Raw genomic sequence first — 114,769 nt, forward strand, 5'->3', positions numbered from 1 at the left:
GTCCAACGCGGCCCTGTGATTGGTCGCCAGGGCTGCAGGCTGAGCCCACTGGCTTTGAGTGCGAAAAGGAAAAGGCCACGGCAGCCTATGGGAGCGCGCGTTTGTCTCCTCCCACGATGTGTGCACCAAAGTTGCCCACTTCAACTACTTCCACGCAGCCAGCAGACATTACACTCACGCCAAATGCACCAAAGGGACAAGAGGGCCTGCTTTTGCCAAACTCCCAATTGCCTTCTTGACTCATTATCAATATTTTCTAAATATACCATTGCTGTTCTACTTTTAATTCCTGCCCCCCTCCCTTCATTTATGTGAACCTTGTCCAGTCAGTCCACCTGGGATTGGAATTTCACAGCATATTTTTTTATTTCAGTCTTTTTTTTCCTTTTCTTTTTCCCCAATTTTTTAAACCCTCCACCAATACATTCCTTGCATTTTGGACTTTGTGTGAGCAGCTTCGAGTCCTCTCGTTTTTTTTTGTTTTTTATTTTGTGTGGCGCTACTGCTGAGCGAGTAGCTGCAGGATGGCTACTTTACCTGGAACAGTGCCTCGAATGGTGCGCCCCACACCGGGTCAGAACTACCCACGGACTGGCTTCCCCCTGGAAGGTGAGCGGACATGGAGACTTTTTGGGTCTGGTTGGAGACGCTCGCATTAAGGTTACAAGTGTGTCGTAAATTAAAAAGATTAAATTGAAAAAGATGAAAAAAGAAAATCGAATACATGTTTTTTGTTTCTTTATGTTTACATTTTTTTTGCGCGTGGGCCTACATGAAGGTCACGTATCTAATTAAAGGAAACGAGATCCAAGTTCTATTTTAAAACCTTTCAAGATCATGTCTATTGTATAGGCTACTGTTACTGATATCGTTAAAAAAATCACATTTTAATTTATCCCAAAGGTATTTTCTGTACCCAAAGTTATATATATATATATATATATCGCGAGGTTGAAGGTTTTTGCATTAATGATGAACTGAGTTCATATTTAAAAACATTTTTTTAAACATTATTTGAATGAAAAATAACAGTAGCGGTCCATCATAGCACAAATCAGTTTGAAATAATATTTCCTATGTTCAGATCAACTTTGTGTGAAGGATCACAAATGTAAATTTTTCTTACACATCGAAGTTGCATGTGCATGAAGGTTACGTGTTTTTACCATTCCTATTAGTTATATCACGTAAATGACATGCTGCAAATTATCTTTTTAATGTTATTTTAAACAACGTCGTGCGTATTTTTCTATAATGCTCTTTAGTGAGCATTTTTAAACGACCACAAATGTGCTTTTTTTTTATCGTATGCCTCAAAAACAACAATAACAACCAATAACACAAGTGTCTATTTTAATAGCATTAAAATAGACGCATTACTGCTCGGGGCCGCCAAAAGAGGCAATCTAATTGTTAATTTGGCGACAACTCCCCACGCACACTCAAGCTGTCTGCAGCATACGGCAGTGGGACGATGAGGCGGATACGTCTGAAGACCACTTTTTGTATTTGCATGCATTTATGGCAACCATTTTCCCATTAGGGCTGCGTTCGTGCTCAAGTGGCAAAGGAAAACACGCGCGCGCACATACACACAGACACATGCGCGTGTCGCTTTTGCAAGTTGGCTGTGGATTTGCTCGAGAGGGCCGTCGCAGCAAATGGCAAATAAGCCACGGGAGAAACGTTGGAGGATCACATCAATATTTGGACAGCATGACTAGGAATAATCAAGGTGGCAAAGTGTCAGCCTCTTCACTGGCTCTTAAAACGTGGAATTGGAGCGCGTGGAGTAGGCTCGGGTGCATGCACGTTGGATGACACACTGAATCTGTGCATCATATCTATTAAAAAAAAAAACGAAATTATGCACGCGTGGGGTTTTGTTTTGTTCTGTTTTTGTTGTACATGTTCTGACAATCATGTCGCCCACGCAGTGTCCACCCCACTGGGCCAGGGCCGGGTCAACCAGTTGGGCGGCGTGTTCATCAACGGGAGGCCCCTGCCAAACCACATCCGGCACAAGATCGTGGAGATGGCCCACCACGGCATACGGCCGTGCGTCATCTCGCGACAACTGCGCGTCTCGCACGGCTGCGTGTCCAAGATTCTGTGCCGCTACCAGGAGACCGGCTCCATCCGCCCGGGGGCTATCGGAGGCAGCAAGCCCAGGGTAAGTGGGGTTGAGGTATTGGCGGGGGGGGGGGGGGGGGGTTCCATACAGAAAAGCGTGCACTCTGCGGAACCAGCATTATAGGGACACCTGCGCGCTTCAATGGCATTCATTGCAATTAGTTGTATCAACGTCATGACCATAATTACCTCTCATAATTGATTCATCCATGCAACTGGTGCCATGTAAACAGGTAAATAATGCGGCAAAACATTCTCTCTTCGTTTTATAATATTTTTCATATATTTGTCTTTTTTTTCTTTTGTAATTCATTTGTTGAGCTTGAGGCCGGCCATATACGTAATTAGGTGCACGAGCACAGTAGACTATATCAGCAATCACAACAATCAATAAAATTGAACGTGTACGTGTGTGCGCGTGCGTGCGCGTGTGTGTCACTACACTTCGCAATAGCATACTTGAATCACTAACTTTACGACTATTATTGCATCCTTTGTTCACTATTCACTACGTCAAAAATAATAATATTCATTTATATAGTTACTTGATATAACATTGGGTACATTTGCACAATGTGATGAGATCCAATAATGCTATACTGCACAATTGCTTTCATTTCTGATACAATCTATTCATCTTGAAAAGTGATGTTTATTCAAGAAGTTAAATTATCGTCTTTTATTAGTTGTGTATTCCTCATTTTATTTTTTTTTATTTTTTTTAAATGCAATTTTGAAATATTGCTGTCTTAACAAAAGCCACAATTAACATATAGCCACCAGTCATATCATTAGGAACACCAGCCAATTTCAGTAATAGCATCAGCCCATAAAAGTGTTTTTTTATATGCATGTGTGTATATTTCCTTGTATTGTCACTCTGTGCAATTCTTCATCTGCATGAGGAAAAGTGAGCAATATGTTATGTTGCAGTGATAAATATTATAGTGATACACTCAAGAATGATGTTTAAGAATTTCAAGGCATCAAAATTCAATAGAATTTTAAGGTGGACAATTCAATAAATCTATTTAAATTTAATCAAATGAAAAGTGCCTTTCTCTCATTTTCAATAAAGAAATAGGAGTTTACAGAACTAATTGCCCTTTCTATTATCTAATAACTTACTAAAACAACTCAGCCAATTGTTTTGAAGCAAAAACTTGCTTTGTTGTGCTAAATAACTGTCATAAATGTCAATATTTTCAAGTTATTCCAAGGTAAATTACTTTTTTAGCTCCCCATAATACGTTTTTTTTTCCCATCTGTGTATGACTGCATTCAATGTCCCACCATGAAATGGCACCAATTAAATTGCCCCCCCCCCCCCCCCCTGTCAACTTGCAACTTGCAGCAGGTGGCCACTCCCGACGTGGAGAAGAGGATCGAGGAGTACAAGCGAGAGAACCCGGGCATGTTCAGCTGGGAGATCCGGGATAAGCTGCTGAAGGACGGGGTGTGCGACAGAAGCACAGTTCCTTCAGGTGAGGCTTCATCTGGTAAGCTGCAATTCTTCTTTTAATAACCTTATCATAGGAGCCGACAAGTGCAGAATCGCTTGTCGTCTAACTGCTTGATTTTTTTTTTTTTTTCAAGGAGAAAAAATATGCCTGCAAAATATGCTTGACTTTTGTGCAGTGTCCTTCAAATAAGATGATTTGGTTGTATTGTGGGTTTGAAGGGCTAATCACCCATTTACCTTCTTGTCATTAGTGAGCTCCATCAGCCGCGTTTTGAGGGCCCGATTTGGCAAAAAAGATGACGAGGATGACTGTGATAAGAAGGATGAAGACGGAGAAAAGAAAACAAAGCATAGCATCGATGGCATCCTCGGTGATAAATGTAAGTTAGCAACCTTATGGGCCCTTAATGGCTTCTCTCTCTATATATAAATATATATATATTCCACTTGCATGTCTTGTCAGCTCGGATGGGAAGATTTGCCCAAATTTGTCCAAATGCACTTTCCTCCGAGACGTCCTCGTGGGACTTGATTCCTTTGCTCATTCAATCCATTATTTATGAGAGACTTGGCATGAAGGTATTTAGCGGCAGGAAATTAATTTGTGTTGGCCAGTTGCGCCTCATTCATTCACACGTTCAGCCATTCATTCGCGGTGTGCTGCTTTGACCCTCCCCATTCTCCAACCCATAAAAAAAGCCCCCCTTAAACGGCTGCTGACCCACGGTCACTTGTTACTTTTAAGTTGAAATCAATGAGGTTAGTTGCTTCCATAAATGCTTCCATTTTGGAAAACTATGGATTTTTCCATTATATTAGCAGGAAGATGCATACCCATGTGTAGGGAAATCATATTTGGAAGGTGTGGAGAAAAATTCTGTCGACAATACATAGTTTAAGAATATTATTCCTTAATTTTTAAAGTAATTGTGAGCATTTTGTACATGAATTGGAATTTAATAAATATTTTGCACCGCCAGCAGTAAAGTATATGTATACTGAATTTATAATAATTTGGAGTAAACAATATATTTGAAAAAATAATTTGGAGTAAACAATATATTTAAAAACGTAGCATTTCTTATATATATATATATATATATATATATATATATATATATATATATATATATATATATATATATATTACTGTAAATACTGTAATGCTAAATATACATAATATAATAGACGCACTGGGGATCCTATTTTATGTGCATCGTGAGAAGCGGTTGATGGATGGATGAATGGATGGATGAATATATTTGAATTTTCAATCACTTTTTTTTGGTCACCCTCGGATAATTACACGAACGCCCAACATTGTGAAAATTATCCTGAATGACCGCGTGTTTTATCACTTGTGCGTAATTACGCACACCTCACAAATTTGGAGCTGGAACATCGGGATTAAATTAAATATGTATAGGCTTGTAGTATAGCATATCAAAAATGCCAATCATTAATTGAAAGTAGTGAAGATTATGAAAAAGGCAATATATCGTTTTGAAAGTTTATATTTGACTAACGATGAATAAAAATGTATAAAACGTTCTATACAATTTTAAAACTTTGCTATGCAGGGCAATAATTTCTATCATCCTTAATGTTTTGATTTCGAGTTCGCATTTCTCGGTCAATTGCGTGTAATTGCGTAAACGCGCACCTGGAACGCGGGATTTGGATTTCAAGCTTTAATAATAATAATAATAATAATAATAATAATAATAATGGCCATACATAGCTACACTCCCCTTTTCAACTTGAATACGAACTTCAACAAACCTGCCTTCCATTGATACTTTTTTTTTCTTGCACGGAGCCACAAAAGCAAAATCCTGGAAAGCAGAGCAGCGAGAAGCGCCGCACTGGCACGTCCATTCTCCCTCAAACAAACGCCAGGAAACTTTGGACAAAAGGGCAAGGGGGACCCATAAAAAGGAAATGAATTATTCAGCACGCCCCGCTGCTAGATAGTTTTGTAATTTCATATAATGGCCCGATGGAGTGGAATCAGTTGATAGCGTGAAAACGCTCTCTCTATTTGTCTTCTCTTTTTTTTTTCCCCCTGCACCCTTTGCCACGCTTCAAGAAAAAATTCTCCAAGTGTCCACATGCACGTTTGACCACGTGTACTCCCCTAAAACCATCCCATAATTCCCCTAGCTGCTATTTGTCGCCGTTTTGCCTGTGTTTTTACATCAAGGAGAGAATTAGATGGCTATAAAAAAAAACAGACAAGACTAGATGGCTTTTAATAATAATAATAATGTTAATACTTATTAGCGGGGAGCAGCGGAGACGAGGCTCGCCTGAATAGGTGACTACGTGTTCACACCGGGTGTAATAGCTGGCAGGCACGCTCACAAATGTATTTATCCCCAATCAGCCGCTCACTCTGGCGGCGCGCGGCGCGGCCCCCCTTATATGAGCAGAGAGGGGCTTTCAAGCAGATTAAACGCAGCCTTTTATTTCTTTTCACTTTCATCTCAGAGCCGAGCTCACATCGTGGCTCGCCCTGGGCGCAAACATTCATGAGGTTTTCTCTTTTATTTTCATTCCACTCGCTCGTTCTTGCTCTTGCTCTTTTTTTTTTTTGCGTCTCCAGATTTAAGTCCTTCTTATTTATTTATCGAGTTGTTTATTGTGCGTGTTTTGGAGGTTACATCACGGATTTATCCCAGCTTTAATCGAGAGTTCATTAAAATAGCTGATCAAACTACAGTCGCGTCTTTTTCCGTTAATGGCAGATTAGAGGAGGATGTTCAAAATGTGGTTTCGGGGCCATTTGCACGCCACCAAATTATTATTTGGTTTCTAATTGGCGCTATGTTTCTTGCTAATCATAATTCAAATAATAGGAATATTCAGGAAACAAAAATGTTTGACGATGCAGGGGAAAAATGTTGATATTTCAAATTTTACAACACGAAGCGATAGACTTGTTTAACTCTGTAAAAAACGATTCAATGTTATATTTTTCTTTGAAAAAATTTACTCAAATGTAGCACAACAGTATATTTATAACGAAAGTTGAAAAGAAATGCAGACTTTAAATTAGTTATAAATAAAATAAAATTATACGGTTTGTAATTGATTATGTTTCAATAAAACTAATATGATTATTATGATTATTATTTTTAGTGGTGATAATAATAATAATAATAATAATAATAATAATAATAATAATAATAGTAGTAGTAGTATATTTTTCTTCATATATATAGAATTGATTCAAATATAACAATGAAATCGTATCTCGTAATTTCTAATTACTTTGCCATGAACATCACCCAAATATGTGTGTATTGGTGCTATAATAGTAATCACAATTTCTACAGTATAACAAAAAGATTACTTCTTTGTTCTTTTTTTTTTACATTCGTTACGAAAATGTGTCCTCGTGAAAAAAAATCGACACTGAAAAATAAAAAAAAATAAATGTAATCAGCTCCCCCCCTTTTTTTTTTTTTTTTGCATGATGCACATCTGCCACACATGCAAGTGACGCACGCTGCGACAGGCGATGGACACTCGAGCAAATCGCGGGATTAGCAGGTCCTCAGTCTAATTAAACAGATGCCAGGTGGGATTATTCCCCAGTTTGAAGGAGGGGAAGTGACAGAGAGGTGCGAGGGGTAGGGTGGAGAGCACGCGAGCATGTCTGAAATTTAATTTGGGGTGGCGGCACAAAGTATTATTCCATTGCAGGTCGTCCTTTTACGCAGCAAAGCGTGCACGATCTCCCATTTTATAAATGTATACATTGACAATATTTTGTCTATAAACCTCGCTGAATGAATGAAGGCGATGTTGGGGTGGGGGGGGGGCATGCAGAGGTTTTAGCGTGTGTGTGTGGAAAGGGGGGCGGGGGGGGGGGATACTGGAGCGCACTTCAAACAAATCCATCTGGAACAGTGTGTGAGAGAGATTCAGTGAAAGTATGGGCGAGTTATTTAGCTATTAATAACGTTTTCTTTCCTCGGGCGCGGAGGAAGGAGAGTGAGCGAGCACAACTCCATCTGTACGAGCTATTTGGCTTGGTTAGGAACTGAGAGGGGAGAGCACCCAAATGGTGGGCAGAGATAACATACCCATCATAGCGCAGACCCCGCGCTGCGCTTCACTGCATTAAACTCGGATTAACCTCCCATGGCCCCGCACACACTCGAGACACTTCGCACTGGAATTTACATTGCACCATGCGGCTACACCAGACAACGATTAATAATAATAATAATAATAATAATAATCATAATCATAATCATAATTCAGGTTATTATTATTATTATTATTATTATTATTATTATTATAAGGATGTGCATTTCTCTCCACAAAATGATTCAATACAATGATGACCAATATTTTCATTCAGTACAATTTAGCGACATGAAATTAAATTTCATGTGGGCTGCATGTTTATTTACATGCAACAACCAAGTCATCCAGAATTAATTAAAGTCAAGAAACAGCAAATCTTCAGCAACGTCAAACAGATTTATACCCGGTGTACATCTTCCACATACTTCGATACGATTCTCAATATATAGGATGGAAAATGATTCAAGGATGCACCGATTTCAAAATGGAACAATTCAATTTTGGTTTAGTTACATCCCTTATGGAGGCATGTAGAGTAGACAACACAGAGCTTGGGGGTTCCTCGGCCATTGTGACCTAGTGTCCTTGAACAAAACACTGATGGCGTGTCATCAGATGGAGAATGAGTAAGCAGGTAGAAAAGCGACAACCCATTTACCATGACGATACCACTGTATGATCCTTAGATCAAATAAAACCTTTGAGATCACAAAAACTCCACAAATACTCGTACTTCATATTAATAATTGATATTTGTTGGATCACTGCATAATGACAGTTATTTATTAAAACATTGTTTGGGGGGGGAAAAAGTGTCAGCGTGTTAGGTCCAATAACAAATAAAAATGAAAGCAAGAGTGGTGAGACTGGGGTGGGGGTACGGGCCAACCAAACCCAGAGTGACATTTCAGTGTCAGCGGCTTAAGCGTCGACAGAAATATAGATCTGAAAAAATAAATAAAAGAGGGGGAGAAGGCTTAGATTCCTTCAGCGCTGCCATTTGACTTTGATCACATCACAAATATTCATGGGGGCACAAACACTCTGCCGCCATTATCCCAGATGACAGTGATACCTCTCAAGGCTGTCTATTAATTAAAGTGGCGCGCTTACCATGTGGGAACGACAACTAGAGCAAGAAGAAGAAGAAGAAAAAAAAAAAAAGGTTCCCCCTCATCTCTTGTGGTTTCTCCTCTTGAAAAGGGCCAATCTTCCCTCCCTGGCTTCTTGTGGGAAATTTAAAAAGTCTACACAGAGGAAGACATGGGGATTTCTAGCTCATTTCTATAAAGAGCCTTTTATAATCCTTTCCTGCTTAATAACTTAAAGGGATTCAATTTCTCCCCTCGTCGACGGGGAGGGGAGGTGGCTTGTGATCGCGTATTGTCGGGAAGCACTTGAAGGTTAACACTTCCTGCTCCCGAAGAGCACCACGCAACGTCTTAGTGTGATGTCACCAGCCTGTGATGTTTAATAACATCATTTTATTTACCGACCAAAATTCAATTCGCACACTTTGGATAGAGTAGTGCGCTTGGGGTCTTCACGCCACGTGAGACAAATTAAACAGGAAGTGATACCCCCTCCAGGTATCCTGTCACAAAACAACATAGGCCGCCTTTCATTAGGGTCTGTGTTTGATTTCCTTTCTAATTTTCACTAAATGCAAGATGAACCTCCCAAGCGTAGTCTAGCTATCCATCTTCTATAGCATTTGTCCTCATTCGGGTCTCGGTTGAGCTGGAGCCTAGCCCGGCTGACTTTGGCGAGACCCAAGGACTACTTTGGACCAACAACCCTTCTCATTCCCACCTGTGGACAATTTAGAGTCTTCAACAAACCTAACGTATGTTTTTAGAACGTAAGAGGAAGCTGGCCAGTACCTAGAGAAACATGCGAACTCCACACAGGAAGGCCCGAGGCAAGATTCAAACCCAGAACCTCAGAAGTATGAAGGGAAATGTGCAAACGGCTCGGTCAATATGTTTCCTCTGCAATCCAACAGGTGGAGGAATTTAGAAAGGAAAACAATTTTGCAGGTGGCACATTGGTACACCAAAGAAGGTCAGTGCGATCCAATGACCCTGTCAGTAATTAATGCAGTTAGGAGAATCACACACGATCTTAATAAAAAAATATATTTTTCGTATCTACTGCTTAGTATAGATAAAGTATTGTGTGTGTAAAATTGACAGACCTCTTTGTGCCACTATATTATAATAATAATTTAAAACGTGCCAATTTGAGCTGCAATATAATGAGAAGGGTGGAAAAAGTCATTTTCACGCATAAAATTAAAAAAGATGTACCATAAATGTTAAATACTGTGTAACAATTAGCCTAGGCAACTTCATGTTCTTCTTCGGGTCACATTCTCATTGAGCATGAATCCACAGCGCCTCTGCTGGCCACAGCCTAGTCGTGCATGCCATTTTTATGACTCAATCAAATCTACATGGTTAATTAATTGATGAATCAAATATTATTCCTAGACTTCAAATATACGCACTGCTTTTCTAAAGATAATGTGCATTTTTGATTGACAATGAGCTATTAACTTTACATGTTTGTTATTGTGGTCCTGTTTTGAGAAGATTGCATCTCAGTGAGATCTATTTCTAATATTTGGGGTTGTTATTCAGGCCCCATGAGAGGGCCATAATATTAGAAACGGCTCCGAGTATGATTCAGTCATCTTCCCCGCCGCCAAGCCTTCCATCTCCCCTCCTCGGAGGCGTTTAATCGTCGCCCGCTTTGTTAGCGTTGATGTTTAATTGGCTGTGAGAAGATGAACGAGGCTGACAGGAATCAGCTGTCCACACGATCCCTTGTGGCTCCGACTCGGAAATCATAACCTGAGCGGCTTTTCCTCCCGCGAAACTGGCTCGTTGAACTTGTCACATCTAATTAGGGTGTTAAAGCGCGCTGGGAGCATCGGTGGGAAACAGTAGGCGGCATGGTCCGGGGGCAGCCAATAAGGCATTTTGGGGTCAGATGGTGGAGGGGGTTTGGAGGGGGTTGAATTGGACCACAGTGGGCTTTTATTTCAAAGCTTTCCTCGCCCGCTTTACCGGCTATTACATCAATTACGGCTGTCCGGCCGCCAGCAGGCGAACAGGGCAGAATGCATGCAGTGAAGCCTTGTTTTAATTGACTATGAAATTAATTAAAGCAGATGTCTAAGGACTTTTAACATTGGCCACATAGTTTAAAGGTGTAACAGAGGCTTAATGGCTTACAGCCAAAATGACCCTAATTTTATTGCATGCTGTCATCGGAGTTGACAACAAGTGGCATTTTATTTTATACTCTGGCAACACAATGCAATATTGCTTCGTTTTTTTCCCCCTTAGTTATAATTTAATGGTCTGAAAAACACTATGTAGTGATTTTTTCAAACCTTTTAAAAAATTCAGCTTAAAGAAAAAAATAAAATTTTTGCTAAAACATCGAAGCAGCACTTCTGATTTTTTTTTTTTTTTTCATAGCTACTCAGTCCTCTGTCTGGTGCATCTCCAAAATTCAACATTTACTTTCCTGAGCAGTTTGTGTGAAAAAAAACACGATTGTCTTCCTGCTCCATTTCAAGAGGTTTCATTCTCTTGCCTTTTGTGGGTGAATACTTTTTTTCTTGTATTGCGGCATGGAAAGAGAAAGTGCAAAAAAAAAAAAAAGGTTGTGTGATGTCTGACAGCCTCCTCTCGCTATTGTTCCGTGCCGGGAGGAGAGAAAGAGGAGGGGAGGAGAGAAAAGGCCTTTCTGTTATTTTCTGTCTTGAAACTTGCTATTCAGGCCAGTTGATGAACTCCTCCGAAAAGTTTATTAAGGGGACCAAAACAATAGGAACCAAAGCCTTTGGTTGCCCAGGCAGACAGTTTATAAACTAGCAGCCATTGTGCCTCAAAGGCAGATGCATGAATACTTTTGAATGGGGGCCTTCAAACTGACACGATAAGGCTGGACAGCAGCACTCTTAAAAAAAAAAAGGACACAGGCCGCTTCTGCTTTAGCTCTCGCTCCCTTTTTTTTCTTCAAATTTTGCATTAATGTACATCTGCAAAGGAAGAGCAGGCGGGAGGAGGGTGCTGTCTCTCCTGGCTATTTTTTATATTTTTTGCTCTGTTGCCTTAAATAGCGCGAAAAAGAAAATACTGTGACATAAAAGGAATCCAATATTGCATCATATGTTTTAGAAATTGTTGTCAAAATTTTGGATGTTTTTAACTAAAAATGCTGTTTGCCGGCTTTACACAAGATATTTTTAAACCATAAACTTTGCTTGTGTGCTTACGCTAAAACATTTTTTTCCCCACACCTCTCTGCTTCGCTAAAATCCATTGCTTACTGCCAGTATTGCCTAATTTTGAGATCTTTGTTTGCATTTTCACATGAAAGAAAATTTGCGATTGCCGCCTTTCACAATATTGCTTAAAAAATGAAATTTTTGCTGGATAGTTGCAGCCTCATCATTATTAACACTTTTCTGGAATAATTCAAAAACTAGAGCCAATTCTAGAAAACACAATGCCATCATTGAAATTTTCTTTGCACCAAAATATCCATTATTCATCAGTCCATGCAGGTCCGTTGTAAAAATTTTTTTTAATATAAGTAAAGACAAACACAGAAAGTAAAAAGTATGTCTTTACGAAATGGCCATTGTACTCAAGCGGGCTCCCGTGTTGATATACTTTTGAAGGGGGCCAGCAGCCAAGACGATACATTCTTGGCGTCCTTTTGAGTGGACAATAGCCTGTCATTCTTGATCCCTCATCCCTCCCCACGTCCCTCCCCTCTGCAGCCTTCCCTTTGAGTCCACTCGCTCTCTGGCTCGGTGCCTCCCAACTTCAGAGGGAGTCCTCTGATTTGTGACCCCGGCAACCCTGCACTTAATCTGGCTAAAGAGGGATGGCGGAGTGCTGTTGGGGGGGGCAGCCTCCCGTCAGAGGCCCCCGAATAGAGCGAGCCGGCTCTGGCAGGTGTCAACGTTAGCAAACAATTGGCGGGCGCTGCCATTGCCGCGTAGCCCAGCGCCGCACAGGACCGGCGCTCTGAAAAGAGCCACATAATGTGGGGGGAGGACAAGGCAGAGAGATTACACTCTCAGACAGCTATTAGCGAGGATGAGGCTTTTCTAAACAAACGAGGAGGAGAAGGCGATCAATACTGTGTTAGTTTACCAAGTGGAGTCATTACAGTGGCTTATTTTCTGCCCCATTGTCTTTCTCTCCACTTTCTCCCAACATCTGTGAGCCGTATTGGCAATCCAATTTGCAGCAAGGGAGCTGGTTTATTTCTTCAGTCTTGTGTCACTTGCAGTGGACATAACGCTCAGGCATTTGTCCTTGTAATGAATCTCGATTGGGGTGTATTACCTCTGCTAGGATCGCGGAGGCTGGCCTCCATTAGACTGGAGTGAGCGGAGGAATTGGCTCGGAGGAACGAGTTGACAACGAGCGGCTCTCGAGTGGATATGTGTCTTGACAAGAAGGTCGGCGTCTCCCCAAAGGCCATTTATTTACCTCTCACGGCTGATTCACCGGGAGAGACGTGTGAAGGGAAGATGGTGTTTTAATGGGAGAAAACTGGAGAGGGAAGACTCTGAGGGAGTGTTTATCCGGTACTGGTTTCAACGTTAACGTGACACCGTTCTTAAATGAAGTCGACATTTGTCCGACTGCTTATGGGTTGTTAGCACAATTAGAAAATTCTAACTTTATACATTTGGGCCTAGCTGTTTATCTCCAAGACCTCACATGATGCTGGTAGAGCTAAAGGAGATGACTAGCATTGAGCTAGCATTTGTTTTATACTCTATTATTGTGTTATGTTAATAATAGTTGGCATTGTGTGCATTTAAGACATGATGCTTAAGCAAAAAATGATCCATTACTGTTGCTTTAATTAGAGGTTAGAACAAAATGGCAGGTGACATACACGGCATTAAACCGCGGTAAAAAAAACAACAACCCGTAACTGATTGACCTCATGACCGTTAAAGACAATAGTCACTATTGTTTAAAAACACAGAGAGCTTTCACAACAAAAAAGAAGATAAACAAACGTAGAATATTATCTTGCGTTCCCGCTAGGAGGCACAAAGCACTCCATCTTTTGTTTGTGCTTCCATCGCAGCAATTTCTGTTGTAAACATGATTTAATTCACCGTGTAATTCCGTAAATCACAGTCATCCCGACCAACGAGTTATTTATCAGACATGTTTGGCGGCTGACAGTTGACGTCAAACGACAACAAAAGCCATTATGTGTGTGTGTTTTTTGTTTTTTTGTTTTAGGTGAGGAAATGATCTTCCCTACTGGGAAGATGACTGTAAACTTTTGGACTCCAAAAAATAGGAAGCAGGAAGGATCACGTTTGACTTTTAATGATGTGCGGTGCTTGACAGACAGAGTGGTCTATTTAATTTGTACGACATTTGTTACTGTTTCGGTATAACGCGAGGCACATCAAAAGACCCTGGCATTGGATTTCCTCGCCTGTCTGAGGGAATCTTCTGTAGTCGTAATAATAAAAAATAATAAGCAGGACCTCTGGCACAAATGCGTGTTTGTCGTGCTGATTAAGCTGTCGTTATTCCGGCAAAATGGTAGCTTTGGCAAAATTAGTCGACGCCACGCCGGCTTTTATGATGTCCATGTAAAATCAGATGAGGCGGTCAGGAGGCACGTAATTTATTGAAAAGACGGCGAAGCACTTTGCAAGCGATTCACCTCGCCGTCGAGGCTTGTCAAAGTCTTGACTGCTCACCGCCGAGCTGCATTGCAAACCAGACAAAAGGCGTTTTGGGGCTAATTTTATTACAATACGGAAAGAGGGCCGCATAATGTGCAACAATAATTAGGTTTAGCACACACACCACCGCCACCATGCTCTGCTAGTCTTCAAAAATGCCCATTAGCTTATGCTACTTAGCGCCAGAACATTTCCCATTTTATGCTCATGATGGGCCACCATATTCATTTGTTTTAATTAGCAGTGCCCTACAAAAAGACTACAAACACATTCAGCAATCCCCCCCCCCCTGTGAGTGTTGCCAATCACAAATGTGTTCAAATTGTCCAACAACTTTGCACCGATTTTCCCAAACTAATGGGCTTATTTCTGCATCGTCACTCATTGCCTCCCTGGGGAATTCGCGGCGCTCGCTTACTGTGTCTATTACATCCATTCTTTTCACATTTATATATGAATATATGGAATACATGTTTATAAAATACAAAACATTGCTTTCTTTATAGAATACACTAGAATAAGCCATTCCGAAATGAAGGGGGGGGATTCAGATTTTACAACAATGCTTGATTCACAATATAAGAAAATCTGAGTCAAACATGAATAAATGCTTACTGTACTGTTGTGAGTGGAACACAATGGAAAATGAAGTCGCACTGCAGCATGAGCATACTGTTGATGAAACAAAAGCAAAAGACTTGGTTGCCTCGCTGTGTACAAACAACATTTTCCTCCACAGTGGTGCTGAAATACTTTGAGTTTGGTTGTAAATGAAAGAAAGAGCGAATCCCACCACCCTTCGAAGCTGTCACGTTTTCACACTTGGGCAGCACCCAGGCATGGGGAGTCAATATGTCAGCATTTATGGATGCCCCGCGGTGCTGCACAGGCCTGTCAGGCACCTATTCATGCTCTAATGGCCCCCCGAGGAGCTTGTCTCTGCGGGCTGAAAAGGCAGGGAGGCCCAGTGGACTGGGGGCGAGGGCCAACGGCTAGCGTGCGCTCTCACGGATGCACCGCGCCTTCTTCCCACTGACAAGAGCTATAAAAGAGCATCCCAACGGCTGCTCCTCACGCTTCAAACCAACCCCCCCCCCTAAAAAAAAAACTAAACTCCAAAATAGGTTGCTGGCTAATCATTTGTTGTGAGAAGATTAGAAAAACTCCCATCGTTCTTCCTCCTCTTCTTCCCGACAGACAAAAGAATGTCCCACAGATGAAAAGTTTGGACATTTTTTCTGCAAAAACAGTCCAAATTTTGATTTTTTTTTATTGCGAGTGTCGGCGTTTCCACCCCTTTTGTGTTTTATCGATCAGCAATGATGCGCACCAAGGAAATATCTAATTCCCCTTCATTCATCTGTTAATGAGCAAATAATGTAGATTCTTTCTATGCCAGCGACGTATAGTGAGTGAAATGAGTGAAGCTTAACGGTGTCATATGTTCCATCTTTGCGCGAGGGCGGAGCATGGAGATAAAGATTGATGACTTGCCATAAAACAACACAAAACTGTCCGGGTCAGATGTTGAACAAATGTGTGATATTAAGGTCCTGCCGTGAAGAGCTTCACTGACTATCCTCCTGAGGCACTTCAGCCGTTTACTGGACGGACTCAAAACGATAAAACACAAATACAATACTCTCAGAGGAGCTGCTTTTGACCACAGCTCACACGCAGACACTCACAACATCACGCGGCAGGCCACCAGGCTCCGCCTCTTAAAGGCATGTCATACGTAGATACTACACTGCAAACAGTATTTTCTATGAGTTTTATTAAGTTTAAAGGAGTAAAACTATTTTCAAGTATTTCTCCCCCATAGCATGGCTTTTGACCAATTGTATTTGAGTTCATAGTGTGAGGAAAAAGTTGCCTCAACTTAACTCCAAATACTTTTAATACAATACACCGGAGAGAGACTTTTTCCTTGTTGTTGTTTTCCCACCCGCTAAAAGATAACCGCGGGAGGTTCTTCATGGCGAAAATTGTCTTTCAAAGTGTCGCGTTTATCGCCGATCTCGTCGCCGTCGCGCAAAGTCGCTATCTACTGCGAATCGGGACCGTCCCCTTCACTCGGCACCCCCTTTGGGATGACGTGCCTTCGCCGGTGATGCCGTTGTCCCAAAAATGCAAATTGAGCAAGTTATTAGTTATTTGATGTTGCTGCACCGCCAACCGCCATCCGCCGCCTCCCCAACTCCACATCCCCGAAACATCCCACAGTGTTGTGCGCTTGAATCACATGCAGTCCCGAGGACAGGCAGGCCTGTTTATATGCAGGCCTGGAGCAGCAGAGACAGCACAGAGACAGATGCATGTCACAGATAGCAGATCCCATCGCTTATCTGGGGCCGTGTGCATAATTAGGCCTTTTGATACTCAACTCCCCCCATGACTGACAAAAAGTATAATTGCGCTATCATGCACGACAAAAGGTAGGCACAAAAATAAACAAGTCAACATAAAAAGGGGGAGAAAAGACGCCGTGTTATTTTTGTCCTGTGGGATACAAGGGAGGGGAAGTAAACAGCATTTTCAGCTAAATCTGCTGTCAGTCACAGTCAACTGGTGTGATTCCGAGCTCACAGACTGGTCCTGTGAATGCCTGCAACACACACACACACGCACACACATGCACACGCACACACAGAGCGCAAGGCCTCGTCGTAATTATGCTGGAACTAATATGCTTTTCAAAATGAGCCATTATGAGCTAATGCCGCGCTGCCAAAGCCCTGTCTGTTTTTGTCCCCACGTCTCGGATAGCACGCTAAAGGTGCGGCTGGTATATCAAGAACATGGCGGCTTGGCTAGTCTAGTTGTTTTTTTTATTCACGACTGTATAAAGCACCTGGCAGAAGCTTGTTTTTGTCATCCATGTATTTAGCAGGGTTCTCCTGTTTTTGTTCTCTCAACTTGGCATAACCAAATTTGAACCCAAAAACTCTTCACCTGCACAAAGAGTGGCTTTACAAAAATAATAATGTTGAGTTTTGATTGACACTGTTAGGGAAGCGCACTACATCATACTGAGAACTGTTTCTAATATTGTGGTGGAGGAGTCGAAGGGTGTGTTGGGATTGTGGGTGATGAGGATCCCATCTGGAGTGTTAAGAGACTCGCGGGGGAATCCACGGGGGCTCCTTTAAAACGCCAGCTCACCTTCAAACTATATGAACTAAGTAAGCTCAGTCTTTCAAAAAAGACTCCGTGTCACATTAAAAGTAAACATAGCAGTCAACATTTCATCTGTTCACCCAAATGTTTGCCGGAATCCCAATTAAGCTAAAAAAAAAATAATCTTCTATGTCGACAACCTCATTTTATTTTGCCTGAAATTCTGTAAATTTTCCTTTTAAACATGCTTTGCTGGTCGTTTCTTACAAAATTCCTGAAGTAAACAAAGTTTTAATTACTTTATGTGGATCGTGGGATAAAGTCCAGAGATCCCGATCGGAATCGCAGTTCACGGTTGTTCATGGAAGTTCGAAGCCATACAACACTAGTGTGAAGAACGTCTCGGAATCAACTCTGCCGTTCACAAGTTTTCATGAGAAATAACTCATTCTCCATCTTAATCAAGCACTTAGCCATACAAAAAGCTCTGACCAGGATTTAAAATCAATGTTTGGCGGAGGTTGGGGGTTGGGTAAACCTTCAGGGGGCCCCCCTGGAGAAGAACGCTCCGCAGTAATCTTGCCCACTGGATGGCGCATAATTAGATTCTAATTGGACTTTATGTAAGTAACGACAGACGCGAGAGAGGTTTATCAATATCCCATGAACCCTTCGAGCGGTGGTATTATGCGGAGGTCTAATCAGTATGTACCTTTTTGTTTCCGAGCGGACTATTAACGGATCGGTCTCGAGCCCCCTGTGGGAGTGTTGTTTGCCCGTTTAGGTGATTATTACCACTGGCGAATGGGTTCAACAAAACAAAAGACATGATTTTTAAATGTGGTCATTAGCTGCTAAACACACTAAAATTGTGCCTGCAGTCTTCCTGAAGTCACAGCAACTTCCCAAAAAAACAAAAACACAAAGCTGGGTAGTCACAAAACTCCAAGAAATGTTGTTTTCCAGATAAAAACACCAAACTGAACAAAACTGCCCAAGTAATTTTCAAAGAAAGATAATTGGGTCAATGGACTTTCTTTCACATCCAGTCCCAGCTGGGTGCTCCATGCCTGGTATGTGTGTAGCATGTTCCCGTTCGCCCGTCCTCATTACAGGCAGGCCTGTTGACCTTGTGCTTGTGCTTCATGTTTAAGAGCAGATGTGTTGGCTCTGAAGGGCTTAATGGAGAGCCGGCGTACATGCTATCAGCTGTCCAGGGTTATCAGTCATTAGCCCGGTGGCGGGCTGAATGTGACACCGGGGGCCGCGGTAGGTTCCTCGCAAAGTCTCGTAAAGGACAAAGGAAAAGACGATCGTGGAAGGAGACTTGGGCGTCCCCTCGAGTCCGCATCGACAGGGGTGACTTTGGAAAGCTATCCGGGCCCGGTCTCAAGTGTCGTCACGGCAACTTAGCCGGCCGACGGATGTACGCATCCTCATGAAAACCAACAAAAGGATACGTGGTGTATGTACATATCCAACTTTTGTATGTTCAAGGGCGGCGCGCGTTCCAAGAATTAATCTTTTATTAAAACGGATAAGACTGAAGAATTGATTTAATGAATGCGTCCTCATGTCCGGCGGCCACGTTGTAATCCGCAGAGAATCGTCGAGCGCGAGCTCAGGGGGGACCAAAAAATGTTGGTGGAGTGGCCTGTGATGATAGTCTCTATATAATCCCATAATTCCTTGTTTAATTAAACTCTGGAGTCGGCCTTGAGACTCTGCCAGCTCTGTTGCTCTTTTGTTCTCACAGTTGTTATTCGGAGAGTATTCTTTTGTCCACTTCTGCTAAAAGATGCAGCCTGAGAGCACCGTAAACGAAAACAACGGCTAAGGTGACCATTTCGTCTTTGATTGGAGCTGAATGGTGTCATGAGCGAGAATCTGGCGGCTCTTGCACATGTTCCCCCTTTTATTTTCCCTCTCCCACACTTTTCTGGACTGCGAGTGATGCAATCCAACAAGGCCTGCAGCAACACTGGCACGTCAGCGCCGCCTTGTCACTGTCTCAATGAGGAAATTATGAAAATAAGAATTTTGTGACATGAAATGAAAGGGGCCATGTAGTCTGAATAGACGTGCAGAGGAGGTGAAAATGATGCAATTTTCAAAATTCTGTTTTAATGGTAATGCACGATGGTAATGCGCGTTTTGCTGTCAGAAAACGTCCCTGTCGGGTGCGGATTGTGCGGCTTTCTGCCGTATCTCCGTTCCTCGAGCAAATCGTCGGCTTAGCTGAATGCCTGAAAAGTTGTGTAAAATGTGTTCTAATTCACTTAATGACAGTAGACGCAAACACAAGCGTTGAGCTGAATGGCTTTGCCGCCATATTGTGCTGTTTGTTAACACACACACAAATGCGATGCGGCTGTGTATAAGCAGTGTGCCCTGGGCCAAGGAGCAGCAAGGTGGCCCGGGCAGATTAACTCAACTACGGAGCTCCGCCCCCTTTCCTGCTTCGGCACTCCGATTTAACTTCCTCTACCCATGATGATCCCCGCTTCTGAATCAGGGTTGTGTCTCAAGGCCTCTGCTATGACAAATTAATAGTCTCAGATTAAGATAATATTCTCACATCTGTACATAGTGAAATCACGTTTATCACAAGGAATAAATTCCAGACACGCCCACAATCGGTGAAAATCCCTGAAATGGGCAGGGGGGGGTCTTTTACCTCAGAGGGTCGAATAGAACAATGGCTATGTTTACATGGAGGCTTTTATTTGGATTAAAAATTTGATCAGAAATCAGATCACCCAAGAAATTAACAGGAAATTACAATTTGCCTTTATAACACTAACTACAATGAACAATAAATACAAAGAAAATAACCGTGGCTCTCCTTTCCCACAAATACCTAAAACACCTTCCTAAAACGCCTTCATGTTCTTCCCCCGACTACCCCGACAACATCGCTGAACCCTCCGCGTCCTTTTTCTCCAGGTAGCCGCACAGACGATGGCTCCGACGTGGATTCCGAGCCCGACTTGCCGCTGAAGCGCAAGCAGAGGCGCAGTCGCACCACCTTCACCGCCGAGCAGTTGGAGGAACTGGAGAAAGCCTTCGAGAGGACGCATTACCCTGATATCTACACGCGGGAGGAACTGGCTCAGAGGACCAAACTGACAGAGGCCAGGGTGCAGGTAGAGTCTCTAACCCATACACCACTTTTACCACTTTTTTGTTGTTCTTTTAATGATGTTTCACAGTAAATAGTAGGACACGCACTGTTAGCAGAATTAGCACAAAAAAATAGAAATAAATAAATAAATATATTTGTAATTAATTTATTTTGGGAATTTATAAATATATAAATGTTTAATATATATTTATTTTGTATGTATTCTTTTCACGTTGCTATTTTTTATGTATATTATTTATTTATATACACATGGCAGCGATTTTTTAGAGGATTGTACTAGCTGTAATTTTATTCTAAAATGAGCTTTGAATAGAGGCTAATGCCCGCTGTTCCACATCGGAATCGTAATTCTCACTTGATGGGTGTTGATGTAGTTTTAAGGCTCGTTGATCCCAACAAATGCATCGTTGTTGCACTACTATGGATTGCATTGCACAGTGCTTTTAAAGGCGTTCCCATGCTTATCACCAGCCTCCAGTGTCGTAGTCTCCGAGTTGCCTGCCTGCTTGCCTGCCTGCTCGGGTGCCACGCAGCTGTGTGTCAGCGAGGGAAAATATTTACAGTAGAGTTATAGCGGCAGCTGTTCTCCCAAAGTTAGGGGGGGGGTAAGAGGAGAGAAAGTCGACGCATTCCTGATGGATTTCTCATTCCGGCCGTTTGGCCGGGATCTCATCCCATCACTTTCAAGCTCGCCGCTGCTTGTAAAACCTTCCACATATCACACGGGGTTCCTCATCCTCTCTAGGGACCCCTTTGCCCTGACATTAATCAATCAGCCACCGGGTGGGGTGGAGGCAGGGCGGTGGGGGGGGGGTCCGAGGCAGCCCTCTCCTCTTACCGCAGTCATTCACACTCAGTCTGAACCCCTTCAAGTGTGTTAGCGCATGCTAAGTGTTCATCCGTTGGAATAACTCTTTGCACACATGTCTGTGTCCATCTTGCGCTGTTGCACGAGATGGCTGGGTTTTTGTGTTTTATCTGTGGGAGTGACATCATGTCCATGTGCAGGACACAGCTGCTCCACTAGAAATCACTCATTGGTTTTTAAAAAAAAGTGATGAAATGGAGGACACAATGCCAGTTTATCTGCATCTGTACATCATACATTTCATGATGTCTTCCAACCGTGGATCTTCATTGCACACATGAGGTTTGGCCTGGCCTTGTGGAGTTGACTTATTAGACTTAAGTACTTTATGAGCAGTCATCAAAGGTCGCCACCATGCGACACCCACGTGCTGTAACAAAAAAGCTAATCTTTTCCAATTTAGTACACGTAATTCAAATTTGGTAGCATTCAGACCATTTGAGTCCCGTTTTTAGCCTAAAATGGCGACTTCAAACCACATTGGCGGACCTCTTGTGTCTTTTCTGGCATATTTTGTTAAGATTCATTTTCACGTTGCTATTTGATACTAGCTTTGAGGGCTGCATTTTCAAAAATGAAGACACAAAACGAGTACATCTTGAATTCAAAACCAAACTTTGACAGAATACAAGAAAATTCACATCTGAATGTCTTTGGGGAACTGAAGTCTCCGAGCCCGGCTTTGAATTTTGCCCATGGCTACGCTTCTGGTTGTTTACATGTGAATTTTGATGGAAAGCACATGTGTGTTTCATAGTTGAAGCAAGGCACCAGCTGGGCCTCTGCAAAGGTGCCCAAATGATGGGAGAAGATAGGAGACCCTTTGGCTTCTCCTGCACAGCTGCAATGACGCATCCTCCAGATGTCGTTGAACGCCAAAGTTGTCCGGTTCGATACGGATTACAAAAACTGTGTAGCCGTATTTGTCTTCCAAAGTGGCGGGAATCAAGTCATTCTCTCCGCCTGGAAAAGATACAACCAAGAGATGATCACGGAGGTCCTCCAGCACAGCAAGTAGTAGCCAGTCAGGAGGCCCGAACTGTCAATATATTCTGGGATTCCGACGTTGGGCTTTGACTCGCAACACAAACTCAGCACCTCATAAAAGGCAGCATACTCCCTTGTGTCTGTGCCTAGACTGTCATTTTAAGACCCTCTCTCCTGCTCTCACATCCATCTTTATCAACTCCCGCTGTCACTTTCAGCAGCAGCTACCAGCGTTCCTTCGCCAGCGCATTTTATGACCCCGGCTGACAAATTGCGGGATATGATCCGTGCGAGCCGTTGAAGGCCCGTCACAGTGGGAGGGAATTCTTCCTCCTGCAGTATCTTTAGCTTCAGATATCAACTATCATGTCAACATGAGCGTGAATATCAAAAAGCCGTGGTGGTGGTATGGAAGGGTTTATAGAGTGGAAATGACTGGACTCGCCAAGGATAGTTTAAAACTGAGATACATATATTTTCCATTTACAAGAAGATTCAATTTTAGATGACAATCATGGAAAATTCCATTCTCAAAGACACCTATTTACAAAAATAACAAAATGAATGAAAAATTTGATTTTTCAATTTCAGCCCACATTCAAATTGACAATTCAAAAGCTAAAAATAAGAATTAATTGGTGGAACATTTTTTGAACAGTGCTACAGTATTCTTCAATTGCCGATACAATGATGAAGACCAATCAGCTACATTCAACTCTCACATTTCTTCTCATTAGACTGAACCAGTTCGTCCTCTTATGACTCAGTAAACCCAGCATGCCGCCGATTGTGTCACGAGATCATCTTTCATTACCAAAAAACATTCTGCGTGTCGCTATAATACTTAGTGGAATCTAATAAGTTATAAGGATCGGCTTTTACGAAGCATGAAAATCAATTGTTGAGGAGGGGAAGGGGGTAAAGTTACTCACTTTGTCTAGGGCTCGTTCTTTCCATTTGAGTTGGTGTGTCCGAATGAGGGTATTTTTTATTACACTCATGTCTACAGACAAATATTTGAGGACACCTCAGCATCGTACATGTAAGATGTAAAAATTGACGAAAGTGAGCCATTCTTTCCTTTCTCAGCTTTTTAAAGACGTCTAGTCCAACGCTTGATTGATTCTTATTAAATGACTCAAGTATGTTCCTTTTTGTTCCTAAAATGCGGCTTTGCAGCTCAGACTCATGCCGCAAATTCATACGCAACAGAAACCAAGAGGGATATAAGACAAAGTAATGATTGTTTCACTATCAATTGCCCACCAGCGGCAAAAGAGAGACGATCACAATGGAGCCCGGTGGCGGCAGCCGAACCCAACAGGCAAACTGTATTCCCGCCAGTGTGGGGTTTATGTTTCATAAAGGCACAAATAGGATTTATGTAGATTGTGCTTGGAAGAAATTGTTGCCGTGCGTCAGAGTGAATGTTCTAACACTTTCTTATTATTAGAATTTAAATGACTTTGGTACAGTGCTTCTGTACTCCTGATACTTATCAAGTTAATCCCACTCTCCTCTCAAATTTACACTCCTAGCTACTTTAATTAGCATAGTGCCAGCAGTCTGGAAGGCAGGGGGAGGAGGAGAGGGAAGAAGGGGAGGGGGCGATGAGGAAAAGAGGGTGAGGAAGAGTGATATTGCGTGGTAGGAGACTGGCGGAGTGTTTGTGTGTTGAAGCTGGTTGCATCACCCCCCCTCATGTGTCGGGGCTGGATATTTTGTTTTGTCATTATCTCGCCTCTCGCTATTCATCTGCAGCAACATGTCGCAAATTGGCTTTCGAGAGGCGTCACACTTCCGGTGTGCACTTGCCTGCTTTTGACAGCATCCTTCATGGAGGATCTGAACGGGGGAATTGGACGCATGATCCGTCTATTGAAGACGAACTGCTCTGAGACGATCTCAGATCAGGGACGATCTCAAAGGAGACACGGAGGTAGCTTGCCAGCAATCGATCCTTTTGGCGAAGGGTGAATGGACGATTGTGAGGCAAATGTCTTGATTTGAATTGGAGGCTAAGGCCATGCCCACACGAGTTATAAAACCTTTAGTAACTGAACAGACAATGTTTTAAAAAGCATGTACAGTGAATTGAGGGATTAGTTTCAAAATGCATTGTTGGAAAATAAATGCTCGAACTGTGCGATACGTTCGTACAACATAGCCCGGTCCAAATTGTTTACTCCAAATCGGCAGTTCCATGCTTCCGTAGCTCATATGTATATATAAATGATATATTTGTATTTATACGTACAAATCTGCAATCGAATATTGGGAGCCCATATAAAGATTTTTTTTATATAATTAGACACCTCCCATATGCTTTAAACACAATGAAGCGTGTTAAACTTTCTCACACAATTTTTAAGCACGTTGAAAATGTATTTGGACACACAACCACACACGCACATGCAAAATCATTGTTAACATACTATTGGTAGAACACAGTATGATGAGAATGCATGCTCAACCAAGTATGTCCAATGAGTCCTGCACTTTTGCACTGCACGAGGGATACCAGCACTGATCCGAAGCGAGCGAGGTTTGCACACAACGTATGCAACCTTCACCTTTGGTCCTACTCCATCTCGGCGCTTCCTGCAGCAGAGCTAAGCTCGCAAGCCGTACTCCGTCTTTGCCTTGTCCAAAGCGCAAATATGCCAGGAACCTTCTTAACGCCTTGAGAAGGAGGCCCGTCGTGCAGGTAGATACGCAAGTGGCGAGGGAGCTCTCCCTGTCTGTGCCGCTGCAGAGAATTAAACCGGATTGGGGATAGCCGAGAGGAATTGTGGTCCAAGGTGACTTTGTGATCGGGTTCCAGGGAGCAGCCTAAAATCTGCGGCTTGGGGCTGTGTGGATGTGTGGCTTTGGAGTGTCAAAGAGCCTCAGGCTAGGACACATGCACATCGTTTGACCCCTTTAGTTTGTAGGGTGACTTTTTAAGTGTTGAAAACAAAGTCTATCGGATCTCTACAGAAATTTAGTCTTGATTGGACCTCATTAAATTGCCACTGCTAAAAACGATTTGAAAAATGGGGAAACAAAGAAGAATATAGGTGTAATAAAGCTACAAGAATAATAATGTAAATTTCATTATATTTAGTTTTAGTTTTCGTAGTACCATTTAAACTTTTATTCGGCTAATTTCGCTCCGTTCTGGGGGAATTCAAGAAACATTTTACCGGCCATTTAATTTAACCATTGTATAACACAACGATATTCAACTATAATAATTATTATTCTAAAAGAAAATCGTTGTAATAATTCGTTTTGTATAATATATTATTTCTGAATGTAATCAACTCCATTTCTTTCTGTTTTAACAAGTTAACAAGATGGAATACTAAATGCTAGTATAAGTATAGACTGTATGCTATACTGAATACCTTAATAATATATAAATCTGAGGCTCATCATCAACGTCAAAACGCTTAAGCCTTTTTGTGGTTCTAGCGATGAAACGCCGCCTCGCTCTCGTTGGATGACAACGGGGGTGGGGGGGCGAGGAAGTGAAAACGAACATAAAGCAGGGCTGGGGTGAGAGGATGAGGTCGGAGGTGAAGTGGCACTGCAGGATGAAGAAGGGTGGGGGGCGAGGAGGAGTGCGTGTGGAAGTGAGGGGTAGGCGAGGCAGCTGTTTGTCTGGCCCAGTCGGAGTTTGGATAGTTCAGAGTTGCGAGCACGCTTCACTACATCCCAATAGGAGCCACTTGACTGCAGCCACACATCACATTTGTTTTGCGGGCGCTGATTGAGGCCACAGCAGATGAAGATTTCACCCTATTCCAAAAGTCCCTTTTTTTCACACATTCAAATGCAGCTAAGATCCCGTGTAGGCCCTTTCTGATGAGTTTATGTGGATGTTTGTGTGTACTAAAAAAAGGAGGCACCTCCTCTTCTTGGAAAAAAAACAAAACCAAAAAAAAAAAGCCGCAAGTGTAAGTCCCCTTGAAAGTGTCCCTGTTGAAGGACTGTTTAAAAAGGGACGCCCCCCTCTTTGTGCCCACTGTTCTGCTTGGCGTATGGAGGGGCTTTTGTCCCCCTCTTTCATGTGCGCTCACAATGGGCCGGGCCGTTTGAAACACAACAGTAGATGAACTGCGCTGACAGTGTATTAAACTCTGATGAATTGCCTGTGCGAGGCATAGATCAATGTCCTTCAACCCCCCCGAGCACGCAGCCAAGGCTGGGCCTTGTCTAGGCTAAATGGAACAGGTTGCCGGCTCCTTTCACAAGGCCTGATTATATTCATGTTTTGTTGAAGAAGAAGCCTTTTTAAAATGTGTAAATCTTTCTAAAGAACTCCTACTTTTTGGGTCTTTTCATTCAAGGGGGGTTGAGATTGTGTGCTGCTTGTTTCGGGAACGCTGTCCGTCTAGACGAGAGTTCTTTTTGGGTTTTTTTAAATAGTAGTCACATTTGAAATAGGGCAACTATTAGTAGGGCTGATTAATCATTTTGCCGTGTTTCCATTAAGGAATCAAGTTGCCACAAAAAGCGCAGTCAGTTGATTGAATATACAGAGTACTGGCAAGTTTGGTAAATGAACCAAAAGTTTTGAAGGGCGGATTGAACATTGCGCTACTTTGTTTCAATAATGAAAAATATGCACAAATTTGGAAGATTAATACATTTTTGAATTACTTTTTGGACCTAATAGGCAAAAAGTGACACTTTCAAATCTTGCTGTTACTCCCTGACATCTACTTCAGGTGTGGTTCAGCAACAGACGGGCACGATGGCGTAAGCAGGCCGGGGCCAATCAACTCGCCGCCTTTAACCACCTTCTTCCCGGCGGTTTCCCGCCCACCGGCATGCCCACTTTACCCACGTACCAACTCCAGGAAGCGAGTTACCCCGGCAGCACACTATCGCAGGGTGAGTGCATTTATCTGCCATGTTTGTTTTTATAATTATTTTTGTCTTAGCTTGGAATCCTTGCTTGTGTATGTTTTCCCCGCCGTCAGAGGGTAGTACCTTGCACAGACCTCAGCCCTTGCCCCCATCCTCCATGCACCAGGGGGGCCTGAGTGACGGCGGCTCAGCGTACGGCCTGTCATCCAACCGCCACAGCTTCTCCAGCTACTCCGACTCCTTTATGAGCCCTTCGGCATCCAGCAACCACATGAACGCAGTCGGTAACGGGCTGTCCCCGCAGGTTAGTCAAACTCCATCATGTTCCTCTCGCTCTTCTCATTTGTAAGAATTATGTCATCGTATTTGAGTCCAATTAAAATGTTCGGCGGTATAACTACCAATGTGGGCTTTTATGTGCGCCTTCCAAAGCGCCTGGATTTATTTCAGAGACTCCAAATTGCTACATTGGTAAAACAATTGGATTAACATCAACAAATTAAAATTCATCTTGATAGTTGACGGCGAGCACTCGAGCCGTTCCAAACAGCCACTTTCCTGGGACGTCTAAATCCTGCGCGTCGCAGCCAGAACACGCGGAGATGAAATAATTAGCTCAAGCTTAAAAATGTAGACCCGTAATCTTCTTGGCGTAATTGTCTGCAGCCACAAGACTCCAGTTTCTTTTTTTTTTTCTACCCTCTTATTTCCTTTCTGTTTTATTTTCAAGCACTTGCAGAGAAGTTGGGCACTGTTTTTACTGTTTAAATCCATTTCGGGGCCTCTTATTTCCTGCATTAAAAAAGAAAGAATGTCAGGAGTTAACCTCTTCGGGCGCCGCGATCTAGTTTGAGCTTTAAGCGGCGCAGAGTGGCAAAGAAATGATTTGAAATGATGCAAATCGTGTGTACGGAGTGAATTATACACAATTACCCATCAAGACTGGCCAGCCTTGCCCACCCTCACCGACAAGATGCGGTTAACAAGCAGAAAATAAGATTGAAATGGTGCGTAAAGAGTTGAAAATGAATTTCAATGCCGCATTTGTCCACAATTACCCCCATCGTTCACGTGTTTTATTTGGGTCCCCCACCCCCACCCCACCCCCTTTTAAAATATTTCTCAAAGCAGATTCTCTGTATTACTGTTTTTTTAGTAGAAAGAATTAAGGATTTTGTGACAAAAAAGAGATTTTCTCTCCTGCCGGAGTGACGGAGGAGGATAACACGGCAGCTCACAGCTTGTTTGATTGTTAATCGTGGCGCAGGCGGCTTTAGCTGCTAATGCTTCGGCTGAGGAAACTGCACACAAAAAAATAAAAATGCCAGGAACACTAAAGTCATTTGAAATATATATACTGTAATACAGTTTAGGTTAATTGTTTATAGAAGTTGAGCCATTACTTTCTTTTAAGAACCAAAATAAAGACTAATTAGTTATTTAATTAGTTAGTTTTAGCTAGCTAGCTAGCTGATTAGTGACAGCTTTGTTTTATCAAATCAAATACTGACAACTTTGAAGATGATTGTGAAGTATCACACTGATAGTTTTTGAAAATGAACTTTTTCTAGTTCAGTGGCAATTGGCAACGTCATTACTGTGTTTTAATTAAGCAAGCGCTAACCTTTTGAAAATGATCATTTATTTGTGTTCAAACGTAGATTTTTGGGCATGTTTTTTGGTCGATATTTTGATGCGTCATGCCACGCTAGTGTGCAAGGTCGCTCGGCATTCCCATCAGTCTCTCAGCATGCGAACCAAACGTTCCCACTGGCAGCGGAATCAAAGTTCACGCCGGCGGTTGCGGAGTCCTGCCGAGTGAGCAAACAAACGTCCTAACACGCTAGCGGTTAGTGGAGCTGGCTTGCAATTAAACAGATTCACCTACATTGCAAATTGAGTTCATTGGTCATGATTTGCAGTTCTTGATGAGGAGAACATATGAAGAGCAATTCATTCAAATGGAAATGAGTATTTAGGATTGGATCTGTTTACAGGAGATTGCCTTTGCTTGTGCATTGCGAAGCGTTTACTGCGAGAAAAAAAATCTCAGCTTCCCAGCAAATGGGCTGGAGTGGCGCGCCGCCAAGTCCGTAATGGAATCCTGCAGCGTTAGCAAGGCCCGACAGGAGCCCCGCGTCCATCCCAATCCCGTAACCTAACCCGACAGCACACTCCCCCCCCCCTCATTACAGCTGGTGGAAAAGCCAGCCCAAAAAAAGTAAAAGCGCTGGCCGTTTTCATTGTGTGGATGTGTTTGGCTGCTTGAGGGGCGGCACTGGGTAAGCTGCGCATGGCTGGGCAGCAGCAATGACTCCAGCAGTATTTTCCTTGTTTTTCTTTGGAGAACAGCGAGACACAATAATTAGAAAACACTCAACTCAAGTCCATTCTTGCCTTTCTGCAATCATTCGGAATGAACATAGTTTCAAAAAACTAGTTGGGTTAAGAGGCTACTTCTCGGTTTCTGAAGTAGCCTTCTCAGAAGTAAAATTTCAAATTTTTGACTGGCAGGGACATCTGCTGGGAGATGGATGCAAACAACTGCTGGACATTTGAAATTCAACAGAATAAAAAGAAGATCTTTGCAGTATTGAGTTGCAGCTGTAGTTACGGACTTCTGAAAAGTCGTGTTTTTATGAATATAGGCGAAGGGAAGGAATGTTTTTGGGGAGTTTAGTGCCTTAAGACATCTGGGCATGAAACTGGCTGTTTCCAAACACCATTCTAAATTTGATACCTGAACTCAATATTATTATATTAACTACCATAGGTGTCGCTAGACTCACCTTTTTCCACGTTTTCAAACGTGACACAAAAATAATTATGCTAACGCAAAGGGAATCGGACTAAGAAATAACATTGATGTCACAGTATTCGTGAAGCAACGGTGGATTGAACACAAACAATATTGAATTATGTTATTATTATAAAGCACACTTTTCTAGGGTGGGAGTTTTCCTATTTCCTTTCCTATTCCTTTCAATAAGAAATATGAATTGAGACGTGGTTTCACCGAGCGGAACCACAACCAAAATATCGCCCGCGTTAGAAACTACCCGGACATCCCTGCACTCCATCACGAGTGACAACCAGTTTAGTATCCCCGGCCGCCACGCGAGATGTCATTGCAGTCTTGATGAAGCAAGTTGAAAAAGTTTGATGAAAAATATCTTTTTTTTTTACCCCCCCGCAGTTTTATAAGTGTTTTGGAATGACAGGGATGTATGTGTGTGTACGTAGAGGGCCTTTGGGCTGTGTGAGTGGGCAGGGCCTTCACACACACACACACACACACACACACACACACACACACACACACACACACACACACACACACACACACACACACACACACACACACACACACACACACACACACACACACACACACTGGATCAGAGGCAGTGTGCGACTCTCACCCTTGCCTCCCTTTGATCCGTGTCCCGGGGCCTGCCCGCCTGCCCGCCTGCACCGCACCAACGCACGCTGACACCGTGCTCACCAGCGACTCCCCACAACTGTCTGAGTGAGATAAGCCAGGGGAGACTCCAAACTGAGCTGCTTCTCCTCCATTAGCCTACGAAGACGCTTCTTTAAAAAAAAAAAAAGACGGGATGAATTATTTTTAAGAGCTCTTGTCGCTGCCAAAAAATGGAGAGAGAAGAGAAGAAGAGGGGGGGTTGAAGTATATGGAACAATCTGGCTTCATTCTGCCTGACTTCTAACAAGACACCCTGCACCTGAATACCAATGAGAGATAGTTTTTTTTAGGGGGGGGTAGTCCCCCCCACACTATTAAAACTTGGGCATTAAGCCTCTCACCGGGCACTGTGTCAGCTGGCAGCCGACGCTGACAACAAATCAAAGGGGATGAGCACATTGGCCGCCTGCATTCACAGCACCAGCGCTCGCTCAGTAAAGGGGGGGGGGGGGGCGTGAACCGGGGAGGGAAGGGTACATAGTGGTTAATTAGACGTCCCATTAAAACAAATGCTGTTTCAATTTGGCAACGATTAAAAAAAAAAGACGTAAGAGGCTTTCTGTAAAAAAAAAAAAAAAAAAAAGAAACTCGCTGTTGGCAGCTGCCAAGCAAATCCAGAGACTGTAAATCATATCCAGTGGCTATAGTGTTTGTGCACAGATTATTACTGCTGCCTGTTGTGTTTGCAATACTTCTGAACTCTGAGGAAACCTGCGTTGAGTGTGACATCACTAATGTGCACAACACAAACAGAATGAGTGTGTGCGTACATTGCTAAATGTTCCCATTTGGAGAGATGTAACTTCATAAACAAGACATCAATAGCGGCACATGTTTGACTAGTACAAGGCAGACGCCCCCAAGAAGTTAACATTGCTAATTTGAATTAAACATTAAATTGTAAATATGTCAGTCTGATGCATATACATTTTGCCATTAGCATTCTGAAATAAATAGAAATGAAGGAAAATAATGACAAAAGTATGTTAAGACATCAATCCTTGATGTACACCACAATCCAGATCCACTGTCTAATTTTAGTGTAATCATGCGAGAAAAAAAACCCACTAAAAACTATTTAAAAAAAAAAAAAAAAAAAAAAAAAGCTAGAATCGTACAAAGCACAGCTAATAAATCCGCCAAGGACAAACACTGCTCACTGAAAAAACATCCATTCGATTTTGATTACATTTTGTTTTGTAAATTGAAAACAACAAGAAGTTACAAATACACACCTACAAACAAATATTCCCGATTTGGCGTCTCCGCTCTTATTTTTCACGTAGCAACCTTGCCTTCCTCTCCATTTGGCTGCATGTCATGGCTGCGCTCACTACCCCTCCACCCTCCTACCTCCACCTCCACTGCCACCTTCCTCCCAAGCTCCAAAACGTCTCTCCCCTGGAGAGGCAGCGCCCAGATGAAAGGCTAAGGCGGACAATAAAAATGCTATTTAAATGCAAGGGTGTTTGTGTGCGAGTGCGAGATATTTCCCGGTGAAAGTGAGCTGCCGCATCCTGATAAATAATAAATATAAGGGGAATGTGATTTACATTTATCTCACCGAGGCAGCCAATATGAATTTGGGTAAATCCTAGAAGATGGGGATTTAAGGAGCAAAATGACTGCGACGGATTCACATGCTGTGTGTCCCACGCATCCACGATGCCTATAAGGTGCACTGCCACCTTTATTACACAAGGAGGCACAAACTTGGATGCTATCGAAAATAAACAACGGTGATCCTGCACAAGGTGACTTTAGCTGGCATCAACAAGACCCTTATTGCAACTTAGGCAGGCTACTCCCTACATTATAAACACCTTCTTGCGGTGTTCGATTAAATCTCAAACACCAAGCTGGTTCCGGTGACTTCGACCCTAGAGAAAGGACCACCTGCCTTACAGCCGCTCAATCCGTCACCCTTAAAAAAGTTCTCAATGGAATCGAGGAGGTCTTGGAAGTATTTTCCTGCCCCTGAATGGTAAACCAGAATTTCCTCAAAGCCATCTCAAAGTTGTGTTCCGTGGCCTCCTCCTACCCATGACTTTTTGACTCAGTGATCACCACAACTTGTATTCCACTTGGTCCACTTGGGCTCAGTGGTTTTCCATCTCCCCTGGGACATGATCTCATTCCTACCAGAGGTGAGAGTTGAAGACCCTTTTGACAGGAGACTAGGCCAGACATTCCCAGCAGACCCCTCCTAATATGTTAAGATTTGTAAGGTCAGACTGGCACTTTCCCCCACCACCCACCATCACTGCCAACAGTGAAGATTGTTCCACCATTTTCTTCACCTGTCCAAGACATGTGACTGCAAGTCCAATGACACAGCCACAAAGTCCATCATCAAAGTGAAGCCTGAGGTGACCAACACCTACTTGGCAACTCCAGAGAGGAAGAGTCCATCCCCTCTCAAGACAACTGGCACCAGAGCCAAAGCTCTGCGTCAAGGTAATTCTGTGATTAACGATCAGACCAACAAGTGGAGCCAGCTCCTTCCCACAGATGGATCGTAGTCGATCCCCACCTCAGGGAAAATGGCATCCAAAAGTGTTTCTTCATTGGGCGTCTTTGTTTGGTCCATCACCCAGAACCTGTTTGCTCTGGATGACCCTAACCAGGGGTATAAAACCCTTAACTCCTACAACATCAAGGGGACAGTCAGGGAGGAGGAGCCAATTGTACAAAAATTCCGTTATTCACATACACACATATTCATTAGGAATTCTAACCAGGTATGCCACAGCGGGGATCATAAGGTAATCATTAATGTCATCATGAATTTGAGCTGAGCTCATTATGGGAAGCCAACGGTTATTTAGATACCTTGTTATCCTCTACAACCTTTCCAGCACTTGAAGAGCCAATAACAACCACTTGTCGTTGGCGGGCAGGTGAAGCGTTGGCGGTGACCCCTTTCCCTTCCTCTGGGGGTGCAAAGGTCACGTGAGCGAGAGGTTATTATGGGATGTCAGCGGGGTCGCTTTTACTGTGAACCTGCCATCCAGTTCGTGGATGTTGTGTATGTGCGCATGCCACATGTGCTTCCTGTTAGTTCCAGATGCCACTCTGACAGGTGCATTGATGTGATTGATACCCCACTCTGACTTTTTACCCCGTCCTCTCTCACCTACACTTTCATGGCGGCGACCCCCTTTTGCGCCAAAGTTCATTCGTAAAGCTAGCATCGAGCCGACCAATAAAACCAACCCACACGGCCGGACCTCAGCTGGGTTTTACGGCTCCTCGGTAGCTCCCCACTCAGTCTCCAGCTGAGAGCTATTTCACTATTTATTTACATGTAATTATGGCTATGAGGGGCAGATATTAACACTGTCAAGAACAATTTGACCTGACATTTTTCACCAAGCCTGGCCCCTGCTGGTTTTAGCAAACAAACCATCCCCACCCCTCCTCCTTCTTCTCCCCATCATCCTCGCCTTCCTCCAACCTTTTCTCCAGCCGCTTCACTTTCTGCCTCCTGCTGCACACACACACACACACACACACACACACACACACACACACACACACACACACACACACACACACACACACACACACACACACATAACCAAAACTACTCTCGTAGAATCGGAAAATCTGCCGTTTAATTTAGAAGTCTGTGTGTGTGTGTGTGTGTGTGTGTGTGTGTGTGTGTGTGTGTGTGTGTGTGTGTGTGTGTGTGTGTGTGTGCGTACTTCTGGAAGGGGGGGGGGCTCTCTTGTTCCCAGTGGCTGAATCCATCCCATAGTTACTCAAGCATATCACTAGCAAAGAATAGACGACTGCTCCCCACACATTCTCCAATTGCAGTCCAATAGACGACATATTAACCTCTGGTTAGTGCGGGGCGGGGACTTGATAGCTCGTGGTGTGGTGTGTTTAAGAGGTTAGTGGACAGCTGTGCTCACTCAGATGTTATGGCATTACGAGAAAGGTTGTGCGGAATAAAAGGTGGTTGTGTGTTATTTTAATGTTTTGGGGTCAGGTATGTGCTCAGTGCATTTGTGTGCGATAATAAGTCAAATCAGATTTTTTTTCCAATAAATAATGCTATTTTCTGGGAAATTAAAAAAAAAAAAATCTTATTGTGTTTTTGTGTCAAAAGCACATAAAAGTATTCCTGGTTCGACAGATATTTGTCAGATATGGAAATAAGATGAATATGATTTATTTGTACTATTTGCCTGTTTTTTTTGGGGAGGGGGGGGGACAGGAAAAGAGTGACAGCTTGTTCCAGCAGCTACTAATCATCCTCATCTGCGCCTCTCCTGTCAATGCCCACTTTCTGTCAGTGCCAATCAGCTACTTAATTGAACACAATTAGCACCCCACCCCAACACCGCATTCTTCAAAGACCCCCCCCCCCCCACCCCCCCCGCTACCTCTCTCACTCCTGGTGGAAGACACTTTTCACTTGTTATTAATGTGCCGCGGCCAATTAAGACAGTGGCATGCGGGCCAAAGCCCATCATCTGCTGCCTGCCACCATCGCGCAACCCCCCCAGCTACCCCCCCACCCTTTTGCACTGCGCCACCTCCACCGTGACCAAAACGCTTTAATTCAATTTATGCAATCGCTGTTATTTTTAAATAGTCATTTTGTCTGCTCATATGAGGGGCCTGACTGCCCGCTGGGCTGCCCCCCCCTCCCTCATTTTATTGAAGGGGAGGAGGAAGGGGGACATTTAGGGGAGCAGGAGTTGACTCCTAGATAGTTGGATTTATTAGATAAGGTCGATTGGGCCTTCTATTTAGTGAATATAAGGACACCCACCCCTTGCCTATACCTCAATTTGATCATTTATACAAATGGTAACTTTAGACAAAACGGACACCCATGTATAAATTTGATTAAATCAAATTATTTAAACAATAATAATAAAAAACAGAAAATGCTGCATGTAAGCTTCCCAATTAGAAAAAACGATCCCGAAGTGGAACATGTTGAGTGTGACAGGCCATTGTACTTGCTAATGTTCCATTTCCCGATTGGGTATTCTGGAATAGTTGACCGTCCCTTGTCAAAGTCAGACACTTCCCGGATGATCAGCGGGCGTAATCGCGCCCCGAGGACGAACCAGCGCTTTCCAATATCGATCTGCAGTTCATGCGTCACCTGCGCGCATCTCCACTAATCGCTCTCCATCTGTTAAGGTGGTTAGATGCGACATTCTGCAGCCTTCAGATAAGTGGCACGCGTGTTGCCAGTGCTCATTTTTATTCCCCCACCTCCCGTCTGGCCGCCTTTGACCTCTGCCTAACTTAAAGGTACATCTCGAGGGCATTTCATTTGGGCCCAGCGCCGCAGCTATCGGTGACAGAGGAACTAATCCAGTCTTGCGCAGATTAAGAGTATTTGTGGAGCTGCGGCTGTGCTGGATGGAACAGAGAGGCTCTCGCTATCAGCTCTCCAGGCAGGCGAGCCCTCAGGCCAGCGCAGTCCTAAAGGAGTCTTTGTACTCCCCCCCCCCCCAAAAAAAAAATCCTCCACTTCACTTTCACTCTATCACTTTCTAGTTGCGTCTCCAGCACCCCCTGCCCTTCTTCATATGGCTGTCACATTTCCACTCGTCCATTTTTTTTTTACACACACAAAACGCTGCAGATTTCACTGCTGAATTGTATTTTTTAACCGTTTTAATGCACCATTTCTCCAATTTTATTTTGTAGTCCGACATGCACTCTTCTAAAAAAAGATTTTTTACAAAAATTTGTGCAGTTATTTGAATGGGAAAATATGTTGCAGATTTTAATCCAGATTTTTTTTTTGTTAAAAGTATGATCCTAAATTTCACTTTCTGTTTGTGCGCCTCCTCCTATAGGCCTTTGCATTTCCTCTCTGCTGTAGGTGCCGGAAAACACTGCAAATTTCACTCCATAAATCGTTTTTACATTACACTAATGCATGTCTTTCTTTTCTGTATCTCATTCTATTTGCATCATGGTCACTACTTTCCTTCTACTTTTGCAATTCTGCTCTCCTTTTTTTTCCACCCACACTGCTGCAGGTGTTTGATTGGGAGGAAAAGCTACAGATTTCACTCCAGAATTATATTTCAAATCGTGTTATTGCATGTCTTTCTTTTCAATATCACTTTCTATTCGCGTCTCAAGCCCCGCTACCCTTCTTCCATGGGCCTTCATACATTCTCCTTTTTTTACACACACTGCTGCAGGTGTTGGAACGGGTGGCTATACAGCAGATGTCACTCCAGAATTCAAGATTTTTTTATTTCGATTTCTCTTCATGTCTCGAATACCCATGCTCTCCTTTCTATTTGGACTCTACCGTATTTTTAAATAGTGTTCAAAGAGGAGGAAAAGCTGTAGAGTCCATTCCAGAATGATATTTTAAATGGTATTGATGGAGGTCTTCACACCTACAGACAACACAGGCACAGGGATCAAATCTCTCCCTCCAGAATTGTATTTGAAAGGGTATTAGCGCATAGCTTTATTTTGCCTTAATTTCCACGCGGCACAACAACAATATTGCACAAAGGGAAAGTCGTCAAACATACGCACACACAAAAAAAGAAAAATGCAACGTGACTGTTGCAGACATGAGAAGGGAGCAATGAAAGGAGCTCTTTATGTGCCTGGAGTATGCTATTTATTTATCTGAAAGGATGCACATTGTATCAATTTACAATTCTCCGCAGGCTGCGGGCTTCGCAACTTGAGAGAATTAATTACTTTTTTGTTATTATTTTTAAAGTAATCTATCTGTGGAGGGAGGGGGGGGTTAGAGGGAACAGCCCGGAGCATTGTCCTTTAAACTAAAGTCCTGGCTCGCATTATCTCCCCAAGCAGCACTCGCGCCGACAACAAATGAGGAAGAGGTAGGTGATGGGGGGGGGGGGGGCTAGAGTATGATGACAAAATAACAACAACAAAATAACAAATTGGTTGTCATTCTTTTGTGGAACATTTATGCTAGAAATGCAGCACATAGAAGTACATTTTGTAAAGGTCAACTACATATTACATAGTTCTTAAATTTTTGGAGAAAATGTGCTCCAAAGATCAACAATGTAGAAACCACTACGGCAAATATTTTAATAAATTTAATCAAATTAGCTAAGTAAAAAAAAAAAAAAATCTGATTACTTTTTGATGGAAATTCTACTAAATATTTTTGGGGAGGTATCCTAACATAGATCTATAGCCCTTTATTAGTATTTTTAACCGAAAGTTGCAGAGGGTGCTTATCTATGCTGTTTCAGCAAAAATCAAACGATTGAAGTCAAAATTTTTCTTTTGGAGAAGTACTGAAGGCGCTGTCTGACCCATCCTGATCTACTAAAATAGCAACAGAAAAAAAACGGTGACGCCGGCCATTTCTGGAGATAAGGCCTCCATTTTCTTTTGAAGAACTTTTATGAGCGTGAATATTACCGTAATTGCAGCGATTGTTGGCCATTGCGTTTCATCGGGGAGGGCGATGCAATCGAGCTTCAATTAAAAGCTAAAATGGACTCTCCCTGCAGGACACGTTGTCAAATGTCGCATGAATTTTTGTGAATCTCACACGGGCGGAATGAACAAAAGTATAGAAACGGACACAACAATTTGTGAGAGCGCTTCGGACTTGCGAAAGATGTGATGAATATCGTCAAGGCTCGATTCCTCCTGTTCTGGCTCACTCGCATATGTCTAAGCGGCGACGGCCTCCGCGAGAGCCTAATTGGTTTAGCAGGCGAGGGGGTCACAGGTCAGCGTAGCGTAGCCAAACTCAACGTGAACCTGATGTTGAGAGGAAGGACTGCTCGCTATAGGAGGGAAGCATGTGTGGGATACAGGTCTTTTTTTTTTCTTTCCTCTTCCTATACTAACAGTGTCTGCTGCGCATTGTTTTTATGGCTTTTCTTGTATTTCATTATATTTTTTGCAGAGGGTGATGTCATGTTTTTTTAAATTTCTTTTCTGAAAATTTGGCTACATTTTACGAATTCAGTTCTGTGAGCCGGTCTGTAATTTGAAACATCCATTATTCGAGGTAATTTTTCACAGTTAAATTAATGGGAACACAATTAATCCGGTCCAGCCCTAATTTATAATTCACTTTTTTAACGGATGTAAGGTTGAAAATAAATATAGTGCAATATATCACACTGTTTTGAAGAAATTTAAATATTTTTCATACAAATATATTGTATTTCTGATATATTTATATAGTAAAATTCTATAAATATTGCCGTTTTTTTTTTTTTTTTTAATTAAATCTGGCCTCTTTTCCTTGTATCTCTTTAACAAGGTGCTTGAGATCGTAGCACAACTGGAGGTAATCTCTTCCATTTGAACACATTCCGAGCGCTTCCTCCGGCGAATGTCACATGCTATTACAATAATCTATAATATTGAATTGGAAGCTTTATGCAGTGGGAATAATGCACGCTCCGTCATATTGCGGGGCCAAGCCCTAACCTGCAGTATCAGCGGGCCTCTCCGACTCGGCGCGGGGATCTGAGGGGATCATTTACCAGTTCCAAGTCCATTACTATTCATGAGACGGCGGGCTTGGGGGCGAAGGATTAGGGACTCCCTTGGCGCTTGTTGTGCCGCCGGCTCCGGCTCGGGCCGCGGGACGGGGGCCGTCTGGCGCGGGTGGCGGGTCTATTATCGCCCCGAGACCTCGGTGTTCCTCATCGGAACACTCAGTGACAGCGCCAGCTAATGGAAACAGTCGCTCTTGTTCCCTTCAAACCCCTTCGCCCCTTAACTCGTCCTGAAGAAAAAGACGGGCCACTCGATCCTTTTTTTGCTCGATTCTGAGCAGAAACGGGGCTTTTCCATCGAGCATCCAAAAGGAAGTGCCCAATGATTGGCTGGCGACCAGTCCAAGGCGTACTCTGCCTCCCAATTTTGTTGCATGTACAATGACAATAAAGGTATTTTATTCTATTCATAGTCAGATGGGATAGAGTTAAAGGTCACGCGCTACAAAAAATGGATGGAAGTCTTTCCCAAAGATATTCGAAAGAATTCTCCTGAAATTGTTGTGTTGGTGCACTGGGTCGCAAGCATAGCAAATGCACCAGCTTCAAAAGTCAATTTTCTGAAAAGCTCATTTTAAGTTGAATTTCAGTTTTGAATAATGTCCTGCTTTTGAATAAAACGTATACAAATCAATTTGATGATTAATCAAAGAAATGATCGACAGGTTGATCGGCCATTCAAATTCTGCTTACTTGCAGCCCAAACTTTTCCCAGTAACTTGTGGAAATTTGCCTTTAGTCATGAAAAGTGTTGTTTTTTTGACGTGCCCCCAGGTGATGAGCATCCTGAGCAATGGCAGCGCGGTGCCCTCGCAGCCTCAGCACGACTTCTCCATCTCGCCCCTGCACGGCAGCCTGGACGCCTCCAACACCATCTCGGCCAGCTGCAGCCAGCGTTCGGACACCATCAAGGGCGTTGACAGCCTGGCCTCCTCGCAGTCCTACTGTCCCCCAACCTACAGCGCCACCAGCTACAGTGTGGACCCCGTCGCTGCCGCTGCCGGCTACCAGTACAGCCAGTACGGCCAAAGTAAGCGCTCTACAAATATCCAAAACATGAAATACCAAAAATAATAGTTAAATGCCCAAAAATGCAATTAATGTTAATTGTAAGAGTGTAAAAAAAAGTAATAGAGTAACCCATCGTGAACGTAGCCTCAAATGTTCACATTTTTATAATATTTACAGCTTTTAACTTCTTTTTAAGGACTTTAAGCACATCTTTAAAACAATACAAACAGATTTGAATAAAAATAAAATAGACTAATTGAAAAAAATCTACCATAGAGCGGAACCGTGATATAATGGGGGTTAACTGCGTACTAAAATGTGCAATATTCTTGGAACATGCTTTTGAGAAATAGGAACTAATGATAAAACACAAAAGAGCAGAGAACCTCTTGACCTTTGCACCTGGAGGCCGAGACACGTGCTCTTGATAAAGATGCCCTCGCCCCCACAACGTGGCTGAGTCACATCCCTCTCCACTTGGACGGGAAAGAGAACGAGGGCCACTTCAAAGAGCGGCACGCCCTCGGGGCCGCCATGTCCTCTTGCCCACCTCTTCCTCTCGCCTCCATCACACACACACACATTAGTACAGCCCAGGGGCAGGAAAGAGTTAGCTTTATTCGATTAGCATAATTGACTGATGCTGTCGCAGCCATTCACCGAGGTAAAACCAAGCACACAGTCCTGTGCGCCATTTGTTTGTATTTCCATCTCACAGCTCCGTGTACGCAAGTTGCGTCAGCGATGCGTCAAGCGGATGCAAACTGATGGCGGGTTAATTAAGACGCTGATTGAGCGCAGTGGACGGCTAATGAATCGAGGGGGAGCCGCCGTCGGATGATGAAAATGATCAGCCGCGTGGAGTGTGGAGGGCATGAAATTGCAGATGCCAAGTGTAATGAAGACTGGCACGCATATTCACATACTCAAGGCTGGGAGGACAGGGGGGTCTTGCTGAGTGACGGCATAGAGGGAAGCTCTACCAGGCTGCACATGCGCCATGCCAGTGGCGTGCCAACATTTTTCACATCTTTGACATTCATCACAATGGGAATTTGTGAATATCACGTGACTCAAATGATGAGCATACATGTGGAAATGGTCGCTTGTCAGAGATGTGACACAGGCAGGTTGGTGTTGGGACAAAGTGAAATGAGGAAAGAGTTGTCATAGAAGGACAATAAAGTTCTGATAAAGTTCTCATTAAACCCCCCCAAAAATGTTAGTCATCTTAAAAGAAAAACTTCTAAAATTGTAAAAGACAATGCCATATGCAAAAGAGATTTTTATAAATATAAAAAAAATAAGTAATATTACTAAACTGTAAAAAAAATCAATTTACAAAAAATTAAATGCATTTTTTTTATTTGGCGACAATTTTTCAAGTCAGCTCTACTAGTGGCCCCAAAGCTAAAATGTCAGTTTCTGCTCTTTTGTGGCCCTGCGAGTACTGAAAGGAGGTGCTTGTTGTTTTTTCCTAGCTGCTGTGGACTACCTGGCAAAGAACGTGAGTTTGTCCACCCAGAGGAGGATGAAGCTGGGCGACCACTCAGCCGTGCTGGGACTGCTGCAAGTGGAGACGGGTCAGGCCTACTGAAGCCCTGAGGACGGCCGCCCGCTGGACCAACACTTTAGAGCCAACACTTTTGACTTTGATGTTGATAGTAGTTCACATTCATCATTTCAACTACTTTCTCTGCTTTTTTTATATTGTTAATATTATTGTTGATGTATGATTGTTGTTCAAATGTTGGTCTTTGCTTCCATGAGGAAGAAGAGGAGGAGTCGTTTTTTTTTCCCCCCCTAAGCAGCTCTTTTCCCTGACCTCCATTTTTTTATTTTATTTTTTTTGAGGGGGGGTTGACCTTCCCGCTTTCATATCCATCTTGACATTCCAAAAGCACTTGGCCACTCTGTGGGAAGTCTGGCTGGAGGGGATCTGCAGGGAATTTTAAGCAGTGTTTTGGCGGCCAATAGAACCACCCGGCCCACCCCTTTTAAGCGACGTCCCCCACTAACCTCCAGCCCATCCTTAGCCGCGGTCCATGGGGAAGGGCGGCTTTGTTTGCGGAAAACGGATTTGGGACATTACTATATTTTGTTTAAAAATATAGAAGCTGAGCTACATTACGCTAAATCCTGTCTGCCAGTGTGCAAAACTGATTATATCACATAAATATAAAATCATGCAACTTCTCACAAGCATTCCTTCCGAAGCATAAAAAAAATCCTAAAAATCATTCCAACACCGTTTTTTAAAAAACAAACAAAAAAAAAAAAACAAGAACATGAGAAAAACATGTCATTTTACAGCAATGAAGTTGACGATTTACTAAAAATGAAGTAAAATTAGGATGGACTGTTACAAAAAAATTATTTTAACATGAGTTAAGAAAGTTTGACTATTACAAGATAAAGATTAAAAAAGTTTATAAAAAAGTCAATCACAATTTTATTTTAATAAAACTGTGATTTAATTTTCATTAAAAAAAAATCGTGAAGTTTTATGAAAATAAAATTGCAACATTATGGAGCAAAATGTAATATTACGAGAAAACTGACCACAAAAGGTACAGACAGAAATAATAATTCTATGAGCTCTTAGCATGATCTATCTAAAATATTTTTTTTAATCGTTTCCCAGTGTAATTTGTCACTTTTAGGGTTGAATATTCATCTCGAACAACCAGATGTACAAATAATAGAAGAGAAAAGCCTTCATCTGACATAATCCAGGACCACCTGTTTCCACTCATGTGTCATTTATTTCTTTTGTTTGGGGGGGGTGTCAAACTTTTCAAATGTGTACAGGCTTCTTGTTTCTAAAGACTATGTTTTATACTAAAACAAACCTTTACCTTTCACTTTGACCGTCTGTTGTCTTTCAGTTGATTTTGTTGGACTTTGTATTTAAATTGCGTTTGAATCCCGCTTTGGGAAGTAGAATGTGTAAACACTTTGGAATGAATTCCCCTGGATGTGGTCCAAATGAAAGGACAAAAACTGCTCCGAATGGACCCCCACGGGAGCCCTCTGCAGAACTTTTGACCTGCTTGCAAATAAGGACTGGACCAATTTCATGTTTACGCGCTCTCCGCTCAATGGGGGGGAAAAAAAAAACCTGAGTGGCGCTGAATTTGTACGCACTGAATCACCTGCTTCTCCTGTGAACTTGTGAATACTTAAAAAAAAAAGAAGACAAGAAAAAAAAAAAAAAAAAAAGGAATTAGAGTCGTCTTTAGTGTATCAAACTCATTTCTAACTCTCAATAAACATTTGGATATTTAAAGCATCTTATTCCTCCCTGATCCCCTGATGAGCTGAATTAACCTGTTTAGTTGCTTTCTGAGTTCCTGCTCTTTTTGTTCGGCATGTATGTGTGTGTATATTATCATGATATAATTTATTCTGCTCTATGAATATTAGACTAGTGGGAAAACTTGTATTGGTATTTACTACCTTCAGCCTGTGGGTGTGTTTACTGTAACACTGGCGTAACTGTTATCAAATAAAGATCCCAATTCAAATCAAACTGTGAATTGTTGCAGTGGTTTTTTTTTTCTGTTTGCCTTAAAAGTGGCTGAGTAAAACTTGACAGTTGTACTATTTAGAAAAAGAAATTTTTTAAGATACTTTTATGAAATTGACACTTGAGAATTGTTTTTAAGTTAAATTGTAATCTTAAACACACAAATATTTCATGTTTAAAAATAAAAAAACAATTGTTAAAAGTGGACAAAAAAAATTTAATTTGCCAAGATTTAGTGATATATGCTAATTTGTGAGAATGAATTTGTAACCTTCCAAAAACTGGTTATACGGTGGGCGGGGAAGATAATTTCACTTATACATTCAATCGTGTTAACAGGCATTGTGTATGAATTAATGACAATGGAAGTGACTCATTGAAATGACAAGGAAATAAATGCGTTGCAGAGCTTATTGCTTTTTGGTATGCGTTCAAGATCATGCATCGTCCGCGGTGGCTTGCAGCTGTAGGAAGTCAGTCAGCGTGTAACCGCAAGAATGTTGTCTACAAATCTGTCTGCTATGCTGTTTATGCAACACGTCTTATGTTGCACGTCTAACATCTCAGCTCACTTACTGTTTATTTTATCGCCGCCGCAGCTTGTCACTTGCATCACATATCATCCCTTAAGAGCTCTTAGCCGTACTTTATCTAATTATCATGATTAGAATCGTGTGTTGATGAATCGAAACAGCAAATCAGGTCCTGAGTGCCGTGTGAGAGATGCCTTACATAGCGAGAAATTATTCAATGCATATTGTTGTTCATTTGCACTTTAATGGAAGAGAGCGCAAAGGCAATCACGAGAATGAACACTTTAATATGAGATGAGGAATCTAATAAAGGAAATACTTGTCTAAATAAACCTCTGTAACTCATTAATTGAAACAAATATTACTCTATTCAGTTCTATTTCCTTGGAGTGGGGGTTAGCAACCTCTCTAAAATGAGAGCTACTTCTTAGATACTGATTTCTGCAAAAGGCTCCCATTTTAACACACAACACATTTGCTCAAAAATATAAATTCTTAGGAACAATAAATGGTGTTATTTTCAACAATTATTTTACAATGCAGGAAACTGAAGTTTAGTATATGTGTACATTTGAAACATAAACATAAATATTAAAAATGTTTCATAAGTGTGGAGTTAGTCAGGGAGCTGCCCAGAGAGTGGGCCTGACCACCCTTGGCCACCCCTTAGCTGCACCCCTGTTGGTAATTAAAAAAAAAAAAAAAAAGCATAGAAAGTATTTTGTTGGCTACTGTAACGCATCTAAACATACCCAATTCCTATATGGTGTATTAATGTATTTTGCAGGAATGGATTGATTTGATCTGTCCATATTTGTGAATGGCTATTTGAGGACGAGCGGCCAGTCCAGGGTGTAACTGCAAAGTAGGATAGGCTCAACCTCACCCGCGACCCGAATGAGGACAAGCATTATGGAAATGAGATGGATGCAAGTCCAAAGCAGATGTGGAATGTTGACCTTGAGTATGTCGCCGTGCATTGTTTGTCGCCTGTGTCAGGCTTCATCTCTTCTTCTTCAAGTTAGTGTCGTGCCTGAGCAGATTAGCCATGGCGTCCCTGCAGTTTTGTCCCTCCTCCGCCGTGCGCCTGTCACTCACTGTGGACGAGGTGGCGGCTCAGGCGTCACCACGCCGGAGAGCTTTGGCCCGCCGCCCGCTTTGATCCAATAATTGATTGACTACAGGAGTCGAGGATCAACAAGAGCCCTTTTCCCCTCGCCTCTCTTCTAGGGAGGTTTTAGATAAAAGTGCCCAGGCATCCTGACTCCTCCTCTACCGCCTTGACGCGGACATGCGGCCATTGAAGAAGGGAGGGGGGATGTGGTAGGGGTGCGTGGGGGCTTCAGTTCCACGGTAGCTTTACTGTGGGCTGCATCTCCAGGTCCAGGGACCTCGTACGCTGCCCCTGACGGTAATGGGTTTGTTTACATCACAGGGATGGAAATGGAGAGGAGGGGAGGTGGGGCCTGAGCCTCGGCAGAGAGGCCAGGAGGGCTCTATCGCTCTGAGACTCAGCGCGGTCATACTCACTCTGAAATGATCCGTGCAAGGGGGAGATGTGATTCTCATCTCATTTGGGGCCCCTGAACCTGGCCCTGCTCGATAAGTAACCTGCCGCCTGCTTGACAGCCGTGCCGTGGAGGACACTAACCACCCAGGGAGGAAGCAAGGCTACGTCTTGATGGAGAAACATGAAAAAAAAAATAGCACTGTGCAAAAGTATTAGCTCACCACTACTGCTGTTGTTTGCAATAGTTACTTCAACGTAAAAAACGGTGATACCTTGATATATGAGTTTAGCTTGTCATATGTATAAACTCACAACTCAGAACATGATGGAGATATGGCCAACGTTGTGCGTCCATAGTCTGATACCACCTGCTCCACAACTAGTATTGCAAGGTCTGCCAAATTCCCAAACACCATAAACTAAACTTGCTGAGACGCAAAAATAAAGATATGCCCGTCGTGACGCCCAGCGCATGTGACAAATTTCAAGACCAAAGGATATGTGAACACAAATAATGGTGCAACACATGTAGACGTATAATGTAAAAATACTCATGCGCACATACTCAGTCATTTGTGAAAAATGACTTACTAGTCGCTGTCTTATATCTACGTCCATGTTTTACTGCCTAGTTGACCAAGATGCACACCAGATTGGTCCCTTAATTGAAGCAAAAAGTGACCAAAAAGTATTTTTATTTATTCTTACTTTTAATTATGTCATCACTCTATTGTTTTATAAAGTACAGAGTGGCAAACACACATTAGTCCTTTTAAAATTCTAGAAAAATGCTGCGTTAAAATAATGCTTAAATTTATAACGACATGAACCAAGAAGTAGACAAATGGAAAACTTTGTCTCAGTCTCATGTAGATACGTTTTGATTTGAAAGAAAAGTGTTTCTGTTTTGCCCTAGATGGACCTATCATATTTGCTGATTCTATTCTCGTTTCCCGAGTGTGAGAGTCTCCAGCCGTGTGCAGGTATGCTAAGAAATGATTAAGAGATGCTCCGGGGGTCTTGGTTTTATTCTCTGAGATTATGTGTCGCGGGGAGCAAAAAAAAAAGCTCCCAGCTGTCGCCATGAAAGCACTTACAGTATAATAATCCTCCACAAATCCTGTAATTATGCCAGCATATGCCATGTACCTGAGCCTCGGCTTTATGCTCGTCACCTCCGAGGATCCCGTGCAGACGCGCATATATATATATCTGCTTGCTACTCGTTTGCATACGGCCAAGCAAATCTTATTTCGGGAAACATTCGGGCTGTTTTGAATTTCAAGGTTAACCCTCTCGAGTATTACACATAGATAATCTGTCGTGTAAAGAGTGAAAAGTAAAAAAAAAAAAAAGCGGGAGCTTAGAGTGAGGCATTGTCCCAGATTAATGCCAGTTCATTTTGCACATAGGCTTTATTGTCATATGATGCCTTACTTATAGAGAATTTTGGACATTTTATAATGACAAAAACACTCAATGGCATCAATAGACAATTTAGGTTTTAAATATTCCAATAATGGAAGAAATCGCTGATATAATGCAAAGTGACAGTGAGATAAAATATTGATATCACAATACAATATCGATAAACCATTATCATGACTGACATTATTAGGATTTATTTTGTAAATCTCTCATATTTTTTGATTGCGGAATTTATTTTTATCGGTGCTAATTAAAAGGTGAAATTTTGAGCCTCAAAAATATTAATATCAAGATGAAGTATGGAAAAAGAAACATCATATCTTCATATCACGATCCAACTTCAAAGTAAGTAAAGATTACATTTCTTAATGGTAAATGTGTCTCCCATCTTTTGCGTATATGTCGCAAAAGCCATGTTTTGTTTGTGCTAAAAAATGAAAACTTAAAAGCTGGTAAAAAAATAATAATAAATTCCAACAAATAGTGTTGATACAACCACATGAGATATTGATACGTTTGGAGCAAAAATCGGTCTTTGCAGTTGTAGGTGAGCATCACAAACTGCTTACAAAAAAAAAAAAAAAGTCTGCGCGCATCAATATTCAACTGACTGTGACGCTAATCAACTTCAGTCACTTTCAAATGGAACTCTCATTTCCAATATTTGCATATGCGTGGCATACAATGTAAACACATTTATACTTATATATGATGTTTTTCCTTCCGGGGGCGCAAGACTAAATGCAACATCTGCATACAGGACTATGTGCAGGTGTACCTAATTTTATGACTAGTGGTTATATTGCATATCAGCACACCCTAAAGCAGAAAAGAATAAGAGGGGGGTGGATGAAAAGTTGTAAATCTAGGAAATCAGAGAGCAAAGATACAAATCTCTCAGTGAAGCTCCATTTCCATTCAAAATGGCAGCCTCTGTCTTCTCCAACTAATTAATATTAATAACCCAAATGGAAATGAGCGCGCCGGAGAGTGAGTTGAGCGCATTCAGCTAGGAGATTCGTATGTATAAGCCCTTTCTGGGCAGAAGTGAGCACCAAACAGGCGTGACGGCGGGGCACGGAGCGCCATACACACAGACAATTTTTCTAGATAATAGCCTATCACGCAGGATACAATTTAAATTAAAAAATGCAATTTTCACCTTGAAATGAACAAATGATTACAATTTCTATACAAATTAAGGCATCCAGGCTGCGCCTCAGTGCTGTGCCAAGGCCATGAAACCTGACATAATTGCCATGAAATACATTTTCAAATATTTGTATTTTGTCCAGCGCACTTTTTTTTTAAAAGGCACCGCTCTCTCGCCTTGTGTTGCCTTGTGATCTCACCTCCTTCTGGGGGGGAAATACATACGAGGTGAGAGAGAAAAAAAAAAAAAAAAAAAGGCAGAGATGAAAAGCTCTTCAACAGGAGAGATAAAATGTGAAAAAAAAAAAAAAAACAAGCTCCCGTATACACAGTAAATCAGCGTCGGCCCCCGCAGCGTTCGCTAAAAGCCGAATTACTGCTTCTTATCTAAGGAATCGCATCTACTAGTTATCTGCTCCTGAGATAGGCTCCTTGTGCTCCTCGCCAGAAATGCTATTTATTTATGATTACTCTTTGAGTCAAAGCGTGTGTGTGTGTGGGGGGTGCAAAGTTTCGCACATTCTGAACTCTTCAGAGACGCAAAGGCAGAACTGAAGGCACAAACACCTTATTTGGGCTTAGGGTGGTCCGCAACAGAAAGAGGGATGAAAGTGTAGCCCATGGGAGAGATGAGACAAGAGTCCCGTCGTATCGCTCATGCCTTCGCGCTTGAGCAGAGGTGTCGAATTGACTTTAAAACGCAGAACCTGGCGTTGGAGACATAGGCGGGTGGAAGGCGGCCAAAAAGTTTGTCTTTTGACGCAGACATGCAAATGTCCTGGCTGTGGGGAGAAGAGAGACGCCAAGGTTTCCAAAGAGCAAACTTTGCTCTGGTGCTGGCTTACAAACAAAATGCATGTGTCTAAATGCGTGCTAAATAATATCAAACGGGAACATTCTTATACTGGCCTTCGTGGACTTTGTATTCTTTTTCGCAGAGGGTGGAATGAAACTAATTGTGGCACAAACCAGCAACCATTAATAGGAAGAATATTTTTTTCTCCAAAAAGTTGTGAGTAAAACACAACTTGTAACAAGTTAGGGATGACTCTCCGTGGCCATCTCCCGCTCCCTCCCTTCCCTCTGTTTGCCCTCCGCGTGTCGGAGACTCTCAGCCAGAGAGGCGCACATCAGATTTCAATAGTTGACCTCTTTAATGCTCAGGTCAGCTCTGCACCGGCAGCGATTTCACACTCAAGATGAAAGGGAAATGAACACTGCGGATGCGAGGGGGTGACACGGGGGGCCCTGACCAGCCATTGCCACTCTAACCGCCTCGCTGCACCGGGCTCAGATGAGTCTACGAGGAGGAGGAGGAGGTGGTGGTGGTGCTGCTGAGACGGCCTTTTGCCACCTGTGTAACAATGGCCAAAGTCAGCCAGCCAAGACAGATATGTTCACTGTGATTGGCTCGGAGAAAAGGGCTGACTTGAACTAAGGACACAGTGGAAGGTCTCCTCATAGTCTGTGAGCGGCATGGATGCAGAAAGCAGAAAGCTACAGTAAATAATAATCACAGTAAACAGTCATCTCTTGCATCTTGATGATGGACAGATATTTTTGTTATTTGTGTGTGACTGGACAAAGAGAACTCCAATTTTAAGGCATCATTGTATGACACCTATTATTTGAATTAAACCCTCTCTGTTGAAATTCTTTTTTTTAATTTTTTAACTAGTTTCTGCAAAAAAAAAGTCTATTGTGCCATGACCGGCTGCGCCTTGTTGCTTCATCTCAGTGCCGTCGTTACAGAGGACGAGGCAGACCGCCAATGGCCGGTAGCTGCCTGCGAGTAATGTAGCGCTTAAGTGGCTGTCAGCTTTATAAAGGGAGGGAGTCGACTGTGTAAATGTGTGTGTAAATAGAGTGTCAGATCAGGACCCCAGGGAGCGGAGGTGGGGAGGGTGTGCACGTGTGTGTGTGTGTGTGTGTGTGTGTGTGTGTGTGTGTGTGTGTGTGTGTGTGTGTCCCAGTAATGGCAGTTTAACCCTCCCCTGCGTTCCCCGGGGCTCCTCGTCGCCTCTGCCCGCTCCTCCCGGCTGGGCACAGTCGGGGAGCGGCTCCTTATTCATTCATGAGGGGAGCGGCGGATAAATAAAAAGGTTCATTACGGCGCTAAAGTGTTACTAATGACATGTACCTGCCACTGAGCACCTCCCAAAATCTAATGTGACACACCGGAATGGAAAATCTATTCTGGCCCGGCGAAAGGGCCTCCAGTGGCGCCGGCGTGTATAGATCTACTCTATGGAAATTTCTTTCCGCTTGCCCCCCAATTGTGTCTCTGCCTAAAAGCAATATTTACACTAGCACAGCCATTATGTCGTACTACGCCCTCTGCGCCTGCCGCTGCGACCTCCACATTAGCTGCAAATTGGACTTTACAAACTTGTCGGGGCAGGCACACTCTTGGGTTCTGCAGCCTTCAATAAAATAGCACTGTGACATTAACGCTCAATTCCATCACATGCGTCTTGGATTGTCCGCCAATGTGCCAATAGTTAGTTCAATTATGACCAATATGCCAAGTTCAGGCAAAAGTTTAAGTTAGGAGAACCCGCACAAATTCTGATGCCACTATTGAAAGTAAATAATTTGCTAGAAAAACCTCAAGGATTTTTGTTTTTTTTAGGTAACGTGTATGTTTTTGACATAATTGCACTATAACTAAAAAAAAATGGATGCTAGTGGAAACACAATCTGTACATGATCACATCAGTTGATACAATCAAATCCTAAAAAGTATCTTTGGTTATCATGACAAATGACAAAGAAATAAAAATATATTAAATTCAATTATATATTTGAACAGGTTACATATACAGCCATCCATCCATTTTCTGAACCTCTGAATATTTATATTAAATATACAGAGGATGAAAGAATATGAATTTGTTGTACAAATCAAAATTTGATCCTCAATATTATACGATTTGGAACACACACGTTGCAATGTATGGAATTTAACGTTCTTTATCCACCCCAAAATACTGTAGTATAATACACATACAAAATATATTTAAAATAAAATCAATTAAAATATTTTATTCATTTACTGCATTTTTTGTGATTGGATAGGAAATATCACAGGGTCCTGTGCATATACAGATTTAATTGTAAATAATACTGCCAGAGAATATAATAAGATTACAGTAAACTGTACCACCACTTCCTCTAAAGAAGAAAGGCAAGCTATGTAAAATATACCGGGCAGCCAACTGATTTCAATTGAAAAAGTCTTGAAAATGAAATATCAATCATGAAAAGTGAGAATATGTGCCGTTAGACTCTTTCTATTCCTTTGGTGAGACGAGCACAATAACAAACATATTGTTGAATGAACACCTCTGTGATGATGTCAATCCCTAAAAAAAAGATATCCCAATTTCTAACACGGTTCTCATTTTGCATGTCAATAGACACCTATGGTTGCACAAAAAAAAGGTGGTGGAGGAGCGTTCGGTGCGGCTGATTGACTTTCCCTCTTAAGACGCCCGCAGCAGAGGGGCTTAAAAGCGTTACTGTCAGCTTCTCACCTGCATCACAGGAGCTGCGGCCTCCCGCTCGGAGCATGCAAAGCAATATCCCTCTATTCACGGCCGGGGCCGAGCCGGGATTCACAGCTGTGGCTCTTCGCACAAAAGCAGAGGGTCAGTGTTATCTTATTGAGTTACCTGTGGCTAAGCCCTGAGCCGGCGCGTACAATGACGACCGCTTAATGACGGCGCGGGGGCCTTAACCCCTCGTCCCCGAGCCTCATTTCCGCGCGGCGGCTGCCATTTCACAGCTGTTAGCCACACACTCTCTTTGTCGTGATTAGGGACAAATTAATAGATGCCTCCTGGTAATCAGCTTTCATTAGGGGGCCTGTCAAAGCGTCGGGCGGCGTCCGAGGGGCGGCGGGGCCCCGGACACGCCGCCGCTCGATGTGTGGCTAAAGGCGCGGGGAAAGCGGCGCATTGACGCTAGTCGTGGGCGCATTAAGATGGAGGTCATCGCGGGACTGACATAAAGAGTAGTCTTTCTGCTGGCTGTAATTGGCCCCAGCATGCTGAAAATGGACTGTAAAATGTAAAAGGGGGAGGGTGGAGGGGAGTTGGGGAGGAAAGCGGGCAAGTAATTGATTTTTTCCCCGCATGCGGAATCCAGGCCAGGGCTGTTTAGCGAGTCGTTTACAAGAGCCAGCGGAAGGCATGGACGCACTCATCTGCCGGGAGTTCCCAGGGGCACGTCGGGGAGATAACACACCTGACACCCCCGCAGCAGATGGACGGCAAGTCACCGAGGGTTACCGGGGCTGGGGATGCGCGTCAAAATTCCCGCGTGCGGGCGCTGTCTATTTCCACTCCCCTCCATCCGCTCTCGGAATGGATGAAATGAACTCATCAGACTTCCAGCAAGTTTGGCATTGTGCTCCAAAGCCCAAGTCATTTCAGTATGTAGATTTGAGACTTAAGCCCATAACCGCGTTGCATGGTGCATGACCACCCCCACCTGCTGGAGAAGAAGCAAGGCCTGGGTGTGCATGATGGGATATCTGCGAGACGGGATATAGCGAGCGGCTGGCCTCCCTGCGTATTCCGTCATTGAGCTCCAGCGCAACCCCTTGAGGGAATTAAGACAATAGCCTGGTGTCAGATAGCATAATCTACTCACAAACAACAACAACAACAAAAACACCATCTTATTCACCATGAGCCGTGTGTAAAAAACGCCTTGGAAAAAGATGAATGAAGACGAGGTGACGACGACGCACGCATGTCAAGATCTATATGATCTCGTCGGCGTATGGAAATGGCGCCGATTAGCCGCAGAGTCACTGCTGTCAAAAATGGAGATGAGCCACCCAGAAGCCGGTGGCATCGTACGCTATTTGTACGTCACGCACAACACGCGCCATTTTCCTCAGCGTCGGGCTAAATTGCACCAAACAATGTTCAAGATCAATTCCTGCATCAAAAAACAATGAGCGCAAATCCTATTTCTTCAGCCCCATATTGTGCTGGGAGAGGGCCCCCGTGTTTGCATGAAGGTAATTACAGCGGGATTTGATGTTGTGGTGTGCCCTGAATTCTCCCAGCTTTAGATCAGGCTCAGGGTGCTGCACCCCATTAAAACTCCATATGGGGAGCCCAGCTGTGATCAGAATTGCAAGAGCAGGAGGGGGAAATCGATTTCATTTGCAGGATTATTGATGTAACCAAGATGCCGTTTGTATGAAACATAAAGTCTCATTTCAGAGGTCATGGATAGAACTGGAATGGAGGCCCCCCCCCTGGCTGTTTGTTGTATTCATTGAAACATTACAAAAAAAAAAGAAAGACTCAATATATACACTGATATACGTGGCCTTCACCGCATTGCACCACAGTAGCACTTTGCTGCATTGCATCTCGACTTTTATTACACTTCCGCTTCCACGAGTAAGTTATGAATGCGGTGACACAATTAAAATCGGAATTCAAACGTTTATGGCGGGAGGAGGGGTGCAGTTAACAGTTAGTAACGATTTATTGCGGCACAGTGCTTTAGTACATTCGATGGGGTTTTAAAAAAAAAAAAAGGAGGGGTTGGGGGTGAGGGTTCAAAGCGGACACATAATGTTGGCAGTAAGAAGTCCCCTGGCATTGAGACGTTTGCAGACTTTGCCAAGAAGCCCGCCTCATCCACCACTACCCCCAGCTTCCACCTGTTCCGACATGTTAGGAGGATTTTATAAGTCAGCCTGACGTTCAACACGAGGTGATTGGTTGTACATTTAAAAAAAAAAAAAAAAAGTAGCGTCAGATTTTTCCCAGGGTTCGGATGGCCTAACAGCTGGATCTTTCAACCAAATCCATCCTTCCATCTCGGTGTTCCTGCCGCCAGATGATGCTCGTTCCCACACATGAGTAATAACCAGTCGGATGCAAAGAGTTTTTTTTTTTCTTTCGAGTCCACAGTTAGTGTTCCAACAGCAAATACATTTTGATGCTTTTCTTCTGGACTAAGTTTGATTTGCGCCTGGTGAATTACCACCTCCAAATATACAGCAGGAAACTGCTAAATTGACGTATCATTTGCCATGAGACTGCGGAGTATAATATTGCTGCTAAGCTAATGTTAGCGTGATTTTGTTTTATGGCTTCTCTGATGATGATGACAAATCTCCTCAACAAAATAATTTGGTCATTTCCAGATGTGGATTCTCAACTACAATGAAGATAAATCTGCTGGAGCAATAATAATAATAATGAGGGTAGCAAGATATGGGCCGATGCAGCAAAGTGGAGACTATGGAGCATAATGTATGTTTTCCCCACTTAAGGTACCTTCAAAAGTTAGAACGAGACAACGACCCACATCGATACTGCGTAGTGGAAAAGGGGTACTTGACGCCTCTCTCTCTCTCTCCTCCTTGAACCCCAAAAGCTTCCTCCGGCATTCTTGACAAACAGCGGCCAACATTAACCACCCACCCCAACACCCAAGCTCATTTCCATGTGTATGCTATCGCCGGGCTGTCAGCGGCCGCATTGGCCTGTCGTTGGCGGGATGAAAGGCAGAGGGAGATCCTGTTGAGTGAATAATCTTGCGAGTTTACAGAAGGGAGAGGATGTCAACTTGACAGAGTGTGAGTCGCACAAAGATTGGGGGATTCACTACGGGCAATCCCATAGTCCCTTTAAGTCCAGACGTGTGAATGTGAAATCAATGGTACATCCGTACAACTGTTTGTTTGCCGGACCCTGGGACGCTTTGTGGTGTGTGGATTTTTTACCTCGTGGATTGAGGACACAGAAGAAGGGGAGGGGGGGGGGGGGGACTGTAAATACTGGAAAATCCAGATCTGGCTTCTTTTTATTCCTCAATAAAGGAGAAGCAAGTCAAATATATTCTTTCATCAAAACGTGAAAAGTCACAAATGACAGTGCCAACGCTGAATGGCGGCAATTAGCATATTCACCTGTGATGTTTCCAATCGCTAGCGACTCTCACGCGTCGCCACCGCCTCTATTCTTCTCACTCTTTGAGGGCACCTTTCAGTGCACATATAGCTGTCCTGGTTGGCAGCGCCATCCAGCCTCGCCGTTTATTTGATATGCAAAGGAGCGCCGCCGTGGAGCAGCTCCACGCTCTCCGCTAAAGTACTTTACTCCTCACATAACCTAAAGTGGCAGCGGCGGAGGCATCAGGATGAGCTCCAAGAAGGAGAAGAAGCGAGGTAACTCTTCCTCTCTCTCTTTCTTTCTGGCTGATTTATAATGCACTTAACTCCCCCCTATGCCTGATGATTGTCTGCATTACCGGGAATCAAACACGAAGCAAAACAAATAAGAATGCCACTTTATATTCCTGTGGAAAAAGCAAAAAGTCTTTCATTATATTGCCGCTCTGGCTTTTGTGGAAGCAGAGACGAGGATTACACACAGGCAGAAGGCTGCTTGAGAAGGCTGGGTGACAAAGACACCAACTAAATCAACTATATGTGTTGCTTGAAGTTTGTTGGAATACTTCAAAAAAGATATCCAGAGAAGCCTTCCTGAAAAACAGCGCTGCGACCACCGCTGGCGGAGGACAGTGTTCTTCTTCTGTTATTATTCTTATTAAATGTGCTATGTGGAGGGCCTGCAGGTAGCTCGCGGGATCAGACGCGGGCAGAGGGGGGCTGTTTGGCTTAAGTGTTTTTTATTAGGAGAGATGGAGACTTAAGCTCCATAGCAGAGCCGCAGCCCTCTCTCCCAGACGGGGGCCCACTTTCCCTGCTCACTCCGCATAGGTCCGTATCAAAACATGCCGCTCCAAATGGCATGCTCCCTTTTTTTTTTTTACCCCCTCTCCCGCTCTCCCTTTCACTGGGCTCAGCTTTCTGCCCCTCAATAAAGAAGGAAATGATGGAATTCTGCCATGTCTTTTGACTAGCACCACATCAATATGGCCACAAGACTCAATATGGACCATTGACAAGGAACCCAAGATGAGAATAAAGGCAACACAGCTCAATAAATATGTGTCAATGCAAGTGGTAGTTGTTATTGAGATGTCACTGATATGAAAAAAAAGTGTGAGACTTTTTTTTCAATTGGCTGCTCGTTTTTCTAAACTTTAACAAAACAGCACTGCATGGAGATAGGAGATTTGTTGTTATTATATTTTATATACATATATAAATAATATCTACAAATAATACATACATACAAAACAACTACGTATGAAAAGAATTGAGCTCCCTCCATCGCCCTCTAGAGGTTGAGGTGGGAAACAAGAGGTTGTTGATTCCGATCAAACTTGCTGAAGCAGCATGTGGCGCTTACCTATCTTTCCATTCTAAATAAAGTAATTGTCAAAAATTAATTCGGGTCGGGATGGGGGTATGAAGGCTAAAGGATACCTTTTTGGGGGAATCGTGTCTCATTGGTTTAGGTGTACGACGCAGTGCTGATCCAAATTAGGTTCGTTTGGTCCTGATTTAGGGAAGGCCTCGAGGTACACGAGTGTGGAGCCTGGATGTGTGCTGCAGCATGATAACAATCATAAAACAACTCAAGTGGTCTCAAAGTCTGATAGGAGCAATATGTGCTGTGAAATCTATTTCCTCCTGCTCCTTCTTCCCCCCCAAACACACACAGAGAAAAAAAAAAAACACTCCCTTATGTGGCCAGGCCTGTGTTACAAAGAAGCTTCTTTAATTGTGTGCTGGAATGATTTCAGTAAATATCTCCATGTTTGCGAATGTTATCAACTCCTCTAAAAGGGTCAAATGAAAGGGTCTGTCTTTTTCTTGAGAATCAAGGCAGAGGAGAGCGATTCATGTCGCGTACACTGTTATGCATGGATAATTGATTACGGGAGCAGCATGGCCACCGTTGGATCTTGATGGCGGCGGCCGGGAATGTCACCTCACTGAAGTCACAGCCGCACTGATATATATATATATTTTTTTAAAAAGACTTCTCTCAAAAAAAGGGCTGCACTGTGAGCAAATTGCACCCGCAACTCTTATCTGCACGGGACAGTAGTGGCACTTCTAGGAGCGCTGTGAACACTTAAAATCGTAGGGACGCATCACGCTCGCCTTTTTAAGTGGAAATCAAACGTGCCGATAGTTTGGAAGAGGAAGAATAATGACCATTATGAAAAAATAAAATAAAAAATGAAGGCTTGGCTACACTGCCAATGTAGCCAATGACAACAATAAAAGGGAATAAATCCATTTTCATTCCAATATTTCAAGCCAAATTGTTTGAAAATATAGTCTATATATGTTTTTAAAGAGGACGGGATTAAGCGAATGCCTCGCACTTTATTTGGGAGTTGAGCTATAGCAAAAGCAGAGCCTGCTAAATGGTACTAATCTATAAAGGCTTACTCAGGTAAAAATAGACGACACCTGCATGCCTTTTACCTCCTCTGTGCTGCAGGGGGAGGGGAAAGCATGAAGAATTCATCTCCCTTATTTGATGCACCCCAAATGTTGCTGACCTGCCAGAAAGTAAAAATAAATAGCAATATGGTACACGTACAATTTTGCGTTGAGAGTCGTTTTTTGGGGTGAAACAAGAAGTAGAATACTGGCTAACAAATTCAGTGAAATACACGTTTGAAAAAAAAGAACTTGTTGAATCACAGACCTGTCACCTGCCCACTTTAAAAAATGGTATTGCCTGAAATTCAAAATCAGGAAGCTAGACAGCAACTTTTTCCATTTTTGTTGGTCACACTTTCCCCTTTCACATACGAGTCCCAATGAAAGCGTCCCCCCCTCACAAAAAATGGCCGTATTTCACATTAGAATCAGTTGATGTTGATTTACAGCCTACTGATTTATTCATGTCATAGTACAGAAGAAATCATAAAACAGTCACATCTCACCATCATGTTTTGTGTTAACAATTAAATCTTGCTGGAGGTTAAGTGTGCCACTGAGCTGTTCTACATCATCGCACTGATGTCGTGTTGAAGGCCTCTTTCCATGAAGAACCACTTGACATACTGAAACAATTGAGTATGTCACAACCTCCCTTCGTAATCAAGTGTGAATGAACACGTAAACTTAGCCAAGTATTAGCGGAGCGAGGCCTATGTTCTCCGAGTAAAGGCTTCCGCCACCGCTTGCAACTTGAGGAGTGACGACGACCCACAACAGACAAATCGGGATGGGGCCTTAAAGCGAGCATTAACAGCCTCCATATGTGCTCATGTGCTGTGTAAATGTCATTATGTACTGTACAAAACGGAGCATTTAGACGGAGGTTAGCCTGAGAGTGCGATCTGTCATGCTGAGCTTTTCAAGGCAAAATGTGGGTAGCAGCTGTTCACTTTGCCTGGCATTATTTTTCTTTTCACCCAGAAAAGATTTTCAGTCAATAAAGAGCAGTGATTCAGTCCAAGTTGGAGTTTGATTTCAAATTAAACACACAACAAAAAGAATCACATTCCTTGTATACAAAAAAAACATTGTTATTACTAATGCTAGCAATGACTGGGAAATCCCATTGACAGGCTAATAGAAAATTAGCATCACGTTCCGAGTAGTATATTCGTATGAATAATAAATATTCACTCACAAATTTTGTAGGAACCCATAGAGACTGGAAATCTAACCAGAGTTTGGTAATCTAGTCAATTTGTTCAAGGTTGCAAATTTTCGCAAAATGTTCGCCAGACGTTCGTAAACTATTTTGGAGGTGTTTCCTTGCTGCGAGGAAATGTTGAACAGATTAAAATCCAAAAATAACATTTTCCTTGCGACAAGAAAAGTACATGCAAAGCCACTCTTTCATCCTAACTACAATCCCATCCAACCTTTGCCAGTGTATGATTAGTTTGCTGTTTTTTTTACTTTTTTGTAAAAAAAAAGTGCTGAATGAATCAAGTAAGAGCTTAAGTTGTCGATTACTAGTAGTGTACTCGTGGGCACACTCGTAGCGGGATCACAAAAATCCTCAAACCACACACTCAATTACAAATGAGGTGCTTTTCCGGGGTTACGAGTCACCGGTTGCAGTTACTGCGATCTTCCAAAGTCTGCCGCCCATTTATCGGTCTTGAACAAAACCTGACGAACCCACTGAAGATGGCAACGAATTATATGTGCTTAACATCGATCAGGAATACTGTAGCTGCATCGTCAAGATGTAAACTTTGGCTACTTTCAAGCAGTGTGCTCAAATTAACATTGGAAATTTGCTCAGCCTGGACTATCAAGTATGAGTGAGCCATAAATGGCAGGCTAAAATCACATCTTAATATTTGCGGATGTTATTTTTCCAACTCCGTGTCGAGAACGTGATCTTCCTTTCTCGACTTGCGAGAAAAGTGCTTGGCAGCGGCGAAGCGCCGCGTGGTTCTGTGATTGAATTAAGTTTGAACTATTTTAACACATGTTCCCTTGTTTAGGGGGGAAAGTTGCTTCGGCGCTGGCTGCTTAAGCCGTGGATTATCTGTCTGCGTCCTCGCTGCCTCTTTTAGCGACGACACGAGTTCACCCACTCGAGAGTCTATCGCACATCCGCAGAGCACCCCGGGAGAGAGCGGACCTCGGGGAAACCCAAGTAGCGGCGTTCGGGGAGGGGGTGTCAAAGAGTGCAGGGGCTGAGCGGCGGAGGAGCCCATGGGCATGGCCCTCTCGCTCTCTGGCATCCACTTTGTTAGGAACACAACACTAATCCTCCTTGTGTCTTTATTGCCCTCTATGCAGCAGAGTGGGCCGGGCCTTGGCCCGATCGCACCGCTTGAGGGCCATACCATCAGCATTACTGTTTGAAGATAGGCCACATCATCAAGCATTAAGGCTCCTAATAGAGACAAGCACTCATTGGAGTGAAATAGTATGGCGGGGGTAGATTATTGCATCCAGAAATGACTGTGAGGCAATTGGGCTTCGTGTTGCTACACATCTACGCAATCATTTATACAAAACATTCATGTCGCTGCCTTCTTTTGTTAATACACCCCGCTGCAGCTGACAGTCATTTGTCATGCGGCGAAATGGAATGAAGATTATGAATGTTAATGTGTCTTTTGTTGGTTTATTTTATAGACGACCAATCAAATGCAAACTACCTCAACAAAAATTCCCATTTGAGATTCATTGCATTTGTTCAAATGGTTGCCATTGTAAAAACGGATATTTTTGAAGTATAACAGCCATCCATTCTTTATTGCGAGTCAGAATTGCAGTGAATATTTAAATGAAAAACATTTGAAGATAAAATTCATAAATATATATTTATAAAAGATCATGCACATGCATATAGGGCAGATTGACATTGAGTAAACTTAAACTTGGTCGCACCCCCACCAACAACGTTACTCTTGCAGTCAAAACATAAGTTCTTGACACAGAATTCTACTTTCCGATCCTCAAGGAATTTCCCACCATCTTAGCGTACATATCTGAGGTTCCTTAGAAAAATGCAAATGGCTAAAAACAAACCACAAATTGTTGAGGCTACGTGGTATTATTCATGCAACAAAACACTAAACAAACAAAAACTTACCAAAGCAAAGAAATGTCCTAACCGGATGATCAGAATACTTGATCATCAGCGGACTATCATTGCACTAAAACAAAACAGTACAAAAGTTTTGATGATGGCAGTTCCAACTTTGGGGTATATTTTCAAACACATTCAATTGATGCTGTGGTGTGTCTGGCCAGCCATGAACCCAGGTGCACCAGTGTCAATGTCACCTTTTCACTCCCCCCTTCAGCTAGCAGTCAACCCAGCTGTCACCTGGGCACTTGGCAACAGAAGGTATTAGTATCAAGATGCAGCCTTGATGACATGCTTGTCACTCATTTCTTATGTGAAGAAAATTAAGCCCGTGCATAGATGACCCAAATCTAGCAACAAATGGAGCGAGTCCAAGTTAGTCAGAAATGGTACCCAAAAAGGTAACCGCAGTTCGAACTCCAAAGCTCGGCACTGTGAGGGAAACAGGCTAATTTTTTAGTTTCAAATGTGATTGGAATTTAAACGCAATCAGGGTTGTCACTTTTTAATAAAAGTACAATGTCGTTTTGGTTGCAGTAGTTTTGTATAATTCCTAAAAGGCTTTCCCATTATTTTATTGTAATACATTTTTCAATTTTAGGGTTTAAAGTGAGTCATAAAAAAGTTTATTTCTATATTTTAACATGAATACTATTTTTGTTAGTTATTCTTTTGTATAAAATGTTCAAAATATTGTTCTTTTTGTATAAAATGTTTTAAATTCTTGCAGACGAGGCTCACAGAAATAGTACATTGAAGAAAAAGAAAGAATAAAAATCTTAAATTGTAATCTCTTCCTGTACTGCAGAAGTCTATTATATATCTGGAGTGAGCCGAGTGTGTGCTTGTACGCTACAGCCACATGAGCAGTTTATTTCCATGTTTACACCGTCTCAAATTCTTCGCAATAGTAACAGGATTACTTTGCGACAAAACGGCAATTTGTGGAATTCCCTCATTTCGACGAGAGGATTTTCTTCCTTCCTCTACCCATGTCTAGCTAAAGACTGTTTTTGCATTCTCAGACCCTCCAAACTAGGCTTGATTCCGGAAAGCCTTCAGGTTTTTTGCAGCAGAACTAGATAAAGCAAGAGTGGAATGAGAAAAAAACTAGTAACAAAGCAATGATGAGAATTATTGCAGCAACTGGTTGTGTTGAGAGTTTGTATAATGTATCACAAAAGTCATCCACCAAATTAAAAATGACAACCACCCCAATTTATTAATCAGATAATCTAACTAGCTTCTTCTATTACTCCACTACCACCAGTGGCACTAGGCTGTCAATCACAGGCAAGTCTCGGTACTACAACAAACATCTGATTAAAGTAAAGATGATCCCGATTGTAGTTGGAGATATCATTTTGTTTGTATCAGTTTGTGTGAATGTTGCTCATCTCAGGTGCACCACACACTACATACTCAGCCATAAATATATACAAAACCATTTAAGGTGTTCACAATCAGTATGCTAGCAAGCTTTTCAACATGATGCTTCCAATGACTGCATGAATGAAAATAAATTGTCAAATCTTACTGTTTGGAGGGATGGTCCTGGCTCAGTGTTCATCTGCACGTCACATCATTTAACAAGAACTACCATTTAAGGTGTTCACAATCAGTATGCTAGCAAGCTTTTCAACATGATGCTTCCAATGACTGCATGAATGAAAATAAATGGTCAAATCTTACTGTTTGTAGGGATGGTCCTGGCTCAGTGTTCATCTGCACGTCACATCATTTAACAAGAACTATCATTTAAAGGAGCAAAAATAAGTTGCAAACTGTGTCAATTGAATCCAAAGGTGTGCAGCTAGGAAAGCATGTGATCTCTGTACTGCACTGTGATTGGCCAGTTTTTTGGGGTGTGTCTTAGCACTGTTGCATACCTGAAATGATAGGATCAAATTGTGTGTTAAAACATCCGACATATTAATGATAGTGTTTATTTCAATGCCATGGGTCACTTTGAAACATTTCCTCGGTGTGATCCGGGACTTTATCGCGATATGCTTGACGGAATTAGTAAATGTACACGAGTTAATTAATGTATGGAAATGAGCTGGAGCAGCACAGTTGGTACTATGTTGCATTGATCCCCATGTGCATATGTTCCTAATCACCACTGCTTCTTGGATTCACTCACAGGCACGCAATAAATAACCTGCTGCCAGCACCCTGCCTTTTGTCTAATTAGCTCTTTCACTGGGCTCTCATTTTTGTGGCACAAATGGGAATTCAGGATTAGACTCTAATATATTATGTGAATTTCACAAGTTTGTGCGGTAGAAGTTTCAGGCCTCCTTTTTAATACACAGCCAATTTTTTTTTTAGGCATGCCTAGCCCACCTGACTTTAGGGTGAGATAGCACATATCAAGAATTCACAAATTCATTCCTGACTACTCAGTCTTCACTCTTCAACTAACAGACATGGTTTGGGAATGTGTAAGAATGTACCAGGATAATTTTATTTCATGACAAAATAAAAGATCAAAATCAACAGGTTAGGAACAAAATGGAAATCATTAAGGAGAATAAATCCTTGTTCAAATCACCAAAGTTTCTCAAAGCCGAGAACAGACGAGCTACTCACTAGTACACCCTGCTGGCTTTACTATGACACTGCAGGTCAACAGCAAATTTGAATCAGGGATGCTTTTTGAGTCCCAAACCGTATTTTTGACGCTGATTTGACAATCTCTTTTACAATTAAAATAAATTGTATATTGCTAAAAAAAGAATATCTTTGACACTTATGCCTATAAGATTTCTAAATTATTAAATTCGCGAGCGCAGTTGCTTAGCAGTGCAACACTGCCCACTATCGGCGGAAATATTTCAAAGTCTTGTCTGAAAAACGACGCAACTTCCGGTAAAAACATGGCTGCGCCCTGACAAATGTCACATTAGTTTTGGGCAACGCGACCAAAACAGGTACTCCATATTCCATAAAACCTCAGTTCTCCGGTATTAATCGGGCACATTGTACTGCTTTCCTTATTCAAAACTTCAGAGGTAATCTGTTCAATTTACCACTCTTTTATTTGCTGTTTAGCTCGGCTGCGCTGATGTAAACATTAGAACGGCATCTTAACGTCATTTTTATTTATTTTTGTGATTACTGCAGTTTTGAAAGTATTCAGTGAGGATCATGGTGCATCTAAGTAAGTATTGCATCTATAGTAATAAAAATTAAATGGTTTACATGATGTTGTCCTGTTTACGAGTGTTAAGCTCCGTTGCTTGCTCCCTCCAACTATTTGGTTTTTGGAGAAATGCATTATACAGAATGAAACATTGCATATTCAAATCTATTGGTTGACTAATATAAGGGTAATAATCTATTGATTAAAATAGATAACTTAGTAATAAAGTTTTGATATTTGTCCATTTGACAATCATCAAAACCATATTTTTAGATTTACATCAGTTTTGTCCAAAACAAACACGAGACATAGTTAAATTAATACAATCTAAAATTGTCAACTGGGCATAGCTACCCAGAACGTAAACCTGGACCTGCACAACACAGAGGAGCAACCCAAAAAAGATACAGAAAAAAAAATGTTCTGTAGATTTTCATCGACTTCACTACACATCTTTTACCTAACTTGATATCCAATCTACTTTTGCAGCGTCGCAGCTTTTAAAGCGGTACCACGGGGGCTATGTGGTCATCCGCATGGCTCTGGCAGGTCACAAGCAGGCCAACAGACCCTTCTACCGCATCGTGGCAGCGTTCAACAAGCGGGCGAGGGACGGCAAGTACATTGAGCAGCTGGGTACGTACGACCCATTGCCCAACGTCTACAATGAGAAGCTGGTCAGCTTCAACTCGGACCGCATCAAGTACTGGATCGGCTGCGGCGCCCACGCCACCAAGCCAGTGGCCAAACTTCTAGGTGTGTCTGCGTTGTTTGTTTACGTACATTGTACTTTTGTAAGGGGAAAACGTATACATTTGAATGAGAGACCACAACAATTGATGAAGTAGACGAGCGCAAATGTTTTCCAATCTTTCGCCTATGAATTGTACTCAACTGTTAAGACATGCTCCAAAAATCACCATTTCTATTCTGTCAGGTTTAGCGGGGTTCTTCCCTCTCCATCCAATGACGGTGACGGAGGCGGAGCGTCGGCGAGCCGAAGCGAAGCGGACGGCAGCGGAAAGGGAAAAAAATCCAGAGGCGGAAGTGTGACAAGTTGCAATGTGATTGCAGAGACTGTTTTTGTACATTGTATATTATGTTAGACCTGTGTGTGATGCACTGAGTGAACTAATAAATAAATAAAATAAAAAATAAAAGTAGCCAAAAGAAACAAAGTCAGAGTACTTTATTTATTATACTTTATTTATTATTATGTATTACTTTATCGTTTTTATTAATCACTTAATCACAAGAAGTCTCAAGGGACACTTCACTTACCTTCTTTAATATATCGTTAAACATAACTCTTGGTTACTTCCTTATTCTCCTTCAGTAATTTACTTCATTCTCCTGAACTTTGTAAACTTTAAATCTTGATCTTTTGTTTTCCTTTTTGTGTGTGTTCGACTATGACTCAGTGCTGTTGAATGATTTATGTCAAACAATCAAAGCTTCAAGTGGACGTCATTCTTCATTTGGTTATTTTTACAGGCCCGTCAGCGCTCCCTTTTTGTTTTTTATTTCTCAATAGGACGCATATAAGAAAATTGCGATTGGTAGACGCTTGATTTCAACTGTTAACTTGAAACATTACCTGTAAAGTCAACTGTTTTTATAATGGGCTCCAAAATGAATGATTTGCTTTTTATTCTGAAAGTCAACTAAGTTTGAGTTTTGTATGTATTTTTTAACTGATAAGAGCGATAAGCCTTCCTGTGAGATGTGAATGTTTACTTCAATGACAGTGTTAAATACTTTTATACCCGACCTAGCCTCCCCAAGCATTGTCCAAAGATCTGAATCAGCGTGTGCTACATGTGTACTTTCTGGGGACCTGCTAGGACTTGGGACTTTTCAATGTGTTGCGCCATTATATTCCAATACATGAAACGTTTGCTGAGGGAGGGCACATAACAAATCAGGAAATGTTCAGGTGACCCGTTGATCATTTATAACACACGTGTTGTATGAACAATTTGATTGAGCAGGTTGAAACTCAACTAGGGTGAATCATATATCGCGGAAGTAGGAACTTGTTAATATTTTCCCCATCTTTGTGAATATGATGAAACGATTCATATTTTGGATACTTACTTGACAAGAAGGGAGCCTGAAGATGTGGAGGAGGATTTCCACTGTTTTTATGACAGGCATCATGATGATGTTTGCATTCAGTGTGATAAACACAGAAGAACAAGGTAAGTCGTTTCCTCTATCGATGAAATAATGTCAATTTGTGTCTGTTATCCACTTAAGAAACACTGACATATAATATTGTTAACAATTGTCTAGATCATAAGTTTAGAGTGAAAAATTATTTTCATTGTCCAAATCAAGTTTGTTATAAAAAAAATAGTACATAATGGAAAGTGACAAAATTAAATGAAGTCACAAAATTGTAAAAATGAAAGATAAATGTTTAATGCTTTGTTGATAATTTGAAAAAAGTTTTTAAAAAACGAGTTTTGGTATTTTTCAAATATTTAAAATAAAATATAAATAAAAAATTGATTGTGAAAAATGTTGATGTATTATGTTGCAACAGGCATATTTTATATCCAGATAAATTATTTACTGTTCTTCTACAAGTACTAGAATTCCCTCACCTTTGCCTTTCACATTTGCTCCAGTGACCACCCAGTTGAGTCTTATCTCTTCTGAATCTAAAACAGACACAACTCAACCCTTTCTCGGTTCCACCGAACCAGCAACGACTATTTATCGATCTTCAAAACCACAGCACACATCTGAAACAACATTTGAAGGATCCACACCTGCTGAGAGCAGCACCGAATCAACTAGTCGGGGATCAACAAGTACAAGGTCCTTGTCCTCTTCAGAGCCACAAACGGTGTCAGCCATCGTTCCCACAGAATGGCACACGTCAATCGAGATATCCACCACACAGCTAACTTCATCTGAATATAGGACAACTTCAATGAATCTGAAAACAACTCAGTCCTCTCCAACCAGCAATGAACCATCAACAAGTTCGTACTTGTCTTCAGAACCAAAGTATACATCGGAAACAACAAATTTGTACACAAAGTCAACTCAAACTAAACAAACCAGTCAGGAAAGTTCAACGAGTGGATTTTCTTCCACTTTATTCCCATGGACTGCATCGTTTACAACATTCATGCCCACTGAATCAACAGAGTCAAGCAGGTCACATGAAACATCCACCACCACAGGAACAATGCAAACTACTGGCAACAATTTGTCTACATTCAGTACGTCAACAAATACTGACATTTCCTCACTTTTGCCTTCCACAATCCCACCAGTGACCACCCACATGAGTCATACCTCTTCAGAGAGTCAAGAGTCAAGCACAACTCCTGAAACAGCCACCACCACGAGAACAATGCAAACTACTGGCAACAGTCCATCTACAGTAACCTCCAGTACTTCGACAAATACTGACGTTTCCTCACCTTTGCCTTCCACAATCCCACCAGTGACCACGCAATCGAGTCATACCTCTTCAGAGAGTCAAGAGTCAAGCACAACTCCTGAAACAGCCACCACCACCACGAGAACAATGCAAACTACTGGCAACAGTCCATCTACAGAAACATCCAGTACTTCGACAAATACTGACGTTTCCTCACCTTTGCCTTCCACAATCCCACCAGTGACCACCCACACGAGTCAGACCTCTTCAGAGAGTCAAGAGTCAAGCACAACTCCTGAAAGAGCCACCACCACGGGAACAATGCAAACTACTGGCAACAGTCCATCTACAGTAACCTCCAGTACTTCGACAAATACTGACGTTTCCTCACCTTTGCCTTCCACAATCCCACCACTGACCACGCAATCGAGTCATACCTCTTCAGAGAGTCAAGAGTCAAGCACAACTCCTGAAACAACCACCACCACCACGAGAACAATGCAAACTACTGGCAACAGTCCATCTACAGAAACATCCAGTACTTCGACAAATACTGACGTTTCCTCACCTTTGCCTTCCACAATCCCACCAGTGACCACCCACACGAGTCAGACCTCTTCAGAGAGTCAAGAGTCAAGCACAACTCCTGAAAGAGCCACCACCACGGGAACAATGCAAACTACTGGCAACAGTCCATCTACAGTAACCTCCAGTACTTCGACAAATACTGACGTTTCCTCACCTTTGCCTTCCACAATCCCACCACTGACCACGCAATCGAGTCATACCTCTTCAGAGAGTCGAGAATCAAGCACAACAATGGAAACAGCCACCACCACGCGAACAATGCAAACTACTGGCAACAATCTGTCTACAGCAACATTCAGTACTTCGACAAATCCTGACAGTTCCTCACCTTTGCCTTCCACAATCCCACCAGTGACCACCCACACGAGTCATACCTCTTCAGAGAGTCAAGAGTCAAGCACAACTCCTGAAACAGCCACCACCACGAGAACAATGCAAACTACTGGCAACAGTCCATCTTCCACTAGTCGAGCAACCACTCCCAATCGTACATCCACACCAGCCACACTTACGCCAGGAATCATCAGTTTATCAACACAGTCAACACTACCATTTAAAACTAGCACAGTGGTCTCTACTTCCAGTATCCAGACTCCAACCTCTCACCCAGATACATCCACAAAGCAGACACCCCATCCAGCCTCTCCCAGTGTCACCCCTTTGACACGATCCACCATTTCACATACCGGGACCAGTGCAGTGAATTCCATCATGACATCTCTAACCATCACTAGGTCCACTCCCACATCGAGTAGTTCCACGGCTCCACAGTGTAGAGACGAGGACTGTCAGTGCTTGATGGGCAAGTGCACATTCAGTACAGAACTCGGTCGATGTCACTGCGTTTGCCAAGAGGGAATATTTGGAGATATCTGCAACCTTGGACCAAACATCACATCTCCTTCTATCGGTAAGGAAGACTTCAGCTTTCTGAATGGTTCGCTGTGATACTTTGAGTTGTGCAATTGCTAATCAAACCTGGAAAAGGATTTTTTCAAAATGTTAGTCTATATTGTACAAATTCTTTTATCCATATGTACTGTAGAGTTTTTTTTATCCTTACCTCACAGATACAGCAGCAATACCTGATCGAAAAGTAAATATTACTTTGGATATCAAGATCCCGTTCTCAGAGGATTTGCGCTCACCAGAGTCAATAAATTTCACCGATTCGTTACTGGAGAAGGTACAGTTATGTTTTGTTTTTTATCAACTAAGTGCAGAATGGTTGAATAGTGGTTAGCCTCACATTTCTGAGATCTTCTTTTTCAGCTTGAACCACTGTGCAAAAAAGCCGATCCCCAAGCTTTTAAAAAAGTACAAGTTGTCGAACTACTGTAAGTTTACTGATCAAGTTGTTCAAATGACTTGCTCAGTTCAAGCTTTTTCTCATTTTTACTTTATAGACCGGGAAATGATATTGAAGCAAGGAGGATGGAGCGCTCTCTGAATAGCGAACCAAAAATCCAGTTTTCTGACTTACTTAAAAAGGTAGACATTTATTTATTTGTGTCAATTCAAATAAATGTGTGATTTTCTTCGTACAATAATGATTAGAACAATTCATTAGGGAAATATTGAATAAACTGGAAGGAATAAACTTGAATTAGCATAGCAACTTAAATAGAGGCCTCATGTTTGTGCTTTGAAGGCTCTGCTGTAAACGTCTGTCATCAATGAGTAATTTGTATTTTCTACTGTAGTCGAGATCTCTGCTGAAGAAAGCCGACCCTCGAGTAGATCAGAGTCATAATAGGTGAAAACCCTGGCCGTCATGTTTTTGTCTCAAGCGTCTTCATTTGGCGCCAATGCATTTCCCTGTCGTAGGTCGACAAGTGTTTTGGCTACAAGCCAAGCTCAGTACGCCTATCAGAATAACGCTACACAGATAAATTGGCTCAACACTCAGCTCGATGACACTTTGACACAAATTCTGAGGGACAGCGACAACATCCAGCAAATCTCTCAAGCCTTTGGTAACGCCAGCGTGCTCTTCAAGGACGTCGTCTCCCCAACACCCCAGATTAACGGTAAATCCAACCTCATTTGTTGCTCTTGCAGCTCAAATAATTATTTAATTTTTTTGTCGACAATCAGATATCACAGATATTCAGTCCTTTGTCAACTGCTCCGGGTTTGCTAATTACACTGCTGAGGTGATTGAGGGTCAATGGCGGTGCGTTGCACCCTGCACTAAGATGCCGGACTACTGCAGTGGACACGGCAAATGTCACAATGATCTTCACAAAGGGGCCGTGTGCAGGTAAAAGCCTTTCATAGGTACACCTGCACTAACCAGAGAGGCGTGGCAAAGTATGACCCACTATAGTTTTATCCAGGCCATCAACCACTTCTATATTTGTTTGCCTATCATTCATTATTTACTGTATTTTTGTGGATATATTGTATTTTTAAAAAATGTGTATTTATTAAATAGAGTATGAAAATATTTGCATTTTGTTATGCATCGTATTGCACGATTGGTCATTTAAATTAATGCCAATGATAATATTTTGAAGAAATGGATTATTATTATTATTATTAAACAAGAATAATAAATCATATTTTTCACATGATTTACAAATGCCCTGGCCTATTTATCCGTTTTAAAAACCAAATGTAACACCTGAGCACAAAAGTTTGCCCACGCCTGCTATAATTGATACCATCTATCCCTTGGCTTGCCTAGTGCTTGTCAAGTTAAACAAAGCGGCCTACATGCCACTCCGTGCCTCACTTAATTACCTCTTGTTTTGTCCACCTAAATAAATGAACAACTCACCTCACTCAAATTCTAACTGACGCCATGCCTCGATTATCTCTCTTCAACAAATAATCGCCCTACCCAAGATGGTGGCCTCTGTCATGTGACACCATGCCCAATTAATCATCCACTTAAAAAAATGCCATTAGATGCCATTTGATGCATCAATTCAGATAGTAACTTCAATTCTAATTGAAGCAGTCGTTCAGTTATTTGTCTACTATTTTATGGACTTTATTCAACCACATTTTTTAAGAAAAGAAGGAACAAAAGCCTCACCCTTATCCAGCAGGTGCCACACGTTCATATGGATTAGAATGCACACGTTTGCTTGTTTTTCCTTTAGATGCGACGGATCAAGCATAAGACAGTATTACGGCCAACGATGTGACCGCTCACGCTGGGGTCCGGGCTTCTATGGAGCTCTATTCGGATCACTGGCAGCGGCCCTGCTGATCATCATGATTGTCATTTTGGCTGTCTTCCTGGTCAAAAAGGGGAGATCTGGGAAGTGGTGAGTCAGGATCACAAAATAATATTTCAGTTTAGTCCATAAAGATCCAGTAAGGGATGAGGGGAGAGTTATTGGCCAAAAATGATGTCATTGTGTTTTCAGGGAAAGGACTGATGGAGGATTTATAGATTTTGAAGAAGACTACTTTGACTTCACAAACACTGGTAAATTGAACTTTTCTCATCTCATCTACTTTATACATTTTTTAAGCTTTATTTTTTCGACTTTAGTCCCATAAAATGACACTTTTTTGGTAAAAGAAAAATACAACTTTATTATCATCAAAATGCAAACGGTGTAAAACATTTTGATGTTATTCACATAACATGCCAAGTTTATTCTTGTAACCTTTCAGTTTGTTTCTTCTTGTCATGAAAAGTTATCTAAAAATGTTCTTGTAAAATTGCTACAATTTTCTTAAAATCAAAATGCGGAAAAAGAACATGAATAGATGATGTTCATGAATAGATATTCAAGTAATTCCTTGCCTCAAATGGCTTTGATAGCCTCACTGTGGTAATTACAGCCACCAGGGGGCGTGGTTTGAATTTGTGACATAAATTGCCATCAATATTAAATGATATGACTGATTTTAAATGCAAATGTTATTTGGTTTGTGTGCAGGACGTCACAATTTGGGACTGCCGGGTCTGTACACGGCATTTAGAGAGTATTGATAGACAAATGCAAGTAAAGCTTTCTTGGTTCTGTTAGATTAAATAACTTAAGGCTCGCAAAAATGTCACATTCAATAATCCTGAATTCAACGTGCTTTTTTTTTTTGTGTCTGTAGGTAACAACAAGAAGTCCTGAGGTAGTAAACGCCAGCCCCAGATGACGACAAAGTGATACTGATACAGTCAATGGATATGTTATATGTATTTCATTTATGATTTAAGATTATATTCATTTGTATTGACTTTTTTCAATGCATGTTTTTTCTTACTCATATACAGTTGCTTATAAATTGATAAAAAAAATCTCAAGATTATCAAAATAAAATTACATTTTCTTCACAAAATTAAAATCCTTTTTTTTTCCTGACTGTATTTCAAAACCCGTCCTAGGTCAACATGATTGTCAGTGTTCTGTACACCCAACAATGAGAGGCATTTTTTTTTTGCTCATGAATCTGCACATGATTTTTTTTTCTCTCCTGACCTGAAAGGAAAAATGATTAACCAAGCAGCTGCAGTTTGCAGTGTTACGTCGTTAAATATTAACTGTGTCCAACCCACATCGACATAATTGAGGGACAAATTACCTGCCCTCATGCACGTTCAAATTGAGAATTACATGTATGATAATTTTTAATTGTGTAGCTGTACATATATATATCCTGGGGCCACTAAATGAAAGCCAATAAAGGTCCTAAACTAATTTAGTCCTAAAACCGATGACATAATTTCTCTATTTCACATTGAAGGCATTTTTTTAAATTATTTTTGCACGTGTGGGCGTGTGAGTGCATCCGGTGGGGCATGAACCAGGGAGTGGATGACAACGCTGTCATACACCTGTCAGTCAACCTTTGTAAGTCACTCGCTGGATGGAGGCCAGTCAAAATAAGGCACAGAAGGGTGTGTGTGTGTGTGTGTGTGTGTGTGTGTGTGTGTGTGTGTGTGTGTGTGTGTGTGTGTGTGTGTGTGTGTGTGTCTGTGTGTGTGTGTCTCTGTGTGTGTGACTGTGTGTGTAACAGTGCAGGCCAAGCAAACTGAAAACATTTCATATAAATAAGTTTATTTTGCTTTGCTTTGAAAAAAACAACTATGTATTATAGACAAATGGAATCGTTAAATACTGTACACAGCATACTGAACTCTCCCAGTGCATGTCCTCACCACAGCAGAGAAGTTATTTAGTCTTCAGTTGTTGGGGTTTTCTTTTCTTTTTTTTTTCTTTTTATCCTAATAAGACATTTGAATACCTTTCAAGATTAAATAGTACCAGTGTATGATGTAAACATTTCTTTTCTCAGAGGGCTGGGGGTGACTTTTGAAGTCCAAGCAACATTGTTTGTGAGCAGAAATAAAATAAACAAAAAATATACATGTATACGTACTTCAATAACCGGTTGACCTTAGTTAGCTATTTTCCCCCAAAGTGAACTCTGTATTCTTTGATACGTGTGCTACATTTACAATATCATCCTCAAGTGTCCATTGGGTAATGGAAGAACAATGAAAAAAATAAGTTCATGAAGTCTATATTGTATATATTTCTCTCTTTTTTTTTTTTTCCTCTCCGTCGGCTGCCAGCAGCCAAAGACTCTCAGGCCACACCCACTGCAATCATGTCAGGCAGGAATGCATGAGCAGAACAGGAAAGACTGTGTCCACATGCTGGAGGTAAACCCTGAACACTCGTCCTCTTGCATTTAAGACATCTCCATTTTCACAGAGGTCCTCCTCACTTCGCTCGCATGCAAACAATTAACCCCATACATCTGTCGTTTTGGTTTACCAAGGAGTATTAGGGTGACAATAGAATGGAGGAAAAAAATCGTCATGACAATAAAATATGATTTGAAGAAAAAAAAAAGTCCTACTTTAGGGACAAAAACTTAAAACTCTGGGGGGGTAAAAGATAATCGTATTACAGAATTTTGAGAATACGGTCGGGATTTGTGAGGGGGGGGGTCGAGAAAGAAAGTCACAAACATATTTGTGAAAAGGTAGTCCTTTTTGGGGGGAGCAAAAAAATATGAGTTCCATTTCTTCCAATGTGTTTTTTATGGATAAAATGTTATCATACAAAAATGAAATTAAAATCATAATATAAGAATGAGAATTTGGCTTTTTTTTTATTAATATTTTGATGTTTGTTCCCAACAAATCTGGAAAAACTTTCTGAAAAAATACACTTTATTCTCACTGTATTAAACTTCATTTGAACTAAATAGGAATTTATTTGGAACATTAATACTTTACTACTTTTCATGTCCTATTTTCTTTTCCGCGTGGCCCTAATACTCCTTTGAAAAAAGCTCAAAACCCCCCAAAATAACAGACAATGTGAAATGGAGGATTCGTATCGAGGGAGGTAGCAAATGTGTTCCAAACAATGACTCACAGCTTGACCATTAAATATATATATATAGAAAAAAAAATAATTTCATTAAGAATACATTCACTAAAGCTGGGCATACACTGTATAAAGCAATAGTTTAAAATTGCAACTTTGACTCTTAATTGCCAATGAGAGAACATCAAAACAAACGATTGAAGGGTTCATTTAACGCCTGTGGGTGTCAGTAGAGTGCTTTTAAACAGTTGCCGACTGTCAAAACCATCGAGAAAAGGCATTTTGCGCCATAATTGGGCTAGGAATGCTAATGCTAAAGATGCTAATGCTAAGAACACAGCAATGAGCTTCTTTAATCTTTGTTGCATGTGCCTTTATTTTACAGTGTATGTCCAGCTTTAGGCCGACGCTCTCTGTGCAACCTCCAAATGCCAAAAATAAAAACAATTAAATGCAGTAACAAGTACGGTCAGAGAAAAAACACCCACGCAAACGACACTCAAGGGACGATAGACACCGGCCGGGATTTTTCTGTCCATGGAATGGGTGGATGGAGTCACCTGGGACAATTTTCTTTTGCCTTTTGGAGGTAGTATCAGAACCATAAAGGAGCCAATGTGTAGTTGATATCAAAAATCTAAACACCCCCATTCATATTTCAACTTTAAAGAAACAAAGATAAATCATTTCTTAGAACTGGTCCTTCGTCAAGGTGAAGGGAGTTATAATAGCAGTCAATGTTAGCATGGAAACGTTCAAACCTTTACTAGAAAGCAACAAAATGTCAGGTAAGGCCTAAAAAAAAACATTTATACGGGGTTAAACAGAGCCATTTAAAATGGTAGCTGACTCCCATTTTGAAATGATTCATCCCTCTCTTTTTTTTTTTACATTACATAAACCTAGCATTTGGACAGGGGTGTGTAGACTTTTTATAGCTACTGTAAATGATGTACGCCAGCAGCATGGCGGAACAGGGTGGTGTGAAGTTTTAACGCCTGATGCTCACGAGAACCATTTTCGACATGAAATGGCACATACGATTATGTCAAAATACATTTGCTTGGTTGAGGGGGGAAAAAAAACAGTGTCAGACGAACCATGCTGAGTTCTGTTACAGATCTAATACGTCTGTTTGAGGCTACAGAAGCTGCACTTGACTTTCATTAAGCTACGAACAAGTTGGGGAAAACAACAAAGACATGAACAAAAACAATAATAATCATACCCTCACATACAGTAGATACTCGAGTGCTAAAATCCTTCATTTGACCCTAAAATAACTGATATTAGGGATGGGCTGATTTTTCTTGGGCGACAGTGGGCGAATATGTAGTTTTCCCCACAAATGGCAAACGTTCTGAACTCCCTTTCCACGCTAAGTCTTATCTCATCTCTTCAGTGATTTTCCAGGCTCTTCCTAGTGGCATTCAAATGAATCACTGATTTAAATGTTCAAACAGTGCATAAAGTTACAGTGGCTTAAACTTTTAGTCCAGAACATTTGTTAAGTACAGTTCAGTTGTATAGTATTTAACTTTTAGGAGCAATTCATTTTTTTCACTGTTGAGAACATTTAGGTACAATGTGTCAAATATTTTAAAATTGTTTTCTTTTCCTTAATATTTAAACACGAATTTAATGTTAAAACTGTGCATTATGTTATGGTGGCTTACAGTCAAAGATTTTCTTTAGACATGACGAACACCTTCTACACTACTGCATTCAATGTTCGTCATTCCGATGATACTTGCGGTGCTTACAAAGGTTTTGAGAACACTCTGAGTAGTTTGTGCTCAACTTCAGCAAAACCAAGTGAGACCGAATCAACAGAGTCTCTGCTGTTTGCTGCAAATTAGTGCACTCCTTTTTTTGCCTCACTTGCTTCAAGACCTAATTGATTTAACCTATTCACTAGTATGCCCATCCCTAGCAAGTGTCATGACTGACCTTTTGTCCCAGTTGAGATAAAAAGCAGCATTTACATTTTATTAAAGCCCCAACACATCACAGTCAACCATCCAGACACAAAACACTGAAAGTGAGGTGGTTCAAGGCCCGCTTGCACCTTCCGGACTGTAAAATCTTTCAACGTTGTTGAATGCAACCCATGATGAGTCGCGTTAGCAGTAACTGGATACAGTGCGCGAATACCCTGTGTCCTTCAATACCTGGCGGGTTCTAAACTAAAAGCAGCAGTTTGGAGCACGACGAGGAACCTCAAACTAGATTCACGGGTGCTTTCCGCCGGGTGTGGCAGTCGCAGTCCGAGTCCGGGCTGTCTAAGGACTGCAGGAATTCTTCCACGGACCTGGAGTCCACAAGGGTCGGCCGGTGAGGCAGAAGGTAGTAATGAGTGGCGCTGGCCTTTTTCCCCTCCTTGTCCACAATAGGTAGGATGCAAGGTGAGCCCTCGCTGTTTTGTCTGCGTAAATTCCGACTGACGTAATTGGGGTCCGGTGCAAAGCTTCGGGTGGTGGGCATCACGTTGTTGGTGTATGTTGGGAGGCTCCGGGGGCTCGGGGTGCGGGGGCTGCCCAAGGACAGGGGGTCCCTTGGGGGCAGCTTTGGTGGTTTGTCCTTGTCACTGTACGAGACCTCTGCTGACCAGCGGCGGGTGTCTGACAGAAAGAACACAAAGGTCTTGATTGAATAAGTAAGTTTCAGATGCAACAATCTGTTCGGCAGTAACTTCCACGAACAACCCAGACTAAACCTCACTCCTCCCCAACACAAATAAGAAAAGATCCTGGTAAAGAAATGGATGGATGGATGGACGGACGGAAAATCATCCCCTTACCCCAAGACCAAATAAATTACATTAAAAGTTTGAGTCTAGCAACGTCACTCATCAACATTTGAACAGGATTAACTGCGGTTGTCGTTCGCATTCCTTGAGGTGTTTCGACCCAATCAAATCATTTGTAAAGTAACCAATAAATTAAAAGCAAACCTGCAACCACAATCATCGTCATGTTTTTGATATAAAATTAAAGTATTAAATTCATACCTCTTTGACAATGTGTGGGATCTGCCGTTTTGCTTGTCCGTGGTGGGATCGGCGGCGGAACGTCTGTTCTGTGATCCGTGTTGAAGGTGGCGGGATTGAGGCGCAGTAAGCAAGACTTGTTTAAGGATCCACCAGGTGAATGATTGAGTGAGAGAGAACGATGTAGTCTCCTTTGAGTTTTGTCCCGCTGCCGTTGGCAGCTCGCCGGTAATTCCTGGCGCCGAAGTTCCTGCACATCCTTTTGTTGCGGGGGATGCACGGGAAGCTGTTGAGTTTGAGGTTGCCTTGGGCTTTGCGGTCCTAAAGGCCCGTCATAGTATGCGTGGTTAATCTGTCCGTAGTCCCTGAGGCTTCTCCGACTGGGAAGTCCAGTCCGAAAGGAAGAGGGTTTGGAACACTGATGAGACACCAAGCAGCAACTCTCGTCCGTGCTGGTGAAGAACTCCACCTCGTTGTCCATGGCCTGCTCCGATGAGCTGTCGCTATGCAGCGGGATGGGCGGGAGAGGCTTAGAGCACCTGTCCGGAGTCTGCGGCAGACTGCTGCACTCGTTCACGGAGAGCCGCTGGAATGAGGGGTCCACCTGGTCCTCATTGGCTGGACTTGGCGAGGATGGTTCGGCACTGCAGGACAGGGAGAGATGGGAAGGCCGCGACTTCTTGGGAGGTAATTTCAGGGTGCTGGAATTGTAATTATGTCCTTGCAGAACAACAACAATGACACATTAGGATGGTAGTCATGGAAACGGACAGACAAGACAATCACATTTATATAACCCAAAAGCAAAAAACATGAGTATGTGACAACTCGAACCGTGGCCCGCTATCTCACCGACTAATCCAAATTTCAGTGAATGTATGGGAAAGACATTCAAATGGAAACATGAGCTTGTGTTTAGATCTTGTTGGAAACATACCAAACGGGGTATGAAAATAACTTCTCTGACCCACGTTCTTCACTGCACACAAAACAAATCTCTTTAATCATTGTGGTTGTGGTTGGTTGCATTCCTCAAAGTGTTTCGAACCAATCATGTCACTAAATAAGCTCATCAAAATATCAAAAGCAAACTTACAACCACAATCATAATGATCCCATTGTTGAACGGCTGCCTTTCTGATAACTGTGGGCAATCTTACCCTTGTTTCTAACATAGCTCTTGTATTAGATCTCATTATATTCTGCAGTTGTGTCTATTATTGTACCCAGTCAATTTCAATGTTGGCAATACTCCCAAAAACAAGTATGATGAGCCAATGACAGTATAAAAAGCAAAGAAACATTTGTGTTACAGAGGGCAGAATGGAAGCCAATGACAAAGGACGACTCTTACTTTCATAGCTTAGCAATGGCGGACTCTTGTGCTGGCCATGAGAGCTGTGATCTGGGTGTGCAGATTTCATAGTGAAGTAGAAGCTGTCAAGGATAAAAGCGATTACTACCACACTCTTCAACTACGCAACATTCCGTCCGTCTGTCCGTCATCTGTAAGAATGTCACGGAGCACTCACTTGTCTATGTCGTGGGTAAAGCTCCACGATGCTTTTGATCCAGCCATGCTGTGATAGTAGCTTCCCCGCAGGAAGGGGTGTTGTACGGGAAAAGATGTCTCCTGGGCAGTCAGGCCCACTGTGGACATGCTCCAGGCACACTCGGGTCGCATCAAAGCCAGGAAACACTCGGATCGTCGGTCCGGCTGGCTGCCACTCTTGTACCTGCGACAGGACCCCGAAATACACAAAACATAGAGGAAAGAATTAAACCTAAATGTAAAAAAAACAGGTGCACTCGAGAGCAGGAAAGACATGTTCGGAAATATTGAGTCACGTCGACCAGGGTAGTTGGTATACGAGTTGACTCGAGAAAAACAACCTTCAGTCAGAATTTGTTGAAACGTTCCACGACTGCCGTAGCTGTTGAGTAATAGACTCGAGTTTTCTGGAACTATCCCTGCCTCTAATAACTGGAGAGAGCATTTTAAAAGCAGCTTCCGTTGCTGCAATCCGGCCGGGCCTGAAGTGCAGAGAGGAAGGGGCCGCTCCTGTTACCAGAACGCCACCTGATGTTGCAACAACTCCTCATGTCAAATGACCTGAATGTTTGTGTCATGTCAAGTATGTGTCAAGCCTGAGTAAACTATGTCTACAATATTCAGCAGGAAAAGGAGACCCAAGCGGCGTATCGATTTTGTCCCCTTGCCGTTTACTGGGGTCAGAAATACACCGGAGGCCAAAATCCAGATGCGATTTGACCGGATTAACCTGTTTAGGATTTCACAATCGGGAGAAAAAATAGCACAGAAAGCAGCAGATGGCTTTTTGTGGATGTGGCATCACGTGAAGTGTCACAGATGAGCAATCCTCCACATAATGTCGGTGTGATGAGTGAGAATACTAACGCCGCCCCTCCACCCCTGTGTAAAAACTCATTCCTTGTCTCCTGTGAGACATATTTATGCACAGCAATGACAGCTGCTAGGAAACAAAGCCCTAAAACAACAGGAAGCACGGGGGCATCGGTCAGAGCCAAACAGCACCAACCAGGCATACCGTTGCCATCCACCCCTGGCTGCCCCCGGGTTTGTTGACTACGTTCAGCGGGCCGAGGGGGACGGGAAGCAATATGATCCTTGATAATGAACCCCAGGGGCTTGTGCTTCCTCTTGCAACAGGTGCAAAGACAGTTCATCCTGGCACTCAACCACCGGAGCACTTACAGGCAGTGGGATTAAAACAAACCGCACGTGGCCATGCAGTGTGCAGAACTACTTCAGATCATCAAGCCAACAAAAAGGGCTATATGGAATCTATTGGGGTTTCTGAATTTATTCCTTTCCATATTGTTCCACGTAAGATTTGATTCATAGGTTTCCTTTCTTGTGGCTGACGGCATTTCAGACTCTTAGAAATGAGTCCATGTGTGTCACTATGGGTAGAATCTGCCCGACTATACCTTGTTGTGGAAACTCTTCGATTTTTCCAGATATCTTTTTCTGAAGCTAAATTGATAACGGTCAGGAACAACCTGCTCTTGAAATGGACTAAATGTTCAGGCTAATGTTGTCCAAAATAGCTTTTCCAATGCCAAACAAGACCACAGTCAAGGAATGGCACCCAAATGGTGCCTTTCTTGGTACAGCCCACCCTAATACATGATGGTCGGGTAATGGACTCTAATGTATTCCCCCGTAAGGCGAAAGATGTACATGGGCAAGAAGGAGTCTTTACAATTATCCATTTGTGTGTTTATGTCAAAAGTATAATGTACTACCCCGTTGAACGGTAGCCAACTGTACGCTACTGCAATGCAAACATTCCACTTCATAAGGTCAAGGAACCTTTTTCACAGGCCAAAGGCATACAAGGTAAAGAAACTATTCCAGGTAGATGGTTCAGCAAACTCTGAGACTAATCATGAGCTCGAGGTTGAATTCAAACAGAGATGAGGAAACTATGTATCCAGTTCCAGAACAGCTGATATGAAGTGGGTCAATCAACTCCGAGTTAAGCGCATGCACGGCCAGTACAAAAAGCCATCATCGATTGAGCACTGATACCTTGATTCGTCATGGTAACCATGGAGAAGAAAACCCGATCTGCATATTTGACACTCATTGAATTGGAGGGTGGGTAGCACGTCCGCCTCACAGTTAGGAGGGTGCGGGTTCGATTCCACCTCCGGCCCTCCCTGTGTGGAGTTTGCATGTTCGCCCCGTGTCCGCGTGGGTTTTCTCCGGGCACTCCGGTTTCCTCCCACATCCCAAAAACATGCTTGATAGGCCGATTGAGCACTCCAAATTGTCCCTAGGTGTGAGTGCGAGTGCGAATGGTTGTTCGTCTCTGTGTGCCCTGCGATTGGTTGGCAACCAGTTCAGGGTGTCCCCCGCCTACTGCCCGATGACGGCTGGGATAGGCTCCAGCACGCCCGCGACCCCCGTGGGGACTAAGCGGTTCAGAAAATGAATGAATGAATGAATGAATGAATGAGAGGTTTTAATGACATTGTACGATGATTGCAAATCCGTTCTCGTGAAAAAGAGTAGTACCGCTGCGGCAACAAAAAGAAATAGCAGTATAGGCTACCATCCTTGGATGAGTCCGTGGGTTTCAATCTATTTAAAATCATGCAACCGTGATTGATCAGGTATGAGAATTTTTACTTCCTACAGCTTTTTGGCTTGGGTCTTGGATCAGTATAATACATTTTGTTCTCAAGAAATGGCAATGAAGTTATAAACCGCACACAGTGAACTAGTTTGTGCAGCGATGTAAGAATACGTCATCATGCTGCAGTTACTGCTGTATTTACTGTTTTTGTGGTCTACAAATGTTTTACGTGTATCAATTGACTTTCTTTAAAACTTTACAACGTTAGTGTAGTCAAGCCATATTAGGAAAACGGAAGAGCGTTGTAAACCGGAGACACCCTGTAAGTAGGAGTACTTGGAGGTACCTGTTCTGACTTCAAATGAACAGGTGTACTCCCAAGTTCTAAAAGACAAATGTCACAGATACAAAAAGCACATGATTTGGTAGAACCACCCCAGCAACATGTTCCATACCCCCCAAAAGATGGTGAAAACCCTCTTTGGGTAATGTGACAGAAATTCAGGTGCGCTCTTGCCTTGCAGAAAGAGAGCGAGAGACATAGAAAGAGAGAAGGAGTTGCCGCCCCCGCTGCACGACACCCCTGCAGCGGTTTCCGAGCAACCATACCCGCTTTACCTGTGCGGCAAGCACACAATAGCGCACGCCCCCTCGCTTTACCGGATTGAGACAATCGTGGTTAAAAGCCCTCTAGCAGCTGGGTTGAGTCATGCCACTCGACACGCCTACACGCACACGTTTCTATCATTTAGCCACACGCACGCACGCGCAATGAAGATGCGCAAGTCATTGAAATTAAATCCTAATAAAATATCATAGGGATGCTTGCAGCAAGATTTAAGTAGCATAAATATTCAAATAAACCAGTCAAGTGTTATGTTAACAACAGCATACTATGCTTTATGCATCTCTTGTTATATTATTATGGGATTATTTTAAGGCTGTTTGTTATTGTGATTTGGACAGACGCTCTTGTCACCGATCAGTCCCAAAATTCTAATAGCAATAAATAAATATGATAAAATCTAAATAAAGGGTATTCACGTGAACCCCCAATAAGATGCATCAAAACACACACTCACAAAAACATGGTGACACAAACAAAGTCGCACGCACTTCACACGACTTATACTGCAGCACTCACCAAGAAAAACTCCTCCAAAGAAGCGCCTTTTTTTCGGGGGTAACGCTCCAATAAAAATCCTTTTCAAGACTCTTAAAACGGTTCCGGTTTGTTTGCAATGTATATTGGAGTTAACATCGGGAAGCAGCAGACGCTTCCCACCCCCCACCCTTGCACAATGTGACACTTTTGGATAAAGTGTTGAATGGGAGCGAGCGGACGTCTTATAGGCTGTAAGGCAGGAGTTCCAGTCGAGAGACGCCCTGGCCCTCCCCACTGTCGCACGCTCGCCCTTAAAGGCGCACACGTCCTTTTTATATATTCCTTTTGCGCTCACAGCCAGGGCGCCAAATTACTTGAGAATATTAGGAAGCAAGCAGGAAAAAAAAGTAGCCCTCCAAATAATTACTTGGGAGGAGGGGAAAAAAATGAAGTTCTGAGTGAATAACATCTGATGCGTTTATATTTAAATAGCGCACTAGACTAAAATAGACCAAAATATAAACTAGGAAGGTAAATTCACATATTGATCAATAAATAATCTCACTTTATACAATACACAAAGGATAATAAATATTTTATTTTTGTTTACTCATAAAAACCAGCACAACAGGACCACCGGGCTTAGATTATGAGTTATATTAATGTGATTATATGATATGTATTATATATATTATATCTTTTTTTTCCAAAAAACAGCATTAGTTCTACTATCTTTTATCTTCATACAATAATTACTGATAGGTGCCACCTTCAAATAAATGTTGTAATAACTACTTGTAACTAGAATGGCACTCAGTCAAGCATAGAGCTATTATGACTTCCTGGTTCATGGAGGATGTGCGAAATGATGGGCAGTGCCAATGATACCATGTTTTACACACTGATCCAGCAATTATCTGCCTTTGGCTTTTAGCCAGTCACGGAGCGTCGTGAAATGTGATAGATGAGGTCAGCGTCATGTCTGATATTAACCTTCGTGTCGGTTTTGCAAAATGGTGAAGGTACCTGAAATAAACTGTCTGTTCATTCAGTGTGGTATTTCAGAATGGCATCCGCAGAGAAAGGGAGGGAAAAGGGCATTTTTTTTACATTTTGACACGATATTCACCCAATGACGCATATGATTTGCTCATATAACAGGCCCATTTGTGTCTATACATTTCAAAATGTTCCTCTACTAAGAGCATGCTTTGCATGTGATGCCTAACGTTTCCCTCCAACACGGCTTTGCTGCAATGAAAACAAGCACAAGAACACACACTTATTGTACCTGCACAGAGCACACATGCAAAGTGCTGCCAGTTGCACAAAGCCGACATTGTTTTGCAGCACAGCTCATCTGATTGCCCTAACCCCTTTTTCTCGAGCTGATCCAGTTTGCTACTGGCCCTAAATAAATATTAAGATACAAACTATTCTTGAATGTTTTTAAAAAGTACAAATTTGGGCCCCTGAAGCTGAGAGCCGAATCTCCCTATCGTCAATCAGTGCTAGTCAATTCAAAATAACGAAAAACTGCACTTTACACAACATCATCATCTCGCAATCTCAGCGTAAAATCTGTGATTAATTTGGATCATTTATACTTTTTTTAAAAAACAGATATCACTTGTATAACAGTTACCATGTTAAAATATTACCTCTACAGTCAATAAAGGTTTTCAAGATAAAGACAGATTGTTCAACTGCTATCTTTAGCTTGTGCAGGTGTACCTAATGTTGTGGTCACATGCAACACTCCCATAATGTCAGTTTACAGTCGTGCAGCCTGCTTAGCAGTGCAGCGGTGGTTTATTAACTATGTCACTCTTTCCAAACCAGGCTAAACAAACCAGCGTTGTGACACGCAGACTATTCAAACACATCTAAACAATAGCGACAATCACCTCATGTGTTAAATCAATAGCGGCCCAAAGCAAAGGTGTGTGTGCGCATTGAGAGAACACAGTGTTCTTCTGTCTAAGTTTGTAAATGCTTGACAGCTTGGGAACCTGGGGGCCCCTAAACCCCAAAGGCCATAAAATAAAATAATTTATCCCAAAAATATATATAAAAAAAACTAAGATATAAAAGATGAAATATAGCATTGTATATATATATATATATATATATATATATATATATATATATATATATATATAATGCTATTTTTCATCTTTTGTATTTTATTCTATATTTTATATTATTTTATTTTATATTGATTTATATTTTACACATATATATATCGCAACATTTTTCTGCACAAGTAATCAAGTAGTATGTCATTTTGCCGCTGGTTTTTCAGCTCCCCCGACTAGCCTGCGTCATGATGTAATCGCTCACAGGAAGCACCTTATAAAGCGAGACAGGGAGGGAGAGCGAGATGGCACACGAAGGAACGCTTGAGGAGCTTCTTCATAATTGTGACTCACACATAGCCTCCTTCACTTCAAAAAGGTCACCTTTTTAGTTTGTTTCCTTTCCATGGCGCACAGGAAGGAATTCCCCTTTGTGGCATTCCAACACAAATGTAGCAAGCACTACAGTGTGGAAGGGTGGTGCCTACTTGGCTCATCAGCGTAAATGATTTCTTCACCATGGAGGTCAGAGCATTGATTGCCCCAGCCTGCTGAAGTTATTAAATTGCATGCATATTCATCCAGCGGCCAAAGTCCAAGTAGATACAAACACGAGCAGGAGGCTTGGAAGGTGACGTCAAGCTTGAGAGCTTATCGAGCAGCATGTGTCTGGTTGCTACTTGTTGTGGCTTTATTGACAAAAAAAAAAAAAAAAACTCAATCATAGTGTGGACTCAGCATCGATGCAGTGCAATTCTGGAATCAGCTCACTTCCTTTTTTCCGACCTCATTTGACGATTTAACGGCGATGCACGTTTCTGGACAATGGAAATCTCACCATATAAATCTTAATTAAATACTCAGGCAATGTTCTAACAACTGTAAAATTACACACAGTAAAACATGCAGTGATGTCCTTGCCATGAACTCTGCACTGTGTGCAAATGAAGTGTGCTCGAAAGGTGAGTAGATCCGCATTTTTCCAGATAATTACTGAATAAAATCACTCATCAGCGTGATGAATATCATCTTGCCTGATCACAGTGTGAGTGTGCCATACATTTCATTGAACTCATGTCTTGTCATCGCTCATACAGTAGTTGCTCTATGCCAGCAAGAGTTGCAGGTGTGCGTTTCAAAGCCGATGACACATCCCAGTCCATTACCGCTCTGTGGTTTTGTCTCGGAACTTCCCACAGACACACATTGCCTTCCATAGTAACCAATCACAGACGAGGGCTTTCATCACTCACCTAAGCGTAAACCTTGTTAAAGCGCACTTGTTAGCGAGTTCCTTGAAATACTTCACTTCTTAGTCACTTCCTTTATTTGCAAATGCTGATGGGAAATGCAGAGATCAGGTTGTAAATTGTTGGACAAGACAAGAATTTTCTATTCTGGAGAGCAATACAAACAGAGGTCTGATACAACTCATCATTGCATCATGTCGCCGCATTGTTATGCTAAGTGGTTACAGTGTTGGCCCGAGCCAGTCCGCCTTGCTAATGACGACAGGGTGTGTTTTGTCTCCAAGACATACTGGCGGGCAATGTCTTATGAATTAAAATGTTGTTAGTAATCGTTATGTTGGAGTGAGTTTACGTCGGGATGGTGTGGTCAAACTAAAAGAGCATGGGAACGTAAGATTCCATTCGCAGTCACGCTAAAACCGCACACCCTCCCTACGGTGTCTGACGTCTGGGGAAAAGCTGTGAAAATGACAGCTGTGGTGTGAAGGAGGACGTCACGCCGTTCTCCGAACTCTCCAGCTGTTGCTGGATTAAATGCAGCTGGAAAGCGACTCCAAATATGCCTTGTTTCCGGCACATTTTTTCCCACCGCTCATAGTAAGCAGTGCCGTGAACATCTTTGAGCGATTAGGCAGTCCTGAAGAGGACCGTGAACAGATGTACTCCCTGAACTGTGTTTCAAACAGCCAAAACAGGAGTTTCTGGAACTTAGCCAACGACTATCGCAGACTTCCGGTGCTCTTGATGTTGCCTACAAAGCAGAAAGTTTACCTAAAATCGATCAATCCGTAGGCAGAGGGAGCTCAATCCTCCCTCCATTTCCCAAGGGTGAAGTGAAATTCGTACATCAGAGACCAGAACTCCCTTTGAGGAACTGATAAAGATTTCAGATGTGCAGTAAGGAAATCAGCATCACAACCATTTGGGATGGCTCAGGGTTATGAAATTACCGATTTCTCTCGTGGCGAATCAAGAGGGCAGGAAAACGTGTAAAGATGGATGGTCCACAGATGGGGCTGCACTCCGTCAGCTGGATACGTCTTGTTTCCACATTTTCTGCATGACGGAGGCTGAATCATTTGGGTCGGTCTATGGTGCCGTGTCAGAGTGCTTTTTTGTTCCATTCTAACATGAGCTTTGGGCCTCGGTAGAGTAAACCAGGCTACTTGTGGCGGGAGCATTAATTCCTCCAGACTGAAACGATCCACATCACGGAGCACAAGATGAGGTCCAGTGGCTGTTTTCCATCTTACAAGAAAACAAGCTGTGCAGATGCATACATTTGAGACCAAATGTGCCGGTCCATTGAGGCAACCAAGCGTGGGTGGTATTAAGCGACCCAATCCTTAACTCCGACAATGGAATTTGAGAGCTGCTAAAGCCTTGAGGCAATGCACTGATGCACATGATAAATCAGTAAAATAATGACTTTGCAGCAAAATGTACAGGGCTGCCATACATACAAGTTTGAACACCTGCACAATTTGTAAACTGATCAAACATGCTTGGGAAGTCACATCAACTCGGTTAAGATATCACGCAAAACTTACACCGTTTGTCACAAGGGTTCAGCTAGCATAAATGCCAGTAGCCGATTCCTATTTCATTTACATTTAGCGTTCAAAGTTTTGGGTTTACCCAGACAATTGAGTGTTTTCCATGAAAACTAACATAACCGCACAAGGTTTTCAAGAGTTTTCAAGGGTTTTCTAATCGTCCATTAGCCTTCTAACACAATTCGCAAACGCTACGGACCATAAGAAAAGGGCCTGTATACACTTATGTAGATATTGTATTAAAAAACAGATGTTTGCAGGTAGAATAGTCATTAACAATGTATGGCGTGTATTCCTGATCAGATTAATATTATCCTCATTGAAAAATAGCGATATTGTTTAAAAAAAAAAAAAATCACATTTCTGAGTGACCCCAAACCTTTGAACGGTAGTATAAATGTAAGTCATTATTGTACTTTATTGAACCAATGTTTTGTCTTGTGTATCTCAGTTAACACGATCCACATTTGTGCCTTCCCAAGTGCCTCTGGAGACGCTGTCGCCTACTCACTGATGTGGTCACCCGACAGGAAGTGGATCAGCCGCCCCAGACCAAACAGTGCGAGGTCTCTGGAGCCTGAAGACGTGTGGGAGGTGTGCTCTGAGCTCTCAATGCACAAAGTGCTTCTTACGTCTTTGCCAAGTTGGTTGTGTACACAGACACACACATCAATGCACTTGCTGTGCACAAATAAGTCACGTGACTTTACATGGAACTTTACATGCGTTCTGCTGAATCCCAGATCAAGCTACAGATTTCCAGCGTGCAGGAAGAGAGTATAGTTTTACACATCTCCAAGAGATATCACACTCACATGTGCACCCCTGACCTCACACTAGCTTGAGTGAAGGACTGCCTTTAAATAGGGACTCATGTCAAAGCGGTTTGGACGTATTGTGACACACTGCTCGTGTTAAAAGAGCCTTGTTAGTTGTTCTCGAAGAAGACACGCTCTCAAAAGAATGTAAAGGAAGAGAAAGTAGCTAAATAGTCTGCTTTTCTGTTACTGTTTCAAGGTGAGCAAGCATAATGAACAGGAAGTGATGGCCTTTGGGTATTCCGGCCTGCCTAATAATTAGAACTGCTAATTATAAAGCAGCTTTGATAACCTGAAAATAGCTGGAAGAGAAATACAGGCTGCCACAAAGCGTCAGATTAAAATGTGTAATTTTCCATGAGTGCCTATGTCTGATGTGATGTCTACCTTTATAGGTAATAATAGCCAACCATCCAATTATTACTGAGCCAGCCTGTCTGGAATTAAGTGGTTATAGTTTTATGCACAGAATTTAGTTAGCGTTTTACATGCCAGAATTTGAACTCGAATGTTTTTTTGGAACTCCACAATATTTGTAGTACAAGCATAACCGTTCAAGATTGCCTGGCATGCTGTCTTTAGAATCCAAACTAATCCATATAAATTATGACTGTGTTAAATCCTTTCCAAGTCAGTCAAATAAACTAACTTAAGGAAAATTAGCATCAGCGCTGAACAAACTACAGTTCATATTGCTGGCACTCTCTGTGACAAAAAGCAGACTTGACACTCATTGCAGCTCACGGCTGCTCTGACAGCTTCCACCTCCAGAGAGGGAATGGGAAAAGACGCAAGTAAATACAATGGACCAACTGGTCTATCCCACACACCTTACAAAAACCACTTCCTGTTGTGTTTACTCATAACGTAATGCTGATCCATCATGTGACACAACTGTAACTTGGCAAACATGGCCTTGTCATATTACGCCGGTGTAGCACTGTTGTCGGCCCAACGGGTGGATTAGGAGGAGGAGGAATTTTTTAAAGGAGCCAAGCATACATCAGCTAAATTAGCCGGGTGATTCAGATGGAAAAAGGGAGTTACAGAAGAGGACTACCAGGGAGATTGAGAGGGAATGGTTCTGGGAGTAGTCACAGAAGGGAAGCCACCCACTGTGACCACAGAGGTTTGACTCATACGTTTAAACGGGCAAATGCTTTTGGGATAGGGACACACTATCCTGCAGGACATGCTAAACCAAAGTGGACTCACAAGTGTCACTCTTGTTGCCAGGGTGAGGCAGCATGGAATCTGTTACCTTCCAATATCTGAGTGTGGCAAAATAATTTTTCTTATGCTATCGGGAGTCATTCATGAATAACCAATGTGTACTGTTTGGTTACACACTGTTGACAACTGGAACAGCGTGTCCCGCTTCTGTTGCAAAACGGCGTCATTCCTCGTTAGGTGATTGTCGAGGGAAACAAACAAGACACCCGGGCTGAATGGAAAAACACTTAAAGTGAAGTGTGTTTACCTTTGCGGGGTTCTCACCGGTTTTTCAAGTTTCAACCATTTCCAATTGGATGACTTGAATTTGATTTGAATTGAATTTTAGACCTGGGAATGTTCTCATGTCAGGAAGACTTTCAAGCATGGAGAGACTACGCAAAAGCAATGATTTGAACGTGACAGCTCTCAAATAGGTTTTTTCTTCATCTGCTACATGGGAAAGGTCACGTGGGGTCTATTTCCACTCGTGGGTGGTCGAGGGCATATCTTTGATACTCACATGAAGTCATGCATGCAATGTTATGACATCCAGCACAGGAGCTTCATGAGAGTTTGTTCACATGTAAGCAAGATAAGGTCATAAAAATAAAAAAAAGTTTGTCCCCTCAGTGTGATGTAAAATAGCGTTACACCGATTCAAAACAACAATAAAAAAAACAATAGTTTGCCAGTATGCCATCCCAAAAACAACTGCAAAGTTGTGATCAAGTGTGTATCAAGTGAGTGCATAACAAGTGTGTGAACATACAAGTGTGTGTTTTAGCACCTCGCCTCCGTTTCCTGTTTTCCTCTCACTATGTCCCCAGTCACTTTGCGGACACGCCCCCCCCCTGGCCTGTACAGCAAAGCTGATAACCACCACCTCCCTCCAAACCCTTCCTCCCCATGAAGATAAGAACTTGTGATTACGGCTGATAGAATAGCAAGCCTGCACTCTTATAACCCAAACAAAATACATGCGGTGTGTGTGTGTGTGTGTGTGTTTGTGTATAAATCGCAACAGCAAGCTCTTCCAGAGTGTTTCTTGATTGGACACGTGGAAATCTAATCTGACAGCAAAGAGATGAACAGTGACACACAAGTACATGCACACAAGCGTGCACACCATTGCACGCACGCACGCTCTTTCCTGGAGAGAGAACTGAGCCTGGCAGTGATTACTCAACAGACCGGAGGCGGAGCATTGTTTTTTTGTCATCAGTATTTTCAATGAGGCAACCAGTTCCAGATGCACTGAGCACAAACTACAAAGAATCATAACAATAAAAGAATGAATGGAAAAAAAAAAAGTACGGTAGACGAGGCGCGAGCACGTCCACCTCGTAGATCTGAAGTTCTGGGTTGACTTCTAAGGTTCATTGAAGACTTTAAATTGTCCATCAGTGTGATTTTTTTGCGGTCAAATGTCATTATTTTATATTTTATTCATGTCTACAAAATAAAAACAAGCTGTGAAAATCAGTGGGCCAATTTTCAAAGGGAATTTAAATCTGCCGTTCGATTCATGAGTCGAGTTGTACTTCCGTGAATGAATAAATTGCCTCATCCTTTGGCAACTTCAGTAAAGCCGCCATCAAAGTGCGTTGGATTAAAGTGAGCTAAAGCCTTTTGTTTACAAAATTTCCCCTAGTGTGGTTAGCCTTTGACAGCTTCTCAAACTCCCACACGTCTCTCACAAGGGCAGGAACGTGGTCGAAAACACCAGGAGGGTGCAGACCGTCTCTTCCCGTAAACTGCATTTTGTGAGGCCCGTTGATTTAAGTCTAGTGTTTCATACAAAACCCACACGTTGTTTGTTTGACTCGTTGCCATAGAGACAATGACATCCCTCAATGGTGGACCTGAATAGATGTTGCGGGGGTAGTAAACGTTGTTAGCATGTTAGCGCAAGTTCATCACAGTGGGCAAAACAATCTTCTAGATTTTCATTACGATTAAGATCGACAGAGTCCGAAATATGCTGTTTGCTTTTTGCGTCAACGTCACGTTCCTTTCCTGCCGTGTCAGCTGTTTGAATGACAGCGAGCTAGCTATATGACCTCCATCCGATTTCTTTACAATCCTCTGGCACCAGACGGTCTGTCTCAGGTAGATTCTGCACCTGTGTGTTCCAGCAAGTCACTCGCACTAACCAAACACACACACACACACACAGAGTTGTCACTCTATCGCTTTGCTAGTCAGTACTTTAAGGGCAGTGTGTGCAATCACACGAGCCTATAAAACACTGGCCCCTTTTGCACTGCCAATAAAATACGTAAACGTTTTATCACGTCACTCTTCTGTTTAAACGGCGTAGTCATAGAATGGTGGGACGAAGTCAACCAGAGATTTGTCCTTGACCTAATAGAGTACTGTAGTTTAAAATGTAAAAAAATGCAGCTTTTCAGATCTTATAGTACAGCTTGTATTTATTTGTTGTTGTTTTGTTTTTTTTGCCTGTGCGTTTTTCTGAATTTAATCATTTCGTCTTTCCTCCAATCAGATAATTGGATGCGAAGCGATGTCAGTGTGGGAAGTATAAAATACGTCAGCCAAAGGAATGTCCTCTGTTATTGTTTTGATGCAACAATTCTGCGGGGGCTTTAATTACAGCTTCTTTTTTTTTTCCATGTCGCAAATTTGGAGGCTATCCACAGACGACATATCGTCTATGTGCAATCCCGGAAGAGGGACGTGAAGTTTTTCACTTTACCTTATCCTCTTTCACCCTGTAGTGTTGAAAGCCAATATTTAGATTCATCAAGCATTGAGGTTGGTTAATTATCTGATTGCGAGATTTTGCGTCACTGTCTGAAAGTGCACAGCCCAGATCCTACTAAGAGATTATGAGTTTTTGCATCGTTAATATATCTTTGCATGAAATTGGTTCATGGCCCAAAAAATATTAGTGTGCAGTCTTATTCAGTTTTAATTGACTTTCATCATATCAATGACAACAACACAAAATTTGCATAGTTTCAGGTAAGAAAATCTCCAGAGTTAAACTGATTCACTTGTAGACATTAATAAATAAAATAAAATCAAAGTGTAACACTGAATGACTTTTGCAGACTAGCTTGTCAGACTATCGAAAGGCCGACGCTGAATGCTTGTCACCATGTTTGTGACTGGTTGGACCTGATCTGTCACAAGTATCTCTATCCTTTCACCAAGCGCGGAGGGTGGGGCTTAGCTCAAGCTTGCCTCACACAAGTGTACAAAAATGGATTTACACTAACTGAAAACCTTTTTTTTTTTTTTTTTATTGCGCTTCTACCTTAGAGGAACGGGTGCACTTTTTCAAATTACAGGACAGCACGTGTCTTCACCTCCATGTAGCATATAAACATATTTCTGTCTTTGATGCATGACTTGGATCCCCACTGCATGTTGTCAGTGAAGGAAGGAAGGAAAAACAGGTCAGCATATTGTGCAACTGCTTGGCACTATACGATCATTGTGTGCTTCATGCAGTGCAAGTGCTGAAGCGTGCATTTAGGAGATTGCGTGCATACACACAAATGAGGAATTGTACGTTTAGAGTGCATGTTTTGACCGTTAGGCTTACGCAAACTCATTACTGTAAATATAAATACTTTATCAAATGAGACTTTTTTTTGTGATGTGAAGTACAATACACAGTTCGGATTGTTTTGCGCATTTATTTCAAAAGGGACTAAAGGCGATCATTGCGTGCTTAAAATGAAATTTCAGATCTTCAGTAGGTTCACACTAGTGCATTTATTTTTCTCTTAATTGTGCGGAAATTATTTTGAAAAATAACATCTTCCACACAAATAAGTTTGCCTGTGTATGACTCATAGAATATATATATGTAAATATATATATATATATATATATATATATATATATATATATATATATATATATATATATATATATATATATATATATATATATATATATATATATATAATTTTGTACATTTAAAAAAAAATGCTGTTATTGCATTTTATTATAGTGTGCGTTTCTTTTATCCTAACCGTCCTTTTTTGATAAATTGCCCAAAAAAAAAAAAAATCCCAAGATGAGCCTACGGCCTTATCGTGACATTTTTCTTTAACAGAAGTTCCTTTACCCTACACAACGCTTTACTAAACAATCATCTTCACTTACTGCTTAAGGCTTCCACATCAACTGAGTCACTGTACAGGAACAGGAAAGTCGGGATTCATGCAGGTACAAGATGAACCTGCACTGTGCCACTAAAAACGAACGTTATGATCCAAAATAAATAAATAAATAAAATAATAAAAAATACCACCACCTGTGCATGTTCGCGCATACTCCCTACACAGACATGTTCCTATGTGCACTACAGACTGCGTGTGTCATATGTCTGTGGTTTACAAACACTGTATGTCTGCCGTTACCAGACACCGAGGCTATTCTGGCCCCCTCTCCCCAAGTGCCCCCCACCCCCCATCCTAGTGTCCGGTCTCCGTGTGGAAGTCTGCAAGCCAAGGTCACCGGGTCACATTCCTCCAGCTCTTTGGCATTCTGCCCAAGAGTTCATGTAGTGTGTGTGTGTTCTGTACTGCCTACAGATAGAGCCACACACTCACGCACGCACAAGCATACACACACATGGAATATAGAGCCAAAAAGGGACGTGTTATACAGGAGTGTGATTAACGTGGCTGTCTACACACAAACTTTCAGCAGTGCTGGGTGGCTCGGACGTGAACAGCGCTGACGCGTTTGTATGTTTGAGGCTTGACGCGGGGGGGTCCTCCAGGATCATTTGCGGATCATCATATTCTCATATGTGATAACTATTGAATGCCAACGTGTTGGTATGCAAAGTTTAAAAAAATAAATACCCAAGTGGAATCCAATTTTAAGAATGTCTTGCCCGATGAGATTTGGTTAATCATTCCCTCCTAATAAATGAATAAACTCTGCCAACAATTAAGTCCCCTTCAGCAAACTATCTGTCGTACACAGTATCAAGTCTGACCTGTGCTAGTAGAAGACGAAATCTAGGTTAGTTAATATGCTAACTAAATTGTGGCTGCAGTCTTTTCCTTGTCATTTTATTGCGGTAATTGACATGTTACACAAACACTCAATGCAACCACGCTTCAATCGCAACTAACCCGCAAATAGACAACTCCTTAAAAATATATTTTAAAAAAAAATCAATATGGATTGGCACATTAATTATTCCTGATCAAATCAAAAGCTCAAGCCATTGCGTGAAATTCTATCAAAACGCCAGACACAGATTATGCAAATCAGACAAAGGCGGCCCAGCCATGTTGCATGGGCCATGAACTTCCTGGAGTTCTATTCCCTGAAATTCAGAGGGTCTTGCCGGAAATCCAGCTCGAGGCTATCGCCCCCCCCCACTGCTGCAGCCTCCCACGGAAAGGGTCGCAGTGTGTGAATAAGTCCACAGAGCAAACATGGCCGTGGCTGACAGGCGGTCTGACTCAGCGCCACATTCCAGTGGAGTCACCCATCCACTTTACCCTCGGCACACGCACCCCTCTGCACGCACACTCTATGCATCACCTCTTAAATCTCCTTCTCTCCATCGCACCGTGCACCATACAGGTGCGCTGTACTTATACCATCTAATTAACCGCAACAACTGCTTCCCATCATGGCATTTGTCACTTAATCTTACTCATGATGTGCACATACCCTATTTACTCAGTCCACATCACTCTTGCACCACTTTTGTTTTGTTTTTTCAATGAGTGAGTTTATTTTATCCAGTCAATGGAATGCAATAAAGAGACTGAGAGCTCACCTATGGAAAAGAAAGCGACTCTGTGTTGAATGTAAAATGTATGATAGTCAGTACAGTATATCCCCATGCAGCTGCTATTACATGTCTGGATGCTAAGCTGCCAACTAGCAAGAGCCGTCATTCATTCACTCACTCACACAGACTGATTCCCAAACCAGTCTGTCAAGGAATCAACATCTGAGCGCAGATGACACCATCTTGACATACATGTTAAATTAACAGAAATTAAATTGCATCACTATGACAACTGAACTGGTCTTGACTCTAAGCTTTTATTTTTGTAGTGTAACTAAAGATGATATTAACTCATAGGCTACCTTTGACGGATATACTACAAGTCAAAAATCACTTTGAACTGACAGTCAATGAGTTCACGCATTAAACATCCGAATCAAAGTCACACAGGAAATTGATGTGGCACTGTTCAAACAAAAGAGGAAGTGGATATCTCTTTTTTTTTTTCCTCCCCCAGAGCAAATTAGTATCTTTACACAGGTTGCCTTAGGGTAAAGGCACACCAAGCCTATGTCAAACAACCAGCCGCAATCAAAGTCAAAGTTTGCTTTATTGTCAACTTCTTCACATGCCAAGACACACAAAGAGATTGAAATTTCGTTTCCCACTATCCCACGGTGACAAGACATATTACATATTATATATATTGGTCCACGGACAAACAAAACATTCAAGAAAACAACACAAAAAGTAAAAACAAGAAGGCACATACAATGAATAAGTAAGAGCGATGAATAAATAAGTAAATAAATGAGCAAAAATGGAGCAAGTGTGCATACAGCAATCAAGGCAGATTGTTGCATCAACTAACTTGACTGTGATATTGGCCAAACTAATGACACATGAACATAATGTATACACATTAGGTTGTATTAAATTTGTTAACATGATTTTGTTTGGGGCTCCTGCTACACTTGGAAGTCATTTTATGGCCATTCTTGAAACGACAAATTCATTTTGTTGGGTGATCAGAGCAAGAAAAACCAAATCATAATAATACAATGCACAAAAGTTGCACAAGTAAATTTTATTTATATTGCATAAAGGATGCAAGAGGAAAATAATGTTTTCTTTTTCTTTTTGGTCCATTTATTTTATTTAACGGGCTTGTTCTAAGTGGTCAATACTTTACATCATTTTAAAGAAATTGGTTCCGTAGTGTTTACAGAATATACTAACAAAACACCAATCAAAACATTTGAATAACTGCACAAAAAAGACACTGTGTGATAAAATCATGCAGTGTCCCTGCCTATTTTGTCCTTTAGTCTTAAGTAAGGGCACTGTTAGGCGTGTGTGATTAACCATGCATGAGTCAGATACAGGTGTTTTGCAATTGAAGCAAAGCTTCCTCACACCTCCCCTCCCCCATTTTTTTTTTTTTTTTTTAGCTTAATAGCAATGACACAGCCTACATCTTGACACGCAAGGCTGCTGTCAATCAAGAGACGTACGAATTATTATTCAACACACTAGAGACAGTCGGACGGTCCGTAGTGGGGGTGTCTTTGTTTACGCTGTGACAGATTTGGACCCGCCAAAGACATGAACGCTCGTCCTCATGGGAGGAAAGTCGATAGCATTTGCAGGTACAGTTTGCGATGACTATGCCTGAGGATAAAGGCCACTGATAAAGGTTATATCGAGAACCATAGTAGAGAAACAGAGAGTTAAATCTGGGTCTTTGGATAAGATAAACAAAGTTGGAGGGATTGAGAAAATTCTTCTGAAATGTGTCAATGTTTATGTGGTCACGGGTCTGCAGTCCAATCCGGAGGTCTTTACGTCCACCACTAACCTGTACTCAGGCTGTCATGTTGAGGGCTATTACTAATGTGTAATCGCGGTGATGACTGGTATTGTCGCCTGCCTCGAGTAATGCAATGTGGATTTTCCTGTAAGATCACCAGAGTGACGCAAAACCTCCGTCTCCAGAGTACTAACTGAGTCATCTTTCTGAATAAAATACGAGACCCGTGTTTGAGCTTATTACTTTCAGATGTGTGTGGTACTGGGAAGAACCTGTACAAAAAGCAAAAGTCAACAGAAGCCCACTTGTCCATGATTTGGAGAGTTTTATAGTCAAGTGACGTAGTTGTTTCGTTTGGCAACACCGAGTACGTAAGGCAACTGACCGGGGTTCAACTTTTCGATTCCGGTCGTTATTTGTTTCCAAGCAGAAATTGGTGACTGGTGGCTGACTAAACAAACACGTTTCATTTATGACTTGTTCTTTTACTTGAGTCTAGAGAGCGGCCTTTTCATGCAACATGAATGCTTTGGAGTGTCCTCTCGTGCCCCTTACGAGATTGTGAAACCCCACCAGGCTACTACTTGTTTGGTTGCTTAGCAACCGGTGCTCGCTATAGACAAACTTGTGCCAGGCTGCCATTGTCCTACAGCATGCACCATGAAAATCAAGTGTAGTGTGAAAAAGGCTTGACATACCCTTCCACCGTGTTATGTTGAGAGCAATTGTTACGACCTTGTAGGTATTTTGTACGTCACAGGAAGCACTTGCACTTATCACGCAACCGATCTAATGTTCTGATTGCGGGATTCCGTGTCGGCAATGCGGACGCGCACAGTCAACCTAGACACTGTGAGAAAGGCTCATTATGATCCGATCTGTTCGACTAATATAGCTATGATGCAAATGTTTCAATTGACAAAGATAAAATGTGAAAATGCGTTTTCACTGATTTTTCCTATCTACATTTTTGGCTCTGAGCAATAATACAAAATGGAGGGAAAAAAAAAAAAAACAGCCACCAATTTAAATGTTGTTCTAATATTAAATTAGTCAGATTTACATGACTGGACATCAATAAAGCATTAATTCATAAAACTATTAGCTTGTTAGCTTATTAGCCGACACAATCAGTCAGGAGCACAGGGAGAACATGCAAACTACACAAGAAGACCAGAGTCCTAATTCAAACAATGGCTCAAATGAACTGGAATAATTTCCAGTTTCAATGTGAATCTAAACAAAAAGTTGCATAGAAAACGGATTAGAGGCTAGTTTAAGAGAAAAGCATTTTGACAGCAAAACCGACCTAATGAAAGATAATGCAACTAAAAACACCGACTGACTGACTCATTCACTTCGAAATAATGAAACAGTGTGCGTGAAAACGTGTATTTATGTAAGCTTTGCGAGGCATGAAGACTACAGGAGACTTGGAGACGGATTTGACTGCGATGACTGGGCATGAGGGCTGCGAAGACTCCTAACCTGTGCTTAGGAGGACAGTCTTCAGGAAGAAGCAATTATTGACTCACGCCTCCAATTTATAGTGCACATCAAACCATCCGATTACTGGCAGTCTTCAAGTGTGACTCATGTATTTGACAGAGATGCGGCAACCCAAAGAAAACATTGGAACAACTAAAAATGGGGACATGGGGCCATGCCATTCAGATAAAACTTTACATGTAAGATACAAAAACAAGTCATTATTTTGCCTCAAATTATCATCCGGGAATTTGTCATCACACTGCGCCACACTTTTCCCCTTCCGTCCTATGGCTGTTGTGCATCTTACATAAGATTTGACCTGGTAAAATTCCACAATGCTGCCGCGCGCTTCTGTCCTCCATCGTCCGAGTGTAGCGACAACAATTTCTCACTGTTTAAATCCAGCCGCCCACTCCGGGGATGTTTTTACAGCTGCTTACAAGCGGGGGTCGCCCTCACTTCAAATGAGACTTTGCCTTTAGGAGTCACTCATCCGGATACACTACATGTCATTGTTTTCGGGGCTCCTGTCTACTCCTCTGGAGCGTCCTCAGAAAGCCTCTTGTGGCCTATTGAGGAACATAAATCTGCACATTTAATCCATCCTGGACGGAATATGCAAATCAGCCAACTTCTTCTTTTTTGAATTTTTTGGGGGACATATTTAGTGTTATTTTACCATGCACGGCTCCAGCAGGTAATAATCAAAAAATAAATAAAATCACATAGCAGGAAAACAGACGAACCGTGAGATCACGCATTAGTTGCCTGATGAGTTGCAGAGAATGACAGATGAGAACTATCAGTTTGCTTTGGGATGTAACCTAAAACCAGCACATAGAGGAATACACACACATAAACAGACGCAGACACTTTGAGAGTTGAACAGGACAGCGAGATCCAGCTCTGCTTGAGCACTTATAATCACTTGAAATTCAAGTGCAGTGAGTGTATCATCAATAAAGGGGATCTGGTAGCCCCATCCTGGATGATGCAATGCATATGTTCTGTCTGGAAAGGGTAAAAAAGTCATTTAAGTAAGTAATATCGCAGCTGCGTATTTTGTTTCTGTGTGAACACTCCATCTATAATTTTCCACATTGCTATCGCAATAATCTTATCTCACGCCTTGATGGGTTGCACGTTTGCAAGGTGACTGAGGACTGATTTTTTTTTTACCATCGGAAAGTCACTTTATGCATGTACTGGACTAATGGGTGCAGGGCAAACAAGTGTTGTGCAACATGAAGAGAACAAGTCCAAGGATGGGCAAATTATTCATCGTAGTGATGTAAGCATTCAAGGTTGATGCTCATTCTTGAATTTTGTGTCGGCTGTCTGATTAGCATGCAACCAAACATTCACTTTTATTTCATTTGAATTTTTAGGTTTTAAATACGCAACCACCAAAATACTGTCTGTACATTATATTTTGTATATATTTTATAAATGTCGAGATATATATTGATTTATTCATATAAATGAAATAAAAATATGATCAACAAGATAAAATCTGTAGCCAGAATCAAATAGAATCTGCCTTTCACACACACACACACACACACACACACACACACACACACACACACACACACACACACACACACACGATATAGGTTAAGAATGGATGGATTAACTGGAATGTGACTATATACTGTATGCGACACTAATAGCTGCAGCAGATTGTTGGCTATCGTAATAAACGTCCTCCCCAAAGACACAATTGTCCTTGTGAGCTTTGAGCACAAGGTAAAATACTTCCATTTTCTTATACTTAACATTTTCAACGACCCCATAAAAATTCCCAATGCATAAAGCCTATAGAGCACTGCTGGAGCTTGTGAGTTGATGACCACCATCAGTTCCAACACTACTTGTCCCCAATGCAAACTGAGAATGTCTTTTTCAAGGGTAACAAAGCATTCCTTGACTTGCAGGCTATTAGTCCATACAGTGTCCTCCTGTATTTATAAAAATTGTAGTAGTTATAATGGAAAATGTATTCATAAAATTGGCTAATATTTATCTCCATCTTGTACTTGAATATTTGATTCAGCTCTTGTATCAGATTTCATTGTATCGTGCATAAATAGTGGTTGTTCTTCTTCATATATCGCGTTTGCATCTCTGCACGTGTGCACAAAGTTGCAACACACTCACCAAGCACATATGCACACACGCAGGCTAAAAGACACGAAGAAGAACAAGTTTTACGGACGGGAGGGGGAGGAGAAGAGATGTTGTTGTTTTTTTTAACTCTTTACAGGTTCAAAGCGTGTGTTGCAATTGTGTTGGAGGAAAAAAATGTTCTAAGAATAATTTTCATATCAAAAGTAATAAAGCATTGCTTCCCATTGCATTCTTTGTGTTTTAGGTCACATTTTGTTCTCTCATTTGGGGGTAAAATAGTGTTGACAGTCTTTTTTTAAGCATTTCAAATATGAGGCTCTTCCAAATTATTGTTAGTTGGATATTTATGATTCACTAATTCATTGCCACAGGTTAATTCTAGTCGTTAACCCGAACCCAATTGTTTCATGCCGACGACAAATATATTCGACAGGAAAAAGGTTTGTGTTGCATTACAGACAGAGAGCTAGCGAAAGTTTTGAGAGAAAAAAAATCTGCAAAAAAAATAATAAAAAATACAATCATGTTGATGTCAACTATTGACGGATTTGGCCTTCGATGTAGCTATGACTAGTCAACTAAATTTTGGTGGCCTAATGCAGCCTACTGTAATGACTAACGGATCCTGTAGATGGCAGTGTTGCAGCCATCACTTTATATTTGAGATCAGCACAACTTTTTCGTTAAAAATAAAGATAATGGGGTAAATTTCAGCTCGTCTCATCTCTTACGGCGCCTGACACATTATGTACTTAGACTGAGGCATATCTTTCCATAAAATCCTTACGAATCCATTCCACAACAACAGGTGCTTGTCTTTTCCACACTTTCTCCAGAATTTTCGGCAGAGAGCCCAGCGCATATTAGCATTCTGCGGCCGGAACAGGCCGGCTGACAACCCTGACTGTGCACAGAGAGGCCGGCTAATAATTTGTCAGCGCCTGTGGGGGTATGCGGCCAGCATGTCAACAACGGGCCCAGTGTTTCTCAAGCCAGCGATGGAGATTAGAGAGCGAGTCTGATCCGGCCACTAGGCGGGCAGGGGCGAGTAATGACAGGAAAGAGGGCTAAAAGGAAGCAGAGAAAGAGAGTGGCTGGTATTCCTGGTCCTTTCTCGTGCAAGAGCACATTCTAGGAAGATAGAAGTGTTTTTGCAAAAGTGCTGTCTCGAACTGAGATGCATTGCGCAATCGTTTTGCCCCCTTAACAGGTTAACCAATGGAAGTGTATACAATTGCAGACTCGCAGGGTGAAACATGTTTGTTTGTTTTTTTAGATTCAAGGCCTTTTATCAGATGGCCACACAGGTGCAGCCGCAAAATTGTTGGCCTTTCTTGCAGCAACACACGTCGGGCCAACTGCTTTTATTCAAATAAATGTTCACTAGCTATATGGTTTTGGATTTTTTTTTTTTTTTTTTTGCTATAAACCTCACCAGCAAAGTGAGTGAGTGAGCTCTGCAGGTAAAGCAGATTCAAGAAACACATCTGACATCTAGTGGCTGAGCTACAGATAGCACGGTGCAGGGGTCGATGAAGAGCCGTTTCAGTTTTTAAAAAGGGACACCCGAAACTGATCTTAAATACCATGAGTGGGTCCATTTAAAAAAAAAAAAAATCCCCTCAGGTTTTGTTTACTTTTTGAATCCTCTTCCAATTAGAATTTAAATGGTGTGTTAAGTTGAAACATTTAGTTACAATAAAATGTTCAATCCATTCCTACCAGTTACAAAATGTGATTCTGGTTAATATTGCATTTTTAGAATATTAATTATTCTACTCATTTTTATCCATCTCAATGGGTGGCCATTTTGCCAAATAGCACTGATTGAAACTGCCGTCACAATAGCTAGCTAATGGTAATGACTGTCACGGCTCACTTGGTTTCTGGGTTTGGTCATGTGACATTGCAAATAAAACACAAATTGTACAAAAGTAATTGATGAGCAACGGACAATGTTTCTTCAAATGAAATAAAGACTGGCGCCGTGTCCCCTTCACGCTTTATAATACAGTAGATGAAAAGAACAGAAAGGTTGCTGGTGCATTAAAGAAAAACATTGAATTTCATCACCAAGTTTACGTCAAGATAGCAAAATGAGATAGCTAGGAGAATGCCTTCTTTTTATCTCTGAACAAGCCCTTCCTGGAGCTGATAAAGCTTCAAAGCAGTCGAAAAGCTACGTGATTAAAACCGATGATGGTTGTCTGCAAACTCTGAAATCGCATGTCACAAGTATACAAGTGAGGACACGCAGCAATTTCGGAGTAAATGAAATTCACAAAGCAAAATTGACAAAAATGAAGTCAATAAAAGGAAGTTATTAGAAGAATATCCAATGTCTTGTGTATATATCTATATGTAAATATATTGGGAGGAAATGTATCAATTTGCTTGCATGGTGGAACTTTCTATGCAAACATTCATGCAAACCAAGACAATCAAGGGAAGACAAAAACAACTAAACCGAAGAAGGAATTCAATATACATTTGCATTATTTCACTTATGAGCCCGGTTTGTTTTTTTGTTTGTTCTTTTTTTTGTATTCTCTACATGAATCTCGTTTGAGTATTTGGTTACAATGCATAGTCATGCATGCAATTTCAAGATAAAAAAACTTGTCCTCATCTCATCTGCAGAGAAGGGAATCGAACAACAAACCATAAACAAATGTTAGGAAAATACAGCGGAAAGTTAAGCCCCGCCCATATGTACAAGAAGCAACTGATTTTTTATGATGTCCCCTGACTCACACAAATATATATATATATTTTTGTATTTGATAACTCATGAGATATTTGTACAAGAAATGTGCATGACAAATTAATGGCTCCATTTTTAGTTGTGTTCGTAGAGGATAAATAATTAATGTTGGTGAATATCGGCATATTGTCAATCTACATGTTTTGCTGTATTGTTTATGATCAAGTGTCTGCCTCCTAAAGGGTTACAACATTGCGACATTCATTGATATTATTCATTAGCCCGTCTTGCATTCTGTGTAAACATTAAACAAAGTTATGTGATTGTTTGGAATTATAAAAATGTATATTCTCCTATTATACGTTTAGTTTGACAGTAAACTTCAATTGAGAGTGGCAGTAAACTGCTTTAAGCTAGTTAGGGCTATTTATGAGCTACCAACTACCTTTAGTTTATGAGATGAGCACTTCACTACCTCACCTAATACTTCCTGGGGGGCAAAGCTATGCTCATCTTACAGGGGACTTTGCATACGAAAAACTTTCATGGTACACTTGCAAGCGCTGAGCTCATCCCTCCTGCCTCATTTGACGCTGCTTATAATAAATCATGGCTGTATGTTTTAATCTGCTGGTTTTGTGCTGGACGATGAGGTTGACGTGTTGCGTGACTTCGCCTGCATGGTTTCAGAACATTACCAGCAACATCTTCAATTTATCTGGAGATGTTATGCTGGGTGGCCTCTTTGCCATCAACCAGCTGAGCAGCAACCTCAGCCAGAGGACGGAGCCAAATGACATCCGCTGCGAAAGGTATATCGGGACACGGTTGCCATAAGACATGATCTTCCTAGGGACATTTTTTGCTTTTCATTTTTTTTTTAATCCTCATGCCATTTTTGCTGCAATGAATGAAAAGTCTGCTAGAGAATATTCCATTTAAAAAAAAAAAATTCTGCTGCATGTGATTTTTTTTGTTTTAAATGTTGGTTTTTTAAGACCTCTAATGGATATAACAAGGTTTTTATTTTGCGTTTGTTTTTTTTTTTCAGTTTAAATAAGCTGGAACTGGGCCGTGCATTGGTGATGAAATACACGGTGGATGAAATCAACGCCGACCAAGCGCTGCTCCCCGGCATCAAGCTGGGTTATGAAATCTACAACACGTGCAAACAAACCGCCGTTGTTGTAAGGCCCACTTTGTCTTTCCTGACTGCAAAAAACAGCGGAGAGCTATCTGTGGAGTGCAACTACACCGACTACGAGACCAGCGTGGTTGCCGTGATTGGACCCTCTAACTCTGAGATGGTGTCGGTCATTGGAAAACTTCTGGGATTCTTTTTAATGCCGCAGGTTTGGTTGCTCCTTGAGTTTTATTGTTTTTATTTTTTTTTAACAATGATGTGATCAGTGCATAGAAGAATGACTTGGAATTTTTAATTAACTTACTCAAAGTATGTTGATTTCACTTCAGATCAGCTTTGCCGCCACCAGCAACAAATTCAGCAACAAGCTCGTCTACCCGTCGTTCTTCCGCACAGTGCCCAGTGACACATGGCAGGTTGACGCCATTGCGCTTTTGCTAAAGGAGTTTGCTTGGAACTGGGTGGCAGTGGTTGGCAGCGATGAAGAGTACGGTCAACAAGGCGCACTGGAATTCACCAAAAAAGCTGAGACCATGTCGACATGCGTGGCCTACCAGGGCATGATACCGGTCTACAGTGACCCTGTAGAAGTGGTCAAACATATCATTGACAACATCCAGGCCACCAATGTCAAAGTGGTGGTGGTCTTTGCTTTATCAGACCCGGCTGAAGTCTTCTTTAAAGAGGCTAGTAAAGACTTATGATTATGCAAAACATACGAGTAACTATCAAATAAATGATCAAATTCTTTTTAAAATCAGTTTTTCTTCAATCTGAATCTCGATAGCAAAGTTGTGCAAACCCTCTGAATTTTCAACCCTTGGTCCGTCGCCTTTTAGTGGTCCGTGACAGTATTGCAGGTGGTATTCAAAATTAGAATTGAAAAATAATTGTAACCTTTTTAAAAGTAAATGTATTATTTATACTTGATTTATTTCCCGGCGGATTTTGTGAATCATTTACCCATCCAAATTATATTAAATGTAGCTGAGATTCCCAAAATAGACATACCGATGCTAATAAATAGCCTGTGCAAAAAAAAAAAAAAAGCAGTGATCCCCGAGTTGCTTCTTGGTTATAATGGTGGACAAAACCAGTTGAAAACCCCTGCTCTGATTGATGTTAGTGTTATTGAGCCACCCAGTGGACAGTTTGAACATATATGGCAAATTACTTGCCAAATTGGTTCACTCTAAATTTGTACTATTTTTCTAAATGTATTCATAATTGGACAATAAAATTAATTTCGATAAAAAAATAAAACTGCCTAAATGTTGACACAATCATCCATAATCCTAATTGATGCATGCATGATTCACAGGTTATCAAGAGGAAAATACAAGGCGTATGGATTGCCAGCGAAAGTTGGGTCGTTCACAATCGCCTGACATCCATCCCCGATATTCAAACCATCGGTACGATCATCGGATTCACCTACAGAACGCATACCTTGGATCTGCTACCAGCCTACACTGAAACGCTTTTTACAAAACTGAGCGCCGAGAGAATGACGTCCAATGATGCACCAAAACTCAACGATCCCTGTCCAGAATGTTGGAATTTATCCCCTGCAAACGTGAGCATCGTCATGGATACGGCAGTGCAAAGAGCATCTTTTAGTGTATACGCCGCCATTTATAGTGTTGCACTCTCATTGCACAACATGTTGGGATGCAACTCAACTACCTGCAATTGGGATGCTGAGACCAAAATTCTTCCTTGGAAGGTGAACCTACATTAAGGCCATTCTGGTTTTGTTGCTCACAAATTAATCTCCATTTTGTTTTTTCTTCTGCAGTTGTTACGAGTGTTACAGAACACGTCTTTTGATATTAATGGCAAACACTTAGTGTTTGACAGTAGCGGAAACCCCAACATGGGTTACGATGTGATCGAGTGGATCTGGCCCGACTCCCGTTTAGAATTTCGAGTTGTTGGAAGCTTTAATAAAGAGCTGTCTATCAACAAGTCTCTCTTCAAATGGCACACTGAAAACTCACAGGTAATTGAAAAGAAATACTTGCTGGGGAGATTTTTTTTTTTTTTTTTTCCTCAATTCAAAATGGTACCTAGATGTATTCATAAAAGATTTCTCACCCTTATTGATAAACACATTTTGGGAATCAATGTATTTTGGTCTGGAGTGGTAGAAAACACGTACAAAAGTGCAATGTCATGACTTTTGCAGGTCCCTGAATCCACCTGCTCAGCGGCATGTGATATGGGCCAGGTCCACAGAGTCAAAGGCTTTCATTCATGCTGTTTTGATTGCATTGACTGTCAGCCGGGCACTTATCAGGCCAATAAAGGTAAAGTTTGAAAAAACACAAAAATAAAAGAAATAAGCTAAACACAATGCTAAGCAAGGGAGGGCTTTGTACTCAATATTGCGATGTGAACAGACAATGAAATTTCATTTAAAGTTCAAGGTCAGTTGCTTTCTACACGCTTTCTATTCACATTTGAGGGTGAAAAAAACATTTTGCTCATGCTGACATGTCAAAGAATTAGTTTACATCCCTTTCTGATTTGAGGCTTTCCAATACTTAGAGGACAGCCAATGTACTCCATGCCCTGAAGGCCAATGGTCTGAGACTCTCAGCACGAACTGCTCGAAACCTACCTTTGACGTCTTGTCCTGGGACAAACCCGACGCACTTCATCTGGCATTGGGCGGGGCACTGCTGCTGCTATGTCAAGTCGCTGTAGCTGTCGTGCTGCTCCGGCACTGGCGGACCCCCATGCTGGCAGCCTCTGGTGGGCCCTTGAGTTTTGTGGTGCTGTTCAGCTTGATGGGAGCCTGCCTCAGCATGGAGCTCTTCCTGAGGCAGCCAGGGGACACGGTGTGTCGCCTTCAGCTGCCCCTCATCTCCATTTTCCAAACCATTGCTCTCTCTGTTATCACAGCCATTTCCCTGCAAGTGAGTAATGACATTTGGTCACATTTTAATTCTATATGAACTGTACTGGAACTGAAAAAAATATATTTTCGCTTGGCTGGCAATGCAGATATTCCTCATAACAGAATTCCACGACAAGGCCACCTCTCACCTACAGACACTTCGAGGTCCTGCTTGCTGGCTGTTTTTGCTCTTCTGCTGCGCTGTGCAGGTCAGTTTTGGAAGCTGGTTTATCCAAGAAGGGCCCTCGTTGACGGAGCATGTGGCCCATATGGAAATAAATTTCCTCAGGGCTTTCTTGTCATGTCCGATGATACCGATGGTTGGACTGGCCTTGATGCAAGGCCTCAATGTTTTAATGGCCCTTCTGTCATTTATGTGCACCTTTATGGCAACAAAACCTCCGCATCAATACTACCTTGCCCGTGACATCACCTTTTCCACTCTCATCTACTGCATAACTTGGGTGACCTTTATTCCCATCTACATGGGTCTGGATGAAAGGAGAAGGTATACTATTTTGATTTTCATCAATATAGTTGGCAACTTCGGACTAGTGGCAGGTTATTATTTCCCAAAATGTCACCTACTGTTGAGAAAACCTGAGCTCAATACCACGGAGTACTTTTGCACTTTTTTGGAGGGTACGATGCCGGCTAATGAGGACCCACAACCTCAGCAAGACCAATAACAAGGCTGTATTCCACGTGTGTAGCAAAATGTATTTTTTTGTGGTCAATTGCATTTTGCCAAATTATTACTAATTACTATTACTAATGTTGCTATATTATATCTACATTTGTCAATGGTCATTCTTACACATGTGTAAAATGCATGAATGGTGTAATCTTACAAATATATCTTATTTACAGCAAGTAGACCAAAACAAACAGATTCATCTTAGATTTTTTTTTTTTTTACACATTTCATAACTCAACAAAACATGTATGGCCAATAATATGTTATCAGGTGGATTTGGCACAAATAAAACTTCATTTGGTGTCGTTGTGGATATGAATATTTTTGTCTACCATAATTTCGAATGTAAATCAAAATGTATCTTGAATGTGCAATAAAATTAACAAACGCCTAAAAAAACAATTGACGAGTTAACAAGCTCACCTGCATCACCAACGCTTGCTTCTTGCGCGGTGCATCCTGGGAAATGAAGTTTCAAGTGACGTAGCGACAGTTGCCAACAACTCAAGCCCCTCTACTCGGCAAGTTTTACTGAGAGAAGGCCCTGGATTGTCATTTTTGTAAATCGGGTAAGATTAGTTTCTATTTACATTACAAACGAACACCTTTACTGATAATGCAACTTTTAGCCAACAGTTTTACTGCCGACAGCAATTAGCATTTAATCCGTCGTCATATTGCTTCTACCTGGGTAATATCAACGTCAGCGATTGCGCTTTCCATACTGCAAGATAAGCATCCGGTAAATTCAAATGTGAAGAAAAAAACGACAAGACGCCGAGGGCAGTTTTTTTTAATAGAATTATGAAATGTTTTAACCCTCTATATCATATTGTAATAATCATATTGTGCTGTGTAAGCATGTCCAGGGGAAGAATAACGAGAAGTGCCCATTCAGACAGTAGTGATGCTGATGGTACAGGTAAAGTACTTTTGAGATAATTCTATTTTTAAACAAATATATATCAGATTGTTGCATTGTTGCCCGATGAGATCTAATACAAAACTGGTAAAAAAAAAAAAAAAAAAAAGCATTTTGACACAACTCTTAGATTAGTTCTCACTGGATAGTAGAGCTGTACCTAAAAATAAAAGTGAACTGTGAGTGTTAAAATATGTTCATAATGACAAAATACACTTTGAATATGTGTGCAGAAGCTAGTGTGTCTTTTTTTTTTTTTCTCAGCAGAATTAGAGAAAGCCAAGTTGCTGAGACAGTACCGGATCATGGATGCAGACCGGCAGGCTTACAGCATTCAGGCCCGGCAGCAATTAAGCAAACAACAGTGAGAAGAAAAGTGCACCCTTGTTTTTTGTTTTTTTTTTCTCCATTCTTTTAAATCCAAATGACTGTTTTTGTTTTAAAAGGCAGGAGATAGAGAAGCTGAGTGCCGAGCAGGAGGAGCTTAGACATAAGCTCAGTGCTTGTAAGAGCTTGTCCCGTCAAAAGAGGGACAAAAAAGATGCAGACACCCTTCAAACGTTGATGGAGCAGAGAGACCGCCTTGAGGAAGAGCTAGAGAAAGAAACACAACATCAAAAAGAGCTGCAAAAAGAGGTGAATGGTTTGTAGTTATAGTTTCAGCATCCCCTTAAAGAGGACATTTTACGGGAAATTGACCCTGTAAATAGAGGTGGCATGTTCGCCCAGTTGTGTAATAATGTAAAAAAACAAAAAACATGTTTTCTGTGTCATGTGAGCAGATCTCAAAGATGGAAATGAAGCTGAAAGAGCTGAGGAAAGAGAAAGCCAGCACAAATGACACCCAAAGATCTGCCCACAGGCAGAATCAGGAGACTATGCGTACCCTGGAGAATAAACTGCAAGGAGTAAATATCAGAGCTGATCTTTAGCTGCATAGCTTCACATAATGGCATAAAAAGACGCATCCTGATATATCTTCCCAGGTCTTAACCCGATTCAATGAGCAGCTGACTAAGAACAGCCACCTCCGGGAGGAGCTGCAGACTCTCCATATTGAGCGCGTTCGTTTCCACCGGCTACACGACAGGCTGGTCCAGGTGAGAATCGCAGCACATTTCCAAGGCACTGCAACATCCTAGCAACATGGCTGTTAAATAAAAGACCTTCATTGCGATTGGTTGCTTGCCGTAGGAGCTCCAAGATCTCAGGAAGAAGACTGCTGAAATAATCACTCTGTCGACTGCGGCCCACGATGCAAGGTTTGAAATGCTGAAAACACTTTTTTTTTAAATCGAAATACTCTATATTTTGAATGTGGACCAAGGTGCAAATACGAAAACTGATTTTTGTGTCCACTTCTCAGAATCATCTTGGTGGTGTCAGGTGAAATAATGTATTTTCCGTTCTAGTTATCTAGTCCGTGCTTTACATTTATTTTATTTTTCAATCCAGTAATGTCAGTGAGTTTATCATCATCATTAAAATAAATGTGAGAAGGGAAATAAGAGCCGCTGCATTACACAGTGAAGTCTAGAAAGTACCTTGCAGCTGACAGCATGTGGCAGCGTTGAGCTCCATCGGCAATGGTAGAAGAAGTGTAGAGGTCTTAAACCTGGATAACCACGGAAGCAACCTCCAGCTGGTTGACTACCTTCAGACCAAGGCACCATTTTGTTTTCCATCGAACTAATTGAAACATAATTAAAAGCTGTGATTCAATTATGGTTGAAATTAAAATATAACATCAACCTCACTGAAACGAAACACTAATTTATTTTATTAAATGATATACCTGGTTAATTCATTATAACTAATGTGATATGCAATTCAAAAAGAGAAAATAAATTACTATTTTATTGCTGAACACATAAATCTGCCCGCCACTGTAAGGCTGTCTCACATTAGCTCCAACTCAGCCCTTATTGGTGACTATCCAGAAGAAACATGCATGGTGTTATAATTGTGGTCATATTTTATGCATTTAGGGTGGAGGCTCAGTCCAAGTTGGCAATAATGCGAGACAAAGCAGAGAAGGAGCTTGCCCAGTACAACACAGAGATGAGAGAGCTGGAAAGGATTATTTCACACGAGTCCGGCCTCAAAGACTTCTTTACAACCAAATACAGCGAGATGTTGGGCCAGGAGGGGACAGAAGCTGGTCAGAGAAATTTTACCTCTCCCTCGTTGTGTCTTGTAATAGAACTTTATTATTATTATTTTTTTTACATCAAACAGTGTCAGGTTTGAATGAGGACGGGACTACAGACTCGAGTAAGGAGTCACCAGATGACTTGGAGACCTTTTTCCAGAAGATTCAGTCTATCACTGGAGAGGCCAACCCAGAATTGCTGGTCAGCAGTTTCATCCAGGGTACGTACAGTATCATATTGAGAGCTGTTTTTAATAGTATGGTTACTTTTAAAAAGTTGATCCAGAAATTTGAGTGTATTTTGCTACGTACTAAAGTGTCCAGTGTATATTACGTTGTGTGTTTTGCTGTTTTTTTTGTGCAGCTGAAGACCGTAACTTTGCACTTTTCAATTTTGTAAACGAGCAAAACAACGAAGCTGAAGCTCTACGGGATCAAATCAATCATGTGAGTTGAATCACAAAGCATGGCCACCCAACACAATATTACTTCGTATTATCCAACATGTGTCCAATACAGATCCAGGAAGAGATGGAGCACTTCCAAGAGAGACGTTTGCGACAGAAAGAAGACCATCACGCTAGGCTGAGAGACGTCGATGCGCAGAAGACGGACGTCGAGTTGCAAACTGAGGACGTTGAGAGCCGTGCCGTTGTCTTACGTAAAGTCCTGGATGAGGTTAAAACAGGTCTGGCATGCACTAAGGAGATCATCAAACAAATGCACCAATGACTTAAGTGTCAACCTGCGTGTGTACCTAATAATGTGGCCAGTCAGTATGCACACATATCATACAGAATAGGAAAGAGTTTTGTTCTATTTTCACAGGAGTGAGCAGTATTGTCTCTAAAGTGGAGTGTGACATGGAGGACACCATCAGTGATAACAATATTATGCCCTATTTGGCTTTGGTGGAGCAGAAGACCAATCAGCTCCTCACCATACAAGCTTACCTCGATAACAAGGTAACACTAATGTGTGAAATGAATGTGTGAAGAGACAATACTTTGTCATTTAAACAGCACAGTGGCCTTGACTGTCACACGCAAGGTTTTTTTTTAATAGGCAGTTAGAGAGTTCAATCCCTAAAATCTGCCTAGCAACAACCAACAGCGTCAAACTAGGATTTTGAACAAGAAAGCGGAAAAGACACATTTGAAATCTAATGAATGTTATTATTATTATTCTCCATGCATTTTCTAGACCACTTATCCTGTTCACTGTGTACACTTTGTTATAGTTTGATTTACAATTACAGGAAATCGGAAAGGACTACAATCCCTCCGATCTGCCCAAATTTCAATTTGGCCAAAACCCAGAGACACTCCAGGAGAATATTACCATTCAAACTGCAATCCAAAGGTTTATTTTAAAGAAGACTGTTTCACATTCTTTGCATGGACAGTTGCAGTTACATCCTTTGTGCTGACAGAAGTGTTCTCTGACCTCCCTAGCGTGGACTATGAAACGGACAACTCGCTTGTCGTCGATGAGGAAGAGCGGCCTCTTTCTCAAGGGGAACTCCGTAGAAGAATATTGGAAGGAGTGAGTCAGATTTAAAAATATATCCATATAATTCATAGTCTATGTTACTTAGAAGCCAGTTATATCGGATTTCATTTCCCTTCCAGGTTTTGCACAGAGAGAATGCGAGCTTGAAGTCGACAACAAAAAGCTTCAAAATGAGCCCACGTGTTCTCGAGGAAACAACGATGGCACAGATCTGAGCGCTGGAGCCATACGCAAGGTTGTTTGTACACATACACAACTCCTGAAATGTTTGGGTGGAATTTTAGCATGAACTTGAGCAACAGCGGAAATAAGGAGAGGCTGGAAGAGTCATAGAAAGGCATACAAGCGGACATCCTTGAAGATCTTCACGCATCCGTGAAGATTTTGCCGTTCAGCTACTTGTTAGAGAACAGCAGGGTGTGCTAAAATTACTAAAGCACTGAAAGCCATTCAAAGGTTTAGGGGTCAAATTAAGATCACAGTAAAGGTATATCTTAGCTTCATGTTGAAATTTCACCTAAAAGCACATTTGAAAACTGAAATTCAAAGCATAATTTTCTCATTCATTTTTAATGATGAGGTTTTTGGTGAAGGTCCCTTGTAATTTTGCTTGCAATTTGTTTATTTGTATCTAATTAGTTTGGGAGCTATAAAGTCAACCTGCGGTTACCAGCTGCGCTTTTTAAATGTGTTTGTGGCCATCTGGGTTTTGGCCCATACTGTTTCACCACGTGACACGGGCTGCTATGCAAAGGTTGGGGGCAGCAAAAAGCTTTTGTCATTCTAATTGACATGATGAGATTTGATTACGGCGTTCTCGACATGGGGTGAACATTTTTGCAACCTCCGAGGCTTTTGAAGTTCTTTTAGCGTTGGCTGTATTTAGTCACTGTATGTCACGATAGATTTTTTATGTTTAGAAAGCTGCTGCTGCAGCGATTGCAGCGTGCCTAACAATTGGAAAAATGTGCAGATAAACAATGACAATACAGTAATCTAAAAATATACTAGATATACTTGTTTACCTTTAATGTAGGTGAGGTTTAGCAGCTTTGGAAACACTTTCCTTTATGTTTGTCATACTGCAGCACCTCCCCTTTTGGGCTATGCCTTACAATTTTATAAAAACCTTGCTTTAGAAAACACTACTAACCGTAGTGAATGTTTGTAGCATACCTTTGAGTCATTACACTGTTTATAGTCCAAACTTAGTTTGAGGAATCTCTATTTCGGTCATTTATTGTACAGCCTTTTGAAATGTCATCTTATCCAAACAGCAGCTTCCTGTAAAACTCGACATGTGATTTATTTTTAAGATGCCGTATTTGTACCACCGGCATCGTGAAACAATTCACAAAGCTTGTTACTAAATTTGGGAATAAAAGGTCGCCTAGAGTTCTTAAGTGTTTGGACAAAGTGTTGTGAACAATTAAAATACGATTGAAGTATCAACTCTTCTTTAATCGTCACGTTTAATATTTAGATGAAACATTTGTTTATAACTGGGTGTGAATATGTAAGAGAAGAAAACTTGTAAATTTGAATGTGAAAGGCGAAGGCTTGCAAGTGTGAAGCCTGTATCTCTTCGAGGCGCGAGGATTTGCACACATAGCAAACATTGGAAGGTTGCAAACAGTTGCAAACAGTTTTCTTATCGCCAAGAAATTTTGAACATATCCAAAATTTCTTTTGCAACAAGAAAAGCTGTTGAAGACTATTAAAACTGTTGGCGAACGTCTGGCAAACGTCTTTCTGACTGTTTGTGACCTTGAATGAACCCTGACTAAAAAATCAACATTCGGGCCGTGTGCAAACCTTCACTAACCTTTGTTGCTCAGTGAGATACAGGCTTGAGCGAAGATTACATTCACAAAGAATCTTAAAGGGCGCAAACTGTTTTTCTCACCGCTCCAAAATTTTGGACATGATCCA

The 114,769-nt window shown here is 41.8% G+C and overlaps 6 protein-coding genes across 12 annotated transcripts; 5 read left to right on the forward strand and 1 right to left on the reverse strand.

The window, feature by feature from the left end:
- The first annotated feature begins 524 nt into the window (after nucleotides 1-524).
- On the forward strand, nucleotides 525-42,026 carry pax7a (paired box 7a). Of its 3 annotated transcripts, none has more exons than XM_085924011.1 (9): nucleotides 525-609; nucleotides 1,938-2,173; nucleotides 3,488-3,632; nucleotides 3,847-3,975; nucleotides 20,514-20,713; nucleotides 27,283-27,448; nucleotides 27,499-27,728; nucleotides 40,193-40,448; nucleotides 41,911-42,026. In XM_085924011.1, exons 1-9 carry the CDS (start codon nucleotides 525-527, stop codon nucleotides 42,024-42,026), a joined length of 1,563 nt encoding a protein of 520 aa, XP_085780137.1. The 3 variants fall into 3 exon arrangements, with proteins under 3 accessions (XP_085780137.1, XP_085780138.1, XP_085780139.1); XM_085924012.1 differs by having other exon boundaries at nucleotides 27,538-27,728; XM_085924013.1 differs by having other exon boundaries at nucleotides 3,488-3,617; nucleotides 27,538-27,728.
- A 21,849-nt stretch (nucleotides 42,027-63,875) lies between these two features.
- Nucleotides 63,876-65,377, forward strand: mrps16 (mitochondrial ribosomal protein S16). Of its 2 annotated transcripts, none has more exons than XM_085924317.1 (4): nucleotides 63,876-63,996; nucleotides 64,190-64,226; nucleotides 64,698-64,964; nucleotides 65,146-65,377. In XM_085924317.1, exons 2-4 carry the CDS (start codon nucleotides 64,214-64,216, stop codon nucleotides 65,259-65,261), a joined length of 396 nt encoding a protein of 131 aa, XP_085780443.1. In that variant the 5' UTR covers nucleotides 63,876-63,996; nucleotides 64,190-64,213; the 3' UTR covers nucleotides 65,262-65,377. The 2 variants fall into 2 exon arrangements, with proteins under 2 accessions (XP_085780443.1, XP_085780442.1); XM_085924316.1 differs by having other exon boundaries at nucleotides 63,932-64,077.
- A 950-nt stretch (nucleotides 65,378-66,327) lies between these two features.
- LOC147049424 (uncharacterized) lies at nucleotides 66,328-72,368 on the forward strand. The gene is made up of 12 exons (XM_085923879.1): nucleotides 66,328-66,409; nucleotides 66,842-69,106; nucleotides 69,267-69,382; nucleotides 69,469-69,533; nucleotides 69,603-69,687; nucleotides 69,900-69,952; nucleotides 70,024-70,226; nucleotides 70,294-70,459; nucleotides 71,307-71,474; nucleotides 71,577-71,638; nucleotides 72,099-72,160; nucleotides 72,268-72,368. Exons 1-11 carry the CDS (start codon nucleotides 66,328-66,330, stop codon nucleotides 72,149-72,151), a joined length of 3,318 nt encoding a protein of 1,105 aa, XP_085780005.1. The 3' UTR covers nucleotides 72,152-72,160; nucleotides 72,268-72,368.
- An 829-nt stretch (nucleotides 72,369-73,197) lies between these two features.
- errfi1a (ERBB receptor feedback inhibitor 1a) lies at nucleotides 73,198-108,765 on the reverse strand. 3 transcript variants are annotated; one of them, XM_085924375.1, is made up of 6 exons: nucleotides 108,675-108,765; nucleotides 107,276-107,567; nucleotides 79,020-79,223; nucleotides 78,842-78,924; nucleotides 77,509-78,207; nucleotides 73,198-77,119 (listed from the first exon to the last, which is right to left on the reverse strand). In XM_085924375.1, exons 2-6 carry the CDS (start codon nucleotides 107,320-107,322, stop codon nucleotides 76,719-76,721), a joined length of 1,434 nt encoding a protein of 477 aa, XP_085780501.1. In that variant the 5' UTR covers nucleotides 107,323-107,567; nucleotides 108,675-108,765; the 3' UTR covers nucleotides 73,198-76,718. The 3 variants fall into 3 exon arrangements, with proteins under 3 accessions (XP_085780501.1, XP_085780500.1, XP_085780502.1); XM_085924374.1 differs by lacking the exon at nucleotides 108,675-108,765 and adding an exon at nucleotides 107,704-108,514; XM_085924376.1 differs by lacking the exons at nucleotides 107,276-107,567; nucleotides 108,675-108,765 and adding an exon at nucleotides 82,759-82,918.
- Nucleotides 104,118-108,243, forward strand: tas1r3 (taste receptor, type 1, member 3). The gene is made up of 8 exons (XM_085924371.1): nucleotides 104,118-104,320; nucleotides 104,560-104,860; nucleotides 104,982-105,338; nucleotides 105,974-106,378; nucleotides 106,451-106,654; nucleotides 106,841-106,961; nucleotides 107,203-107,573; nucleotides 107,662-108,243. Exons 1-8 carry the CDS (start codon nucleotides 104,118-104,120, stop codon nucleotides 108,241-108,243), a joined length of 2,544 nt encoding a protein of 847 aa, XP_085780497.1.
- Nucleotides 108,720-114,269, forward strand: odad1 (outer dynein arm docking complex subunit 1). Of its 2 annotated transcripts, none has more exons than XM_085924372.1 (15): nucleotides 108,720-108,820; nucleotides 109,112-109,173; nucleotides 109,438-109,537; nucleotides 109,620-109,809; nucleotides 109,956-110,081; nucleotides 110,160-110,273; nucleotides 110,368-110,435; nucleotides 111,162-111,334; nucleotides 111,412-111,546; nucleotides 111,690-111,772; nucleotides 111,845-112,013; nucleotides 112,154-112,290; nucleotides 112,584-112,687; nucleotides 112,780-112,870; nucleotides 112,957-114,269. In XM_085924372.1, the coding sequence occupies exons 2-15, from the start codon at nucleotides 109,113-109,115 to the stop codon at nucleotides 113,050-113,052; spliced, it is 1,647 nt and encodes a 548-aa protein (XP_085780498.1). In that variant the 5' UTR covers nucleotides 108,720-108,820; nucleotide 109,112; the 3' UTR covers nucleotides 113,053-114,269. The 2 variants fall into 2 exon arrangements, with proteins under 2 accessions (XP_085780498.1, XP_085780499.1); XM_085924373.1 differs by having other exon boundaries at nucleotides 109,441-109,537.
- Nucleotides 114,270-114,769: the final 500 nt, after the last annotated feature.

The sequence above is a fragment of the Syngnathus leptorhynchus genome, chromosome 11 (genome assembly GCF_054491065.1).
Source record: "Syngnathus leptorhynchus isolate UIUO chromosome 11, UIUO_Slep, whole genome shotgun sequence".
Taxonomy (NCBI): domain Eukaryota; kingdom Metazoa; phylum Chordata; class Actinopteri; order Syngnathiformes; family Syngnathidae; genus Syngnathus; species Syngnathus leptorhynchus.

Coding starts and splice junctions, on each gene's coding strand:
- LOC147049424 (XM_085923879.1), top strand. CDS start 66,328: ATGTGGAGGAGGATTTCCACTGTTTTTATGACAGGCATCATGATGATG. Junction 69,688..69,899: donor TTTCTGACTTACTTAAAAAG/GTAGACATTTAT, acceptor TTTCTACTGTAG/TCGAGATCTCTGCTGAAGAA. Junction 71,475..71,576: donor AAGGGGAGATCTGGGAAGTG/GTGAGTCAGGAT, acceptor TTGTGTTTTCAG/GGAAAGGACTGATGGAGGAT.
- pax7a (XM_085924011.1), top strand. CDS start 525: ATGGCTACTTTACCTGGAACAGTGCCTCGAATGGTGCGCCCCACACCG. Junction 20,714..27,282: donor TGACAGAGGCCAGGGTGCAG/GTAGAGTCTCTA, acceptor CATCTACTTCAG/GTGTGGTTCAGCAACAGACG. Junction 27,449..27,498: donor CGGCAGCACACTATCGCAGG/GTGAGTGCATTT, acceptor TTTTTGTCTTAG/CTTGGAATCCTTGCTTGTGT.
- tas1r3 (XM_085924371.1), top strand. CDS start 104,118: ATGGCTGTATGTTTTAATCTGCTGGTTTTGTGCTGGACGATGAGGTTG. Junction 104,321..104,559: donor AATGACATCCGCTGCGAAAG/GTATATCGGGAC, acceptor TTTTTTTTTCAG/TTTAAATAAGCTGGAACTGG. Junction 105,339..105,973: donor CTGAAGTCTTCTTTAAAGAG/GCTAGTAAAGAC, acceptor CATGATTCACAG/GTTATCAAGAGGAAAATACA.
- mrps16 (XM_085924317.1), top strand. Junction 64,965..65,145: donor GCCAGTGGCCAAACTTCTAG/GTGTGTCTGCGT, acceptor CTATTCTGTCAG/GTTTAGCGGGGTTCTTCCCT.
- odad1 (XM_085924372.1), top strand. CDS start 109,113: ATGTCCAGGGGAAGAATAACGAGAAGTGCCCATTCAGACAGTAGTGAT. Junction 110,274..110,367: donor TACACGACAGGCTGGTCCAG/GTGAGAATCGCA, acceptor TGCTTGCCGTAG/GAGCTCCAAGATCTCAGGAA. Junction 112,014..112,153: donor CCTGGATGAGGTTAAAACAG/GTCTGGCATGCA, acceptor CTATTTTCACAG/GAGTGAGCAGTATTGTCTCT.
- errfi1a (XM_085924375.1), bottom strand. CDS start 107,322: ATGCCAGATGAAGTGCGTCGGGTTTGTCCCAGGACAAGACGTCAAAG. Junction 78,925..79,019: donor TTTACCCACGACATAGACAA/GTGAGTGCTCCG, acceptor TATCCTTGACAG/CTTCTACTTCACTATGAAAT. Junction 77,120..77,508: donor TCCCACACATTGTCAAAGAG/GTATGAATTTAA, acceptor TCTTTCTGTCAG/ACACCCGCCGCTGGTCAGCA.